General features: G+C 44.7%; 1 protein-coding gene across 2 annotated transcripts; it reads right to left on the reverse strand.

Annotated features, from left to right (window-relative positions):
- Positions 1 to 6,283: 6,283 nt before the first annotated feature.
- CABLES1 (Cdk5 and Abl enzyme substrate 1) lies at positions 6,284 to 90,103 on the reverse strand. 2 transcript variants are annotated; one of them, XM_064442863.1, is made up of 10 exons: positions 89,159 to 90,101; positions 50,671 to 50,742; positions 48,310 to 48,402; positions 41,294 to 41,371; positions 30,192 to 30,291; positions 28,516 to 28,672; positions 27,635 to 27,738; positions 17,619 to 17,725; positions 16,477 to 16,684; positions 6,284 to 14,908 (listed from the first exon to the last, which is right to left on the reverse strand). In XM_064442863.1, the coding sequence occupies exons 1-10, from the start codon at positions 89,686 to 89,688 to the stop codon at positions 14,768 to 14,770; spliced, it is 1,590 nt and encodes a 529-aa protein (XP_064298933.1). In that variant the 5' UTR covers positions 89,689 to 90,101; the 3' UTR covers positions 6,284 to 14,767. The 2 variants fall into 2 exon arrangements, with proteins under 2 accessions (XP_064298933.1, XP_064298934.1); XM_064442864.1 differs by lacking the exon at positions 41,294 to 41,371 and having other exon boundaries at positions 89,159 to 90,103.
- Positions 90,104 to 118,437: the final 28,334 nt, after the last annotated feature.

Genomic DNA, 118,437 nt, shown 5'->3' on the forward strand with positions numbered 1-118,437 from the left:
ACGTGCTTGCATTTCTGAGACTCTGCTTGATGTAAGTAAAAAACTGCAGTGAAATACTTAAACTGATTGTCACATAAGCAAATCAAGGAAGCAGAGCTAACAGTGAAGTTGGGCTCCTCTGTCAAACATGGCTGAGAAGAAAAGACACCCTCTGAACCAACCTGACCTGCTTCAGGTGAGGATGACTCCTGTGGACCAGCACAAGTCTGCAACAGTCTTGCTGAAGACTTGAAGTAGGGTGGAAGTGGAGCTCCAGGGCCTTCAAAATACATCTTTGTGTATTCGGAGTTGTCTCAGGGTGCTAAAGGCATCGTTTGGCTTTCTTCTTCCTCAGGCTGTGGCAGAGGTGACAGCAGAGCTGGGGTCCGGTGTGGCAGCCACCCCTGCGGGAGTGCCTGCGGGCAAAGGGCTGCTCAGGTGTTGCCAGCAGCAAGCTCATGGAGGGTTAGACCCGCTGTAGGGGAAGACGTGAGAGAGGGAGCCCTTTGGAGGGCTCCTGGTTCTTGGAACAAGTGGTTTCTTTGCCAACGCATGTGTGCCAGGGTGGGGACGTCAGCCTGGGACCGGGGAGCTGCAGCCCCAGACTGCACGCCAGACGCACAGACGCCAGATGACGTCTCAGCTGGCAGTTCCGAGCAGGCATGCGATACAAATCTACAGGTGAGCCATGAGAGGGCACCTACAGGAAGACCCCGGCTCCCCCTCAGCTGCTCTTGGGAAGGGGTGCGTTCTCACCAGCAGCACCCAGGGGAGGAAGGACACAGAGCTGGTTGCAAAGAGACCCAGGCAGGGAGGCGATTGCAGCAGACAGCAAGCATGGGGAGGACAGGCACGTTCTGGCAGCTTGCAGAGGCTGGTGGCTGGAGGGGATGGGGCAGAACAAACCTTGTGATTTCCCGAGGAAGCAGCGGCCTGATCTTTAATTCAGCCCTGCCTCAGAAGGAGGGATACTGCATGGTAAAAAACATACTTCAGGGTTGTTATAAAGCAGGAAACCTCGGAAGTCACCCTGGGGATGGCTCTTGCAAGGCTAGCAAACAGTTATGTTCAGTAATTTAGAGAACAAATGTCCAAAAGGTGGATTACTTATATCTAATTGACCTTTTTTCTGGTCAGTCAAAGATACAAAGTGTCGGACATACAGTTCTGAGGAAGGAAGAGTTCCTTTACATTGCAAAGATGCAATGACAATAATTAATGCCTGAATGCAAAGCAATGGGTCTGTAGCTCAGCTGGTGGAAGGACCTGCGATTTTATCAGTATCTGTCATTTAAGGAACTTACTGACTGAAGGCTTCCCAGTTCTTGGGCCATCAGCATGTGGGACTAGAGAGAGAAATTGGAGGGTCTTTCTGAGAGGCAGCAGGTCCCTGGAGGCTGTTTTCATACCTACTGGTTTTGATCAAAGCACTCTGACAGAGATGGTCCTCCATCATGTAATACGTTTTTGATCTTATCTTGCCTACACTTTTACTTTCCAAATGTCTTTTTTTTTGTTTGCTGAAGTAATTGATTTGGGGCAAGAAATGTATTATCTACTGCAGAGGTGTGACTCGTGCGTGTGGCTGGCCTTCATGAGAAAGAGCCTCTACTTAAAGCCAAGAGCCATGGAAAGAAAACTGAAATAGTAAAGCTGATGGACGTTGCCTACAAGTAGGTTACTACAACGCAGGCAGCAGAGATGCTGTTTTGAAATGATCTTCTGGATCTGGTGGCTGTGACATAGCTTCCAGCAGAAACTGTTATTAAGTGAATTAAATGAACCTGATGCTTGCCACTGAAGCGATTCTGTTGTTGCTTATTGCTGCGTGGCTGTTGTACTTCGTGTTGGAAGAGAAGCTATGCCAATCGTTCAGTACCGGTTTGATAATGAGGCTGAAAATCTGCAGAGTAAGTGACCTTAGCAAAAAACAATAGGAAAAGCTGGTTTTATTATTTTTTAAAAAAAGCAATGGACGTATTAAAATGCTCAGTAAGGGATAGCGTTCTGATTTATTATTACTCTTTTTAACACCTATGTCCGAGATGGTGGATGAGGGTGGGTGTGTGTATATATATGTATGTTTTTGTTTCCAATCATCAGACAAGAAGACCTGAAGAAGTCAAGAAATGTGATGCCAACAGAGGACATGTTTTGAAAAGGATGCTTCTATTAAGTACTGTAGAAAAGTTAATTGCTGGGAGCTGTACTGAGTTCTGAGGAACGGTCTCCTCCAGTTTTTTTTTACCTGAAGCCTAAAGGAGATTGTGGGTTGAAGAAAACTCCATAGCAAATTTGTTTTGCCAGGAGCAGAAGCTTTCAAACAGATCATCTGCTACTGTGAACCAGGCAACAGGCTCAGTGTGAAACTTTAATCGTGTTCCAGAGGATAGACACAGTGGCAGCTCATTTTGTTTGAAAATAAGGTGTGGGTGAGGGGAAGAAGACTGGGGGCAGGACTGAAAAAAATTGAGGCCAAAATACTTTTTGGCGATAAAATGGAAAGAGATTTGCTTCTGAAAAATGTGTTGCTTATTCATAGGCATTTTTAAATTAGGTTACATTACAAATACATGTCTGTTTAGTCCCAAAGAGGAATTAGAGGAACCCATGAAGATTGTGTAACCATTTCCATATTAATTGCCTGGCTTGAGAAGCTTAACCCTTTTTTAACTATGCTTTGAATGTGACATTGTGTACGCCTCGATTTCTGCTAGAAAACTGACTATTTTTTGGAAGAATGCTGGTGGAAGAAGTTGTGCTATCTCTATCTCTTCTGGATCGCCGAGGTGGGGAATGTACCTCCTCTTTACTATCTGGGATGGGAAGCAATCACGCAGTGCTCTTCTACTTTTTAATAAATATCTTGGCTTCCAGAATAGGTGGGGGTAGTCAGCTGGCATGTTACATTCTTGATTTGATGGTATACAAAATCCCTTTGAAAACCACACTGAGAGCATGCTTAGTATATTTTATTTTCTGGTCTGTCACTAAGATTTAAAAACATATAGCTCGGAACTTGTTCAATCGCCAGCTTGTTGCCTCTGTAGAGAAGCCTGTACATAGAGGAATAGAGTCAAATGGGCGTGAGCCTTTCTGAACATTTCTCCCTGGTAATGGATGAAACCCCATAACTGCATTCACAAACATGACCGTAGGAGATGCTGTGTAATGTCAGGAACTGAGAGTGCTTGAGCTTTTTTTTCTGCTGTTGGCCATCAGCAGTCCCATATCTTTCATGATGTCCCACAAACATAATTTTGAGAGGGAGGCAAACTTGCACTTTTACAGATGAGGCTGGTGAAGAGGTGGTTGCTCTACCCTAAGACCTATGTTGGCTCAAGTACTGGAGGGTCAGTACACCTTGGCAAGCAGACCTAAGGCCCATTGTCCTGTAGGAGTTTGATTCGTGTTTACACTTAAGCTTCTGATTTCACTACTCCTTGCCCATGAGGAAAACCGATGCACCAACAAGTAAGTTTGTGCCAGAGTTGCAGGCATCTGGTGCCTTGTAATACTGTGTAAGAACAGTGCCTGCCCGAGGCAAGCTGGCTGAATAAAACAAGCCTCCAGCACAACCCCTTTGAAACTGATAAGGAAAAGGCATTGATGTTTGGAGGAAATGGTTATTTGGATTGAGAAACCGGTAGTTTGGAGTTAGGCTCATTAAGTCATTCGGCAAAGAAGATGGAAAGGAAAGGTGGAGAGCTGGGAATGCCATTTGCCATGCCTCAGTGCAGAAGGAGTCTCACTAACACCGGATAGATTAACAAGAGGGTTAAAGTTTCTGCTAAGAGGACTACAGTTCACGCATGAAATTGTTGTTAAGCAGAAATGTTTTGAAGATTTGCGAATGCCCACTGTAAGAACTACGCTGCTGTAATGAGCAGTCACATCACAAAAGCGGAAAGCATTCATTGATTGGGATGGGAAACACCGCAAGACAAATATTTCTCAGACCTTCCTTTGAAAGCTGTGGAGACTAAGCCAGTCTGTGTAATCGTCCCCTCTAGCCCTGGCTGGAGATGGGAACCAGAAGGGAGTTTTGCTGTTTCTCTGCCACACACCTTATGGGACACCAAGTGATGAGCTTTGGCTTCACACAATACATGGAGAGCTTCTCTCAAGGGGTTGCTTCTCCCTCACTGATGCCTAAAAATCAGTCTGTTCTTTGCCTTCTCAGAGGAGGGGTCCCTGTGCCTCTGTCCTAATTACCTCCACAAATTCACAAGTTAGCAAATAAAGTTCATTCAGGTTAGAGCAGCCAGAAGACATTTTAATTGAGACCCTTCATCCCCGTAAGTCTGCAACCCTGCGGGCGGTCCAATGCCAGCAAAAAGATTCCATTGCCAGGGTGCGCAGCAGCTCTCTGTGCGATCGGCCCTTACAGTGAGTTTCTTCATTTAAGCTGAATGGCAGAAGTGCCAACCCCATTTTCGTGTCACTGGAGATCAAGCTAGAGGTAAAGTTGTATGTGACTCTGGAGGCATTGCCCTGGATCTTGCTTGCCAGCAGTTGAATGATTCAGTCTACTTGTGTAGCATACTTACACTTCAGCACTTAGTGGAGGGCACCACAATAGCTGTAGTGTAAGAGACACAATAAATTTTAGCAGGCAGAAGCAAACAGCATCCAAGTTCTTCTCTTTGCCATCCTGCTTCTGGCTGTGCCGCTGCCAAAGCCTGAGAGCTGCAAATCACTCCAGCGATGGCTGCTCTGAAAACAGACCTGAACTTTCTTTCAAATGTTATGCACCTTCAAGGCTGAGTTCATTGTTTTCTCTCATTTAATGTCTCCAGCTATATTCAAAGAATTAGGATGTAGGACAGACACAAAGGCTAAAAATTTCAGCAAGGCAGCTTTTATTTCTTTATTATACTTGTCTGTTCATACTGTCTTCAGCATGGGTGCTCCTTGGGCTTATTATTGATGATGAATAAGAACAGACTGTGCAGAGATTAACACAGATGGTTGTAGCCTCAAGACGTGATGAGCTGTAACCAAAGAAAAGAAATCTCTACTTTCAAGGAGAGCCTTACACAACAGAATTTCATGTGGCTCAGCTTTATTCAAAGTGGAATATTAAAACTGCTGAGCAAAGAATTGAGTGGTTCATGCTGTGAATAGCCGTGTTGTATGGGTAAGTTGCTTACCGCAGCCTCGCAGATGGAAAAAAACCTCAACTATATGGTTTTCTTTTGGGTTAAAGCAAGCAAACAAACAAACCCATAAAACAAACCCTCTGTGATTCAGAAATCTTTGGAGAAAAGCAGTGTAGTTCACCAGAGCAAATGCCGAATTGCAAAGGCAGTGCCGCTGAATTTTTTGACAGAGGAACCCTTAACCTCCTGCTACAGAAATTGGTGTAAAAGCTAGAAAAGACCTTCCCCTTTCCTTTCAAAATCTCTCTTGTGCTTGTTCTTCTTGCTTCTGAAAACGTGACACAAGGGCACCATTCTGGTTCAAACTCCTCTTTGAAACCATGGAACGTCAGTTTTAAAGGAGTAAATGCAGTGGAAAACTGTCGAGATGGTTGTGTAACCTCTTGCTGCTTTAAAAGAGCAGCTCATGGCAAAGTGGGGAGAGTTTTCTAGACCAGAGGAAACTTGGATCTATTACTGTGTTCTGCACTGGGAGTTAATAAACCACATCTTTTTTTAAACTGATGCAAATTAAATCTGCTTATCAATCAATCAGTCGTGGTACTCTATTCACTTCATATGGGCTTCAGGCTAGATACAGCTCCCTTAAACAGATGGTTGTGCTGATGAGAATGTCTTAGGCTGTGACTTCAGCTAGGAGGAGGAAAATAATTGAATAGTATATTGCACCAGCTATCAGTCCACTCAATCGTTTCATCCAAAGGTAAAGACTAGAAGGGTTTTGCAAGTGTTTATGGTTTTTCTGGGGAAAGGAGAGAAGGGAACGTACTCTTAAAAAGCCAGTGCCTTTCGTGTTGCTCTCGCTGAGAGACTTCAAGAACTCACTTCATGACAAATTCTTCCATGGACTTGAGGTTCGGCTGTCTTGCCTTAATAGGAAGGTACAAAATACTCTGAAATATTTTTGACCACTCCAAAAATATATTCCTGCTATAGAATTCTGTCTTCATTTTCCATGTGATGATTTAAAAACAAACAATAAAACAAGCCAATGGCGTGAGATTTCAGCTGGAGCATTCCTTAAGGTTTTGGGGCTTTTTTTTTGGTGTAGAATCCATTGAATTTCCATGTCATCATACTAGCTTCGTCTCCTCCTATATTCTAGAGTAGTCTTACATAAATAATGATAGTTACAATCATGCTAAAATTAAATATTTATTTTACTTTATTGCTACACTGTTAACTGCAAAAAAATCATATGAGAACAGTATTATTAAGCCAAACAGTAGGTTTAAGAGCAGCAATTCCACTTGTTTTTCCAGCTTCGTATTTATCTGTTTTTCCCCTTAACCCCATTGCTATGATCTAGGCTCATTTGGGCTTTGAAAAGGCCGTTCACTGATTTACTGGCTTCTGCTCTGCAGACAGCAGCCACCCAGGTGTAGGTGGGTTTCCATGTGCCTTGATGGGCTTCTCCAATGTCTGATCAGGTCTTTAGTGAAGGCTGCTACTCTGACTTCTTCACTCTACTCAGCTGCTTATTTTAGTGACATTACAGAATAATGACCCTGAGACTCCTACCACTTTCTCAAACTCAGTGATGAGTACAAAAGAGTGGAAGGGAGGCCCGAGGGTCATCAGATATGTCTCAGATCTTTAAGAAATTAAGGAGAGAATAACTTGATTAGCAAATCTAACGTCACAGCAATCAATGTCCTATCGTATACATTCAAAAGATCAAGTCTGCAAAGTGTCTGAACTTCCTACTGGTGAGGAATATTTTACTTTCTCAGCCCAGTGGCCTTGGAGACTTTCATGCCACCCTCCTTTATCTTTCTAACTAAGGAGCTGTTTTGGGTCACGGACTGCCATTTCTTTAATATTTGTCCTTAATAATTGTGCTGCCACCATCAATTAAATTCACCAGATATTTTTCTTCCTGGCTTCCTGCAGCTTTAATCTCAAACTTTCCATTTTCCTGTCCATGGACACCATCATGGCCTGAACAGAGTCCAATTTTCCATTAATGGACACAGCAGGCTTTTAAAATAAATCAGACGAAGGGTGGAGTCTGCAGCTCTGGATGCACCGTGTGAAAGAGTCAGCCAGACCCAACTCCGAGTGCTGCACCGGCTTCTTTCTGCTTATCTTTGTGTTTATTGAAATAATAAAAGATGGACCAGAAGGAAAAAGAACCCAAAAACCTAAACAGCAGCAGTCAAGGGAAAAGCACCTAACAAGGAATAAAAGAGGAAACGGGACCTGACAGTTCTTAATCCATCTACATTATCTATAATTTAAGCTGTGATACCTGAAATATTCCTTAGAGAGTACATCTGAATGCAATGCCTCATATGCTCCACTGACTGGTAGAGGTCTAACATGGCATGATATATCTCAGGTTAGAGGAAAGGAAGGATTGGGTACTGGACAAAAACAAAGAAGTCTTTTTGTCTTCTGTGTAGGTTGCTGCCTTAATTTATCTCAAATCTGAACAGAAATAAGATGATATACAGGGCACCCTGTAAGGCAGATGACAGCCTGTGGCATCTTGGATCCGGAACACATTAATGAACCTCTCGGGCTGTCATGGGAGATGAGCACTTTACAGTTCTCGTGTTGGCTTTGTGTGCATTGCAATCTTTGCCCACAGACATACTCCAGATGCTGATTGGCATCCAGTCCCTGCTGCTCACTGGAGGATGCTTCAAGATAGCTGTAATGATGTCACTCCAGAAGGCGGCATTAAATATTGAGCTTTCAAAAGCGCTCTGTGCTTTTGAAAGATGTGCCTATAAATGCCCTGGGATTGCTTATAAGCTTGAGTTGGTCTAGTTTTGGCTAGACAAAATGCTTACAACTAGAAGAGGCTGAGAGTCAAACAACCAGCTGATGTTGGGAAATGCATTGGACTTTGTCCATCTGAACTCTCTAAATCATGCTTAGATGTTTCTTTAAAATGCTTGTTCTCCATGAGGAGCTACAGTGCAGTTAGTTTGTGGGTTGTATCATGGGCGGTCAGAGCATAGCTCACTTTTGGCCTTGAAGGCAGAAGGAATGTTGCTCATGATTGTATTTCAGCCATGCTGTTCAGCACCCTTTTAGTCCTCTCACAGCTGGTGGGAGGAGAGAGATCCTTTTCTTAGGAAGAGACGACGATGAAGATGATGATGATGAAGATAAGTGGGTTGTCATTGCTTCACTTCTCCTTTCTTTAGGTGGGCATGTCTTTAACATGCCTCAGTTCTCCCTTTTCCTCTAGGGATGCTCACGTGCACAAACATGGTGATGGCTCCTTGCATCCCTTCTTGCTGGCACTGAGTTTCCTTTTAAAGGAAAGTGGAATGGGTGGTGGGTGGGTGCACAGCCAGGTCTTACCCCAACATGCAGCCAAGAGGTAGCCAACATACACAGGTGGGAACCAGGCCCTCCGTGCACTCCTGCACTGCGCTGAAGACAGACGTAGTGTCTTTCCCGAATAAAAAGGATCGCACGTGGCAGTTTAATTGACAGCGGTAGATTACCTCGCAGGCTGTGCTCTCACCCACAGAAGCGGGCGGATGTGAGGAAGGTGTCTGGGGCTCAGGCCTCTGGCTAGGGGTGTTCATATGTGTCATTCTGCAGGGACATCCAGCTGCCGGCAAGTGGGGAGGGACTGGGGAAACAGCACGGTCTAGACCGTTAATCCAACTCAGATGATAACAATTCGGTCATTTTTGCTGAGTGGGATGAGAGCAGTTTAGAAATAATATATAATAATATTATAATAGGTTACTATAGGGTTTTATCTTTTATTAAAAAAAAAACACCAAACAACCAGGCTTCTACAGTTGCCAGCAGAAACTGCTGCCAGAAACCACAGACTCCCATTGTTTTCTGCATAATTTCATGATCGGTTCCTCGCTCCCTCACGCAGCATGTCAGACTGCTCAGCTCTGCAATTATTCTGAAGCTATTCCTGGTGCATTATCTTCCCTCCACATCCAAAATGGCCATTTAGTTAAGGCAATGTCAAAGTGTGGAAGGGAGGGGGAGGCCATCATGAGTGTGCTGCTTTACCAGACGGCAACAGCCACCTGAGCTCCTTGCACGGGAGCAGACCAGCACGTAACGCACCTCTTGTGCTTACCATTTGGTAGGCTTGCTTTTTTGTTTTTTTTCCCTAGCATTCTATAAATATGTTGAGATTTGCCATCTTATCTGCTTTTTATTTTATGTGTATATGATGATTGGCTAAGTGTAAGAGAAGGGGAAAGACCTGAGACCTGTGCAGTCCCAGGGGTTCCTAATACACAAACAGATGGGCAGAAATGTTGGGACCAGCGTGGGGAATGTTTTGCCTTCTGGTGCAAGAGGCTAAAAGCTGATGCTGCGACTGCTGTTCTTGCACTGCGACGCAATGCCTCTGTCCTTTGCAAAATCCCAGCACACTGCAGCCATGCGGGCAACGTAAATAACTGGTGTGGCAACAGAGGAGAAACAGGTGGCTTGAAGTAGACTAGATGTCTCCAAATGTTTCCTTGCTGTAAGGCTCCAGCTTCTACAAATGCTGAAGAAAAGCTTGCCTAAAGCTTAGTCTAAAAACCGCAAGAAAATCCCAATATTCTCTCTCCTAAATCAATGCACAGAATCCATTCCTGGTAAAACACTCTCTGTGAACACAGAGGATTTAATACTGGCTTGTAAATAAACCAGGCTTTATATTCTCCCCTTCTGCCTCTTCATCCTCGCTCTCTGCCAGTCAACTCTCAAACACCCTCCAGCTGTTGGCAGAGGGAAGCAATGGGGAAATGGAAACTTGTACTTTGTGTCTGCACGTGTTGGGATGGAGAGAAGCGTATAAAGGCTGGCTCATGGATCCTGGTGAATTGAAAATGAGGGAAGTTCAGGCCTCGTGTCAGTGGTTCTGGGAACCTGGCTTGAACAACTTCTTCCTCGATGGATGTGCCCACTGATGTTAGCCAAGGCAACGCTTCACCGCACTTGGAAGTTCTTGTTGAGAATACCTGCTGCTGCTGAGGACCTTCCCGCCCCCACCCCACAGTTCCCATAGGAGAAAGATTTCAGTTTCAAGTTAGATGAGACACCTTCATGTGTTCAAAAAGTTATAAATTAGTCACCAATGAACTCTGACTGCAAACTGGGAAGGCTGCTTCTAGCTTGAGGAATTAAGTCCTGGAGCATCTGTCTAAACAGCGTAGCAGAGGCAAGGGTCCAAGCTGGTTTAAGATGGTGTTCAGCAAGATTATGGAAAGGGGTGTATGACAGCCTAGAGGAATGCATAGAAAGGGTAAATTAACCTCTGGAGTAGCCAATATTTAGTTCTCGCCAAGAGAAGGAAATGTTTGCTGCTCAAGTCAGCAGCAACTTCAGCAACTTCTTGGTCCCCCTTGCCTTGCTTTGAAGGTGTACAGGCCATTTTCCAGCATCACGGTTCCTGCTCTTTCCCAGTAACACACTATAAGCATTTTGGGTTTTTTTCCCCTCTTCACTACAAAGTTTACAACAGAAGATGAACAAATTAAGCTCAAATCTGCCTCCCACACTCCTTCCCCCCCTCCCCAAAGGTGCAACTTGGGACAGATTTCAGTCTCAGCTAGTGGTGGTAGCATTGTTGCTGTGATTGCTCAGTCTCTCACCTCGCTAAACTACGTTTACCTTTTTTTTTTAAAAAAAAAAGTTTACTGTGAGGCCCAGTGCCAAAATCCTTCAGCATCGTGGGAAGGTGTTATCGCCTCCTAACAAACTACTCCTCACTGCTTCCAGGGAAGACTTACACCGTGGGCTCTGTGTTTTAGGAGGCCGGAACAATTAGCTGAAGTTGTATCATTTAAAGACATTACTGACTATTGCAAAGAAGCCATTGCCTCTTAGTGAGTGGTTCTGGAAAATAACTAGTAAAGCATTTTTCTGTGTATTTATATGTTCTGGGGGGTGTGTAAATCCACAAATGTGATTTACCACTGAGGGTCTCTAGAGAACCCAGACAGTGATGGGTGGAGGTAGGGAGCCAAACCTTTCGCATAACTTTATTAATGTGGAATGAAAATGCAAAATAAACAGGTGGTGTTTGGTGAGACCACCTAGCTAGTTGTAGGTGGAAAAAAATAGCTTGAATGCCACTAGGTGGTGGATAATTGGGTGTGTGCGCACGTGAATGTCCAAAACTAAACTTTCAACCTCCCAAGCAGAAGCGGCTGCTTGTGAAATGCAACGGGTACGGGGGCAAGTTGTAAATTTTAGTACAACCTGGACTAAACCAAAGTGGTGTATCCCGAATTCTCTAGTGAATAAGGGGTTGTGAGGCATCAGCAACGCTTGTGCCTCGTCCTTCTGCACACCGATGGTTTGGGCTAGGAGAACCAGGGCCCGGCAGCTCCAGGAGGAGAAGCTGGTGACAAGAAGAAGGGCTTAAAAATAAAAGAACAAACCCAAAACAGTGGTCTGGGAAGAAGATGATTAAGAACTTGGCTGGAGGAAAGATCCTGGAAGTGAGGGTTCTGCAAGGAGACGAATGCCAGGAGATGGCGAGGGCCCTTAGGCAATCCCACCACTGGCTTATTCATAAGCAGGTTTATATATCAGAGGAAGACAAAACCAAAACCATTAGACACGTACAGATGACAGAATGGAAAAATTTTGCATACTGTCACTGGTGCAAAAGAGTCTGGGTTTTTAAAATTTTTTTTTTTTAACTTTTATTTATTTTTTTAGAAAAGGAATAAACTCTGCATGGTAGAGTGTACGGTATATAATTTCAAAACAGAACAAGTGATATGGAATGGATTATTTTCCCAAACTATTTAAAGTTGAACCTAAAATCATTTGTAAATCAACACTCATTACCATGTAAGACAAAGGCAAACAATCAACATCTTTTTTTGTTTGGTACAGGTTTCCTCTACAACTTCAGCCTGAATTTTTCCAGGGTTGGGGAGAAAAGGGGGGCAAATCCTGCCCGTTGTCCTAACCATAACTGTACTGACCAAGCTTTGTGCTCTGAGATCTAGCATCATATGGCTTTATATATGTTCCTAAGTGAACAGTGCAACATCACCACCATCTTGTTTATTCCACATTCAAACTGTAACTGAACATCACTCTGAAACCCTTTCCCGCCCCTAAAATAACAACATCGAGAACAACAACGAAAAGCAGAAAGTCTCCAGCAATCAGATTTCATCCCAGAAATCTGTGTAAACTGTAGATCAGGGTTGGGTAGCAGCACAGAAGACAAAAGATGTGACAGCGTGATTCAATAGCGTCTCTAAAGACTACTGTAAGACTGTCATTCTTTAGTCTGCATCTTGCAATCACCATTTGCTTTTTCCCTGCAATAGTATAAAGCAATGTGAAAAAAAAAAATCAGACTCAAAAGCAAAAGGTAGAAGCCTTTACGGAGAGGTAAAGCTTCTGCTTAGCCTTGAGTGGTCACTATTAGAAACAGATCTCTGCAATCAGAAGCAAATCTTGAACATATATACACATTTCGGTGGGAAGGGATGCAGCCAAGGATGGAAACCCTCCTGGCAGACCCACAGACTGTTTTGGCTTGTAGGTCAACACTACCCTGCCATTTTGGGTTGAATAAACCAGCACGGCAGCCGCAGGCATTAGGCGTGCTCCAGGCTCTTGGCTGCTCTGTTCCTTGGCTGCACGTGGGCCGGGAGGAGGAGGAGGGAACAGGAGCACCAGCAAAGGCCCCCTCTCCTCGCTCCACAGCCGGCCGAGTGACGCGTGGGTTGCAGCGGCATGGGGCGTTGCACCGGGGAGGTAAGTGAACGCTTTTCTCTTTACCCCCTCCTCCCCAATCCTGTTGGAATGTATCTAATCATAATTAGATAAGTATTAATAACTGTAAGCTAGCATAGCCACCTTCCCCCTTAAAATGGAGGGAGAGCAACATCATCAAACAAGTTCCCGTTTGTCCTGACATGTGTAACCTTTCCAGATCCTATACAGCAATCATATGCAGGCGTTTTTCATACTAGAATTTAAAGGAGTCAAAGCTGGTAAAGAAACTGGATGTTTCCTGGCCTAACTGAAGGAAATAATAAAACTGATTAAAGTGAGAGCGAAAGAAAGTAAGCATTAGTGTGTTTACATCCTCTGGTATGTCCCACTTCTCTACGTTCTGCTCACAAGCCCTTTCCACACTCTGAGCAAGCACTCCCAGACTGAGAGAGGTAAGGCTTCAGCTAAAATCTCACGCTTGAGATTTTATTTTTTTTTATAAATACCATAACTGTAAGTATTTGACTTTACCGGATCCGTGTGGGGCATGTTGAGGGCAAGGCTTGTTTAAGTGAACCAGCACAGGAGAAGATTGGACAGGGGTGTAATCTCACAGGATAACAGCAACCGAATGATGTCCATAAGCATGGCACTAGCTTATTGTGTACGCAGCATCGGGGAGCTTGGATGAAACCCTCCAGCCTTCTGGGTGTCCAGTCAGAACCAGGGAAGCTGCAAGAAGTTTTACTGTAAAACTACAGTACTGAAATGTCGAAAGGAACTGGACCTTTAACTTCAATGGGCACTGATTTTAGGTTTTGCACAGTCGAGTCTAGTTAAAAACCAAAAACTTTAACGATAGCTGTTGCCCCTGCCGTTGGAGCCTTAAGACACCTGTTACACTTGCTGAGCCCCACTCTTTTTTTTTTTAATAAAACACTGTTTTAAGATACAGCACAATAAATGTGCTTATTACGCACTCTAACATAGAGCACAGAAATACAACACTACAGAGTGCAAGTCTAACCATCTCCACAGTGGGAAAAGTGCGAAGGTTAAAAATATGCATGTGGCTTAACACAAGATATTTTTAAAAAACATGACATGGAAATCTCATACTAATGCTTTCATCTTTATCACAAACGTGACTGAAAACTCAAGGTCAGTTGCTGATCCTTCTCTCGTAGTAGCAGTAGTAGTAGTGTAATCCTTTCAAAGGTACAATGTTGGAAAGATCAGAGAATAAAAAAACCAAGTGTCCAAAAATGATCCCATTTACCACTTTTCCAGTAGTTATGTTTTTCAAGAAGTAAACACGTAAGGTCACCTTGATCTTTGCCATCAGTAACTGATACACTCGGAAACAGCTAAGCCAACCACCTGGACTGAGATCAGTTCGGTGTCGCACACGCACACACACACGGATACACACACAACACCCCACAGGAAAAAGTGCACTTTCAATTGCTGATACAAAAATAGATTGGCACATTCTTTTTGACACAGTGAAGATATCCTCTTTAAAAGCTTTTTCACGTTAAGAAGTCCTCTTGGAAGTTGCAGCAGGTCTGTAGAAAAAGCGCTATGAGAATGCACTCACGTGGGCTTCCAGGGTTTGTGTGATGGAGAGAAGGGTGGTCATGGAGGCTGCCCTTCAAATTTTTGCCTATTTTTATAGCTGTAGTACCCACAGGTAGGGTCAGTCACCACCCAGTTTCAGCACGTTAACCATTTACCAACAGCTCAGTCTTCACCTGCTTTGAGAAAGTAATGATACGTACATTTGTCAAAGCTGAGAGTCTTACATCGATGCAGTGTTTCCTATATGTTGCTGGAAAAACTGAGAGAGAGTGAAGTGTTAGGAGTCTGATTTTGCATTTCCAGTAGTAACTGCAGCTCAGGAGAGCCAAGCGGGAACAGTCGGGAGCCCCTTCCCCGCAGGGCAGCCAGTGCTAGGAGTTCTGCACCAAGCGTCTGTAGTGTGGCATCACTTCGTGCTCGGGAAGGTGGAGAGCAAACTCCAAGGCCACCAGCACCGGGAACTCGAAGGCGATCAGCTCTCGCCTGTTCAGCCGGAACTTCTCTTCCAGTTTCTGCAAAGACAGCCAAGGAAAAAAGAAGTAATAAAAAAAAACTTTGTGAATGAGGATTTGATGCTTCCTTACAGATGACATTATTCAAAACACATGTGCTGCTGTCACTAAACCTCTGCCCTGCTGGACTTGCATGGCTCTAGGTTTAGAAAATGAGAGCAGGATGAACTGGATGTACTGATTCCTTGCTGTGAAGGTGAACTTAAAGCTCAGCCCGCCATGCTATTTCTGACATGTTTGTCGTTTCACTCATTCCATCTCCAGCAGACATGCCTTCCAGTGATCACAGTAATTACCACTGCAGGAAGAGGAAACTCCTGGCTTCATGCAAACATCGAAATCACTTGTGTAATGGAAGACATGCGTCTCGTAACTGCCCACAAACTCCCTGCGCTGCTTGAAATCACTAGTTTTCCATTCAGCATTAGACGGTGTTATAACACCCTATTGGGGAAATTATTTCTGCTACAATTAGATACATTTGATCTTAATACCTCAGAGGCAGAAGGTGTCATCCGCAACAACCATAAGAACAGTGCGTAATAGAAATTACTGCCCTCAGCGGGGATGAGATGGGTTTCATAGTTGGCTTTCTGCTGTAACGTACTAAACATCTCACCTGCTCTGCTGTTTTCACTGGATTTTGATGCTACAAGTAGGCAACCAGCTGCTCAGGGATATTTCCCTCCCCATCCTCTTCTTATGACCTCCCTGGCTTGCTGCTTCTCTGCCCCTGGGTCTACTGAAAAGCTCAATGTGTATTGAGGATGGACCAATATTTCAGGATGGCAAGAGCAGCCACATCTTCCAACTCCCACTGGGCTGAATTTTCTTTTCTGGTTATTTGGAGGGCTTTCTAACAAACCGTCGACCCAGCCCTGTGACTGTGGCGAAGGGCATGAGTCTGGTTCTGTCCCCCAGCCAAGTTTCCATGTCACTTGAAATGAGTGAAATTAGTTGTAGCCAAGTACCCAGCTACCTGCCTTAACCTTCTATAGTGTTAAATCAGACTGGTATCTCGGTGCTTGCAAACGGATTATGGAATAACACTCCCTTCTGTTAACTCTTTCATATGGAGTGGGTGGAAGACCAAACACCTTACTCCACAAAAGAACAGCTGGGTTGAGGTGTTCCAATGGGAACATTTCTTTAGGTTTTCTTGCCCAAAAGCTTAACTTGATGAAAGAAATAGAAACTTGGTAGTCTATTAGACTCCCTCTGAAATTAGTATCTGCATTTACCTCTCAAAGGAGGGCCCTTATTGACACTCCTGAGGACACAATTAAAAGCAAAGTAAATTTCCTGAGGGTTAACTTTTGACTTGTATTGACAGAAAGGTGGTCAGATACCTCTCAGACCTCAAAGTATCTGAGACCAGGAGCTTCCCATGCCTCTGCAGTAACATTGATCACTGCTACTTCCACGTAAATGTATAACAAAACCTGGTATTTAGCTGGCTGTACAGCTGGAAACCTAGAGGAGAGCGTGACCACTGACAGACAGGCTTGCGGTAGACCACACACTGGCACTTCATGTAGAAGGAACACTGGAAACCTATGGATACGTACATCTATAAGATGCTTGACTTCATGTTTTCTGAGGTCACTGCCAATTTTGGCTGCTAAAAGAACACAGGCTCCAGCACAAAGCTTTCTGTTCTGCTTGTTCAGCTTCCCCTTGAGAGCGAGCTTCTCAAAGTAGACAAAGGCCATGGCCACTGTGGGCTCTTCAAAACCACATTCTTCTTGAGCAAGCTTGCGCATTTCTCTCTTCAAGCTGAATAAAGAAACCAGACAAGTATGCTGTGAACTGTGTTTTAAGGCATTTCTCATTTCACCTTAAGAGTCATCCTTTCAGAGATTCCTGCTTAGTCAAATGGAGGGGAAATGGAAAACGTAATTTACTGGGCAGATATTTTTATGCTCTGTTTTGGGGACACATTTCACAGTACATTCTGACCTCACCCTTCCCCCTCACCGCCCCCAATAGATACTTGTGTCAAACTATAAAAGCAACTGAAAAGCTTTGACATTTTTAGTAACAATATTTCATCAGAGGTCTTAAGCTGCACATAATTTGTTTAGTAACAACAGCTTGATTGCTTGTGCTCTACATGCAGCTTTGCTGCTGCTTATGGTTGGTCAAATCCAAACCGACAGTCTTTCCATGTACTGCAGTATTTTCTGGTTACAGAGCAACACGACTCAGTATCCTTCTGGCCACACCAGTCAAGTGAAATTATCATTACTTCAGTGAAGGAATTAAGTCTAGCCTGACATACTTGAAACAGTGATGAAACACTACAACTTTGCTGTGAAGCTGACCACTTGTTTTGCTTCTGGGCATGCCCTCTGGACAAGGCACAGAAGTATTTATCTTTCTTCAGTCTCTTTTCAAGCTAATTGCCATGAGCTTAGAGACCCTGTTGTGTTATTTTTCTGGATATTTTGGTATAGTGCATGCCCAGCTCACACACTCATCCCATTAGATGCCACCTTTGACACCTGACTGGTGCATGTTTGGTACATTCTCTTATCTTGTTTACGCAGCCCACTAATCAAAGCAACCATCTGACTTATTCTGCACCTCTGCCCATCCCTGTTCCTGGAAGATCAATCAGTGCTGTGCTGCCCCTCATGTACAGCAGTAATTGCACTGAAATGTGAGACAGCTGCATCATGTTGCAGCCTTATCAAGCTTTGCAATGTACCTTCTTATTTTACTGAGGGTTAACTTGATGTGAGGGAACTTCTCCTTAAAGGTCTCATTCATGTCCTTCTTGAGATCTGATGGCTTCACGTAGTCTATGACTGTGGTCTGTAACACATGGTCAAGAGAGAATTGCTCTTTTAGTTTGTAACAGACAAGATCACTCAATTCCTAAAAGCAAGGAATACCAAACAAGTGCTAGTCAGTCCCAATGCTTTCAGTAGAGGGAAAAATCAAGCCTGAATTAAGGCAACAATTTGTTTGTGACTGCTCCATCAGAACAAATGGCCTGAAATCCAAGATGACTGCTCAGCACAAGTCCCGAACAACATACACCTTATTAGGATCCTCCATGTACCGCCAAGAGTGAGTTTAAGCCAAATGTGGGCGGATAAAACCTAGCTGAGAAGTCATTAAACAACAACAACAAGAGAAAATAATCACAGTAACTGATCTGATGACCAGTTTTTGTGTGCATATCTCCATGCAGCTCTGAGACATCAATATGTCTCAGTTTCTCTGCAAGTTTCTCTGAGTTTCTCTCAAATTGATTCTTCAAAGGAACCTCTGGTACAAATTCTTTACTGCTGTGGCATACATTTGTGATAAAATAGGTAATTCAGCAGAATGCAAGAGAGTAATGCTGTCATAAGTTAGGCAATAAGTGGACAAAAATATTGAGTTAGGACAACATTCAAAGCATACAGTCCATTTCCTTCACGTTGAGCTTGCTATTCCTTTTTTTCGCAACCTAAAGAATTTCCCCACGTAGCAGAGGGTCCTGCTGGCCTGTACTGCAATGCCAGCGCTCGCACCTACCTCTCTCGTTCCTTCAATAGTCACTCAGGAAGCATTTTACCCAGATCCTCTGTTACCATTCACCTGGCCAAAATCTGTCAGCTGAACAACAAACCAACCTTCATTTAGGGGATGTGCCAATTCTCTTCCTGGCTTTGGCTGATCTCTCCCTTGGACAGAAGCAGAGGAGAGCCCCAGCTTGGTCAGCCAGGGGACAACCTGGTCCGCAGGCACCGAGCTCCTGGCCAGCTTCAAGCACGGGCAGTGGGAGAGAGCAGTCTGCAGTGCAGTGCATTGTCCTTCCAGTAAAATATTTTTTTCCCTTCTAATTTCTGTTTATGATTAACCCATATTTTGGCAAAGAGCTGTTAAAGCTAAACAAGACATGGAAAGAGGCATGCGAAACACTTGTCGCATGTTACGCCTTTATAGGAGATGGAGACTCGCTGTATTATATCTTCATGGGAATCTGACTCAGTCAAAAAGACTGCACATGCTTGCAGATTTTTCTTCAATAATTAAAATAGTATATGGAAGGGCTTGGGGAGGAGAGAGTGTAATGGCTCTGGAGAGCAATCAGACAACTCTTGTTATCCGATCATGTTCTTGTCTGGATCCAAAAAGAGCATGAAGGGGGTAAAACACACCTAACGTTTCATGCACTTTATTTAGGAGATATGGTATTGAAATAATGGATAATTATAGGAATTTAAATGAAAGCAGGGCATATGTTTCCCCTGAATAGCACACAGCAGTATTTGAGGTAAACATACTGAAATAGAGAGGAAAAAAAAACTTCGTGCCATGGGGTGTTGTTACAGTCATACACACGTTTTAAAATGTGGGCCATTCTGCTAACTGATTTGCAGAGTGAGAAGCATCATCTACCCAGATAAATTGCTCCCCACTATATTCTGGCACGTAATTCTGCCAGGCACGTCACGCACAACAGTTGCCCGCCGTCTTCTTAAGTATAAATGCTTGTGAGCCCCCTCCAACACACTGACATGTTAGGCACTACTCCAAATTTTGCTCAGTAAAGGGGACAACTTATTCAGAAAATTCAGTCCTATTATGGAAAGCTGCCAGTTTTAAGAAGTCATCAAAAAGGAGAAAGTCACATCAAGCCTCTTCAGCCATCCCTGCTGCCCTGCATGTGTATGGATGAGCTCCAGCGCAGGTCTGGGCAGACACTGCTGTGCCATTGAAGTTAAAAATTCATATGCTGTCTTGATGCCGAGGCAGGCAACACACTACCACACCTGAAAAAAATGAAAAGAAGATAGGGAGGAGGAACCTTGCCCTACCCAGGGTCAGAGGGAAAGGTTTCAACTCAGTTGTTTGGGTCTGCCTGGCTTTCATCTTGCTGAGGTTGGAAGGACGTATGCACGCACCCATGCGGTCATGGCTCTTTGTCACAGACAGCTTCTCATGTGCTTTCTCACCTGCCAAAGCTCAGCCCTCTGAAGCAGAAGAATGAAGCTCTTACCAATTACTCCTCTCCTTTCTTTCCCTGGGATGTTGCTGCCTGCCTGCCCACTCCTTGGGTTTGTTGCCAGAGGATCATCAGCAAGTTGGGTGCTCCTGACACACAGATACGCTGGGAGTTTTATGTGTTACTAAGAGAGTTCCTCTTAGTACTGCTGTAAGAGGACTATTGAAAAAGCCACAAAACATAATTTAGACCAGTGCCATCTGCTACGCAAAGCACAGAAGCATCGGTCCACACTGCTCTTGCAGAGTCCAGAGACACTGAGCTATTACCCGCTATGAAATCCAAAGATGATTTTAGTTACTATCAGCATTTTTTGGTTGTCTTGGACAATCCTAGAAAGAGTGAGCTCAGTGCTACTGTGCAAAGCTACATGACATCTTATTTCATGCTTCACTGCAAACCTAACTGCCTGTTGTTTGCTCTCCATTACCACGGAGCTCCTTAGTTTTATCTTAATTATCTCCCTCAAAGTGATCATGGGTTTTTCTGGCAGGCTTGCATTTGGCTCTCCCCAGGTAATCATCTTCCCTTGCACAGAGGAGGATTCAATCACGCACGAACCTCGCCTGCACGACAGAAACCACTTCACTGCAGAAAGGGCATGGCAGCAGAGGGAGGGCCCAACCATCCTCCGGACTCAGCTGCACAGAAAATATGCCAGACAGCAAGTTTTAGTTGCTTTCACCTCTGAAAAGTAGGTGCCAGCATGACCCCAGCTATGGGGGCGACTGCACAGAAGGGGAGTGAGCCCTGGGCTCTGCCATGCAGCAGCAGCAGCCCCCCGGGGTGCACCTTTCCCCATGGCCTCTCTGCAGGCACCGTCTGTTTTACCTGGGACTCCTCCAGCCCGTGGGACATTTGCCAGAATTCAGCTAAATTCTCTTTAGAAGGGGAAAAGCTCTTTTTCAAGATTTTATTTCAAGCAAAGCACTCAAGAGGCTTGAGAATAAGCAGACAGCTTAAAACGGAAAATGTTAAGGAGGTATGGCTATTTTTAAATGGAGAGATTTATCAGTTTTGTCCTGTTGATAAGAATCTCCCCCCGCAACTCTGTATACTGCTGCTTCCTGCAAGACAACAGTCTCTACGATATAAATCACAATAATGAAATCCAGATGAAAGCTGGTGTGTGCTGGTTTTGATTCATGTAACAGGATAACGGCAGCATGTTTGAACACACTGGCTCTAAGGCAGCTGTCTCATCTTGTCAGTGCCATGCTGGGGAGCTCAGCTAACTGCCCTTACTCTCAAGAAAAGGAATTGTGCAACTATTTTTTTTCCCCCCTTGATTTTCTTTCATAGCTGCTGTGGAAGCCCAATTTTCTCTGAGCAGTGGGATGCTGTGTGCCCAGCTGGTACCTACAGAAATGCATGCATGTGGGACCCTGCCCACCAGAGATGCAGGCAGCAAAAAACCCCCCAGAATATCTGTTGACAGGTAATTTAAAAGCAATGCTGAATTAGAGTCTGTTGAGCGATCAAATCAGTTACTCTTCCTGTTTCTGACCAGGCACCTGAGCACCCCTCTTGCTGTCATGCCATGGCTTGGGCACAGCACCCATGAGGCTACACAGAAATTCCAGTCCCCAACCCCGCTCCTGCATCCTGTGAATGGGTCGGCACCGAGCAGCAGGCCCTGCTGCTGCCCCTGCCCCTGCCCCTGCCCCTGCCTGCAAGGGATGGAGTGGAGGAAACCTCTGGGGTGATCCAGTGACCCACACGGACCAGCTGGGATCAGACACGGGAGCGCTCCGACCCAACATCATCCTTCACTGCCTGCTCTCTGCTCAGCATTTACGCTTTTCTCTTCTCTGTTTTAGGCCATTTCATTGCGCTTGAGCTGCCTGCGAGTCCCAGGCAAAGCCACTATGTTGAGGAGAAAATGCCACTGTAAACAGCATGGATTTTTGTCTGTCTGGAACAATTCTTGTATCACCCGTGTAGGAGCACTGTTCAACACCGATGCACCAAATTTTATGAAGGATTTGCAATTTTTTTCCCTAAAAGGAGCACAGCGTTTTTCTATCCAAACTTGCTTTCTTATACATAATGATATCCCTTACCAGGCAGGCACCCTGCACGCCCAGAGCTGTCAGACACATGAGCAAGGCACTGGGAACTACCTAACTGTCTCTCTCATAGTCTAATCTTGAATGTTTGTAACTTCTGTCATCCAGAAACATCTGTCTTGTTTCTCACAGCTTATTTGCACAAAACACATTTCACTTCGGTATTCAGCAATACTCCTTTGTGAGCTCTGGTCACATTCTCTGTATACAAATCTGTGTATGTGTATTTTAGTTTGGCGATGGAAATTGCACAAGACAAATGAGAGCCTTGATATATAGTAGCTAACAGATGCCTGGACAGCATGATGAATGCTTTGGCCTATGTCTGTCCTCTGCACCCTTTTTGCATGGCCGTCAGTTTTGAACTTGGAGGTTAGCTTGTGTGTTATTCGCAAGCGTTTTCAAGCAGCTGCTTTCTCATAGGAAAGCTGTCTATATAGTTTCATAAATACAGGAGGAGGGAGGATGCCTGAAATGGTTGGAAAGACTGGTAAGATGAAATATTGTTGAAATAAATCCTACTTTGGCATGCTACCAGTAAAAGATGATCTAGCCTTGGACGCCTCTATCTCCCTCTTAAGAATAAAATCAGAATAAAATAGGTGAATGAAATGAAAGGTATATGATAGGCTCTCTTCAGCTGTCGTTACTGTGTACCTGCTGACAAATATGCTTCACAGGGAGCAGACAAAAGACCGATACCTTTAACAGACTTTTGGTAGGTCAATGGTACGTTCTCAATGCCATAACAAATGAAAAGAAGTCAATGACTCTGCACTGCCTGGCTATCTCAATGCACACCATAGGTGACCAACTGTGTAGCTATAAGCTGTGACTAACCTGATGCATATACTTATGGCTGAAGATGCATATACAGGGGAAACCCTGCTAGAGCAGAGGCTCAAAACAGTCACGGAAAATGGGAGAGATTCCTTAACATTAAAAAACCACCAAAAAAAAGGGAAAAGGAATACTAAAAGAAGATGTTTCCATTGTTAGAAAGTTATTAATATCAAGGATTTTAAACTGAATGATTTAGATTTTCACAAAGCAAATAATCGCAAAACTGCCTCTTTGAATTAAAGTACATGGAAGGATGCCAGTTTATTTTATACAGTTAATGCACTGAAATAATTCTGAATTAATACTGTGTGTCATTTTTACAAAATATGTGTTTATTGGAGTCTTAGCCAAATATAGCATTGAATGCGTAGAGCACAGGGTTTAAATTTGACTATATATACCACCACTGTGATCCTCTGCTCCCTGAGATTTTGGGTACAAGGTCAGCAGCTGATAAAAAAGCAGTCTGGAGATGCTTAATTTACAACTACGGAAGCGGCTTGAAGAATAGGGTGACAGCACCGAAGGACATTGGCTGTAGTGGAGTACTGACCTTGATGCTCCGTGTGAAAGACAGAATGGGGGAGCAAGAGACCGGATACACTATACCATCATGCAGGGCTTTTGTTAGACTCAACAGCCAGGGCAGCAAGCAGTTCTAATTTTAAAATCACATTGGAGGACTAATATTTAATAATGCAGCCTGGTGGTGCTCGACACTAGTCCTGGCAAACACAGGCTGACAGTCAGCCCGCTGCAAGAGCACTGCAGACTTTTGCGACGTGCTTTTTCATTAGTGGTGTAGAGATGCCAATTTATTTCGACATAATTAAACCAATGCACTGAAACAGTAGTTAAGTACCCAAACCAATTTCCAAGTGTATCCCTTGGGCATGGATAGATGGACATTGCAGGGATATTATTACCGAAGGGTCACTCAAAGTCAAGGTACTACTGATCTGAGCTTTTCTTCTTTTGCTGCAAGTTTTGGCAGCGCACAGCAGCTAGCTAACATGCTCTTGTGTTTCTGTGTTACCAACAAAAGCCGGACTGCGGGGTCAGCCTCACGCCTGTTGCAGAGTAAGTTTTCTCCTTCTGCACGGAAGGAGTTTGTTTCTGCTGGCAACAATGCAGGGGGGGCCGGGGAGGCATTGACAAGTTTGGAGGTACCGTGGTCAGCGTGAGACTTGAGCACAGAAATTACTGCTCTGTCTGGTAGATAAAGTTCCCATTCTAGAGAGATTTAAGAATCTGCAAGAATTCCTGTTTTACCAGTATCAGCCAGGAAGACATCTGTTAACCGTGACATGATGTTTCCCTCCTCCCCCACCCCCTCGCATTAAATTCTTCTACCTCTTACTGTTTATATTGCAGTAGAGACTGTAGACTCTCCTACAAAACCAACAGAAAGGAAAATAATTTCTCTGGGGTAGACCAGAATTTAAATATGACTAATACAATTAATAGAAGCCTTAAGAGTTTGTGTTAGGCAAGTATTGAAGCTGCTTTTTCAGAATCATCCCCTGATGGGCTGTTTGTGGGTATTACTTTTAGAAATGCATCAGGGAAGTGTATACCCTTTCAAGTTAGGAACTTTGCTGTAAAAAAGACCAAACCGAAAGCACTTCTTCCCCACAACTATCTTCAAGAAGGAAGCTCAGCTACTCCTTGAAAACAGCCAAGGACTTGCAGTTAAAAATGCTCCGAAAGTCAGGACTAATTCAGCCCAGGAAAGTTACAAGACTATAAAGTCAATGTCAGTGATGACAAACTCAGGCTCCACAAAAATGGAGGGGACTGCATGTCGCATTGGGTTGAATGCTAACTGCACTTATTTCAGAGTAAAATCCAAGCAGGACCACACATTTGGCCTGTCCTATGCCTCAGGATAAAGCCTGCAGTGTTTACTGACGCCGCATCCACACAGACCTCAAGGGAGTTTTACCAGCAGAGAAATCCTGGCCTGCGAAGCACGAGCCGGGCTCCCAGGGGTGCGGTGCATGCAGCCCTATTCCGCAGTCAGCGCCGCAGCCCAGCATCCAGCCTCGCTCACCCACACCGCCATGTGTTCGCATTCCTCTCGCTCACCTTCCCCCCATTAATTGCTCTGACATCCACAAGGGGCGGGGGGAAACATCTACAAGCTTGCAGCTGCCAAGCATTAATGCTAAACACTGGCCAAGTAACAAAACTTTAATTACAAGCTGCAGTTCTCCACACACAACAAAATGTTCGGTGCTGACATCAGAGCTGCTCTCAGCTGCTCCGGCACTTGCAAGAGGCAGTAATTAGAGCTATATTCCGCTCAGGACCAGAGACTGGTTTCAATCTGTGTACAACAGCTCTACGGCTCTGTGGTCATTTGGCAGAGGTCTCTCAATACCACGATGGCTGTGCACGGTCAGGAAAAAAACACAGGTTTCTCACTGGCCTTAGATTGCAGTTTGCTTTAATTGCAGCATATGCCGATTTTTATATTTGGGGAATAAAATTATTTGAAATTACAGCCCATTATGCTCCTGTTCACACTGATGTGAACTGCTGGGAGGGGGAATGCCAGCTGAGTCTGGAAAGTCTAATATGGATGCCAGTAAAGTTTCCTACGTAGCCAATATGGTCCTATATTCACCAGCTCAATGCACAAGCCCAGTTTACCCACAGCCCAAGTTTCAAAATCATATTTAAACTGCAAGCTCCCTGGACGCTGACACCACCTCTTCTCCCTTCTTGTGGCTGAAGGAAGCACCAGCCCCTTGTGAAATCTCTCAGCTGAGCCCTGAAGAACCACCACCCACTCTTTGGTTTCTTGCAAAGCTGTGCAGTTGCTGTGTGGTATCACAGCTATGTTGCTTTGACCAGGGGCAGGTGAAAACGCTTAGACCTTGGACAAGAGAGCCCTTGGCATGTGTCAGTTATTCCAACCAACAAAATAATCACAGCACTTAATGTCTTTCAGCCCTTTCTTAGATTAGTGCCTGCCTTCAGAAAGGGAGAGGCGAGTGCTGCACACCCTCAGGCAGTGCTGAAGAAGTGATGACTGGAAGGCAAATTCAGGAGAAAAAAACCCAAAATGTGAAAGAAGGCATTTTTCCAGACACAGCAGTAAATAACCCCTAGAGATAATGAACAAGCAGGGAGACCCCTGTCAATGCAGATATACTCTAGACAAACAATGACCTTGACTTTAACAATTGCACTTGAAGCCCATTTTTCACCTCTGAAGCATCTAATCATGCCTCTGTCACAGTGGAAATCCCCAGTCAGCTCCTTATCACAATAAAAGTACCTTAAAATGCTGTGGTTAACCAGCATACGGAAAAGAAGGGCATTGAACTGTCGCTCCTGGGCCTCAGAGACCTCCCCTGAGGACACTATCTTGGCTGTCCTATTTTGACTTGCCCAACAATGTCCATCTTAGCATCAAGTTGAAAAGGGATCAAAGACCTCAGGTCATCCTAGAGGACTCATATTGCCGGGCTCACATTCGCAGACATGGGAAGGAAACACATGGAAACACAACCGTGACTGCTAAAGCTATGTTCGCTTTGGATGCCAGTTCACGTCTTTCTGCTTGAGGGAAGAGAGCTCCCTGTCCATGACAACAACCAGATCAAAACCTAACGAATATTTTCCCAACCAGATGTAGCTGCCATAAAAGGCTGATACTTTACGGGTTGGCAGCCAAGTAATAACTTGCCAGCCCTAAAAGTAAAACTGGATGAAAGTACGCAGAGGACGTACTGGACTTTCCACTTGAAAATTCAGCACAAACACAGCCTCAGAGCTCAACTAATCCTTTCTGTGCAACAGGCAGAACATTCCTGCCAGCAAGGAGATAAGCTTCAGTCTACATGGAACATGCAAAATCCATTTGTTTTGAACAAGGAAAACCCAGGAGCCCTATAATCAAGTAAAGACCAGCGTGGGGGGCAGAAAAGAACCTACAGAGACTGTATCTTTACATATATTAGTAGTTTCTTAAATCACATCTCTGTTCCAAGTTAAGTGAGGACATGGACGACACTCTAGACCTCAGTGTTTCAAATCCTATCCTATTTGCATATAGGCAAGAGTATCAGGTCACCACTTTGGATGTGTAATTCAGACAGATACACGCTCACATGCATACGAGGGCACTGCATCTTGCAACAGTCCTGCCAAAATAGCACACCAAAGTCTACAGACCTGGTGCAACTGAAAAAAGGCTACAGAAGTCTCTCACCACAAAAAACATCGAGGTAGAGCACAGATCAAGGAACAGCTATGCATCTGTATTCTTATGGGTTTGGATACAGTGAAAAATAAACATATACAGGCTCTGCTCATAATTGCTGCAATTAAACAAAGGACTATCCCAGGGTGAAACAAATACCTGGGAAACAAAGGCTCTACTAGACACCGAAGCACTGTTCCAAGGAGTGAATGATAAGCATCAAAACACAATGCAGCTTCATGACTTCAGAAAAACCCTAATGGGCATCCTCCTATTCTGTAATAGGTGCCAATTAGAGGAAGTATACATTTTCCTCTGAACACAAGAGAATGAACACATTGTTCAAACAAGCCTTTCATCTAAAGCATTTATGAAATACAGTGGTAATAAAAGCATTTACTTTTGTAATACCTCCATGAGTTTGTTTTTACATGTCCTGGTAAGTAACTGTCATTTAGAACAAAGCATTCCAAACAGCTGTTATTAATAGATTAAAAATAATAATAATCTTCTCAAAATATGGCCAAATGTAACCTCAACCTTCAAAATATTGTTACCAAAATTTATCTGTGCTACACCTAATTTTGCATATCACTTACCATATACGAAGGAAATATTAAAACCCGCTTATGTTTGCCACACGGCCATTGAGGATCATCTAAAAGATTTGGGTCATATTCGACAAAGTCTCCCAGGTCACTACCTATAAAACAATGGTAAATATAAGAAAGGAATTCGTTACATCAAGAAATCTCTGGTCTTAACAGAAGGGGCAAACGAGTTCACAGGCAATGCAGAAGATGATCTTCATGCAAGATTTCTGAAAGAGTTGAAAGATTTCTCTAAATCTTGAAAACTATACTAATACAATTTGCAAAGATATAGACAACCTACAGCTTATGAATTACCTGGTAAATGTGAATTTAGGGCTTAGAGAACTGCAGAATTATATAAAGCTCCACAATAACTTTTATCCCAGCAACAAGCTTTCATCTGTTTATGCAGACGTTTTGATTTGTTTCATTTAACGTGCCAAAATATCTTAAGCATATAGTGCTTTGGCTTATGTTTTGTGCCTGGTTTTGTAAACAAAGCCCTTTCCAGCTTAATAAAGGTCACAAGTATGATTTACACCTTCTGACTACTGTGCTGACCCTGTAAATTTTCCATAGCAAAGGAAGGTAACGAGGAGCCTGATGCGGGAGGAACAAACAATGCCGGTGACAGGAGGAGGCATGCCGAGTGCCATCAGGGGCTGTCAGTATGACCAGCAGTATTGTTTACTTAACTTTCCATCATCTGTAAGCCAGCTTTGCTAAACAAACAAGGAATGAGCTCTGTTTAACCCACAACATGAGACCAAATTCTGCTTGATTTAATCAAAAAAGGGGGCTAAGACATGACATCTGTCCGTTGTTCACAATAAGTGCCTATCACCAGGCTATGCAAGGATATTAAAACAAGCTTCGTGAGAAGTTACCTGCATCAATGCTCCCCTGGGTGCTGTTAGCTCTTGCCAAAGAAAGGCTACGATGGCTTGCATTGCGAAACTGGGAGAAGGATGAAGTGGAGTCTATCGTGTTTCTCCGAGTTCCCAGAGCGTTGGTGGGAAATAGGAACTGTGTATAAGAAACCGTCTAAAAAGAAAGTCAGAACAGACAGGCAGTTACTATCAGCCCAGCGCAGCCGCAGCGGGGTTGCCTTTGGTGCATCCCAATTGGAAGCAAGGGAAGCCAAATTAACAAAGGATTTTCTGGATTTAATATTTAGGCACAGATGAATAAACACCAGTCACCTACATTTGCTTCAGTGCAGTCAGTTTATCCATGCAAAAAAAGCTTTTGCAAAGGCACTAATTCTTCAACAAAACAAAACCAATAACACATACACACAAGCTCTAATACACTGGATTTACAAAATCCTATTCAAGGGTCAAATTTAAAAATATGTCAGTTTGGTTGGGTTTCTTTCAGTGGGCCTTCTCTGTGCTACAAAGCAGATTTCATCTGCTTCTTTACTGATACTGAAACTGCATCATCTATATGGGTCTCAGCACAGAGCTGCCAGAGGCAAACCACTTCAATGTTGCTGAACTTAAGCACTTTCTCTGGTATTTTTCTCCTTTAGGATTTTGTCTGGCAGAGTCTTACTGGCACCGTAAGTTTATAGCAATGGTTGGGGAGATAATTTACTACCTACCAACATGGACAAAGTGTGAATGAATAACTTGCGACAAAATTACATTTAGAGTGTTCTGATTCTCTGCTTGTGCCCTTGGCCAGGAATAGGCTACGCCTTGCTTCTCATAAGTTTATTTTCCAAAACCAACGTTAAATTGAAGAAAAAAAAAAAGAGTCTCAGACTCTAGACTGGTTTACGAGGAGGTCAGAACAGGTATCAAATAAAACATGTAGGCTTTCATTTATTTATAAGCAGACAGACTGTCCTCAGGAATTTACAGCCTGTGGTCTGGCCTGACACCTGGTTAGGTGAGCACACCATGTGTAGCAGCATTGACCTACGCCTTTAAATCCATACGTGACAGCAGACTGGGTAAACTGAACTGTAAAAAGTAAATCAGGCTATCAGCAAGAAGTGTTTTCATTTATGATTAAAATTGTCTCTGCTCTATATATTTGTTTAAAACGCATCACCTTCTCTAAAGATTCATAATTGCTTATTCTATTCAAGTGAATGAACTTTTGAATTTTGAAATACTCATCAGATTTGTACTACTCTCTTCCTGCTCTTTGGAAAAATATACTGTTAAGCCAAATTTATTTTATTAAATAAAACTGAGAGCAAACAGAATTACAGCTTACAAGTCTCACCAGAAATTATTTCCAAGCCCCTGACAATATACTCTGCAGTGATACCTCCTGCTAAAGTCAGGGGAAGACTGAGCGGTTCAGTAATGCTTTACAGACTCGGATGTTGCCAGAGGCAAATTTCTTCAAGGAGACAGAGTTGTTTACACTGACAGCTTGGGCAGTCCTCCTGAATTTCTGCAAAGCTACTTACAGTTTGCTTATGCTATGCTTTAACTGCTGTGTTACAGTGCATGTCATGAACTGTTTATATTTGTGCTTGTTATTAGTTAAACCATTTTTCCCTTATTACATAAATCTAAGGGAGTAGGAACTGAAGCATCCCCACCTTCCCATCTGCTCCAAGCTCCACACCTTCAAGACCAATTATCTCTTTCAGACACACTCCAGTAGAATGGCACTGTCGTCCACCATCCAGCTTCATATCCCTGGTAAACAGAAACCAGAGCAGAAACAACTCTTAATACACACGCCTTGCTCACCTTCCACCACCCCATGCTGAAATAAAGTAGCAGCACTAATCAAACACGCCAATGCAAAGCACAGACCAGACAACTTTTCCTACAGACAGCACTTGTGTTGTCTAAAACACATTATAGAGAAAACCCCTACTTTGCTCCAGGTGGCACCTCATACCCCACCAGAGCAAGTGCAGAGCACGGTTCCCCATCATTGGGTGCCTCTGACAGAACCTGGCATTAGGAATGAACTAGAAGTCATATTACACTTCAGGTGAGATCCAACAATCTAGCTTGAACACTTAACTGCCATGTACCCAGCAGATGGATGCTCCCAGAGTACATACCCACGTCCCCCTATGCTGTCAGACAGAGGTAACTGCCCATGAAAGCCTCTGGGATAGATCCCTGCTCCTCCAAGTGCAGGAGAGTGTCCAAAGCCCAGTGACCCTCCTGCTGGAGGCTGGCAGGAGAAACCCAGCTCTCCATTGCCTCAGGATGGAAGCTTGGGGATCTACTTTAGGACGACTGACCCACTTTAATCTAACACTTGGAGGTAAATGAGATGCCTGAGACAACCAGGCTGTATCCCATGCTTTAGCCTCATGGTCAAAATGTGAGTGAAGGTAAAAAAGACTATGAGCAAATTTGTGCTCTGCAAATGACAGCTGTATACAACTCCAGAGAATTTATCTCACAGTATTTTCCTGGCTGATTTCTGCTGAGGTCCAAGTATGCGCTTACAAATCTGCGTGGGAGAGATGCTGACACTGAAGCAAGGAGAAGCCCTTCAGGTTCTTCACCCGATTGCAGGGCTGGGCTGCCTCCTATTGTGTCTCTGCACACCCTGCTTCCTTGTCTTTCCTTTCCAACCTGTCACTCATTTTATTTCTCTGAAACATGACTTTCGGTGAGTCCCCAGTAAATCATGTACCTTACTGCTGGGAAAATCCAAGACACCTATCTGCTAGAAAACATACTTATATGACAAAGGAAAAGTGTGTATCAAGTTTCTAATCCCAACAAAGTCCTCTTAGTTTCTTGACTGGGGTTCACTTAGCACAGTGTCACATTATCATTCTTGTTTCCTGATATCATGTTACTGAGGGGGTGGACAAATAATTATGTAAAAATAACCCTCTGTCAGAGGCATGGGATTAGCCTCTCCACTCTTGTGCAGAACATGCTTAAAGGAACTATTTCTCATAGAGAGAGATGCCAAATAGTAACCATTTCAGCAGGTCTTATCTACAAAACAATCACACGATGTGAGGAAGCCCCCAAACCCCAAAATGAAAACAAATACCTGAATTACCTAAAAAAATATAAGAACGGTTTAATTTCCTTCCACTGAGAACCTTACAGATGTAAAGGAAGAAATAATGCCTTTGAAAACAAGTCACGGAGAAATTTCTCCATGCAATTAACAGACGAGGATAGATAACTCTGTAATCCATCACATGAAAATCCAGCACCCGTTGAAGAGTCAGCACAGCAGCTTCAAAAAAAAAAAACAACAGAAGAGAGCTCTGGGGACTGGAATCAGTGCTCCGGGAGCAAGGTCAGCTGGCACATGTGAGCACACACAGGAGTGATTCCTGGACATTAGCTGAAGATCGGTGGGCATGAATGCCTCCATTTCCCCATCTTTCTGATCTTGCTAAAGAAGACTCAACTTCAGGACCCCGTGAACAACACTGCAGTCGTTCTCCCTCATCCTAGCTGTTTTGCAGGGGCTGCTTAGGGTTTTCCCCTCCTCTACATATGCTCTGTATTTCCAGCTAGTATATGATTGCTTGTGTTGTAAAACAGAGCAATAAAACATTACTGTTTGGAGAGAAACCTGTCCATAAACCAGAAAATTAAACGCCCTCTCTTGTGGAAAATCAGTACTAAACAATGTGCCATTTCTTATCAGCATATAAATGGAAAGGCTCATCCTAGCTTATACACATCCTCCTCTCACTGGTAAAAGATCTTGGTGAACACCTAATAAGAAACTCCTAGGTGACTTTACTGTATCCTTTCTGAGTTCCCTATCACTATGATCAACAGCAAGCTAGCCAAGTTTTTGCAGGATGAGCCTCGATTTTCTTCCCTCCCTCCTATTACAGACAAAAAGTTCACAAATGCCTCAGCAAAGCTCTTGCTGGGAGAGCAAGCCCAAGAGCTGCCACCCTGCTGCTGGTGCTCCCAGCCCCAGCGCAGCTGCTTCCTCCCCACAGCCCCAAAATCAACTAGCAAAGACCTGGGGGATGCCTCCACTCCGCCCTCTCCAAATGGGTGAGTTGTGCCCAGGGAACACTCAGGACGGTTGTCTGGGTACAGCCTCTGCACCAGTGCTGCCAACCACCGCCACCAAGTTCTTCAGGACACGCGCCCTCTGTGGCGCCACCAGCAATGGGCCTCACGGGGCAGGAGCATATGGAGGATAGGCACTTTACATATATAAAAAAAAATAAAATCAAGCTTTCACTGTGTTTAAGTTATTTAGATTACTGATGGGACTGAGGAACCGCATAAACCAATATCCAGTAGTAAAAGGTGCTTACAAAATGCAGAGTAGGAAAGATGGTCCTTGCCAAAGAGCCTTTTAAAGTCAAGAAAACTTCCTTCCTCCTCTTCCTCATTTTTTATTTTCCAAAGGTGTATTTTTTAACAAAGTTTTCAAAGGATTCAAGCAGACACCGAAAAGCAAAAATAAATCATAGGAACTTAATTTTACTACCTTCACTTTACTGGCAGTAAATTTCCTCAAGCAGGGAAAGCTTGAAATGAGAAGAGATGAGGGGTGACATTTCCTTAGGAGGCAAAAAACTAGATCCCAGTTTCTTACAAAGTTTGGGGAGTTACCCTGATTTACATCAATGTCAAGCTCTAGATACAATGTTTGTGCATACCATTTCCAGGAAGCTGAGCAGTGTTATAAATGACACTCAAAACTAAGCATATTGTTTTAGTTATCAAGGACTGCAGAAAAACCTGAAAGTTTTCCCACCTAAGAGTTCACAGATTGTCTTGGAACGGTACCAGGTAACTTGGGATCCCAAACTTGTTGTGGGATGGTGAAAAGGTTTACTGAGCAGGTAGATAAGAATCAAAACAGGGAATCTCACCGTGTCTTTTATTAGTCAGGCCAGGATCAACAGAATATAAATTGGATGCCATTAACTTTGGAAGTATAACATTTCTTCAATGAATCTAACATCATGCTTTGATGTGATCTGCAAAGCGCCATGCAAGACTCCTGCTGGGCACTTGCTCTTTAAATGACAGCAACAGTTGAACACTTTAACCTGTGAATAATTTAGAGGCCCATTAAATATTAAATAGATTTATAGACACATGAAAAAGCCTTCTGCTGATTGCAAAAAAGAATCTGATAATTGTTATTTAGAGATGTAAGCCTTTTGTGTCTTTTATGCTTAGTGATTCTTGACTGTTCAGATTTATTCTAAAAGCAAAGGAGGTTCATGAGGCATCAAGAAAAGATACTGTTCTTATCCATCACTGTAAATAATTTCTACTTATTGCCTCTGTTTATAGGGACAAGGACAATGACAGCTTCGGAAAAGATACACTGCCAGCCAGTCCAGCAGCAGATCTCCCTCCCGCTGCCTGAGACTGCCTGCTTTAATTGATCGAGAGCTTTCAGATCCTAATTGCCATTAGTGTTGCTAGAACAACAACTCCAGCGGCAATTTACAGGGAGAGGAGGTGGAAAAACTTCTGGATATAATGATGGCTCTAATGGGCCAGTATCCCTTTTCCCTCTCCAAACATATTCAGGTGTCAGCACATCAGCTCTTATCCTGATGTTTTGCCCAACAAGGAGTAGAAGTTCAAAATCTAAACCTATTAGCTTTTGGGGATTCATTGCTTAATTTCAACCTAAGGGAACAGGGCAACTCACAAAAATGAGCACCAGTGGCTCTATAAAATGCAATCATGAGATAGTTAGTTTTGAAATGTCCTGGTATGGGAAAAAACCCAGATTTACGTGCCTTTCTGTAAAGCTAATACACACTTGGTCTTGTTTTTTGTTCCATTTGGGAGAAGCAAGGAAAATGGGCAACGGTAAAGAAAAGCAGGGATATTTCAGTTTTCATGTTATTGGCTAAAAACAGAGTTATTCTTCCCCAGGCCTATGGAATGATAAATATTCAGGAAAGGTGCTCAAGATTGATGAGTTAATCAAAATTGCCTCACGCACAAAAATCTGTTGGGGCAGAATAGCAAGGAACTGGGTGACAAATCTGAAGGACATTACAGAGTATCCTGCTTTGCTGTGTGCATAATTATTGCTACTATCCTTATGGTAATTTAGATGCTCTCATTTCTCCTGTAAATATTCCCTGGTTTTCCACAGTCACTGCAATGCTTGTTACCTGACCTGCCAAATAACTGACAGCAGGGGTGTGGCATGCGAAAATGCTTCTTTTTGCCTCATTTTACAAAAACTTTATCATCCAGTTTAAACAAAGATCTCAGAGTTTAGATAACGAAGGCCATTGGGAATGCCCAGCCAATGATCGTTGTGGCTACATGTTATTCGGGGTGATGGTACTGAAAACTTCTTGCTCGCAGCATCATTGAACTCATTAGTGTCCTGGCCAGCACTTAGTTAAATTCAGCAGATATTTATCTTTAGAAACTGGATGAAGCTGGATTGTAGCACTTCTGAGAACAAAAATTCTTTCTATCTGACAACTTGCTGCTTTGCTTCAGAAGAACAGTCCATTTCCTGGGCTTCACTCCATTTGATTACTCATATTGTATTATTTCCCTTAACTGAAGGCAAGTTTAGTCAGATAAATACCTATATTCTTGTCAAGACAGCAATATTCAGCAGCTATGCCTACTGCAGCTAAGTTTCTAACCACTTAATGGATTCACTTTCATGAAGAATAAAAGATGAGGTGAACTGGCTGGTTCTATAAGGACATGCACTGCCTGATGCTCTGGATTTCTGTCCTGTAGCTCATCACCTCCAGCCCCAATGGCAGTCAGTCACTGCGAGCCCAGTGGCTGACAGTCAAGAGTAAGACTAGCTGTGTTGCAGTGCCACATCCACAGAACACAACCAGCTGTCCTCCTCCCCCAGGTCCTCTAGATTCCTCTTCTGGGCAGGACTTCACAGGAACTTGGAAGCTCTTAAAAGGTTCTTACAACATCACAAAATGAAATATCATTAAAGCAGGTACAATTTCAATCTGTGAATGTTTTTGCCATTAACAAGACAAAAAAGTCCCTTTTCAAAACATTTCTAAATTACAAACCATAATAATATGTGCCAAATGAAAAAAAAAAAACCCCAACAAAAAAAACAAACCCACAACACAACAAAACTATACCCCTAAGTAGCTGTACTGCCTTCTTTTCGGGGGGGGGGGGCGGGGCGGGGTGGGAAGACAACATGGTACCTTCTTTCTCCTTTATAACACCCCAAACAGTGGCAGACATATATTGCCATTGCCTTTTATGAAAATGCTCAGGCACCTTGAAATACTGAGGAGAACTGGATTGCTCAGTTGGCTACAGGCATACGCAGGGCCTTTCTGCAGCCCACCATGTCCTGCAGGCCACATGGAGCAACTCCGACAACATCCATGAGGACTGCCAGAGTTGTAGCATCTCCTTGGCAGCTGAAGTAGAAGTGGTACCTAGAGAAGCTCCAAGAGCAGGCAAGCAATGGAGGATGGGTTCCCTTCTCCTGCCCAGGAAATCTGCCTTTTCCAGGGTAGCTACCTGGAGGCAGAGCTAAACCTGGTCCTTCTCCATCCCAGCGGGGGTCACACAGAGGGTCCACAGAGCACCCTTGCGCTGACCGTGCTGGGGAGTGGGGTGGGCATAAACCTGCAGGCACGCTCCCTGCACTGGCTGCAAGGGAGAGCCTGGCCATAACAGTTCCTCTTTGGGGACACGCGCAGTGATCCCAGCACCTGGAGCATGACCTGCCTAATGGCTAAAAGACTAGTATTATCTCCTGTGTCTGATCCCTAGCTCAAAGGGCTGAAATCCAATTCACCTCAAACCCTCCTGAGCACATCTCTAAATGAATTAATTCCATCAAGTCTTGTTTAATCCATCTGCAAGCAGCTCCATGAAACAAATCCCCTCTGAGGGTTCAGAGCAGGTCAGTACGCGTGTGTATGTGCATGAGCTGAGCGTGCGTGTGGTGGGGCAGTTATTTGATAGTGACCTGAGGCACCTCCCCTTGTCCTGGAAGAGGAACAGCACCAAGGCTCAACTCCACTTGCTGTGAGCTTCTGCCATGACAACTTTTGACAAAGGAGGTGTGAGCCATGGCAGCTCAGGGGTTCCACAAGGCACACCTCTGCTAACTGTCATTACCTCCCATTTTCTGCCCATCTGCAGAACTAGATAGGGACTAATTTTCACCTCCTGCAAGGAAGAATAAAGTCGATGCTGAGCCAGAAATCCAGTTTCAATACCCTTCACAAGGTAGCTCTTCCATCTTTTGGAGTACCATATTTAAATAAGAAAGAGGAACTTGAAGGATAGTATTAGCATAACATTACATATGATGCTTCAAATTTGTATTATTAAAGAATACTGCAGTGTGAACATGATCCATAGTATAACATCAGTGAGTGATGAGAAAGGAGAGGAGAAACAATTTTTATAAAGCAGAAGTATCCCTGCACAATGGTAAAAAAGGTTCAGTAGTCACTGCTGCATCTCCTCATGCATGTGCTTTGTTTGTAAACATCAGCACAAAATCTGCATTCAGACAACATTATCAGTGCTACTGAACCCTGTAGGTGCTACATGCCCCTGCAGATCAGCCTGTAATGATAACAATAGTGTTTGTGTGGGTCTGTTAATTTAATAGCAGAGGCAATAACACTGTTACAGTGTTCTCAGTACAGGGCAACCCTCTCATCACTGCCTCTAGCCACCACTAAACCCTATGCATGCTCTGATGACTTTGGCCTGTAACACTGCAGACACTGGGGGCCAAGGTAAGCCAGCAGGCAAGATACTCAGCACCTCTTTCAGCTCCTGACTTGCAGTACAGCCTGCCTTAGATCGCTTTCACCTAGCTATGTCTGCTCTTACAGCTGCTCTGCTGGTCTTGGTGGGGGAAGAAAAGCAACTTCTGGTCCTGCCCATTACCCTACTCTTGGCCATGGAAATAATCAGAGAATCACAGAATGGCAGGGGTTGAAAGGGACATCTGGAAATCATTTTGTCCAAACCCACTGCTTCAGCAGGTACACCTACAGCAGGGGGCACAGGAGCATGTCCAGGCAGGTTTTAGATGTCTCCAGAGAAGGAGACTCCACAACCTCTCAGGGCACCTGCTCCACTGCTCTCGCACCCTCACAGGAAAGAAGTTTCTCTCATATTCACACGGAACTTCCTGTCTTCCAGTTTGTGCCCAGTGCCCCTTGTCCTGTCATTGGGCACCACTGAAAAGAGTCTGGCTCCAGCTTCTCGACATCCGCCCTTTAGATAGTTAGAAGCATTGATAACATCCCCCCCTTCAGTCTTCTCTTCTCCTGGCTAAACAAAACCAAGTCTCTCAGCCTTGCTTCATAAGAGAAGCCCCTGATCATCTTCGTAGCTCTCCTCTGGACTCTCTCCAGTAGTTCCCTGGCTTTCCTGGACTGGAGAGCCCACAACTAGACACAGTACTCCAGATGTGGCCTCACCAGGGCAAAGCAGAGGAAGAGGATAACCTCTCTCGACCTGCTGGCCACACTCCTTTTAATGCACCCCAGGATACCACTGGCCTTCTTGGCCACAAGGGCACATTTCTGCTCATGCTCAACCTGCTGTCCACCAGCACTCCCAGGTCCTTCTCAGCAGAGCTGCTTTCCAGCATGTCCGCCCCCAACCTGCACTGGTGTATGGGGTTGTTCATCCCCAGGTGCAGGACGCTATACTTGCCCCTGTTGAATTTCATTAAGTTCCCCTTGGCCCAGGTCTCCAGCCTGTCCAGGTCTCGCTGAATGGCAGCACCGCCTTCTGGCATATCAAAAGGTGAAGCTGTGCCTGCCTTCATGCCACCAGCAAAGATGTGGGCAATCTTAATGTAGTCAGGCCTAGAGAGGAGAATATATGGCCCAGATCCATGAAATTACCTGCCTCTCAGTGAATCCAGCAGGAGATAATGCATCTCAAAACCTTTTTCAATATAGTTTTAATTCTCCCCTTTTCCCTTGCACAAAAGCATTATAAGCTAAAGCATTAGGTTTCTATCGGGTACAAGGTACAGACAAAATACTGAGGGTGGAAAATTCCAGTGATTACTTCTGTTCATGACCTTTTTCTCCCCACCACATCGCTCTTTGCTTTGTACTTTTCGCTTCTTTTCAGCATAGCAGAGAAAACTAGAGAAAGTAACTCCCCCACCACATGGTGTCCTTCCTTCTCAGTGCCAGCAAGTACCACCAGAGGGGCCTTCTGAAACCAAAGGCAGCAAAAACTGCCATTCCTCACTGAATGCCTCTGTGATGCTCTGGAGTACATTCCCCTTCAAAAGCCTGCTGCCAGCCACACTCCAGTGAGCCGGCAGCTGCCCAGCTGCCAAGGAGGGGGATTTGGGAAAGATATTCCAGGGGACAGTTCAAATTTCATCCTCTCATGTACTTCTACAGCTCTCCTCCCCATACTCTCCAGAATTCCACTGGCAATTGGACAACCACTTAAAAACACAGTTTGGGGACTTGGGAAGGGTTCTTGCTATTGTAGCTTGACCTCAGTATGGAAGGTGGGCAAGCAAGGGCCACAGCCTAGAGTACATTGCTTGCACCTCATTGGTAAGGGGCTGCCCCATCCATCCTGGCCAAGTATGCAGAGTTTAGCTGCGTCTGCAGGAACTGCCTTTCAGATCAGTTTTTTAAGTGGATCTGTTAGCATGTTTTGCTGCCAGCATCAATACAGTAGAGCTCTTCTGTGCTGCCTACAATGTAACAGGGGCTGGCAGCCTCCCCAACACACAGCTGTGCCTGGAGATTTCCTCACTGGCTGCAGTGCCCATGAGTTGGAGCAGAGGTGGAGAAGCAGCAGCAGCTCCACCATGTGCTCCTCCCAAATGGAACAGTCCCCCCTGCACGCACACCCACCCTGCTCCCCCACTCCTGCCAGGGCTTACTCCAGTCTAACTGCAGATGTGCCCAAAGTTCCCTGCAACAATTTGTTTGTTTTCTTAAACTATGCAGTCATGTTTGCAGAACATAAACCAGTTAGGACATCTTCCCCAGGGACAGACATCAGCAATCAGAGATTCAGAGAAAGCAAAGCTAAAGCCTGCTGTCACTACAGTTCAACAGGGGACCAGTGTCTCTCCCCTCTCCTAACATACATCCAAAATGTGCAATGAAGTAAGCAAACACAGTGCAGCCTGAACAGAGTGACTACAGTTTATGCTATACTGCCTCATCTGTTCTTTGCACCAGCTGTTCCTGGAAGGAGGTGCCACTGAATTGTTCCTCTCTTCCTCTGATGCTCTGGAAGAAAGACAGACGGCATTTTTTTTAATCTTGGCTTTTTAGCAAAGGGAACAGGGCTGGATTGTTTTGTGCTGGCACTTGCTACCTTCTCATCCTATACCCTTCTTGCTGTGCAAGCATGGTGCAAGACATTACATGCTGAAATAATATTTAGGTTTGCAGCTGGGTTTGATACTGCTGTAATTTAGAAGGTATAACCAGTCATCAGCATTTCAAAATATATTCGGTTTTCAATAAAGAGGCAATTTCCACAAGGCAATGACCATAAATGAACGACAGTGTACCCAAGAAGAACAAATAAAGCTGCCGGTCTGTCAAGAATTTGCCTGACGTGTCATCCCAGTTTAATTAAGGGAAAAAATTTACTGTAAGAAACAGGAGAGCAAGTTAGCTCTTCTACAAAGGTGCCTCCTTTCCTTTGTGCATTAAAAAAAATCTCCCTTTGTTTTGAATTACTGATGCACAAGCAGCCTGTGGCAAATCATTCTCCAGAATTAATCAGACGTCTGAAAAATACAAGCCAAATTAATCCTTTATTCACTGGATAAATTTGACTCTAGGTAATTTGTGGGTGTTTCAAACCGACCTCTGTGTATCAACTGAATATTTCCCCCAAATTTTGTGCCCTGAGGCACGGAGCTGATCCCAACTACAGACAACTCTCAGCTCTCTGGCAAGCGGCTGTGGCAGCCACACTTTACTCCTCTGTCCCAGGGGCACGGAGCTGCGGCAGATCAGCACTGCCTACCCCAGCCTTGCGCTGTGCCTCTGAAGGCGCCCCAGCAAGCCGTGCCCCAGAGCCTGCCAGACAATGTCTCCTAGCCAAATCCGGTTTCTTCCACTTCTGCAGTTTCAGAGCAAAGGGCTTTCTCAAGTCTTTGGAGAACTGCTTCAATCCAAATAAACTTTACTATCAGAGCTCTAGTGTCTCAGCAAGTCAAGGGATTCAAGGCAGCTCCACGGACATTGCTTAGACCGGCTAAGAACCTGTATGGTATTAGGGCCAAAATAATCTCTTTTCACTGACTGAATGTCTGACCAATGGCTAAATGTACAATAAAAAGGTATTATGTTTAAATTAAAATATTTCTCTGTAGTTCTGGAAATTTAGATACAGCAGCACCATGTTTGCATGGGAGAATGAGAAAGCTAAGACTGCTTATAAAATACAAGTTGTGCTGTCTAGAGGGCTTGTTTTGTCAAAAATGAGTGAAGTCAGAAGAAACAATAAAAACAGTGCATTTTTCAAGAACATTGATTTCAGGGGGGTAGTTTTCTCCGGTTTAATAATCAAAGATACCACAACACATATAAACAAACGGGGGACTGAAAGCTGTAGTTTTAACCCGGTAATGTTCCACAAGGCAAGTGCATATATCTCTTCTCAGAGCAGATATGTAAAAGCATTAGCCTCCATCATGGCATTGTCCATTATCAGGTCTACATGCAGGCCCAGAGAGACTATGTAGTACATGTATAAATATACATACCCGACTTGGGTACAGTCTCGATATGGCAGCACTGAAAATATGCTACAGAAGGATCTTCTGCTGCTGATAAGGACTATTCTAAAATATAAAAGAAAATAAAAGAAATCAAAGACTAAAATTTAAAAATCCCACCACAATAAGTAAAGCAACAGATGTTACCGTTGAGGAATTTGTAATCATAAAACTTTCATCATGGATGACTTCTCCCTCCTCTTTTTTATCTCACAGGTAGGGTATCCCGCTACTGAGTCTTTACAGAAGTGCTGAAGCCTGTGCCATACGTTACACAGTGAACAAGTAGTGGAGTCCCATCCCCTCTACATGCTTTCTAGGAAGGCTACCTTGTATACATTACTTGGAATCCAGGACAGATGTTTTTCTAGTGAAAGGAGTCCACCCAGAGAGGCAAGGAGCTATTCTGACAACTCACCACCATGGCTGAAACTAAACGGACAAATCCAGCAGCCACCCAGGTGATACACACCAACAACCACCTGTGATGCACACCACAACTCTGTGGCTGACTTGGAGTCTACACTTACTGGACAAGAACTTCCAGCTGCTGGTCATGACCTTTCTCTGCTAAACCAAAGAACTCCCTTGATTTTTAGCTTCCTGTTCCTGAAATAGCTTGATTCATGGATGCAGTCGAAGCTTGCTATTATCATAAGCTTTCAGATCCTTTCACTGTTTTCCAGGTTCCTCAAGTCTTCTCCAGTTTTTCCCCATTACCCTTCTTGGTCTCTGGGCAGTATTGCTGCCCTCAGCAGTTGCACAGATGGCAGACATAAACATCACATCTTTCAGTCTTACCTCTAAGATCAGTCTTGACAGCCCACCAGCCTCTGCGCTCAGTAATCACATCAGCCCTCTTTCATTAAGATGTTGCATTGACATTCAGGCATGACTGATCCCACAGCTCCTCGCCCCTTCTCCTCCAGAGCCATGTCTATCTCAGTCACTAACTGTCAGGGCTGAATCCCTCCTGTAAGCATGGCTTGCCTTCATTCCTTATAGGCAGGTAGCTCAAGCTTTCACTACATGAAAGCATACATTATCTGTCTGCACAGAGCTTATCTGAGAGTCCAGGCCACCCTTAGAGCAAACACCTTGTATTTTTAACCAGTCTCCAAATCTCTTCATCATTTGCAAAGTCACTGTGTGGCATCAAATCAAATACCTTAGAGCAGCCTATCGGTTTTACAGCCACACTATTACATTTAGGTATCGAGCTCTGATACATCATTAAGTAAGATCAAAACAACTTTGAGGTCAAGGCCCACTTTCCATAAAACTGCATGTACTGCCAATAGCTACATTATTATAGTTTTGGGAAATGCAGGTTGGCAAGAAGCCAAGAGATGCTTGATCAAGATGCAAGATATAAAATGCCAATACCTGACTGTTTATAAACATGCCCTGTTTCCTTATTACCTTCAGGACACCAACAATTTTACAGTTTTACAACATACACTAAAAAGACCCTTCTTCCCTCTACAGCTGGCCAAGAGGCTGCATCCCCTCAAATTCCTCTAAGACATGGTGATGGCAATTTGTGCCATCTTCTAATCTGGTTAGTGTTAGAATTTACTGATGTTTTACCTTTCCCTTGCTCTGCTGTCCAACACTGATTTTTCTCATGTTGTGTGCAACAGATCTATACGTGAGGATTTCACCTAAATTTTTGATTCTTTTTTCTACATTGGTCAAAGTTGGACAACAAACCCTAGCAAGCTATTTTGTTCTTTACTGTCTGAAAACCACCATATGCACCTATAAATCCTGTACCAGTTATGCTGTTATTAAAATACTATTTCCTTAAGGGACCGGCTTAGTCATCATTCTTGGAAAAGGTTTAGATCCCCAAGAGAGCTGCTGCATGTAATTCTTGGAAAAATGCAGAATGATCAATTTTCCTTCACCTGGATCATTCTGTTATAGCAATCCTGTTTTCTTCCTTAAAAGCATGTTTAAAAGCAAAGTGGTATTTAGCCTTTAATAAAGGAGGGTTTCTAATAATAAACATGCATACAGTATTAGGAAATCCTTCTTCAGCAGATAAAGTAGGATTTCATTGTCTGAATGCTGTAACACCCCTTATCTATGATAAATATCTCAGATCCTATAAGACGGTCTCATGGTGCAGCAGTACATTATAGAGCGGGGGGGAATAATTTTTCACATTTGAGAAAGGCGATCCACAAGCAAAAAAAAACTCGCATATGATTCATTTTGTGCTCGCCACTGCTTATTGCTGAATGGTTGCTACTCACAACAACTTGCTTGTTCACTGGAAGCCTTGTTTGCTGATGTATAAAACTTGGCACAGGTTTCAAGGCTGACATCAGAAAGCATCTCTGAATTCGGAAAACCACGGTACCCACTAAGCATATTCCCCCCACTCCCTCTGGTTGCTTCTGGAAATACGGCTCTTCCACCAACGCCCTACAACTCCCTAACAAAAAATAATCTAACTGTTAATACTTGAATAAAAACAAACTGGTGCTTCCATGTCCACAAGCGGAGACAACAGTGGGAAGTTACCACAGAAAAATTGCTGTCTGTATCAGAAGGAATCGGACCAGAAAGGAAATAAACACCAGCCCAGCCTCTAGTTTTTTCATACTCCTTTCCCTTGGGACCCAAGTATTGCCTCTCTTTCCATAAACCTGGGAACACTCTTACATAAAGATCTCCCGGGCAGAGCAGGAGAAGAGCCCACTGCCAGGATGCCACAAAACCTCTTCTCCAGAACTGTCAGAGGGGGCTGGTGTAGAACAGCCTTAGAAGCCGGACTGGAAGAGAAGCAGGGAAGGCAGTGGTCAGAAGCTCATCAGAGAGGGATAAAATAGCACTTTGTTTAGAGATCTGATGATATGAATGGAAAACAAAAAAATTCTGAGGGCCTGCAATGGTTTGCTGGAGCATAAAGTCCGGAAACTTGTCACAAAGTATGCTTTGGAGAAGAAGGTGTGGTGGAAGCCTGTTGCTATTCAAGAAAATTGAATTATTGTTTATGGGAGAAAAGCATTTTCCTGGATTTCAACTCCTCAACAAAGGGTGTCTATGACCCTGCGCAGCTCTGAATGAGCTATCTCCGACATCAGAAGCAGCTTGAGTCAGAGTGGGTCTATGTGCCCTGATTGCCATTGTGCCACCTAGACATGTTGAAAATTACTTCATGAAAAGGTTTTCACTTTCCAATTCTCACATTTCACCAAGAAGTTGTACTAATTACTATGGTTCAGAGCAACCATTATTTTGCAAGAGACCTCTGACAACGTGCAACTGTCTGAGACTGTAAAAGCTAATCTTCTAATTTCTTTAATGAGGTGTATGCTATGGAACTATAAAAACTTTCTGAGCACAAGGCTCTCAACAGAATCAGTAATTTGCTTGACGTGAAGAAGAATAATGTCTGTTTTCTTTAGATTGTGTTACACCAAAAGACTATGATCAGGCAGTGTGATATACATCATATGTACCATGTACATGCAGAACATTGTCGCCTCTTTTCTCATACCTGATTGATGATGTTTGACTACCAGAGCTTTGCTGCCCTGCACGCAAAGGTGAACACACAGACCATGGATGCTGTCTGATTAGCAGCTGTCATTTTGGAGTCTCTCAAGTTCAACTTGGGGCTATTGGAAGGTGGTTGAGAGTAATTATGAACTGTGAGGGTGCTGTGAACAGCCAACCTCTTAAGAGTGTGTGTGTGCGCATTTCCACAATTAAAAGGGCAGCAAAAGAGACCTTTCATAGCCTATGGGTGGTGTTTGGCCTTGGCTTAGATCTGTATACTAACAAAAAATGTTGAGAAAGCAACGGCATGGGGGTGGGAGAGAAGCATTGTTTTACTGCTTTATATCTGCTATATAAGACGACTCTAGAAGTGTTCTTGTCCCATTCTCACCATGAATTGTTTGTTCAGCTGGCTCAGGTTGCTGTTTTGGTGGCCTGTTTCTGTTAGATAGTATATGGAAGTATATGGAAGATACCACCAATAAATCTGCTAAGTAAAGTGGGTGAAAGCACCCGCTGGTGGCTACCTGTGCTAATTTATATGTAGGGTTGACCTGTCTTTGTCTTTTAATGGGAAAATCTATTTTGTGCTATTTTACAAGACTGCTTTGATAATACAATCTAGGAAACCTAAATTTTTCAGCTACTTCAATAAGCCATGTCCTACAAATCTGAAGAAACCAGTTTAACCAGAGCACAGAACCATCAACAGGAAGCTTTACAAGGACTAGCTGATAAGCTGCGGTCTGTATACAGGTGGTTCTTCTCTGTGCTACATAGCTGAACCCTTATTTTAACGACAGCTCGTCCTGCCTTGCCGCTGGACTGCTGAAGGCTGGACCCAGAGCATCGTTGCTCAGTGCCAGGGCTAAGCGGGGAAGTGCTCTCAGTGCCACACGACACAGACATCATTTACAGGTGAAGAGCCACAAATAAGAGCAGTTACCAGAGAAAGCAGCCCTAAGCTATCATCCACACTGCAGTTTTCTTTGCTGTGACAGTCACAGTCACAAGCCAGTGAAACAATTACTGAAAGTGCTAGCTATTTTAAAGCTCAGCTATCAAATTCACCACTCAAAAATATATTCTGCGTAGATCTTTTCAAAGATGGGTTGCTCAAGTTAAGTGAAAGGCTGACACAGAAGGGTCAGGGGTTTCAAAGAGAGCTCAGAGAGCTTGACTCCAGCCCAGCTCAGCACCTGCATCCTGCACAACTATGCAAAAGCCGCCTGGGATGAGGTCCCGGGAACAGGAAGGAGCCTCAGGAGGGATCTCCATTGCAATACCTGTGCTCCTCCATGTCACAAGGATCTGGGGAAGACACCAGCTTTAAAGGTCTTAAGCTACTCAGAAACTCTGTGATTTTATGATGAACACATAAAGCAGATCCACCTGAACTTCCAGAGGTCCTTTTCAACCAGAATGCCTATTAACTTCAGTAACTGCAACAACATTCAGACCCCTTGGAAAAACAGGGTTATGCGCTCAGATTACTCACTGCTAGACTGAGCTGGCCTTAGTGTTGACTTTGCGTTTTATTTTTAGCTAATATTGCTGTGGTTCTTTGTCCATAGGACAAAAAGCATTTTCAAAACTGTGCATCTTATTGCATCTGTGTTCTAGATAAAGGGATCTTGATTATGATTATGGAAATATTCTGGAAAACTGTGTCTGCTGATAAAGATAAGAAGCCCGTTGAATAACAGAAGCTTATTCACTGTTTTCTTAGGAAGAAAAATATCCAGTTATATTATCAGATGTAACGACTGACATATAAACTAAGATAAAATGCTAGGATATATCCTGCAAATACTTTTTTTGCAACAGATGAAGAAAGGAGTTCACGAATCAAATATTCATTCATTTTTTTGCAGGTAATATTTCTACCAAGTTTATGGGTGTATTTTATATATGCATCTCAGAAATTACTCATTCTCTGTGGAATCTGCACAATACTTTATGAATAAGTATTTTTTGCTATAAGAAATTCCCAGAGCGTACACATATTTATGTACAAAACAGACTACAATTAGAGGGCTGCTTTTCAGTGTTTGATTCCACATGTATTTGTCGTAAAGACAATAATCAGCTGCTAGTCAGACAATCGTTAAGTCAACAGTTCTGCATGCGTCTGTTTGCTACAAAAGCTGTTTCTAAAAAGCTGTCATCTCTCAGAGCCACCTTCTGCAATATTAATGCTGATTACTACCTTTCACTTCATTTAATTGTATGCGTGAGAATAAAGGCAAGGAAAATTGTGCTCGAGCCAAGTAACACCCACCAGAATCCAATTCATAAAACCTGTGGTTTAATGTAATGTCAGAATTTCTGTTGACCTGATTCCACGTTTAATGGAAACCACAAGCTATGTGCACAAATTGGTCTGCAGAAACGTACGTGGTTTTCGCCCACAGCATTTGTATGAGAACAGGTATGTGCAAGGGTCAGCTCTCAGTGGGATGGTTTAGTCTATATGCCACCTGTTCAGGTAGCCTATTTAAAACCTATTCAAGTTTGGAAGGACAAAAACAAAATCATGAGGCATGTGGGGAAATTGCCTTGGGGAAACAAACAGAGAGGGCAGGTGTCTTCTTTATAAGCAAGGAGCAGCTAGTTTCACTTCTGAGCTGGATGATGCAGCAATAAAGAACCTATTTTGCTGACAGGAACACCTCGACAGGCATCATGCCTTTGCAGTAAGGGAAGACCCTGCCGACCACTGCTGTATAGGTCCCACCGGTGCCTATGGCTGCAATCCGGGCAGTGCACGCCCCAGCCTGGGGTGTGCCGTGGCTGCCGCTGCACCCCTCACACATCCCCCGGGAACCCCTCTGTCTGCATCTGCCCTGAAAACAAGGATCCTGCTCCTCACCTTGACACAACCATCCCCAGCTGCGTGTTTACCAACCAGCACTTTGCATCCGGGAGGATACAACGGTGCGATCGGCATCCATCATGTTTATAATTGACCTTGAAAGACTCAGGATAACCTTAATACCTTTCCCTGAAGCTGTTTTCTTGAATCACTTGTCTGGGAAGCCTCCCACCACAGGCAGCCCTGACAACCCAGCTAGCTTGATGCCTACCCTTACACCCACTAACAGACATTGAATTGCCATTCAGCCATCGCTACACTTGTTTCGGCCATGAGCCCCTCTCACGCTTAGCACTTGGCGCTACCCTGTAGGAAATGCAACCAGATTATGCCTAGTTTACTCTGATTTTCATTTTACGCAAGTTATTTGTATTATGGAGACACAGGTCTTAAAAATCCATGGCCTAGCACTTCCATTGACTCGCACTTCACCCAAGTAAGGAGTGTGCATTGCAGCCTGCACCTTCACAGTCTATTTTAAAGGCCATTACTACGTACACGGTATGTGGTAAGCAGCAACGGCATGCTGCGCTCTTGCACGGGGATGCTGACCCTGCCCTTTCCCCCACGCCCCATGGATTCCCTTTGCAGAAGCAGCCTTTTGGATGCACAGTACCTGCCATTTCTGGTATCATGCTGCCGCATGTTCTTGATAAAATGAACCTTCTTAAAGTTCTTTGGTCTGGGTGATCCTGAGAGTGTCCGACATCTGAAAAATAAATTGGGGGGCGGGGGCAGAGAAAAAATTTGAAGTACTCAGTTCACTGCTGTACGGCCAACAAGTCTACACAAAGGCAGGAAGGAAAGACGAGACAAATGATTCAAGTCACCCTGTGTTGGGAATCAGCAAGAACAATAAAGACAATAAGCCTGGAAATGCAACAGCTCAAACCCCCTCCCCGCCCCGAAAAAAGGCACCACCAGCCCTCCCTTCACACACACACACACACACACACAAAAATTTAAAAATCTCAGCAAAATAAAACTTCCTGTAATCTGCTGTGACAGCTTAGCCCAAACTTGCAGAGGAAAAAGAAAATTAAAAAAAAAAACACAACAAACTAAGACCTGCTAAATATGTGATTTTGCCCCTCATACCAACACCCACCCTTTTGTATCCTCCTCAGCTATTAATAAAGGAGCTACTGAGGAAAGTTCTTTCTTGTTTTAACTTTAGAAAGATTTAAAATCTCTCATTTGCAAGGATAATTCCTATTTGCTTTTAACTCTAAATATTACTTTTCACATTCCTGACAGCATACAAAACAACTGAAACTAAAATAAGTTACCTTAGGGGAAAAAAAACCCAACCATTCTCCAAAACATTAATCCTTAAATCTATTTTACATCTGAACGCGCTTTTTACATTGTGGCTATAGAAAGAAATTGCCAGAGGGAGGAGAGATGAGACAAACCACAATATTGCTCCCCCTTCCAGCTTTGCTCTTTTTAATCAGCTGAAACCACAATGCATGTGAAAGCTTTCTCTGTTTCACCTCAGTGCTGTTTTGTTGCAAGGCACGGCGTGCAGGCACCGGAGATAACTCCTGTGCTCGCTGCGCAGCCAGGGCTGCTGCACTGCAGCCGCTGTGTTCTCTGTGGGAGCTAAAGGACAAGCATCCTCCACCGGCACCCAGGACCAGCACAGCCACTCTGCATTGAGCCTCTCTAACCTATTTTTCCCATCCTCTCCTACGCTTCCCAGCTTCCCAGCCCCAAGAGGTCCTTTTGTTGGACTGAAACCACAGACCACTGGTCCCAAGCCACCATGGACTCTGCCAGTCCCTGTTGCTGTACCCAAATGCCATCACGTGGCATGGGCACACCACGAGGGGGGGGACCCCATCGCTTTGCCATTTCTGCCTTCCTCCTGTTAGTAAAATCCTTGAGATTCCCTCACTCTCAGGTCACAGTTAGCCTTGTTAGCTTCTCCACGGGAAAATACCACCAAGAGAGGTTCTACCACCAATTCTGCGAATTAGCAAGTAAAAATACTGCATCACAAACCATCCTTTGTTTATATCTTTTGCCAATTATACATGTTTGAATCATTTATGAGAATGCTTCATAACGTGCTGGTAAGCATTCAACAGTAAACTTGGTAAAAATAATCAAGCCTTGGTAGTATGCCAGTTGGTACAGCTTCTGCTATTAAGTTGTTGCTCTGAGGTGGGGAGAGACAGCCAATCTGCATGTGGATAATGAAGGCTATAGGGTAAACATCAATATAAACCAGCTGAATTACACGTCCCAAGATAAAGAGATATTCAAAATCAAGATGCCACCTTGCTGAACAGCTAACCTGGAAGCATACCACGCACTGGTCAGATTACTGATCAGCCCATTTCTGAACTGTTAAGGAGTTGCTCCATTTTCCATCACCCCAGAGGATTGCCTAGTGACTAATTACTGCAGTCCCCAGGGAAGCTGTGGCCTCCTGGATGCAGAAATAAAACCACACTGAAGCTGCTGATATAACACGGATGGGGGCAGATTTATGAGTGAGGTAGCAGTCACAAACCTACCAGCCAACACAGAAAGACAGTAACACTGATTACTGAAATAAGATCGCGTGTGCTGAGAGAACAAATTATAAAAGTTCATAAAAAATGAGAATACTAAAAATAATAGCCTTCAAAACCTTACTTCATTAAAGCAGCTGTACTTACTTTTGAAAAGTACTGTGTTAGAGGCTAGTCATTCCTGATAGTGACAATTAAACTTCTCTATTAATGAAATCTGATTTTTTATTTTCTGACATTTTATTTAAATACTTTTTATTTAATAACCTAAAGCCAGGGAATGCATAATTCATGTCACCTACCGCCTTGCAGGGTGCGTGAGGTTTCCTTTTACCCCCTATGAGGAATATCTTAACATGAACACCCAGCTACTTTCCAACATAAGCAGGGACAGCAAGTCTGTCCATGCACATGCCTTGCAGACAAGTAACCAGAGAGACAGTAAATAAAATGACCTCCGCAGTGGGGCATTTTCCTCGATGTCCTCCAGAGTCTCCAGAGAAGACCGCTGGGAGATCAGCCGACGTCTGCAGAGAAAACACAACACAAAAGACCACCTTGGGTTAGAGGGCATGAGACAAGTTTCCAGAGCTGTTATTTAGCAAAGCTCACAAACCACTAGCCAAGCCATACCTTTAGATATTAATCAGTTTTGTTCTGTTCTGCTTACCTTACTAAATCATTTTGATCCCAACCAGAAGCAAACTTACTCCACACAAGCTTCTATAACAAAACAGAAGTTGAAACTTCCCAACAGCTCCTCCTTAGTTTATGCTTTCAGGTTTTCCTTCCTTCAAGGGTTTAACACCCACCTAACACCAGTCCCACATTTGCTGTGGTATAGCTTGCAATGCTACAAGTATAGTTCTTTGATAAAATAATGCAGACAAAGATCTACAGAGACTGCTTGTCATTCACACTGCCACAGGAGACATGTCCCTTGCCCTTTTTACCAAAATAAATGCCACTCGTTTCTCAGTGACGTCCATCTCATCACTCCTGTGAGGAGTGACTGAAAAGAGATGAAAGATAATGGAGCCAGCAACACTGGGCACAAACCAGCAGTTTAAAAGGGAGCTCTGGCCATCCCTCTGAGCAGCACAGATGAGTTTAATCCTGTTTTAAACCAGTCTTCTTTAAACCCTCCTCCACCTTCAGTGAATTGAAATAAGAAAATCTTAACATTTCAAGTTTTCTGACTGTTCTAGAAGGCAGGGAAGAAGCCCGGGTACAGGCTTGGTTTTAGCAGCAATTGCTGCTTCACAACCTCCAAACACCCCAAACCAATGAGCTGCACCCAGCCCTCCAAAAAAACACCGTAAATACAAAAAACCAAATGTATGAGAGACAGCCCACCCACAGGCAATGATGAAAAATTAAGCTGGCAATCATCAAAATGAACCCGTCAGTGGGTGTCAAGCAGCTGCGACAGCCAGTGGAACGAAGGCGCTGTGCCACAGCACCCAGCAAACATGAGGAGTGCCAGCGCCCGTCACTCCTAGGGAACGTTGCTGAGGTGCACAGTACCTCCCTCGCCAGTGATTTTATGAGTATGAAGTTAAATTATATAAGTCCTCATAGGCTACCACTATTTTTTCCCCACCAAGCCACCTTACTCCCCTGACTGCAAGTAAAAAGTTTCCAGAATCTCGATGTGTTCTGAGCACCCACATGCTTGGAAGGGTACTCACTAATTTATTCCTGGGCTGTATTTTCAGAATAAATTGTTTTCTCTGATGCCAGTGTAAGCAGTTTCTAATCCTCCTTGCAATTTGCTAGCCCCTCCAGTTGTACTGCTACAACTGTTCCTGCAGCCGTGCTGCAAATCTGATTACCAAAATGTTTTTCAGCTCAAAATAACCCTGAGGTTCAGTGATTCAGTTTACTACTAGTTCAAACACCAGATTTCTATCACTAACCCCCAGACAACACATTTCAGGACAGTTTGAATGCATATGCGGCTTTTCGTGTACTTAGAAAATCATAAAAAAAGCCCTCAAACAATTTATAGAGCAACTAAGTGTGAAGCATAATCCTCTTAGGAAAATATGCAAACCAAAATCCACTCAGGCTTTGTCTAAACTAGAACTTTAGAAGATCTGGTGCAAGATACAATACACCTTCAAAATGTTAAAAAAATCAAAGTCTGCATTTCAGGATGTACTAAACTTGCTGGCAGAGACAAGGAAGAAGAGACCAAACACCTGGCTCCTGCACCCACAGGTGCTCCCTTGGCGTCATTCACAGTCAGAGAACACAGAGGTGCTCTTACAGGGAGAAATTCAGATCAGGAGGAGCTCCCCCTCGATTTTCAGTTACATTGGTACATAAACAAAAGTTGGAGGCTTCAACTACCAGCATGGTGTAGCAGATGATAGCTGTTGCTTTTTAATACCTCTTTATGTGTCATTAGCTTAATAACACAGTTAAATGATGGCACCCTCCCATCTTGTGGTGTTACAGTGCCAAAAGCATATTTTGCGTGTTGTTAGTCAAAGACAGACAAACAACAGTACAACCTTGCCACCTTCTTTGGACTAATTTTATCAAACTAGTCACACAGTATTTCCCCTAGATGCCTGTTAGGAGCTGTAAGGTGCTTTTACAACACCAGGTGCATATTCCAGTCGCCACTGCAACCCTCCTCCAAGCCTCTCCTCGCCCAAAGTTATGCGCTATCCTCAACTTCATTGCCAACGGCTTGGAGGAGAAGGGTTTGAAGATCCTACATTTGCATCTGTTATTAAGATTGGCAAAAATACAGGAAACTGCATTTCACCAGCTCGAGGGCAGCTTTAAACACTGGTCATCCAGTTGCCTGCTGACTGTTCAGATTCCTCTCGCTTCCCTTGCTGGTTGCAACTTCTTAAACCCAGCACCAGGGATGCTGCTGGATGGTTTTTGCTTGTTAACCTCGAATGCAACATAGGCTGGATGGAAATAGCTGCCACCCCTCTCGGCACAAAAAAGCCCACACTGATTTTCACCAGTAGTGATTCTGCAGTATTGGGGGGACCTAAGTGAGTCTGCTCAAAGGAGTGGGGGAAGCTCTTTGTTCACCCAGGCTTGGGAGAGAAGCACTATTACCTAAGCTCCCTCTCAACTAGTGTGAACTCTGGATAAATTCATCCAGGAAGGAAAGAAGGAAGAAAGCAGGTAACACCACCCCCACCACCACCCCCAAATCATCAGCAGTGAAGAAGCATGGGTCACACAGAAGCCTGCAGTGATATAAATGGGGGCTGCCCCACTCCAATACCCTCCCTGTGCTGGCATTGGTAGCAGTAAGAGCAAGTATATCCAGTCCAGCACCTAACCCAGCTGAAAACTGCCACATCTTTCACCTCTCCCCATAATCATCAGTTTTAATCGGTTCAGCTCCCTGCACAATCACAGGAGCACCGTTGAGGTGGATTTACAGCAACTCTGCTGAAATCAGTTCATGCTGCCCAGGAGTTGTACCCTCTTTTCACTGAAGAAGCTCTGCTGCAATGAAGTACATGCAATTATTCCACTTTATCTTAAATCTTTATTTCAAGGCCTAATTAAGATGACCTAAATACCAATATTTTATAAGCTTTCCACAGCTGGATATTATACCAGAAATGCCAATTAATGAACCTGCCTGCTGTGAACCAAGTCACATCCTGTATCACACACATAGGAAAAAAAACAATTTTAGAAAAGCAAAGCTTTTGAAAGGGTGTTCTAGGGAATACAAGCAAAACCAGTTTTCCATTGTCTTCATTAAAAATTAATCGCCTCAACTGCTGTTTAATATTTAAATTAATTTATCATCTTCAGGCAGGCAGTTGGGGCTTGTCTATACAACTTCTGAAAGGGTTATTTTTCAAAAATTGATTAATGTGCTATAGCAGCTGGTTTATGTAGACACTTGCACTGTAATAACCCAAACTGGTTTATATCACAAATCACCATCATTCTGATGTAAAGCTGTGTTGATACCTATCTTATAGGAAAAAAATGTTCTATTTCAATAATAATTATGGGAAAATCCTTCTGTTGTTAAGGAAAAGTACCTATACACAGACCAAAACAAAAAAAGCACTGTGTGACTCATACAGGACCCAGGCCCTGGGATAAATCTCTAGACAGGTGCATTTTTAATATAAAATGCTTTAAAACTTGTGGAGAGTAAACGTCAGCCAGCTAACACACACTAAAATACAATTTCCCTTGATAACAAAATAAAAGATGTTTCAGTAAAAATGTCAATTTCTCCTAGTTCTTGGAAAGCCTTAAAAAAATTCCCCATAGTTTGACTACCACATCCTAGGTATACCGAACACACACCACTCTCTCCCTGTGCCCCCATGCACACAGAAGAAAGCAGTTCAGCTCTGGGAAGATGACAACCTCCTATTTGTATCAATAAGGCCATGTAGGACATTGTTCCCCATAGTTCCAGGCAACTTACAGATTTTTTTTCTTGTTTTAAAATCATATAATACAACTTTCCCTTAACACCTAAAATATTTTTTTCTGTTTCCTCCCTGTTCCCTGTGCCCCTGTTTCATGAGTCCAGAAATCACCAATACCCTACAATCAAATTCCAAGCCCAGTCCAAAGAAAGAGACTAAAGAGACATGTGATGCCCTGGTATTTTAAACGGCTGTTTTCTAAGATATTCATAATCCTGTTTGCATATTGGATTTATCTTTGACAAGCTGTATGAATCGCTGTGGAAGTTTCTTAAAACCTAAAATGTTGTCTCCGTTTCCTCTCTCCAAAGTCATCTTGGCCACAAGGGCACATTTCTGGCTCATGGTCAACCTGCTGTCCACCAGCGCTCCCAGGTCCTTCTCAGCAGAGCTGCTTTCCAGCATGTCAGCCCCCAACCTGCACTGGTGTATGGGGTTGTTCATCCCCAGGTGCAGGACACTATCCTTGCCCCTGCTGAATTTCATTAAGCTCCCCTCAGCCCAGGTCTCCAGCCTGTCCAGGTCTCGCTGAATGGCAGCACCGCCTTCTGGTGTATCAGCCACTCCTCCCAGTTTCGTACCATCAGCAAACTTGCTGAGGGTACATCCTGTTTCTTCGTCCAGGTCATTGTTTAATATGTTGACCAAGACTGGACCCAGCACCGACCCCTGGGGAATACCACTAGTTACGGGCCTCCAACTAGTCACTGCGCCATTGATCACGACCCTCTGAGCTCTGCTGTTCAGCCAGTTATCTATCCACCTCACTGTCCTCTCATCTAAGCCACACTTCCTAAGCTTGTCCATGAGGACGTTATGGGAGACAGTGTCAAAAGCCTTGCTGAAGTTGAAGTAAACAACATCCACTGCTCTCCCTCCATCTACCCAGCCAGTCATGCCATCATAGAAGGCTATCAGGTTGGTCAAGCACAATCTCCCCTTGGTGAATCCATGTTGACTACTTCCGATAACCTTCTTTTCCTATACATGCCTGGAGATGACCTGATGAATAAGATACAAGGAGAAAAAAAAAATAATAGAAGGACAAACAAAATAAAGCAGGTCTGTAACAAAACACCAAAGTGTGTAGGCTGCAAAAAATTCACTATAACCATCCCATCAATTGGTGGAAAATTATTGTCACTTTCAATTGCTGCAAAATACTCAGGTCAGTTATGTTAAACATACAAAATCTTAAGCCCCATAGACAGGAGGTGATAAAAAAAATGGAGCTGCAGTCAGAGCACTGGATAAATTCATACAGGAAGGAAGAAAGCTGATGATAATCCAAGAGATAAGGAAAAATAAATCCATGTGTAATGACTTTCTAGCACAGCTACAAACCAGGAGGAAAAAGCTGCATTTTAAATACGACTAATTTTTGTGAAAGTTGTGGGTGTAGATTCCCCCTGCTTGTTAAGATTACAAACCTACAACAGCTGAAGCCTGTAGCATGGGTGCCTCTGGCTCCCAGAACAAAACCATCCCTCAGGACAAGCTTCTCCACTTTGCATAGGATAACGGAATCCCTTCAGAGGTGCAGTGCTGACGAGACACGCAAGTGCTTATCATCTGAACATCTGCCAACTATGTTAACTCTGATGGGAGAACTTTGGAGGGCAAAGACATTTCAGCAGCTGAAGGCTGTTGGTAGTTCACATGCCCACTGGGTCACCTCTCCCTTCAGGTGGCTGCGGAAAATGACCGTGCATAAACAGGAGCCATGAGGCAGAAACATCAGCGCTATTACCTCCTGGTCACAACTGCGTTTCTAATATTGTGGCTTGGGAGCATCAAAAAAGCACAAGACTGCTTGGAACATGGAAAATGCTGAATTCCTTATTTTCACTGTGCCTTCATCACAAAAGATATATCCTACGCACAGGAAGACTACCCTAGATAGGTACACAAGGGGAGTGGAAAGAAAGTAATCATAATACTTGCAGTGATGGGGAATGAGATCAGGATACCTGTAAGGATAACTCAGAGCCTGCCTAGAAGTGTAAGTGGAGGATTTCCCCCTGCCATCCACTCAACCCTCTGAAAGGCGCCAGGTCCAGACTCAAAGAGGAGCTCTTGCCCAAAAGCCAACCTACTGTTTCCCAAAAGCCAACCTAGTCCTTTGCAAATGCTCCCTAGGGAGTTACCAAAACATGCTCTGGACATGCAGCTCTCAAAGGCCAAACAAGGCAGAGCACCACCTCCATCCTACCTCTCCAGGAACAGCAACCCTAGGGTTGTTTTTGCATTGTGCTTTCTATTGTTCATGCCAGCACCAAAATGGCTTGAACAGTAAAAGGGAAACCAGGACAGTATTCAATGAGATCTATGATCAGTCTTCTAGGTGCTAGAATGGTGAAAAAAAAAGAGATTAGAAGTAAATATATATATTATATATTACAAGTATGTATGTGTATATATATATATAAACACAGTTCTGGTCTATAGTCCACAAGAAACCCTGGCTGTTCAGTATTCTAGTTCCTTCAGCACATGGTGGCCACAAATGTATCTTCCAAGCAAGCCTGAGTTTTGAATAAGGTTCATTTACCATTCTCCTCCCTAACACCTTTGGAGTTAGGATTGGGTTATAAACAGAAACCAGCTGCCGGCTCTCTCCTGGGCCAGGGGAGCAGGTAGTTGGCAAAGAGCTGCCAGATGTAGGCAATGCCCTGCTCCTAGCAGCCCCAGCCCCTTTGTCACCCTGGGGAAACCTAAAAGCCACTTACTCCCTGGACTCCTCCTCAGCCTGCTGGCTATATGCCTCTGCCCAAACTCCCAGGCTAAGCTGCCGTCAATTAATACACTCTTCTGAAATATTATACAAGACATCAGCTGTGTACAAATCCCCATTCACATCCTGACTCCCGACTCCATGACCCCGCATGAACCCAGATGAAAGACACGCTAATGAGTCACCTCTCACCCTCCTTCTGAAGCTTTACTGCAATTCTTATGTCCCCACTCATTTTCTTCCTATCTTTTGCCAATATTGCAGGAAGATGAACACAGGAAAAACAAACCCTGAGACTATTAAATATTATTAAGGGAAACATGAGTTTCCAGGAGCTACCCAAACTGATATAAACCAGTATTTAGTTGTGTGCTATGATGATTACACAGCAGAGCCATTCTCTGCAAAGAACATCAAACTCCTTTTAGGACTTCCAAGTTGTGCAGCGTATTGGCAAGGCTGCCCACAATGGGAGTTAAAAGCATCTGTCGCATGCTGAAAATGGGTTATTTTGTTAATTCTCAGCCCACCCCAAACACACAGAGAGTATAGCAAGAGACCTCCATTTAGCTGTCACCTACCTGCATGCACAATGCAAACATGGGTTAAGACTACAGCCTTCTGCAGTGGGCTGTGAAGGAAAGTCTCTGACTCAGAAGTCCTGAGCAAGCAGGACGCCCAATAGCCTGCTCCTTTTAGGATACGTATTGCAAAGAGAGAGACCTTCAGACTTTAGGCTAGCAATAAATAGGAGAATACTGCCATGCCAAATGCCTCTTCCATCTCCATCAACCTTCTGGGGTAAGCAGGAAGATGGGCAGAAAACGAGGGGATGAGAAGAGAGCTATGGCATGAACATGCCTCCATGCCAGGCTCCTCCCAGACCAGATGTCTCCCCTGCACTGAGTATCCTACCTATATTGACATCCAACTCCTCCTCCAAGCCTCATCCTCCCACAATACCCAAGGCAGAAGCTTTGAAATACACAGCACTCAAACTGCTGCCTGCCAACCCATCTGCACGTAACATCTCAGTGTTACAAAAAAACCTACATTGCCATCCTGAAGGTAGGGTTGTTGGGTTTTTTTTTCCCCCGAGTACAACTCATACTCATGTAAAATACAGACTACAAAAGGAAAGAAGAAAGAATGAAGGGAATCAACATGACAATACTGAAGTATCCTGCCGACCTTTCATAGTGTGGCAATGCATCATAATGTTCTGTTCACAAATTATCATGTAGCTTTACAGATGTGATCCTTCAAATGGCCCACAGAATTCTAGCACAGCTCCGTCCCAATGTCCCAGAGGGATCATCTGGGTCTGGTTACATCCAATACAAAATCAGGAGTTACCAGCACTGCAAAGAGACCGGGGACTTACACCAGAATTGCTGAGAAGCAAGCTGTTCACTGACAAAGCATTTGTATAGTGTGAATGTATAAACGCATGTGAGTGAAAAAACAGAAGGTACGGTAGAACTGGTTTGGGGTGGGTTTTTTTAGCATCTTGCACAATTCAACTTGATGTATTAATTGTTAGTCTTGCTAGAAGATGTGACCCTGGGATGAAATGTATTCAAAATTAGGCATCAATATGAAATCTCTAGTGAAGGAAAAAACAGGGTTGATTCTAGGGAGAATGGAAGAGCGATCACCACATGTTGTTGATTCTGAGGACCCTTTCGTTTTCACCTTCCCCAGCTGGACTCCCAACTCACCAAAGACGGATCTTGCTTGAAACCTACCATCTTCCCTTTGCAGGCAGCTGCCTCTGCACCCACCCATCCTACTGCTGGCTCTACCCAAGCCATAATGAGCAGTTACAGCTGCAATTCAGTAAGATTCATTTAAAGACAGCAGAGCTCTCAGATCCTGAAGTGCCTAAAATCTACATCCTCAATTACTTGTAACCAGTGATTTACAGATTCACTGTCTTCACTTTACTGACTCTGCAGCAACACGATAGCTTTCAGAAGGCTTGTGCACAGTGATTTATTTAGAGTATGCCCGAACACTGCCACAGCTATATTTTTCAGAACAGCCATTACCTCATAACCTAACATAGATTATCATGGTAGGACACCAATGAGCACCAGCTTAATTAAAGACACTCAAAACTAGCAAAGGAGCAAACAACAAGATTAAACATCTGTCCTTATGAAAACAAGGATGCTTACCAAAGGAGATACAATAGCATTGTAAAGAACATACAAATTCTCCACCTTTATGTCCTCTTTCTACAGTAAAACCCACACCATAATAGCCTTTGTCTGATCAACATTAATCTAACAGAGGCTTCATGTGTTGTTTCTGCCTGACAAGCTCTGTGCATTGTAAAGAGATGAATATTTAAGTCTGTCCACAAGCAACGTTGCTCCTTAAAAGTCACATCCTAAGGATACCTATTCCTACGAAGAGAAATGAAGAACCAACACTTTAACCGAGGACACTACTTGAGTAAGCCACACTGCAACACCAGTTTTTAAGGTATCATATCCCATAACGTTGTATTTCAAAGCAGCCAAAGTTCTGGAATTAACTAAGAAACTCACTTGCAAGTCAAGGCTATATGCAGTAGGTACCCTAACACGTGGAAACACATATATGCACTACTACATCATCTGAAAAAAAGACTTTAATTCTAGCCTGCATACATAACTATGCAATTAAAACTGCTACTTTTTCCTGTTTGTTTTCCCTTATTTCATCTGTGGTATTTCTTAGGTTACGTACAGCCCAATCTCATACCCCTGTCTTGCCTCCAGATGCACATGTGCTATCTGGGAAAACATATTCTGCAATCCCACATCTTAACATTAGACTGAGAACAGATCTCAACATGCACTTAAAAAATCTCATTGCTAAAAAAATGTATCCTAGACACTGTGAATTGCCTGGATAAAGTTCTTTTGATGGAAAAAAGGAAGTCCCCTATGTGAGCAGGACATAACGACCAAACCGAACAAGCAGACGTTAGCATGAGGCATTTCATGCATGAGATATGAATGCTGGCACAGGTGGTGGCAATCAGAGTGTTTACTGGTGCATACTTTGGATTTAGTTCTGGGCACATTTGCTACAAATTCCCTCAGGATCAGCCTATTTTCCCACCATGTTATTACATATCTAGGAGTCAATGCCCTCCTTTCCCTGGCCATGCACTGCTAAAGCCCAAGCCAATTCATATGGTTCAGAGAAGTCAAATATTGGATAGCTCAGATATCCAGTACTGGGCATACTTCTGGGTATCTGTGATAATGCAAGACAGTCCAGTGCCATAGTTTTAAATGTTTTTACATCCACAGGGGTTAATGCCTTCTTGCGTGTTGGTTCACGCACAGTCAGTTTTAATACCAAAGACATTTGAGTACAAAAAGACGTATTTACTTGAAATGCTGCATTTCCTTATGCTTTACTTAAAAACATATTTGCAATAATGGAGACACATTTTAAAAACAGTACAAGATTCACTATTCAGGTAAAGGAAGATCCTTACTGTCCAGCAGAACTGCTTCAACATGCCTGCGAGCTTGTGGGCTTGGGGTTCACGAGACAGCGCTTGGTTCTTCCCTGCTCTTCTCGCTAGGGACGGATCCTGGAGCCAACCAGCATAATTGCTTTGGGAAAAGCAAACTACCTCCTTTTTCCCTCCATCCTGCCACTGTGACTGGGCACGGCATCTTCCTGTTACCCGGCACTGGGTTGATAGGTGGTAGCAGAGGATTAGATTATTGTCTTCTCCCTCTGTTGAGGCCCCTTGCTCAGCATGGCATACCGTAATTGGCCATTCCCAGCCTAAGGTTGCTCTCATCTCCTGGTACAGATCTCTATTAAGAATTTAAATGTTTTCAGAAACCTGTTTACTCCATTCAGAACATTTAGTTCCTATGATCCACAGGGTGAAAGTCCAACTACAAACTGAGCACAATGGCACAGCTTATCACAGGTACACATACGAAGACTAATCATGGTTAGAGGGTGACATTTAATAAGTCGGATCTCTGAGAGAAACCTCGCTTCTCCCTACTCCCAGTAAGCAAGTATTATGGGGATCCTCATAACACTAGTAACATTTGGTTGTATAACTGTATCATTTGCTCACCATTAAGGTATGGTAGTACAGTAGCATCTAATATTTAGAGAAGCTTGCCCAGAAGCCTCCCCATCTGTTTTCACAACAGAGGGTACCCTAACGAACTTTTCATTGACTTGGCAAATGCAGCCTACATCTGCAGGCTGGGGAATTGCCTTTCCTGGGATCAATACTTCCCCAAGAGTGTACACCATTATTGGCAGAGGCCGGACACTCAGAAAGCATTTCACCTACTCTCTACTGCAAAAGGCCTCTTCCAAGGGCACCGTCCCCACTCACTCAGGGAACACATGCTGCTCTGCTACCCCAGGAACAGCTGGATGTGAAGACCTGAAAGGGTCCCAAATTCATGGCCTTTTATATTCTTATATTCTCCACATACTGTCAAAGTGCTGGGTTGTCAGACGTACAGAAATAACGCTTATGCTGGTAATCTAAGCAGTCTCCTACTTCGTATATTACATAACTAATTATTAGAGGACTGGATTTTTTTGGGTGCCAACTAGGTGGCTGGCCAGCAAATAGCCGGTAATGATACACCAGTTTTCAATCAGGTTGGGGGGTGGGGGAACTCTCCAAGAAATTTGAGCAATGCTTTTAATAATAATAACATGCTTCAACTTTTGGTCAGCCCTGAAGTGGTCAGGCAGTTGGGCTAGATGACCATTGTGGGTCCCTTCCAACTGTAATATTTTATTCTACTCTAAAAGCAGATTCATCGACACTCCAAGAGTGAGGAAAGCTGCCAGAGCACTAGACTGGGTCTGCTGATATTTTATATTATCGGAGCAATAAAAAGCATATTGTAGTGGCAAATCTGGCCAACAAAGTGAAATTGAGAGGGCTGCTTCAAAACCAGCATTATTAGAAGGCAGCACAAGACCCACATTTCATGTTTACGTACTTGGCGAGCTCCCCTGCCTCGGCACACCCATGTCACTGCTGTGTTCACTATCTCTATGTACAGCCATACTGTGCCAGAAGAACCAGAGGCAGCAGCAGCTCAGGCAGATGCAAGAGCAGGCAGCCCTCTTAAAGCACACTGATTACCGTACCAAATAACTCCAGTGATGATTCCTGACATGTTCGATCTCTCCCCAGCACACCCAAAAGATATGCTGCATTCATACTATGCAGTGAAGAAGGGAAGATGTTGGCTGACCTACCCCTAATGTCACAGTGACCCACTTCAAATGTCTCTTGAGCCCTCGACCTGATCTAATCTACAGTGCATATAAGAAAACAAATAGATAAAGCATTAATAATATAGTTGCAGCCCATCTTCTGGTAGAGATGATTAATTGAGAATGGGTTCACACCCTAACCTTAGGGGAAGTCTGGAGGATCTGAGTTACCCGGATCCTCCCATCACAAACAAACTGCTAACACAAACGTTAAGCTGCCTATGGTGAATTTATATACCTTGTACATTACTTCAGAGGGGGGCCTATACGCTTAGGAGGCAGGGGCAAAAGGTCTAAAAATGACAGTAAAGACCCAGGAGGGGCAGTTTGTTAGCAGATCTCCCTCCTCTGCTTCCGAGGCTCAGCAGAAGCAGGAATGGCTTCCACAATCCCACGTTTGATGGTGGACCCCTCCCTTGTCAAAAGGGATTGCCATAAGCTTTACTAACAAAGCATTTAGAAGTGTGTAAGACACGACTCAACATTTCCAGATCTTCCCTGCAGTCAAAGCTGGCTGCCGAGGGTCCTGTCTCCAGAAGTCTGGGAAACACAGGAGCAAGTCACAGCACCAGACCTGAAAAACACCTGGCATGGGAACCTGAGCCGATGCAGTGGTCAGTCCTCTCAAAGCTGAGGTGCCGTATTCTGACTTGGTCTGAATGATTTCCAGGGTACGGCAGGAGTAGCATGGTGGTTACAACTGCAGCTATGCTAAGTACAACCTTAGGCATAGTAACAGACCTTTGGATAGCAATTGCCATGACTATAGAGGCAAAAAATTATTTAGCTCTTCTTTAGCTGAGACCCTTTTTTCTTCTTTGCATTTCTTCTTGTTGGTGTTTCATTTGTTTATATACATTTTTTAGATGGTTTTAGGAAGAAAAAACACTGATCCAATGCAGAAATGGATGTGTTTGATATTTAAAGCTTTGCCTATCTGCCTGGAACAAATGAATCGCATTACCATTTCCCTAGGGTGAGCAGGCACCTATGCAGATGTAAGCTAGCAAAGATTTTCTGCTTTTCTGGTCTCCCCCTTCCTCTCTCTTCTCAAAATTGCTGCACTTCCACAGGCACCCTTTAGAGACAAGGGCCCAAAACTTTTTTCAGAGTTGTGCTACTGCCTAGTCCTCCATCAGTCATAGGATTTTTCTTGAGAACGTAAAACAAGGCACTTTGTCATCTGACTCAGTGGCAATTTTAAGGCTCTGCAATGAATTGCAATGAACTTGCAGCTCGTTAGCAATGAATTAAGTTGATGAAAGGTTACAAGGAACCAAGGACAATTTTTACAGAGTATCTCCAGGCAGTTTTTCCAGGCCATCAGCTCTCTTTTGCTAACCATCAAACACATCTCGCACTCTCTTAGAAAGTCAACTGCATGTTTCCCCACAAAAAAAACCACCAAAGTATTGCCTAATGAAACACACAAAGAGTCTTTCTCATGCTAAGGGAACACATTTCAGGATTCGGCTCACATGTTTTACTCAGGGATGCTTTGATGTAATAGCATGGGAAAGAAATTTTGAATGATTTACAGATTAATCAGCCAGAGCAAGGATGTGGGTTAGGACTGCTAGAGAACACTCCTCTGGGATACTATCTGCAGCTCAATTTACCGCAGATGAAATGAAACACACTTTGGGAATGCAAATGAATTAGGATGTCACAAAAAGTAATTCACTTTGGACCAGCAGGGTTTTAAATTTGGTTAGTTACCTGCAAGATCTTTATTTAACTGTAAACCTGGCACAATACCTAGTATGATCACCAATTTGGACTTCATTTTACTGCTATTTTAAAAATTAGGCTTGATAACTTATTCTAACAGGTTTTCAGGTCATGTCTATATTATATATATGTACATCTCTATGCACTTGCACACTTAGGCATGCTCTGTAACAGATCTGCAGAACAGTGGGATCTTTCATACACATAAAAACACGGGTAAGATTTTCATTCATATCAACAGTGTGGAAGAGATAAGCAGAGCAAGACAGCTAATTAGTCATTCTCCATTTCAATCCTCAATAAGCACAAAGAGAGCTTGTTTTTTTACTGCAGGCATTGTCTTAAATCAAACAATTTGTAGATAAGAAAAAATAAGTTCTCTTCCTGAAGGCACATAAGTATTTTGATACAAAAGATGAAACAGCATTAGAAATTAACTGTAACACTTCTTTTCTTCCCTAGCCACTAGAGTATGTCCATTAGGATGCATTGCTAATATATAACTATATTATCCAGACTGACAAATTTTGCTCAGTCTGCTGTTTTGGTACTACAGAGCGCAAGCCATTAATAGCCGACTGCCTCATTCAAATGAAACAAGACAATTATCAGCTGTAACTTACACAATTAATACTACTGCTGCCAGCATTTTCAGCAGAGATTTGGTTCTTTTATAGCTCATTTGAAGCCTTTAGGGGACATGTTATTAGTACATCTGTCCTGCTGTAAACATAATTATCACGCAAAATTCTATTTATCATGCTGATCAGGAAGCACTTTCTATCAGACTTTCAGCTTGAGAACACTGATAAACAGGCAAGGGAATTTGACTGCCCCAGCTAGCTGGGACCATGCTCATCGCCAGGAGCATTTCACAGAATCACAGAATGGTAGGGGTTGAAAGGGACATCTGGAGATCATTTTGTCCAAACCCACTGCTTCAGCAGGTACACCTACAGCAGGGGGCAGAGGAGCATGTCCAGGCAGGTTTTAGATGTCTCCAGAGAAGCAGACTCCACAGCCTCTCAGGGCACCTGCTCCACTGCTCTCGCACCCTCACAGGAAAGAAGTTTCTCTCATATTCACACGGAACTTCCTGTCTTCCAGTCTGTGCCCAGTGCCCCTTGTCCTGTCATTGGGCACCACTGAAAAGAGTCTGGCTCCAGCTTCTCGACATCCGCCCTTTAGATAGTTAGAAGCATTGATAACATCCCCCCCTTCAGTCTTCTCTTCTCCTGGCTAAACAAAACCAAGTCTCTCAGCCTTGCCTCATAAGAGACATGCTCCAGGCCCTTGATCATCCTCGTAGCTCTCCTCTGGACTCTCTCCAGTAGTTCCCTGGCTTTCTTGAACTGGGGAGCCCACAACTCGACACAGTACTCCAGATGTGGCCTCACCAGGGCAGAGCAGAAGAGGATAACCTCCCTCAACCTGCTGGCTGCCTTGGCCACAAGAGCACATTGCTGGCTCATGGTCAACCTGCTGTCCACCAGCGCTCCCAGGTCCTTCTCAGCAGAGCTGCTTTCCAGCATGTCAGCCCCCAACCTGCACCGGTGTATGGGGTTGTTCATCCCCAGGTGCAGGACACTATCCTTGCCCCTGCTGAATTTCATTAAGTTCCCCTCAGCCCAGGTCTCCAGCCTGTCCAGGTCTCGCTGAATGGCAGCACAGCCTTCTGGTGTATCAGCCACTCCTCCCAGTTTCGTACCATCAGCAAACTTGCTGAGGGTACATCCTGGTTCTTCGTCCAGGTCATTGTTTAATATGTTGTCCAAGACTGGACCCACAGACCCCTGGTGAACACTGCTAGTTACAGACCTTGAACCAGGCTCTGTGTTGTTGATCATGACCCTCTGAGCTCTGCCGTTCAGCCAGTTCTCAGCCCACCTCACTGTTTCATCACCTTTCCAGGGATGGAGGTGAGGCTGACTGGCCTATAGTTTCCTGGGTCCTCCTTCTTGCCCTTTTTGAAGACTGGAGTGACATTGGCTACCCTTCAGTCCCTGAATACCTCTCCTGTCCTCCGTGACCTTTCATACATGACGGAGAGTGGCTTGGCAAGAACATCTGCCAGCTTCCTCAGCACTCGCGGGTGCAACCCATCAGGACCCATGGATCTGTGATGATCCAATTTGCCTAAATGATCTCTAACCCAATCCTCCTCAACCAAAGGAAGCCTTCCTTTCTCCAGATTTTCTCCCTCACCTCTGGGGGCCTGGGATGCCTGAGGGCCAGCCTTTGCAGTAAAGACTGAAGCAAAGAAGGCATTCAGTAACTCTGCCTCCTCTGCATCCTGCGTCACCGGGGCACCCACCTCGTTCAGCAGCGGGCCCACAGTTTCCCCAGTCTTTCTTTTACTACCGTTGTATCTGAAGAAGCCCTTCTTGTGATCCTTGACATCCCTTGCCATATTTAGTTCCAAGTGGGCCTTCGCCTTCCTTGTCGTACCTCTGCATACCCTGACAATGTTCCTATATTCCTCCCAAGTGGCCAGTCCCTTTTTCCACCTACTGTAAGCCTCCTTCTTCCATTTGAGTTTTTCTAGAAGCTCTTTGCTCATCCATGCAGGTCTTCTGGCTCATTTGCTTGACTTCTTCCTTTTAGGGATGCACAATCTTGAGCTTGGAGGAAGTGGTACCTGAACATTGACCATCTCTCTTGCACCCCTCTACCTTTTAGAGCCCTAACCCATGGGATTCCTCCAAGCAGGTCTTTGAAGAGGCCAAAGTTAGCTCTCCTGAAGTCCAGAGTTTGTAATCTTACTTGTTGCCTTGCTTCTACCACGCAGGATCCTGAACTCCACCATCTCATGGTTGCTGCAGCCAAGGCTACCACCAACCCACACATACTCAACAAGACATTCTCTATTTGTTAGTATAAGGTCCAGCAGCACATCTCGCCTTGTTGGTTCCTCCACCCCTTGTGTCAAAAAGTTATCCTCAGTGCTCCGCAGGAGCTCCTGGATTGTGCGTGCCTCATAGTGTTGCTTTTCCAGCAAATATCAGGGTGGTTGAAGTCCCTCATAAGAACCAGGGCCTGCAATTGTGAGGCTACTTCTAGCTGTCTGTAGAAGACATGTTTGACTTCCTCTTCCTGATCAGGTGGCCTGTAGCAAATGCCCACAACAGTGTCACCTATATTTGCTTGCCCCTTAATTTTTACCCACAAGCTCTCAATTAATTCTTCCTCCACCCCTAGGTAGAGCTCAATACGTGTCTGTTGCTTTCCAGCCAAGCCCATTTTCTGAATAGGCATGAGGCTCATGCTAACCTCCAAGTTTGGGGTACATCGTATTTGACACTGCTTGTTTGTCTCATTAGTTGATTTTACATTCTCCCATAATTCTCTGCTCTTCGCTCCTCTCCAAGACTAAGCAAATGCCTTGTAGGCATCCAGGCTAACGGAGCTGCCACAGAGGGAGCAGGCAGCAACTGGACCTAGCATGACCATGACCCTTTCTCGGTACCATAAATCATGTCCATGTCACAGACAACAGGTAACACCTACTTCAACACGGCATCACTGAGTGTACAAAAATGGGCTTGGGCCAAGTGTAAACAGACATCAGTTAAACAGATGCCAGCCCACACTACAGTGAATTTTCTCTAAGATGGGTATGGGGTTTTAAAAAGACTTTTAAAGACTTTTAAAAAGACTTATCAAACTCTGGTGCCTTACATGCAGAATAGTCCACAGCTGGAGGCTTGATGCACAGAGAAACTGCCCTCAGGGACAACTTAACATTCAGAGACCTACAAAATATCCCGACACCAAAATAAGATTAAATGAAGAAAAGGTCAGTCCCCACATAGACCTTCTGCAAACTACAGCTTCATAATTGGTTTAAGCCAGCCTCATTTATGCTAATAAACTTATGCTGTGACCAAAAGGCACCATGCTGCTTCAGCCATTGACCCACCTCCTGCATCATGCCAGCAGAAGGGCTCCTGTAGCCAGCCAAGTAAGGGAATCAATCCCGCTAACAAGCACACAAGTTAAAAAAGTCAATTAGTGATCAGCTCTTATGATTTTGTGAGGGAGGAAAAGACCTGCTGCCCTCAACAGGATCAGCCCAAAACAATCCTCAAATCACAGTAACAGACTTGCTGTTACTGCATCCCTGGTGGCTGCTCCAGTAGCGCCCATCTGTCCCCAAGCCTTTTGCCATCACAGCTACAGGTCTCATCTTCAGCTCAGCCAGTTAGCAGGCACCTAAAACAGTCACAGGGAACAGGTTTAGGCTGGACTCCTCCAAGCTCAGCAGATACAGACGCTAAATAGGCCTATGTCCAATACCAATCAGATTCAGCCCTTAGGCACCCGATCACACAACTCCAGCACAGTTGTTGCTTTTCTGCTTGATGCAAAGGAAAGCAAGCAACACAACGGCAGGAAAATTAGAACCTAATAATTTTCTTTATCAGTTCAAACATTCTTTTTTTTTTTTTCCTGGTGTTTAAAAACTGCCTGGCAGGACTTAAGGGACTTGTAGGATGCCCCGTGGTTGATGGAATCACACTGCTGCAGCAAAGGGCGGAGGAGGAGGAGACCAATTCCTCATGATATCAGAAAGTAAATGTTGTTTCAAAGAGAAAATATTTTACTGCTGATAAATGTGTGATAAACTGTATAAAATATTTTTAAAATTAATAAATCTAAACCAAGACAACTGCTATTGCAGGCTGACATTGGTACATGCAGAACAACTGCATGTCCACAGAAACTACTAAATTCACTATGTTAATACACTGACCCATTACAGATTGTATTTTAGGTAACTTATTCCCAGGTCATTCTGATGTTTCATTTAATTTTGTTAAGACATGGTGACTGTAAGAAATAAGCTAGCACAGTGGTTCAATCAATTATTCTCTTTAAAGAGCCGTGCATATCCAGACTGCTTAATTTCTCCCATACATCTGCATTTGCACATCCTTATTCTCTGAAGAGCTTTCAAAAGCTCAAGTTTTAATCAGAGGACTATTTTTGATCCTAATTTTCCAAGCTGCAGTAAAGCTGCTTCATGACCTAATCTGATGGCAAATGTACTGTCATTATACAGTAGTTTCAAGACAGTTGTACAATAACTAGTCATAATGTTTCTTATTTTTAATCACTGATACACTAGGTGCCTTGTGCCCAAATAGGGCTATCTGTCTATAAACACTGCTTTAACTGAGGTCAGTAAATGACTTGTTGAAGCAAGCGCTGCCTAGTGTGAATAAAATACATTGCAGAACAGTGTCTGAACATCAACCCCATCAGCCATACCGCAGTGCCCCAGCGCTGCGAGCAAAGGCAGACCTGCTTTCCCTTACACCGAGCTCAGACTTTCGCTAACAGCAATGCCAGGCCAAAGGGACACGTTTAGGTTCACAACAGCAAAGATAATGGGCAGTACAGCTCTACAGGCAAAATCTTCAGGCTGAAAATGCCAAGCAGCTCCAGCAATCAGGAACACGGACTACAACACTGGAGAGCAGAGGCTCCTGCTAGTCATTGGGTGCAGGGTTTTGACTGAATTACAAAAAAAAAAGAAAACCCACCCAAAACCAAACATTTCTCTTTTCATTTTAGCCACTATTCTCAGCAAAATAAAAAAAAAAAAATCTCAGATTTTGTGGGGAACAGAGCATTTTCATTTGCCTGAAACTAATGCTTTACTTTGAAATTATTGTTTTTGTTATATATAGGCACACAGACAAATATTCATCTGCATATATGATATAAAAGACATACTCAGGAAAAAAAATAAAATCCCACCTTTCTGAACATGTCACCTTTCTGAAAATAAAGCTCAGAGTTTCCTCTGGTTTGGGTTAACAGCATTAAAGGTTGTGTTTCCAGACAGACGGAAAACCTGGCTTACCAACAGCTTCCCTCCTTTTCTCCACATTTAACACTTCGCCGTTGTGGCCACAACAAACACGGCAACCACTGCTAAAACTTTAATCCCCCCCTCCAAAGTTGTAATCTTTGTAAAGCAAATATAATGAGCTTTCTCAGTGACATAGTGCAACAATGTTTAACAGGATTGCATAAGCAAAGTTATATTTAAATCCACTGAAAATGCAACCCAATTCTCCCAGAACATGCTCTGGCTATAATTAATGACATGTTTCTTTAATATTCACTTCTCCAATTTTTTTTCCTTGTAGGCTTGTGCCCCACTAACACAAGGACAGCGGAGACGAAATGTCTTCTAATAAAGAAGCTCTGTTAGGAATTACAGATTAGGTACAAAGTGTGGCCGTGCTGTACTCTGTTCTTTACTACCCCTCAATTTTATTCTCTAGAAGCTCTGTCAGCAGCTACTTCCAGGCTGTAACCACAGGAGGAGCAGGAGGTATTCTGCTGTTGCTGTCAGGCAAGACAGCGGAGGACAGGAAAGGAAAAAAAATGTATTTCAAAGTATTTTGCAAAGTGGTCCAAACACTTCGAGGTGGGGAGCTTTCTCTCCTCCTGCCCATCTGGCCCCAGTGTGATGCTGTACCAAGGCATCACTAAAACACATTTATCCTGCATTATTGTCTATTTCCTGAGCTGTCCTACCTCTCTTGTGAGAAGTCACTTTGAATTTAGTTCTCCAAGTTATTTGCCACAAGCATTTGAGAAAAGAGCGAGGAGACCAACCTGACGGTGATTTGAACAACCTGCGTAGTTTCATTTGCAGGCAAACAGTATGCACGTTGCTTCACTCACCCTCAAAAAGCAAGTTTTCAAGATAAAGGATGGCAATTTCCTGAGCATCTCAGAGCGCTGGCTCTCTGAAACTGGGAATGCCAAATTACCTATCCTATTCTTAAATGAGAACAGTCAAGAGACACTGTTTTACATCAGTGAAATCGCAGTTTGCCACAGCAACACAAAGGCTGACACCCCAAAAGACCGCCTCTTCGGGGCAGGCCTCGGGAACACTGCTTCTAGCTCCGTACTTAATGCAAACGTCGGAAAAATTACATGAAGTCGTATCCCCCAACCAGTCACCCAATTCACATCTCACTACAAAATAAGTTTTAAGCCCAAATCTCTGCAGCATTTTGAGATCCTCCCAGCCACAGGGGACAGATGGGGAAGAGGAAAGTGGGAGGAAGAAGGAAATGGCTGCTTCCCTTTCCCAACCTTGTATTTCCTCTGAAAGCCTCACTCTCCCCTTTACACATAAAAACTGGAGCTACTTTCCTTTCCCCTGTCCTGGCAAAAGATGGATAAAGAATCCCTACCCTCCTTTACTCTAGCAAATACCCCACCCCATCCCTGCCAAGTTTGCTGGGGAGCTGGAGCCCTCGAGCAGCCACTTCCACCAAGCTGCAGAGTCCTGCACAGAGATCACCTTAACTCACAGCATTTCTTATTTTTAATTCTCATTTGAAGCCCAGTGAACTACTCCAGAGCATAACTAAACGCCCATTAAGCTTTACACAGAATCAAGCCTTTAATTTTAAAAATATTTATCTTGATCTCTGGAAGACAGTCATTTTAAGCTCTCACTGCACAGGCAAATGATTTGACAGACCATACATATATAAAAAAATCACAAACTGAAAGGCGACTCAGTAATACCAACCTCCCGAACTACTACAGTCAATAACCCTGTCCAGTTCCACAGGGACTGGGGAGCCGGCCCTGGCACTGCCTAATTTCATGAATATTCCGGAGGAGATATAACCTTATTTCAATTCACAGACTACAACAATTGGAGGAAAAAAATCGTAAAAATAAGGGTCACAGATACAAGGGGCAGCTCTGTATCCCATCCCAACCTTATGCACTGCGACAATTTTGCAGTGCCACTTCTTGGTTTTCAAGGTACTTTTACTATTGCTGGTAATTCTATTGTTGTCAAAAACGTTAAGTCATCCAAACACACATATTTTAATCGGACATTTCATGGCTGTCTTCATACCCCAAAGACAGGATTGCAGGCAGCAGGCAGCTCTGCAGTCACCGTAACCCAAGCAAGTGGCTCCTGTTAGGACTAGTTTCAGCAAGAGCCAGCGATGAGCTACTCACAGGCGCCGCCCCCAGTGAGACCATAAACCACCATTACGAAACCTGTATTTGTGCAAAACAGGTAGTTTTGAAAAAGCTCTGAGCTGGATTTGAACATCTCAGGTGAGCAGGAGATGACACCACATCTCGTGACAGGTTAACAAACTGTCAGGGATTTAGCATGTCCCAGAGCAGCTGGCTGGTTTTGGGACAGGCAAAACAGTGCCACCAGTCACATCCACAGGCGACAAGCATTTTTGAAACAGGAGGCAATGGCCTTGCAGAAAAAAAAAAATATCAGAAATCCCTCCTGACTGATTCCAGTATTACAAATTTCTGGACAAAGAGGGTCCTCACATCCAGACCCCTCCCACAGATACAGCTGGAGGGATGAGGATGTGAGAACAAAGTTAAACGCTCAGAAGGATGCATGGTTCCCCTTGCATTTCTCTACATCTTCCCCCATAAACTCAGGAACTGCATTGCTGACGGTCAGGGTGTGTTGGCTTGTTTCCCAGTTTCACATCTACCTTCCCCTGACTTCTGTTACGGGAGATGTCATCACAGAGGCAATTCACCAGACAGTCCTTCTCCCGTGGGACACTTGCGTACCGAGGTGCCCGAGCTGCCCCAACCCATCCGTGCTGTACCGACATCTGCCTCAGAAGCTGCATCTTCCCATGACCAGAGGTCCCAAGGCAGACGCTAAAAGCAACATCCTGATGATGTCACTTCCATGGTGGTATTTGGCATTTTTCAGAGAGCCTTATCAACATTAAGAAATATATGCAAGGACTCTACATGTGCATACAGTGCCTCCAATATTCACTGCTGATTCTCCAAAAGCAGAAGGCGTGAGAGACCTATGACTCTGTATTATCCATTTAAACAACAAATACAAAGCTAAAACATATTTTAAAATGTATTAATTTCTGTGAATCCTTAAAGAGTCTTATTTTTGCCTTCTGGTATGTAGGTCTTTAAGGTTGCATCTTTTTAAAGCTTTTTTTGATCTTGAAACCTAGGAACTTTGTCAAAAAGACAGAATACAAGGAGATTAGGCTGAGCATCTCCACCCCATCCCAGTAGTCCAGAAACTTTAAAAAGCCTCTATCATACATTGCAAGACTTTGAAGTTGGCAATACTGGAGTAAGTTCCTCTGCTACAAAGATGGAGAGGAGATATGGGATCCTTTATTGGATCATATGATTTAGAAATGGTGCTAGTGCTTCCACCCATCGTGAAAAAACACACTAAAAATCTTTAAAACTGCTACTAAAAATCTTAAACTGCTAAGCCACGGCTCACTATCTGTTGTTTGCTCCTGCGTTTCCCCAAACCAGGAGTGTGATGTGCATGCATATGCTACCTTTCAAACATGATTACTGAGTTCTGCTGAAGACACTTGTATATGTAGGAAGAGAAGAAAAAAGTTTGAGTCCCTGAAAACAGATGCAGTGGATCTGGCTCTCCTACTCCATTCAATATAAAAAGCTATCTACTTCTGAAAGCTGAAAAACCTAAATGTGGGAGTGTAAGAAAGCAGAGTCAGACCTGTGTGTTAGCTTGAATCAGCAGCTAATTCAGCTCAAGGTGATACTTTGGTTGTGAAATAAAATGCCGAACTTGCGAGCACACTTTCTTTGGCCAGCCTTTGCGTTGGGGCCAGTAATCCCTTTAATTGCCCCAGATCACCTAGAGGTACCTCCAGGCAGAAGTCTTTGCTCTATAAGCAACATCAGATAGACAACAAAAAACTTCAAACAGAAAACCAATTCTGACAGAAAAAATTCTGACAGCAGCGCATCATATCTCCTTTAAAGACTAAGCCTATAAAGGAGAATAGAAAGTGTGAAATGCCTTGAAAAAAAATCTCAGTGCCCAGTATTCTCCTAGGTTGCTGTAAGTTATATTCAGCTTTTAATACTATAAGAACTAAATACATGTATTCAGTTACAGCAACATCTCAAAGGTGACCACTGAAAACCCATCATCTCTGAGACTTTAAAATATACCAGACTAATAACTGGGAAAAAGTCACTAATACCAATAATTTGATCTGATCCTGCAAAACCTCATGCACTTCGATATTCTAAACAAAGGTACTAACTGCATGACTAATGATGCACTTCTGCAGAAACCTCGGCGGATGGGGCTCATGCTCAATTAAAACTGCAAAACTGCTCATTTTGACTGTGTAAGGCAATGACTTTATAAGCCAAAGGCAGCAAGTTACCTGGGAGAGTCAGACTGAATGTATCTGCAAGTGTTTGCAGGATCAGGCTCCATTTTTATACAGCCCTTTTTTAATGACAAAAGCTAATTTAGAAATACTTGTTTCAAACTAACCACCTATTTCAAAAGATGCAACTAAATATATGTAAGAGAAGATTTACTTTAGAACAGTCTTTGGGGGTGTGAAAACACAGAAAAATCTATGTTTTAAAAAAGTAATTAAGGCATATTTAGGTGGCATAGATATTAAAAGCAGATGTAAAATATCTTAAATATAGATTTTAAATTATTTTCATGTGAAACATCTAACCTTGTAATATGACACATCTAAGATCATCTGACTTGTGTGTCTGTCTGCATATTCAGCATCACAGTCCCAAGCTGAATAAACACGGACAGAGAAGAAAGAGATTCTTGTTTCCTGGTAAAGCTTCTTGCATTAAAGAACTGAAAGCAAGGCAAAAGGCCCATTCAAAAATGTGTCACAAAACAATTCACCGCAGACCTAGGAGTTTTGTTGTGAGAGGGGAAAGGAAAAAAAAAAGGGATTTTGAACAACAGTATTGCCTAATGGGATTATGTATACACAACAGTTTCCCATTTACAATAACCTACTGGGGAGCTGAACACAAGCTCAAGTTTTACCTGTGCCAGTACCAGTTACATCATTTTACGACAGATATTAAGCAAACAGACCACAAAGGTGCTACCAAAAATACTTAATCTCCCAAGGAGAATACCAGTCAGGCAGCTGAAGGAACAATATTTCTCCCCAAAACAATTTATTTTATTATCTGCAAACACACATCTCTCTTTTTGGCTTTAAGCAAGAGCTCAGGGAGTATACACTTTTGTAGCGTATTTTTGGTCACTTAAAGCTTTCCAATTACATATAAGGTAGTGTCTGGGTAAGTAAGTAATACACAGAAATTAGTATCTTCATGACAATACTACAACATATGAAAACAAACTGTTTAGCATTCTTTTGAACTTGCTTGCGCACAAAAATTTCTTTCTGTTTATATTAGCCAGAAGGGTACAGAAAAAGAAGCCTTAGGGCTGAGTATCACCCCTTCCCAATTCCTTCCCTTGTGTTTTTTATATTTGAATTAATTTTGTACCTCACCACAAGCATACCATGCTTTGAAGGTTTTTAAGGAAAAAAGAAATATTTGAAAACCAAATTTGGGAATAAAACCAGCACAGTTCTAGACCGGAAAAAAACCTGTGTTTTAGCCTGGGAAAACTTATCCCTGCACCTCATAAAGAATAAACACAGCTATCAGTACAGAATAAACACCCTTGTTTGTACTAATAAGGACACTCATAATGTGCACATACAGCTATTGTTTGAAGTAAAGCACATCTAAAGCCATCACAGTGACAGCCAGGGCTCAGACTTGCCCACAGGCACTGTCATGGGGCAGCCAGCAGCCTCTCCAACCGCCCAAGCACCTACAGCATTTTCCCTCCTCCCCACAAGTCTCTGCAGAGAAGGAAGTTTGAACTAAGCATCGCTGTACGAGTCCTGTGGCCCCCATAGCAGCAGAAAAAACCAAAATTATACTAAATTTGTATTCTGTAACTTGTATATAACTTGTTTCTGTCATCCTTTGCCTCCTCAGACCTGAACAATAATGAGCTTGTCTAACATGGAGGGGACAGGGGAATGGCTTTGTGCTTGGATGGGTATGGGCAGACAGATGCATAGATGGACTTGCAAAATGCTGCCTGCATCTGGCTGGGAAAGGGGAGAAGCGCAAACATGCGAGGAGCTGCAGGCGGCGGGACAGAGAAGGAGTGCAACCCTTGACCTCTGTGCGAAACCCCGGTGTGGTTCCCCCTTGCAAACCTTGGGTGGGACCCAACATGAAGGCTCATTTGGTAGCTACTTAGATAGAAGTCACAGGTAAAATTGTGCCTTATTGCTTTTACTGGAAGGGAATTAGCTATACTTTATACAAAAATGGGTTTTTTTTCTTTCTTTTAATTAAACAAATGAACCCTTCCCCCCAGACCTCACGAACAGAAACCACTACTTCCTCAGCTGCTGCATGTTCACTTCTAAAAACAGCACGGGGCACGGGTAAAACCATGCTGGGTATGACATTAGACCTCTGTGTTGATCAAGCTCACAAACTGCCATCAACATGTGATGCAGAATTTCAAAATTTTGGTTTTCCTGTTTCACCTTTTCCAATGAACAGATGGGAAAGATGTCTGTTAATGTGAATAATTAATTAAAAAGAAAAAAAATCCATTTTCACAGAAGTTACTACATTAGGAAACGAAGATTTAGGAAGCCCACAACTGACCAGTAGAAAGAAAACAGATGCCCAGTACACTGATTCAACAAGCAAAAAAAATAAAGGTTTCCCTACAAAATCTTTTTAAAACCCCCAGTGGAAAGATGGAAGCCAGCACTTCCCAGTAAAAATCACTGGGGGAAAAGCATCTCAATTTATAGGGTCAAACAAAAAGTGTATTAACCCAAGTGGAAGGAAGGGTGTGAGAAATTTAAATTACCTCAGTATGAATCCCTTCATCCTAGAACAGGGAACAGAGACTCTATGGGCATACCTCTGCTGTGTCTGGCTTTGGATGGGAAGCACACTTTTGAAGCAAGTCTCCCAGCCATGCCTGCTTACAACACGCCTCTCTCTGCAGCACAGAGCAGCCCCAGAGCATGAAGCTTCCCCTCTGACAGCAGGAAGACAGGTGACATGCTGCAGGAGCAGAGCACCCATCCTCCAACCACTGCTGGGTGTCCAGTCCACAGGTCCATGCTAGAGCTGGTCTGAATGTCCGTAGCATGGACATCTGGTCCTCAACACCAAGCTCCTGGCTCTACAGACCCGCTCCTGCTGGGCCATGCTGCTTGTTGACACTGACATGGCCTTTCGGGATGGAGAAGGCCCGATTATCTCACAAAGGCTCCAGGTTTAAATAATTTATAGTGCCAGTGGTTCTTGTTTAGCTTTGTTTCAGTGCACTGAATGTTTAAACAGCCTGTGCAAAACAAGTAAGAGTGCAGCCCGGTGGGACTGACTGTCACTCCACAGCATGGCCCAGGCACATCCTGTGAGGAGCTGACCAAGCCTTTGAGATGTCTTTTTATTCCAATTTAGCTCTCATTCTGAGCTTGTGGAAACAACAGCTTGAAGAGCAATCAGAGAAGTACAATCACGTTGCATTAGAAAAGCACAACCTGCACCTCAGTTTTCTGCTTCTTATGACCCACGTCCCTCCACGGGCTAAGATGTGATGGATTAGTAGTGCTGTGCCCTCCAAAGTCACATTTCAAGTTTTATAAAGAGGAATTTTGTCCATTTCTATTAATGCATCAACACAAAGCAAGCTCTCTGACCCACTGATTAAACCAGACATGTGCTGTTAACTTCAGTAAAAGCAGAACCACAATTACAGTCTGCAACAACACCAACCGCTCTCCAAAAAATGCCAGGGAGGACAAGTATACAAATGGGAGTAGGTCTGGACAGTGTGGTAAGCAAAATTCGTGAAAAACCGTAAAGAAAAAGCACATGCTGTCTTTTCAAAGTGAAATTTTCAAAGAAGCTGAGTTCTTCAAAATTCATGGTTCAGAGGCTCCTTCAAAAATCCCAGCTTGAATTGCTCTACTGCTCGCTCTCTTTAGCTGGAATAACACAAGGCAGACATCTAATTCAGAACAAACACTGGAAAAGTGAAGTCTTCACCACCATAACCCCACATCTTGGGAAAGTGGATGTGAGGGTCAAGGGCCTCTCAAAAGCTGCTTTCCTTGTAACGTATATAAATGATGCGCACACAAAAAAAACCCACCCAGACAAGACCATGTTGCAATATTCCTGGGGATAATACAAAACAGAGAACTGCAACAACTGCAAGACAACTGCCAGTTACACGAAAGACTGTGCCACCCTCAACTGTTGATATCACATTCATTTATCCAGTTAGATATTCAAGATATGCAGTCGCTTGACAGGTTGGAAATATTACCTCCTAGAATAGAAAAGACAGGCCTAATCTTGTTCTCATTTGTACCTGAGCAGCCCTGCAATTAATTCAGAGCCTACTCGTTTTCAGATGCCTCAGCCTTTGCAAATACACAGTGGCTCGTGAGGGATTTTTCACTCCAGCCTCTTTGCTCCCAAGGGAGTGAATTCCAGTTACAACTCACACCCTTGTGCTGTGTCCTACCGCACAAAACAGTTTGTGGTCTTGGGGCTTAGCTCCCAAGGGACATTGAGGGGTAATGGCATTTTGTACCGCACTGAGCACAGTACCAGTACCACACAATAAAAAACAAAAAGCCTTGCTCCTCCTGCAAGGCTACATCCTTCCAGGAGAAGGAAGCTTGAGAGCTCACAAGCTCACTCCGAGAAAATCACATTTCCGTTCATATCATCCATTCAACCTTCACATGGAGCATGAGGATAGCAACAGAAAATAGTGCCTTGAAGCCGTCTATTCAAGGGTGCTGGCACATCTGTACAATTTTCATTTTTTTAATTTTAAATGCATTTGTTCAAACTCTGCTCCCTGTTACACCCTAGCACTGTCTTTGACTTGAATAGCCTTACATCAATAAGGAAACTAATGAACAAACAAGAAACCAATATTTATAATAATCTCTTTAAAACAAACAGAAGCAAAAAGCCTCAGACAATGAAGTCTGTTCCTTAAAACAAATGTGTGCAGGCACTGGCTATTTGAGAGGCTGCTCATGAGTTCTGCAGTACCTGGAGTGCCTTCTAAAATAGGAAAACATTTTATCTTGAGGCAAGTCATGCACAGGGAAAAATACGGATTTTACAAATAAATCTCAAAGGTCACGATGGAGGTACTTGTCAGTGGCACTTTGTGTTCAGCTGTAAATAATTCTGCCTTTTTAAGGAACCACCTCTTAGCTGCCACTTCTTCTGGATTACATTTCGCTAAAAGATGGCATTTTACAAAACAGTACAAAACACCAATTAAAAAAATCAAACCCAGCTTTGCTTTAATTAAGAAAAGAGCCTCATAAAATTAAGGAGGTTCCCAAGATACACAATAGGTTGAAAACAGGAGGTTATGTGAACTCCATTTTAGAAAACATAATTACACCTTTGTGTTACAAAAACCATGCTTCCAACACTATTAATAGCAGACAGCGAGTGTTCCACACCTTTTTACGTAACCTGCTGCAGCACCGGCGCGACTCACCTACCCAAACGATTAAACCAGACTTTGCACTGCAGCATCTGAAAGCTGTTTTTCCTCTCTTCTTATTATCAAAAAAACACCTCCGTGCTTTACAGTCAGAAATGATACCATTCACTTAAGTAAATTCAGAGAACTAGAAAGTTTGCTCATAACCACCAACTCTGCCTATGGCCCAGGTATCCAAGACAGTCTTCATTTTCATGTAGCTCTCTGTCACCTAATGAGGACTTCACTCCCTGCTGTGCAAGTCCACCACACCCCACAGACACGTGGGCAATCCTTCCGTCACCCCACATTTGCCTGGGTGCAGCTGATTGCAACCTCGACTGAAAAAGAGGGAAATTAATCTCCTTTTCCACCGGATCTGTAGGTTCTAACGTGACTGCAGAAGCAACAGGAAAGTAAAAGCTTTTTCTATATAGGGGTACAACAGATGAAACACAAGGAACAAAGCTGGTGAGTAAAACAACAACAAAAGAATAAGATGTTTTCAAGATATTTCAGACCACAGCTGACATCTAGCTTCTGCCTTGTTACATCCTTTCGGACAGGCTGAGTACAGAGGGGTGGGAAGTCCAGGCTCCCAGCACATGCCAGAGTGAAAAAGGAGTAATGAGAGCTTCTTGAACTGTAGGTATGGACTGTATTTGTGTACACACAAATGCACATGCGTGATCCAAGCAGGCCTGAAGGCAAAGGGCCACATGTGACATTCGTCTCCTGGTTCCCCTTTCTCCATCCCTACATGTGCTGGGGGTACTAGACGAAACCAGACACCCCTTCAGGTGACAGAACAGTCCTCCCTGAGTGCCGAAGGCATCCTAGGTCCTTGGGGTGGTGAGGCTCTGCTCTCCCCTCCTCCAGCACCATGCACCCAGGAAACTAAAATGAAGCAGATCCCCCTCTGAAGTAGGCTGGCAAAGCTGTGCTGCCTGCACCACCACGCTGGGGTTATCATTTGCTTCTCTGCTAGCAGCCGCAGTGGGGAACAGGCTGCTCCAGTGCTATGACTTACCTCTCTAAACAGCAATGGTTATAACATCTGACCCTTTCATCGTGATTAAATTAAAATCCATGCCACCATGCGAACATGTACACCTCCTGTTCGAACTGGGAGACAGCTCAGCTTGGGGTCTCTCACCTCCACATCTTCCCTTTCAGTATATTAACCTCTGCGTGATCCAGCCTTGTCAGAGGGATGGGACCTCTCCCTGAACTTCCACCCGTGGCAGACCCATCAGAAACAACCATGCTGGGAATGCTGGAGCCTGCCACATGTTTCCCCATCCACTTTCCTTACTGGGACTTGCTGACCCTGTACTTGCAGTGGCTCTTTCTCCATCCTGAAATGGGAAAGGAAATGGTACCCCACAGAGGGGAGAGGACAGAGAGACCCATCAGCTGCCTTCCCACGCTGCAGAAGGCACAAGCCCAACTCCAAGGACAGCAACAGTGCCTAGTGGTTGGCACCTGTTGAGGCTGCACTGGCACCACCACTGCGTCCCAGTATCATTTATCTGTCCCTTATGTCTGCGCAAAAAATATGTGCAGGTATGTCCTGTACAGTCATGGGCAAGGCCACACACAGTAGATGGCATGCAGATGGCTGAAAAAAACCAGTTACTTGCGAGAAGGCCGCAAACCGAGTGGCACTACTGACTTCTTAGTGCTCAACATCCTACCCAAAGCCCAGGGGAATACAAGCTGAAGAGCTTCATCCCTGTTCGCTCCATGTGGCTCAGTTCCAGCTGCCTGATGAGGTGCAGAAAGACGTCAGCATAATGTCACCTTACAGATTTTTCCTGTTACACAAAACCAGGGGACCTGGTTTTTTTTTCTTTGCAGGAAAATTTATGCTCCTTTTGAATGCCTTTACCCATAAACTGATGTGCCTATGTCTGATTTGCCTTGACAGCATGTAGATTTCAAAAACCTAATCGTGTTTACCTTGATAATATGATTATCTGTAGGAGCACCAAAATGCAATCTCCTGTTGCCTGAAAAATTATTATAAATAAAGTCATCTAGCTTTCTATTTTTTAATCCTGCCACTACTTTACAGTAAAATCCCTGATATTGCAAAGATTTACTTACTAGCATAACTTTATACACAGGCATTTGATTTAACCGAGTAATTTTATACATACGTAAATGTACAGTTTAGGCTTTGCAGGATCCTTGGTCAGAAAGGACATACCTTCCCCTGCCATCCATGACAAGCAGGGGAAAACACATTTCAGTTGGGGTGAGTGAATCTTTTTTTCCCCAAACCTCAATTTCACTAAATTGCTAGCCTAATCTATAACAACAAGGAAGAAAACACAACTGCTTGCTAAGAACATGTTCTTGTCCTTTACATTCATACACACAGGGTGAAAGGCTTCTTTTAAAAAATATATACTTCTAGAAAGGAAGGTAGCCTTTGCATCCCTTTTGATTCACTTCTAAATTTTCCACAATAGAAAACCTTCTTTAGGCAAAAGCTCTGAAATGTAGCTGCTAAGAGTAGTGTTGTCTTTGAAACACATTATGAGAAGAGAAAATACATTTAGCATTCATGACAGGAAAGCAGTTGCTTCGAATATAACACAGTAGCCCCTGTAAAGGAACCTCACCGTTCCTTAAATATGTACTCCTCTAAATCTGCATATTGCAGCCTGAAAAGCAAACCCCGAGAGTCCTAGAAGCTTCCCACTGGCACATCGTCTTTTCTCCAACCACCGGTGAAATTTTCTTCTCCTAACGTATTTCTCAGTGAGTTATTTGCACACCGCAGGCCGGCAGATACTCTCAATATGCCAAATTATGTCATTTCCATTTTCTAGGAATAATACTTCTTACAGCAGACTGGCAAGTATTTTTTTTTCAGTCGGGTTATGAGAAGAGCCAGCTCTGTGTCTTGCTGCACCTGCTGCACTGCTAAGCCTGGTATCTGGTGGGAGCCCCACAGCCATCAACAGCAATTCTGGGTGTGGAAGAGAGTGTTTGTCAGAAAGGACTGATTACAGCCTTGGAGGTATTAGCAAACGTCAAGGGGTGAATTTTCTGGATATTTGCATGGCTCAAGTAGAATTTGGTTTCCCATATTTATCATGGGATAAGCTGGTGTCTACTGAAGTTTCAATGAACAGAAGTCCCAACACGTAAAACCAAACTTCTGTGTTTTCAGGTGAAATTATGAAGATGAGCCTTTATGTTCGTGCAGTGGAGATATTGCCTGAAAGACTACAAAGAGCTGAAATCGGGGGCAGGGAGGGGGGAAAGTCAGGATTTGGTTCTTCTCATCATCCTTACCTATCACACACACCACTCTACAGAGCCTCTGGACAGCCCACCTGGTATTTACTTCTCTGAAACTAGGAAGCCACGGAATTACTAGAGGGTTGGGTTTTTTTCCTTTCAGAGAGCACACTTGGGAATCTCATTTGTGTTTCAGGCGTTTTGAACTGTTTCAAGCTAAGCTATATCCTCCACCAGAAGAGTTCTCAAAGTCATAATAATTAGAGATTAAAGCATACTTCCTATCCAAAAACTGTCATCAAACCGTGTTCTGTCATTATCCTATCTATCTACCATGAAGGTATGTTTTTGTGATGGTCTGGAGGGCTAGTCATTCTGATGGTTGCTACCGATCATCATTTCAAGATGCTTGCAGCATTGTACGGCAGAAAGCTGTGCAGCAGGCTCCTAAGGAAAAGAGCCAGTACGGCTGCCTGCACAGGAGCTTTGCCAGTAAAGAAAAGGGTGAAAAGCAAGATCGAGTAATGGAAATGCGCCACCCACATAAGCAAACCCGCTGAAGTGTCTCGCCCCTCCGCTCTCCTCACGGCTAATGAGGGGTCACCGCACACCAGCTAGGCACCTGCGCGGTGTAGCCACGGGACTTCCCGAGGCAGGCTGGACCTCGAAGGCTTTGAATTGGTGGCCAGCAAATGCAGCCAATGCAAACACGACTCTTCACATGTTACCAGCTCAGGTTTTCTCACAGCAGGTTAATGAGGCAGAGCCCTCTCACCCATCCAGCTCTAAGGCCTTCTCACTCCCAAACCTGCCGAGCCCTGAGGCTTCAGCAGAGGCAGCTCCTTCTCAAGTGTCTGTCCCTCTATGAAGGTGTCTGACTAATTCCCTATAGTCATGAACACTATGTTCTGCCCCAGCTCCTCTTCACAACTGACAGCAAAGGGTTTTTTTCCCTTGTCTGATGAATATTACCTTTTTTATCTGCCACAGATGCTTGCTAAGTCATATAATAAGAGCCTAAAATATGCCAGAGCAAACTTCTGTGGGATTTGTTTTTAAAAGCTTTGTGTATTAAGGGAACAAGGCTAATGCATCTATGCTGTCCATCAATCTGTGCATCGTACTGCAGTGACTTCTGAACGGCCGGTCAACTTCAGCTACCATCTGTAAGATGTTTTTTCCACAAGTTTTCCCACAAGACTTTCCACAAGTTTCAAAGGAAACAACAGAGGGAGGCACAAACCTGTGCCCTGAACAAGGCAAAAGGCAGGCAGAGGCCAACAGCGATGGATGACGGCCAGCGTGATGTGGGGCTGGCCATGCTCAGCACATGCACAGCTCAGAAAGCCGACTGGCAGTCAGTGACTGCTTCTGCACAGCTTGAAGCAACCATGAGGACCCAGCCTCTTGATGTGCTTGTGCTAAAGGACACGGGTACACACCGTGTCCCTCACAAGACTCCTGTAGGAGCCTGCAAGCTGTGTGCATGGGGGTTGCAAGCCCATTCTTGTGGGGGGCAGCCCTTGGGAACAGCATCAAAGACTTACACAGGGCCTGTAGCACTGAAAACAGGCCATGAGGGACCTGCCCCAAGAGAAGCAGCAGGACGTTGGTGCAACCAATGAAACAGCCCTTATTACCTAAGCCTTAACCCTGTTATTGAATGTCCCCTCTTCAGGGTGGCACAGGAAGGCCATCCAGCCTCTTGAAGTGACAGCTGAAGTCAATAAGCATCCCCTTCTTTAGAGACAGCAACCATCAGTGGTATACAAGGTCACACACCTACGAAAAGACTTAGTTCGGCATGTGCACTTCCCATTCACCTCTCAGACCATTAAATTGCTGTTTTCACGCTATTCTTGTATACATCATTCTGAAACTCAGGCTGCCTGAAGGGCTTTAGGTTCAGTGAATAGCACCGGCTCCATCACAAACAAAAGGTCTGATGTGCTTCCAGCGGCTCACAAGCCCACTCCTGATGCTGGGATGACCCCGCAGGGTGGATGGTGCCCCCAGCTCTTTGTTTTGCTCCTCTTTCAGGACTCTGCCTGTAAGACACTTGTTTCTGAGAGACTCTTCTTTTGCCTCTAGCATGTTCAGTTCGGAGGCATCTCCTGTGGTGGGCTGAGCCTGCACTGCCCGCCCACCCAAGGCCATGGAGGACCCGGCTCTGACCTCACAGTCCTCTATCACAAAGCTAAATGGTGGGATTCAGCTCCTCAGCCGCATCCTGGAGGCTTCCTCCAGCACCAACAACCCATCGCACTTTGCGAGCCGTACAAAAGCCAGCCAAGTCAACCATTCCAGCACCCCCCTTCACTGCATCTCTCCAAATAGTGAGGCCATAGTTCTCTATTTTCTATTGGGTAGAAACAAATTGAATCTTCACAAGCTTTACTAATCATAAATTAATTTTAGAATTACTCAGGAAATTAGATGTTTTGTAGGTCAATAAATTCCGAAGATAAATCTATTTGGACCATGATAACTTCAATGTCCTTTTGAGCGGACCTCCCACCAGCGATTACTCAGCAGATACTCCTCTCTGCTTCCTTCCCAGCACCAGCTGTTCCCAGAAGGAATTCTCCTGCCCATCCGCTTTCAAGCCTGACACAGACAAATGCAACTATAAGCAATGTTTAAACCCCAAATCCAATCATTGATTTGCTTCCTTAGCAAACAAAAAAACCCCCAAACCCCAAAAGAGCCTGCACTTGTTTCTAACTACCCAGCCCACTGGAAAAGGCCTTATGTAGAAAAGGGAACTTCACATATGGAAACAGCAGTATTTTTCCCAAAGAAAGCTATGGCAACAAGAATTCTAGGCATACACAAAAACAAGTACCTGGGACCATCACCTTATCTGCAGGATCCGAAATGATTTTAAACCGATGTTGCTGCAATCTTGTTCCACAGAGCTCCTCGCTAATTTAAGATGAAGCTATTAAAATTAATTATAATTTGACATGAAGGAAAACCTGGCAGAACCTGGTCATAGTTTCCAGCAGCCTCATGTCCTCAGCCACCCATTCATCACAAAAGTGAAACAAAGTCCTTCTGCACTATACAGGATCCTTTTGCATCCACAAGCCGACTTCTGAACAGGCTTTTTTTTTTTTTACCATTTACATATAATTACATACTAGCCTCCAAACAGCTAGAAGCTCCACGTTCTTTTTTTGTATCATTTGTTTCTTGTGAATACACATAGAGCACAAACCCAAACCACATTAATGATAACCTTGTTAAATATAAACTAGCACGCAATTATACAAACTGCTAACACAAACAAAAAAAGCCAGGAAACTCTGATTATATGTTCACAATGGGTTCTGAAAACTAAATAAAAACAACAACACAAGGCAGCCTGTCCTGCCTGATACTGTTATGAAAAGATGGTTTCACGTTACAACATAACTTACGTGTCTCAGCACAGAGGACTAGTATGTCAAACGACACATCAAGCTCAATTTCAAGCCCGCTGCAAGGAGAGCGGAAGGGTGGGAGGAGAGGCAGCAGATGCACGCACGAACTAAAAAAAAAAAAATCTCTGATTTTCCTCTCTGCTTCTCCGCATCCTCCTTCAGGCAATCTAATGCCTGTCTCTGGGCAGTTGCTGTGATTCCCACCCCGTCGCGCCGAGGACACGCCATGTGCTGGGCATTTGGCTCCTTCCTCTCCAGAGGAAGGAGAGAGCAGAAGGTCTGCTCGAACCCTCCGTCCCTGGGCTTGCGCCAGCCCTGTGCATGCCTGCAATTTATCTGCTGTGCAGCTAAGAATGAACCCAGCAATTGGAGCCCCTACCATGTCTTTTCACTGAGATGATGAGAAACAAACACTTGATACAGCCTCCATGGTCTGCAGCTGTCCGTTCCTGACGCTTAAAAATATATACCTTTTCCAGAACAGAAACAAATCTATTGAAGGCAGGCCAAAGTCTGCCCCAGGCTGCACATGTGCAGCATCACAGCAGTCAGCAAAGCCAGGAGCATAACCCAGAGCCCTCCTGCACCAGCACCAGCCGTAAGCAAGTGCTACAACAGAGAGCCTCAAACTTGTTGGTGGAGTTATGCAAGGTCTCCGCCACAGCTGAATCTAGCTCTCAAAAAGAACAAAAGAGCATCAGAAAACCAGCACTTTCCTTAGATCTTACACGACAAGAAAATATACAGCGTGAAGGAGGGCCGTTATAGGACTGGAGGAGCACCCTGACGAGGTTTCATTAGGTGATTTCCCTTTCCGTGGACTTGTTACCCCTTCAGCCTATTTGCACACTAGCCGCGCAGCCAAACTTGCACAACGCTGGATTTCTAGGTAATTACCTTTCCCTCTTAAACTCCACACTGTTCTCACGTAACAAAAAAATAAAAGCATCAGTTGTGGAAGGAAAAAATGAAGACTGGCAAACAGGGGCAAAGGAAAACAATGACAGGAAGAAGCGATACAGGTGAGATCTGAGCATCCTTCCCAGAACCGAGCACAGGATCAAAGCGTGGAAGCAACGAAAACCAAGGACGATCCTTGGGAATCCAGAAAGATGACACAGGAATCCTGCATGACTAATACATTCACTAACTGGAAGTCCAAGGAGAATCCAGTCTCCTGAACACTAAGAGGGTACTGCCAAGCGCATTATCACCAATACGCAAAACGTTCAAGAGTAGAAAAGTAATTCCCAAATCATGGCCTGCGGGTCACTCCTAACTCGCAAGGCCATGGGCAGCAGCGTGCTGCAGAACCATGTCACAGACTAAGATGCACAAGCACGTGTGCGTCGTGTTGCTGTGCCAGTAATCCACAGCGCAGTTAGAGGGTTGTCACTGCAGGAAATGTTTTGAGACACACGTGACTGGGAGAAGACGGGTGGTAACCCACTAGTTGGCATTTTACTTGGGAAGGTGGGGCTCCCTAGCACAACACCTGAAAAGGGGCTCAAAAAGCCACCAATACAATCCAGACGGAAGAAAAAAAAAATAAATCCAACCAATACTGGGGCACACAGCTAAGACAACTTTCTCCTGGAATACCTCCAATTTCTCCAAGCTGGTTGGTTTTGAAAGGGGTTTTTTTCTACAGCTCTCTATGCCCAATTACCCTTATAAACACTCGCAATAACATGTGACTCAAAGTCTACCTATTTGTCCAAGGGAGAAACAAGAAGGGAGTGTGGCAAATGGGGAATGTGGGAGTGGTGACCTATGTGGGCTTGGGGGAGCCCGGTCATTTCCTCCAGCTTCTTCCCTCGTTCTTCTCCTCCCCCCCCCCGCCCCCCCTCCAGCCTTTGATATCCAAGTATGTTGTTGTTGAAGTGAAGGAAGATGATTTTGTACCCGTGGAGCAATTAATCCATATGCATTTGCACATAATTACACGATTGCACCTTCTCAGCCAAAAGTCCCAGCTTTTCAAGCAGGTGAGGTTATTCCCTTGGGAATTAAAAGCCGAAAGACTACTCGGCGGCAAGGAACAACCCACAGCAACACGAGGTGCTTGTAGACAAGGAGCTTATTTAGGGCGGTAGCCAGACGCTGCTTGCACCGTGTGCGTACACGGGAATCCGTGGACATCGATGGCAAGATTTCCTGCCCATTTTGCGGGCTACAGAGCCGGCTACCGTGCGCGGGGCTGAGGACTGGTTCCCAGCCTGCCGCCTATAAGGCGGGCAGCACGGCGGGCTGAATCCGCCACCGGGCATGAGAAACGGGTGACAGCCGCTCCCGGCGCTGCGCCGGGCTGCAGCACGGGAGGGCGGCCGCGCAGCCCCACGCCTGCACCGCTTAGCGGGAGGGCAACTTTCAGGCGCTGGCGCCCGGGCGCGGAACGCCTGCTGCCGCCCGGGAGGCCGGGGCACGGCGGCGGACCTGCCCCTGCACGCCCGCACACCCGCCGCTCCCCCCGGCCCGGCGGCAGCTCGGCCCCGCCGGGGGAGGCTCCGCGCCGCCGCCGCTCCCACCCCGCGGCTAACGGGGGCCTCCCCACGGCTGTCCCCGCGCCGTGCCCGCCCTTCCCGAGGGGCGATCCCACCGCCGCCCCGCGCAGCCCGCGTCCCGCGCATCCATCACCATCCCCGCGGCGCGGCTTACCGGGACCGCTGCAGCTCGAAGGCGGCGGCGGGGCCGGGCTGTCCCAGCTCGCCGCCGCCGCCGGCGAGGCCCTGGGGGCTGGCGCGGCCGAAGGGCGCCGGCAGCACCCCCGCCGTGAAGGAGTTGAGACGGCCGCGGCTGCCCGCCGCCGCGGCGCCCAGGAAGGCGGCGGCCGGCACCTGCACCGCAGCGAAGGCGTCCTCCTCCTCCTCCTCTTCCTCCTCCTCCTGGGCTCGGGGGGGCTCGGCGGGCGCCGCCGGGGGGCTGCCCAGCCGCGGCGGCGGCGGCGGCGGCGGGGCCTGGCGGGGCCTGGCGGCGGGGCCGTCGTTACCCGGCGGCGGGGGCCGCCCGTCGAGGGAGATGCTGGTGAGGAAGGAGAGCGCGGCCTGCCTGCGGCGGGGGTCGCTGCGCACCGGCGCCGGCGGCGGCCCCGGCGGCGGCGGCCCCTTCCTCGGGCAGGGCTCCGGCGGCGGCAGGGGCCCGGCGGCGGGACTACCGGGGCTGGCGGCGGCGGTGGCGGCCGCCGCCATTGTCGGCCGGCTCCCCCTCCTCTCCCTCCCGCCCTCCCTCCCTCGCCGCTGGCCGGGCGCTGCCTCTCGCTGCCTGCCCCTCAGGCGGGCGGGCGGCGGGGCATGGGTGCCGTCGGTCCGCCGGGGTGCATGGGGGTGACGGGGGGTGCCCTCCGCCCGGCCGCGCCGCGCCGCGCTGCCCCGGGCCCCCGCCGCCCGCCCGCTCCGTATTTATAGGTGCAGCCGCGCCGCCGAGCGCCCTGTGCAATAACACGGCAATCACGTGTGGGAAACGGGGAGCTGGAGGAAAACAAAAGCCCGGCCAGCAGCCCGAAGGAGGAGGAGGAGGGAGAAGGGTGGGTCTCGGCGAGCTCCCTCCTTTCAACCTCTTTTTTTTTTTTTTCTTCCCTTTCACCCCCTTCCCTCCTCCTCCTCCTCCTCCTCCTCCTCCTCTTTTTCCCTTCCTGGATGCGTGGGGGCGGGCGGGAGCCGGGGAAGGTGGAGTCTGTGCCCGTAGAACACGGCACACGGCCCGCGGAGGCTGGCACCGGCGGCACCGGACCCGGGGGCTGCCCCCCGGCCCGCCGGCGGCTGCTGGAGCGGCCCGGGCTGCAGGCGCGCCGTAGCGAGCGGCCCCGGTGCTGCCCCGCCGCTTGTCCCGGGTGGAGGCGGGCGCCCGGGGCTGGCGGGAGGCGGGCGGCGGGGGGTCAGCCCCCCGGGGGTGCGCTCGGCGGCCGGCGGCGCCTCCCCCGCTGCGGTAAGCCTGGCGTCAGCCGCGTCGCACCGCCGGCCTGCTGCAAAGGCGTGCGTGCAACTACCGTCTCACGAGTTCCCTGAGGAGTCAAAGCAGCCCCCTCCCCAAGCCTGCCCTCTCCCCTCCACCAGAGAAAATGCAAGCGCTTGGTTTGCTGATACAGCCTGAACCCCAGAATCTGTGCATTCCCTGTCCTTTCCTAAGCGATGGCCGTTGTGCAGCTGGCCGCAGGTCTGCGTGCTCCCCCTTCATCCAGCTGCGGCTGGGGAGGGCGAGCAGCCAGTCCCACCTCGGCACAAACCTCCTTCGCTTCTTCATGACTTTTATTTTGATCAATTCAACCGTGCTACAAGTGTTCTTGTCGTGTGATGATAATTTCATCAACAGCTTATGTAAGGGTTGGGTAACAGATACATACAAACAGCAGAACATATGGTTGTTGCAAGATAGCGATGTGCGCCTTCTTCATAGAGCGTTACAATGGCTTGTATTATATCCCAGTTGTAGCTGGTGGATGATTTACAGTCATCCCAAACTGTCACAAATACTGTAGTGCCCCCTACGATTTTATCAAAAGTTTTCTAATTTGATAAAAAAAAACAAGATTACTTGGTCAGAGAGGGGGACCTAATTCTATTATTGGAGAAAGCTATGGGCGTGGGTTTGTGTCACTCATTGACCTTCTGAGCATTCAATTACTTTAGAATCGAGCTCTGTGACTTGGACTAATCTCTGAAAGTTTGGCCTTTACTGACACTGAGTGCCACAAAACCTGAACTGTAAGGGGCCAGGTCCCTGGGGTGGGCTCCTTCTGCAGTGACAATGCTGCATCCTGAGCAGGAAGCGCTGAGCAAGGAAAGGGGAAATGATGGAGGAAAGGGATGTTTCCCAGATCCCACCTTCAACTTAGAGAGTGTTACTCTCTTCAACTTAGAGAGAAATGCTGTTTTGAAGTAAGCATTCTCATTTCAGACTGCTCTCCTGAGGTTCAAGCTGCTGCTTGTCTTTCCTATCAGAGGGCACTGGTGTGCCTGTCCCTGTGGCACCTCAGGGATGGATCATTTGGATGGGAAGTGGATTGGCCTGAGTGCTAGACTCACCTCTCCAGAGAAGAGCCCATCTGGCATCCCCCACCTGCTGGGAGGATGCTCTGTACTCCTGTGGTTGCAAAGTGTCCTTCAAACTTCTGTTTCGGAGAGGAAGTCCAAGGAAATGCGGGCCTGCCACCTTCCTTTGATGGGGCAGGCAGTGCCCATTTCTGACTGTGGGCCCCGTCCCTGCAGTAGGAACCAGCGGGATGTCTGGTGGTGGTGCAACAATGCACTCGGCTCCCGTGGAGGAGCTCCATGCTCCTTTTGAGGCAATACCGCTTTTAAAAGAATTCAGGACTTTTTGGAGGAGGGTTTCTGAGCCACAGAGAAGCGTCACAGCTCTGTAGCCTGACAGTCAGCATGTTCCCTGGATGCTGACCTCTGGTCCGAGGACTCTACTAGATGGTAGATAGGTCTTGAAACTCAGGCATCCCACGTTACAGCTGAGTAAGGTATACACTGGGATTTTTTTCCCCCTCTTACATTTCAGAGAGGAAGCCGCCACAGTGTATATTTTTTCTCTGGAGCAAAAAAGCTTGCTATGGCAACTAGACCTGGAGTCTATTTTCCAAATCCAGCCTCTCACAAGAGATCAGTCTGGGAAAGAGCCACCACTAAAACGCCAGGTGGGGTCCCAGGGGTTGGTCTAACTGGGGACAATTTTTATGAGTGCAGATGCATGCACTCCTTTCATGAAGTTACTCTTGTGGTGGGATAAATCACTCTCTGTTGTAAGCGTTATTTTTAATGGAGCCACGACCGCTGTTCCAGAGCTCCTCTAGAGCCATCCCAGAGGAAAGTGTTACCCTGGCCTTGTACACCCTTGTGTCTAGATGCTTTTTGGCACCTGATTTTTACAATACTGACTCTGAGATTAGGAATGCTCACATGAATGGTTCAGCTTACCCAACCTCCTTGCATCAAAATTAGAGGGGTGGGGATAAATTTTACGTCTCTACTAGCCTGGCTCATTCAGCTGCATTCACCTTGTCACCCAGCGCAACCTAGGCAAAGCGCATGTCTGTGCTCACCAGCCTAACTACCTCAGTGGACCTAAACTGATGCCCATGGTCTAACATGCACAGCCGCCTCTGGAGATGCTGTGTGTGCACGGGCTGCCTTTTCCAAAAATCACGTTGAAGGCGGCTTAGAACATCCCTTCCACTGCACGTGAGAATAAACCCTGTCTGAGAAAGTCACATCCAAGAAGAAAAGCACGACTTTTTCAGTCTGAACAGAAGCTATTTTTGATAGTGAGTGGGGTACCGCAGTACAAAGATAATTGGCACATTAAAAATACCAGGTTCTCTAGACCTATTTATACATTTAGTAGCAAATTTAAATGAATGTGCGCAACCTAAGGTGAATGTTTTTTTCCAGTCACTTATGCCCTTTTGATCTGTGCTTAGCAAAACTATGGATAATTACATGTGCTATAGTAGCCCTGTCTGCTGGAGGATATGTGGAAATGTTAAACAAATTGACTTTGCCAGCTGAAACTTTTTTCTTTGATGGGGAACCAGTGGTTGACTAGAGGAAATAGCAAAGTTGAAAGGAAAACCAAAAAGACATATTCTGGAAGCTTGCTTCTGTGGCTGTTTTTTCAATCATTTCCCTCTTCGAATTCTCTTCCAGCCAACCAGCTCTACCCAAGTGCAAGCAAATGTTTTTATTTCACAGGTCACAGGCTTATGTAAGCGGTTGGATGACAAGTGGTAATAGGAGTGGTAGTGCATGATGGCTTTTTTCACCCAGTGCACCAAGAGCTGGGAGAGAGACTCATCACTTGTGGGTGTTCAGAGACAACATGGAACTTGGGGGGCAGGCCAACACAGGTGAGTGGGTTTAAAGAGCTTGAGGTGGGCAGAGGGAGTTCGGACAAAAATGAAAGCTCAGCAATTTCCCAGTCTGAGAAATTACATTGTAGAAATGGTGCCTCTGTGCATCTGCCTTCAGAGGAAAGTTAATCCAGGTGTGGAAGGCTCATGGTGTCTTGGTTTTCCTGTAACTAGTGTGAGGGCAGTCCTGCTGCAATGCAAGCGTGGGGCCAGCAGGACATGAAGAGCCAGTCTGAAAGGCCACAGAGCTTGAGCTAAAGCTGGGCTCCTGGGTGGCTTGCCAAGCCAAGTTTAAAAATAACATTGCAGGTGAATCGAAAACTTCACCTCGAATTTGAGTTAGAGGCAGGATTTTTATTATACCAAGAGTTAACTCTGCAGGAATAGCTGGTCCTGAGTCACCAGCGTGAGTCACCAGGACAGTTCTTGAGTGGCCCCAGCATAGCACTTGCCTGCTTTAGTGACAAAAGCAAGTTTCTTACTGTCGCTGATAACTTGTTAGAGCTGCAGAACCGAGGCAGCTAGTGGAAGAAAAAGTAAACACAATTGCCTCTTGTAATTTTGACAGGCTTGTTTTCTGACTATCAGGATCAATCAGGTAACGCTGTTATGCAAAGCTCAGCAAAGATGTAGTCTGGAGATAATGCTTCTGCACTCCTGTGGTTGAGAACACAGATCATTATTACTGGTGGTCATGGGTATCATTATCAGATCTCAAGAGTCAGCTTTCCTGTAGCCTGTGAGCACTCTTGCTATGCAAGGCTTCGGAGAAACAAGAAATGTATGATCTTTATGAATGCTTATTTCTTTCCTTCCCAAACTCCCTTTTTTCAAAGAGAATTGTACTTCAAAAGAGGAAAGCCGTTGTAACATTGGAGAAAGACTTGGAATATTAATTTCATAATCCTTCTGCTTAGAAGGAGTATCTGGCAGAAAAAAAGTAGAGGGAGTTTGAACACATTGCACTGAGAGCCGTAGTTAAGAATGGAAATTGGATAAAGACAGTACAAATTCTTTACAAAAGACTAATACTGCATCTGGATAGCAAAGCCTGTTTTGGTGCCAGGCCCTAACCTTCAGTCTGTTGTAAATTTAGCCTGATTCTCAGAAATGCTAAGTTCTTGCGCATCCCATTGGTGATTTTTCAGGAGCCTGAGTGCTTTCCTTGTTGAGCGCCACCTTTGCTAATTGAAACATAAAAGCTTGACACTAATATGAGTGCCACCTTGTTTGAAGAGGTGTGTTCCTTGGATAGGTGTAGGTCCGCACTTGCCTCTCTATGAAGAACCTAACTTTGTTTGCTCGCATCGTTCTGGGGTAGGTGCCAACCTCACCAAGTTAACCTGACCTCCTAACATCATGGTTGAAGTAGTGTGCGTGACTGCGGGGCAGGACATGCAGAAGCAGAAGCCCTCAGCAAAGATGAAACGGTGTCTCTGCTGAGGTCAGGGCACCTAACCTGCCAGTTATTTTGGATGTCAGAGGTGCAGCGTGCATGGTGTTTGTGTGCGCGTTGAAAGGTTCCTGAGACCTTCAGTAAGCTAGTAGTGTACATGTGGGCGGTAAAGCCAATTTGATAGTCGTTTGTCTCTTGGAGAAATGAGGGTAGTCTAGTTAAGTCAAAACTGGAATCTGTATCATTACTCCAACTTATGGAACCTTTAGGTGAGGCTGGTAAATGGCAACAGCCATTTAAGAAGAGTACGTAACATTTTCCATTGCTAGATCCATGCTAGATCCAATTCAGGCCAAGCATTTCTTGGAAAACTTTGGTCAAAATGGTTATGCCAGCTTCAAGGGCAAGACCAAGAAAAATACATCGCTTTGCCCGCATTAGAAATTCTTGTGTCCTTTCCTTTTAAATACCCCAGCATCCCTACAATGAGAGAAGAATTTAGGAGGTGGGCTTCTGTCTCGGAGGTGGGGCTGGGGAAGGAGGAAGGGGTACCCTTCCTGTCAAAATCCACCCACCTCTGTCCAATTTTAAGCCTTGGAATCATAGTTTGCATATGCTAGCTAGGGACATATTCCTGCCTAGCAGATAAACCTGCCAGACCTACAGGAGTGCTGGGAGGGATGCTCCCAGCTGCTCCGGGGCACGGCGGAAGCAGCTGCCAGACCATGGGTACAGAGCAGTTGAGCAGAGCGGAGGAGGGAGCAGTGTGTTTGGATGTGGAGAGGGAAGGAGCTGCAGGAGGAAAAGATGCCATCCTCGGGTCCGATGCATACACAGGGTGGCAGCTGAGGGCTTGTACATCCAGCATGAATTCCTCCTTACTTTTCCTTGCACGCTTAAATTTTTAAAGTACCTCATTCAATTAAGCTGGCTTTGAGGTGTTTTTGTTGTTGCTGCTGCTGTTTGTTTGCTCTGTATGCTATTGGATCCCTTAAAGACCCACACTAAATCAGGAGCTCTGTTTTACTGGGTGCTGCTAAAATGCTCTCCCGTGCCTAAGCGAGCTTGCGGGATAACTAGAGAAAACAAGGAAGGCGGCCATGTCAGAACTGCAACTGGAATGTGGCTGTTGCTGGCTCCTACTGGAGTGATTAAATGGGAACAGGGCCACATAGCTCCTCCCTCCCTCCAAAAACAAAAACTGTGGGCACTTGTACAGAAAACAACCCCTGCCTCTGTTTGTCCTTGTCTTCCTGCAGTTTTCTTCTGTGAAATCAGGTTTGGGTTCGTTTTGCAGTATCATAATAAATTAACGTAGGCGTGAGGTTCAAAATGGAGTAGTCTTTATTGAAAAGAGGAATGGGCAAATGTCCTATCTGCCTGGAAATCTCCTTTAAGCAGCGGCGTAAATAAAAAGCAACTTGTAACTGCAGTAGAACAGAACGACTGGTCGCTAAAAAGAGCTTTTTTAAGGTTTTCATTAAGTGGCAGCTGTGATTTATCCCGTTCTTTACCATTTTGAGACAATTTGGAATCAAGTACAGAATCTCTGGGCATTAAGATTTCAGAGGGAAGCCTGGAAGAACATCCGTCTCCGTCATGGCGTCTGTTAATTTTTAATCGCCTTGGGATAATTTTAAAACCGGCTGCAGTTTTCTGAAACATTCACATGAGCAAGTCCTTCAGTTTGCTGGCTGCTGAGGGTAGGAAAATCCTCCAGTTCACAGGACAGTCAGACTGAAGAGCTGGGTGAGAGTGAAAACAATGTTGACACCTTCTCAGACACGGTCTTCAATGAGTAAAAACATTAAATAAATAGCATCTGAAGTTCCTGGATGGACGTGCTGGTGGAGTGTTTCACTTCAGAGACTCTCCTACTAGTTCAGCTTGACTGGAAATGTTTAATATCCAAGAAAAAGAGAAAAAAAGTTCAAAGGATTTTTTTTCCTCCTCTTGAAAATATTAAATTCAGGGAGTGTGACTCCAAAGGGAATGGAGGAGGCAAACGGAAAATTTTTTGGCAGCGGGAGCTGGAGTTTTGCGTTCAGCTCAATGGCATTTTTCAGTCTGTGTGCAACGTGATCTCCCGTGAGCACCGTGCTCAGTTCACTCCAAAATTTCAGGGGAGGTTTCAGAGCCCTTTTAAGTTCAGGAGATCCTCAGCGGGTAGTGCTCATCGCAGGCTGGTGTGGAAAGCAGGAAACCAGAGGGGAGAAATAAAACCTGTGCCTGCACCCTTGTGTCATGTCACCTCAGGCCACCTGTATAAGGGTCTGGGGGGTCTGAAGCCACTTCTCCTTGCCCTGGGTCTTGCCTGGGTCCTCCAAGCAATACTCTCGGGTAAATATTTGCCACCGGCATATTTCCAGCATAATAAAACCCACCCAGGTCAGCTCTGCCTCTGTCCCAGGATGGCCAGAAAAACTGGTGCAAGCGACTGAGCTGCTGAGAAGGAGGGTGAAAGGTTGGCAGCCTCAGTGGCAGGGGGATATGGGGCCAGCCTGAGCTGTGGGCTGGGTGGCAGGAGGATGGTGGGAGCAGGCTCCCCAAAAGCCTCTGAGTTGCCAAAAGCTGTGCACCTCCGATGCTGGTGTGTGCCTGGTGGGTGGGGGTCTCATCGCGGGCTGGGTCAGGTCATGGGCTTCCCACCACAGCCCTCCGGAGGTCCTTCACGGGTCCCTGCAGCCCTGGGCTGCTATCATGGTGCTCACGTGGGGCTGCTTGCCTTCCTGTTGGGGGGAGAGGGAGTCCAGACCCTTGCTTGAAGAATGGCAAATTCACCTGCAGAGGAATGGCCATGGGTGTCGCAGCTCTGCGCTGGTCCCCCGGGGCAGCTGGATGCCCACAGGGCAGGGGATGGCTTGCTGCCATCGTGGGGGGGAACCATCAGCTCAACCCCAGCCCAAATAACTATAACTTTCCACATGCACGTCTCACATAATCCAATAGAAATTAAAGCTGCTAAAAATTGTTCTAAACAGGATACATTTCTCGTCTGAATGTTTTGGCAGGAAAGTTTTGTAAGCAGCAAATGGAAATGACATAAGCGTGAAGGCGATCCCCAGGCAAGACAGATCCAAAGTCTTCTGCTGTCTCTGCTCAAACTGAATAGCACCTCAGTGTAATAATCTTCATGTTGATATCAATGAGGCTGTTTAAATGAATGAAGCATTCAAGTGTAGAACAAGGTAAGGGAAGAGAGACGGCATTCAAACCAAAGACTAAAATGCAAGCCTCCTTGAGCCCCAAAGAACAGATAAATCCATTAAGCTGTGAAGAAGTAAGTGATGGAAAGAATCCATCAGATCCATTCTAAAATTTATTGTGAAATAAAACTTAATTAGGGGCCAGAAAGCAAAATGAAAGGAATGGCAATGTAGCAGGAGGGAGCAGCTCTCCTAGCATGGCATTTGGTACATATTTGGTGCCTCTGCAGGTCCTTTTGTTGGGAAGCTTGGTACACTGGTGTTTTCTTCTTCCCAAGTGAACGTTTAAGCTTAGTTCTAATTTACTGCAATTAAACCTTCCAAAGTTTAGTTCTAATTTACTGCAACATCTTTGGAGGTGGCTGGTTTTTGTGCCAGTCCCTCAGGAAAAAAAGAAAATGTTCAGATATACACCAAAAGGAATTAACAAGATTTTGGATGTGTGTGTATATATATATATAAATATATATATATATGAATGTATGTGTGTGCATATGTATGTGTGTGTATATGTATTTTTCACTTTGCCCTGCAGGGATGTAATTCTGACTAGATATAATAGGACATAATACATATGCTCACACTAAAGCAGGAGAAGGAATGCATAGCAGAATTATTCTGCTGGCTGTTTTTGGAAATGTTTAAGCCATCTCCATGATGTCTGCGTGACTGTGTTCCTATGGGAACAGGCTGCCTCAAAGCAAGAGGCTTCTACAGCAAGAGTAGGTGAATCCTGGCTAAAAACTTGGGGTTTGCCACAAAACTAAATATTCTGTAAATATCAGGTATTCTGCAATATTCTGATTAAATTCACTTATTTTCGAAACTAATTGAAAGAGTTCTTTTCTGCTCTGCCAGTGAGGTAAGGTGCAATCAGCCACCTTCAAATCATCGTTAGGACTAACTAGTAGGTCCTCAGTAGTAAAAGCTTTTTCAAACCCTCATCACAACCATGGTGTTACTTCCCAGAGATGCACCCTAATGATGATACCCCTTCTGAAAAGCACCATACTGCAGGAGTAATCCTATGGGCTTTCACGGGACTACTGCTGGATGAAAGTACTATTCTTCATGAGAGAGCATGCTAGAATCTGGCTTGATGTTTATGTCTGCCTTAAATGCATATCTCCTCTGAAAAACATGGTCTTGTGTTGTATATTGAAAGAGTTTTATGTTGCCTTAATGTTAACTTGCAGCAGAAACAATGCTTACAGAAGAAAACCCTGGAACTTAAAAGCTCTGTCAAATATGACTTGAAAAGAAGGGATTCTGGGGAAGAAAAGTGTCAGTCAAAGACTCAGCTGGACAGGGAGCTGGGCCATCTTGTCTAGACCGTGCTCTTACCTAGAAAGGTTGGACTAGATGATCCCTGAGGTCCCTTCCAACCTGTGATTCTGTGATCTGACCAGCTGGTCAGCGACCAGAACGGTAGCTGCAGCTAGCCCCATGCTTCTTTGGATCAATATTCCCTGAAATGAAGCTGATCAAATATATCTGTGCTTTATTTTTAATGTCAAGCTGTTAAAATTCCCAGCAAAGTAGCCGTTATGGCCCTAAGTGATGCGAAGGAGACAGAGCTTAACCTGCAGTTCTTTGCCAGCAGGGAAGGAATGAACAGACTGGAAGTAATGGGGAGGCTGGGACTTGAGTTTCAAGGTAAGTTTCTAAGTTGGGGGAAATAAACGGTTAAATGGAGTCAGATGTGCTGTACATCAAGGGCACAGATGTAAATGAAACCTCAAGTGTGGTCCCATCATGTCCCATCTGGCACTATGAGTCCAGAAATACCAGTTTTCTAGTAGAAAGAAATTAAACAAGGATGTCAGAGTTGTACCTTCCAGTCCTGGTCTTATCCTTCCTGTAACCGCTGCTGAAACTTCTCTCGCTCTGTTCTCAGCTGGTCTATGTCCTGTCTCTGCTGGTGTAGTCCTGGCTTCCCTTGCTGATGCTCTCATGTCAGTGCAACTCCTTTTGCACCTCCCTTGAGGTGCAGAGGGTGGCCAGGGTGATACATCCACCTGCTGAAGGCACAGGGACCTTGTGTGTGCCAGTTCCCCTGTCGCCCGTAGGGCAGACGATGGTGAGATGACCCTAAGAAGAAATCCTAAAGTTGCTAAGACACAGCAGATTTCAGACACTGGTAAAAACCTCCAAGAAAAGGACTTGATGTTGAGAAACTTGAGGCACGTTTCAGGAGAGATCTGCTGCCTGCACTGGATTTTGCGGTACTGGTGTTATGGGTCACCTCAGCACCTCAGAAAGGGCCACAAGGTCCCACTTCCCTGTACAGTTTTACCTGAGTGATTGTTTATTTTTGGGGGTAGAAAGCATGTTTATGAGAAAAGGGAGTGAAGAGGAACAGACTGTAAAGAAAGGTTTAAAAGTTGCAGAACTTCCATTAGCGTTGAAATTCCTCTTTCTAATCTCAAGAAATGTCCTGGTTTAAATTTCGTACTGCTCTAAACAACAATGCCATGTTGCCGCCGCTCACTATTTTTGTTCTTAAGGTACAGCAATTTTGAACTGACAGCTAATCAGCATTTCAGTGGACTGAATATAATATCTGATAATATACCATGAAGCATACTGTGCTCTTGGAAACAAGCATTTGCCGTTTCTGCCTTATAGCTCACAGGAGAACCACACAGTGAAAACATGGGTGTGTTAATCCTTTGTAGGCTTGATAAGATGTGAATTTGTTTGAATAACCGTCTGCTGGTCTTGAGCCTTTAGTATTTGCTTGCCAACCAGAACAAGGTAGGTGAGGGATATGTTGCTTTTATTGCTCTGTACAAAGCATGCCTGCACTGCAGAGAGGATGGTGGCCCATAAAGGTAAGATGACAAAAACAGGTAGGGTCACTTCTCCCAAAACTTCAAACGCTCAATTTCAGTATGCAATTGTTTCCAAAGAGGATATTTTTAAAGGGCATCAAGCCAAGTAATTTTAGGTCAAATGTGTGGCTATTTAAGGAAATACATTACAGAGCAGTGACTCCCATGAAACATCATTTGAATTGTGCCTGAATCTGTGCAGTTTTGCCCCAATTCAGAGCCAGAGGACAGCACGTGGTGAGGCAGGACACGATTACGTTCGGTGCCAAACAGGCTGAGCTCTGAAAAGTGGCTGATCATGTTCAGGGAGGATCTTTCTTTTCACTCTCCCATTGAATATTCCCTTGCAGGTGTTACAAAATGCGATAGCCTTGTGTGGGTGAAACCTAGAAAGAGCAACTCCCCGCATGAGATGTGCCGGCCCTGTTCACCATTCACAGGATAAACCCTGTTTTGTGCCAGGGTGCCCCGCTTTGTAGAGGGAGTTTACTCTCCCCAGACAACAGCAGCATGGGTCAGCATTGCCCTGGGGGTGAGTGTTTTCAGAGGGGAGGAAAAGAAATGGTTCACAAGGGAAGCAGGACTGCTTTTTCCTGTGAACGCACCAGAACACCAAGTCCCTTTGGCGTGGAGTTTGCTGATTTTCCTCCTGCTGTGTGGACAAGGAGCCTTTCCCCTGGATGTGATCCCTGACCTGGGCAGTGCCCCCTGTTCATCCCTCTGCCCTCCTGCAGTGTCTCCTCTGGAAGCAACATGGCCCTGCCATGCACAGCGGATGATTTCAGCAGGCCGTTTGAAGTCCATCAAAGTGATCTTTAACACAGTGTGACCAGCTTAAAGGCTTTTTTCTTTTGCATTAGCAGCACAAGGAATAAAGCACATCAGATGCGGGACATGGCTTTGTCCTGCACTGGAGCACGGGGGCTTCAGCAGGACAGACTGCCAGAGGAACATAATCTCTGCCCTCACTCTTCCTGACCAGGGCTGATGGAGCTGTTTTTCTAGTGAATATCCAGGCAGACTATTAAAATTAACTTCTTCCTCAAAGCTTCTGCATTGAAGCAGCCACCCTGCCTCTGTATTTGCCTTCTTCCTATAAATCTCTGTGCTGTTCAACGTGGCTCTCCTCTCCCAGGCAGCCTGTCCCTATCCCACGTGCAGCCAAAATTACCCCCTACGCAATCTTGGAGAGCACTAATACCTCACTTTAGTAACACAAAACCACTATTTTAAGGACTTAGAGGCGTTCTGCCCCTGTGTCAGTTATCTGAATGTCACCCATCAGCTATATCACAACCTGAAGTGAACTGGACGTTGTGCAGTGCCTTGCGCGTATTTTGTCATTAAGTCACTAGGCAAGAGGGTTGGGTTTTGTCTGTTTTTATTTTGTTTTATTTGTGTTTTAATCGTCATAGTTTGCAGCCAAATTCTAAAGTCCATGGTTAGGGCCCCTAAGGTCAAATTTCCTTTAACTCTTGGTAGGGGAGGGGGAAATTGAGTCACGACCTTATGATCTGACCATAAGCAAACAATCTGTTGTGGCAAACTCACAAGGGGATAAAAAAAATATGATGATTCAAGGCAACAATATCCTCAGCCTGACATCATCATTTTCACAAAGGCAGGGGGTAACAGCTGTCTCCTTATCAGAGGATTATATCTTCCCGCTGTTATTGCCGTGACCCTAAATAAAACCTCTAATGCCAGCGCAGCAGCGTGGCCGAGGAACACAGCGATGGCAGGAATAAATCCCTCCCTCCTGCTTCGGGGAGGTTCCTGTGGACAGGGTTGTCTTTCTGGAGCCTTAATTCAATTATTTTTTCTGTTAGGTCCAGAATGTGGACATTCAAATTATCTTCCTTCTACCACAGATCCCTTTCTAAAATCAGAGGTGAAGCGTCCTAGTCCTGCTGAAGATGTAATTGAAAGGCATATACAAATACAGTGTTTAATTCCAAGATTTTCCTGTGTTCTGGTTAAAAACCTGCTGGATTCCGAAGCTTAGGTTGTGCTAGATTTAAAAACACATGTCCATCCAAGAGCACAACATGAATGAATATAAGCATTAAATTCTGCTGACTATTCACTCGCAAATTTTTCCACCACATGTGATTCCAGGACAAATATTGATTGAATAATCTCTGTGCGTGTGAAGTGTGGCCTGACACCCAGAGCGACCTTTCTCTTCCGTGTCTAATCACCAGAGATAGCTGTAAGCTTCCTTTTGTATCAAAAATCTTGTTTCATAACCCAGCTCCCCTGCTCTTTGGAACCTGAGTTTCTCCGTTTGTTTGTTCAGCCAGTTGAGGTCTGCTGGGGTATTTCTCTGTTTTGTTTGCTTGTTAGCTTTGTCGCTGGCTGAAATGGCCCTGGGGTGGGTTTGTTCAAGGCTTTTTTGTTTTTTCTGGAAGAGTTGGTGGAGAGTTTTGTTCTCCACAAATCGGCTGGTATCGCTGCACGTGAGGTTTGCCTTGCTGCCCGCTGCTCGCTCAGCCGGGTGGGCGGCATTGGTGTGTGTGCATGTGCGCGGGCACTGAGCATCCGCTGGGTCTCCGCTGGGTTTTATCCAACGGGCCTCCCTTTTTATTTATAAAAGCACTAGCTGATATATTTAGACGCTGATTTTTTTGGGATGCAAGGCAATGACAACTTTTCTTACAGAGGTGCTGAGCCCTTGGGGCAGGTGGAAAGCGGGGGGTGGATGGTCAGGGCTGGTGTTTGTTCAGGGATGGCTCAGGCAAAGCTGGGGAAATGGAAGGTGCAGCAGGGCAAAGGAGTTTGGATGAGACACTCTCTCTTAGGAATGCTCTTTGTTAAAGGGAAAGAGGAAAAATATTATAATTAACCTTATAATTGCTTTTCACAAATGCAGAGTACAGCATATAAAGTTCCTACAGAGCTCACGGCCTCCCTGGAGGCTTCCCACAGGAAAGCTGGGGGAGTACCCAGGCCCCTGCACACATGTCTCTGTGCCCAGCCACCCTCTACATCCTGGGGAGCCACGGTGGTGGGGGCCAGGGACCGGCCTGATTTGTCTGTCATTCGTGCCCTCACTGAAACTGCAGATGTCCAGGCCTCCAGCTCCCAGCAAGGACATGCACATTCACAGAGCACCCTCCTAACCTAGAAGCTGTATTATTTCTTCTCATGTTAACTAAAAATATTCATCTTGGTTTCTCCTGAGATTATAATTCTTACTTCTCTGTGTAAATATATATATGAAAATAAACACACACACACTATATGTATATATATCTCAATAAATATATAACTATATAGCCCTGCCCTCCCCTTTCCTTCTCTTCTCACAGACTGATCAGTCCCAGTGAGAGGACAGTAACTTTCCATCACAAATGCTTTTCCTGTGACTGTTTTTTGTTTTCTAAGCCTGCCACATGAAAATAGACATAATATTTTCATTTTGGTTGTCTATAAATAAATAGAAATTTGATTTCCAGAATGTGCCACAAGAGCAAATCAAATTGTTGTAGGATTACTACCCTTTTAAAAAATACTCTTATGATTTACATACAGATAACCCCTTACTTTAAAAAGTACTGTGATGATGAACTAAAATCTCTATTACACAGCGGTTAATTATAGCAGTTACAGGTTTGGTTGGTATTTTCTCCATTAGGTATCCATACCTCAAACCAATATGCTCACATCTTTTTGTTACATTCTCTTAAAGACATGATTAAAACTAAATCTTAGTCTTCATAGGTCTAAGACTGTGTCTGAAACCGTGCACGTGCCGAACTGAGGGGATAAGGAGCTATAGGAAGCCCTCTTCCTCCCCTGCCTGGCCTAACCCAGCAAGTAAAGACTGGTGTGCAGACTTCAGCTGCCAGCAGAGCTCCCCTGGGGATTGCATCCTTCTCCTCCTCCTCGGCGTAATGGCAGAAGATTGCTTTCCCTGAGGATTTTTCACAGAGACAGTCCATTTTAATATTAGCTTAGCTGGCAGAAGGCAGCAATGGCCCAAGGATAACGCTGGCAGTGTAGTCTGCAGGGAGAAAAGCACCTCTCTTCTCTACTGCTGAACCCCACTGCACCTCCTGAGATCACATGGGGACCTGCGGGTGGGTCACAAGTCAATGTGGACACTGTCAGCTTCTGCTGTCCCACCCCTCCTCCTTCACTTCAAGTTGCTGCTGGCTGTACAGCTCAATCCCTCGGCTTGAGGAAGGTGGGACCTAAAGCAAAGCATAGGAGGGACTTAACATCACCTGAGATTTGGATTTTGCCTGCCCTGAGCAAGCATTGTTAAGGAAGCACCACAACACAGAGGCAATCTCAACACAGTCTGAAAGGAAAATACGGAAAAATTTACTTTAATGCCCAGCGCAGATACCATTACGACTCAGAGCTTTAGCTGGCTCTGAGCTGGGACCCTCTGGCAGGGCAGCAGGGTGCTCGTGACCCTCAGTGTTGGGGTATGTGAGATGGTGCTGTCCCAGAGAGACGTTTTGGTCGTTAGTAGTTCCACTGGGATATCTGCTTATTTCACATGGGAACAAGCCTCCCTCCTCCATAGAGGGTGTGAGTAAGCTGTATGTCCAGATGATGGTCCAGACATAGCCTGTGGGAAGCTGGGATGCTGTTCCATGAGAAGAACACCTTGCTATACTTTACCTGTGTCTTTTTCTATACTCTTTCTTTAAGTCACAGCTGTGGTTCAGTGCACCTCTGCTCCTACTAGGTGTGCTGCTCTTCCCATGCCTTCTAGACATATGGACCAAGCCTTGAAGCTGCCTTTCAGTTTTAAAATTTCAGTACGGGGGAAAGGGGTTCTGGCCCTTGGTGAGGACTGTCCATGCAGCATGCATGAATGCTGGGTGTGCTGACCTGGAACAGATTGTGCCAGACCATTTGGGTCACTGTATTGACCGCTTGCTTTACCCGGCATGTTTCACTGTTCATTTCCCTCATATGTGCTTTGGAAATCCCTGCTCCAGAAACGTCTGCCTGCTGAGTGAGCAGGCTGAATATTAGGTGGAAGCTAGAGACATCTTTGCTCCTTTTCTAAAGACATGCAGAGTCAGAGGGTGTGGTGGGTTGATGGTGGCTGGATGCCAGGTGCCCACCAAAGCCTCTATCACTCCCCTCCTCAGCTGGGCAGGGGAGAGAAAATATAACAGCATAGAAGGGGTAGCAGGAGTCCCATGCACTTTCTCCTGAGTTGGTCTCCTTGGAAGATACATGTGCCTGTCTGCCTCTCTGCAGTACCTTCCTCCCTTCCCTTCCCTGTCTCCTGTGACTCAGTGACCCCATGTTCATGGTGGCTTTGCTGTCTCAAGGAACTTACCCAAGGAGAAGGAACTGCACGTCTGAGCACAGGGAGAGACAAGGGACCATGGGTCTTTTCCGTTACCCCAGTCCAGAGAAGAGACATCATGCAAGACAGAGATGCTCTGGCTTTAGAGAGGAGACTGGGGATACAGGAACAAGCCAGGGATATGGGTGCCTTGGAAAAAGGGGGGACCAGGCCAAACTGTGCAAAGTGCTGCAGAATGGGACACAAGGCTTGCAAGGAAAGTCACATGGTGGTATCAGCACCTGGCAGTATTGTTCTGGGCTGGGAATGCTTCTGCACCATACTCCATGGAGCTGGTGCATTATCCATTGCTCCTGTGTCACGACTTTTAAATTACTACGTTCCTCCAAGTTTTAATTTTTTTCTTACCGTGAGGCTGTTCGGTGGAATGAAATCCTAACTTGCATCCATCTGGGGGCCAAAAATGTCAGCGGGTGCTGAAAAGTGGTCTCTGATGAGGGATCAATATATTGAGATATGCTGCACACTCCTGCTGGTACAGGTCTCTGAGACAGAGGCTGTTCCTTCTTTGTGGTAGCAATAGTCACACCTGCACGTGGGTGGTGGATGTCAGTACGGTGTGATACGGACAGGGACGGATGCCTGTCCCCATCGCACAGGCAGGGCTCCGACCGAGTGAGCTTTCTGCCTATTGAAGTACCCGCAGGAGCACAGCTTGGACAGAGGCAAACGGGAGATGACAATACAGAGAAGAAGAGGAGGCCCAATGACGTTGGCTGCTCAGCTTGCAAACATCATGAGGTAAACCCAAGCTTGTCCCCAAGGACATCTCCAAAGCAGAGCAGCCCTCTGGAACTGACAAGTTTATTGCCTTTTTTTTTTTTTTTTTTTCCATTGCCTCTTCCATGGAAAGCATTAGAAATCAGGAAGGATTTTTTTTTCTTACCCTTTTTTTCAACCTATGGCTGCAACCAAAGCCTTCAGCACAGGACTGTGTCAAAGCCCCAGCTGTGCGTGCATCTCATGTGACAGGGCTGCCTCATATCAGTGCGTGGCTTAAAAAAGCTTACTTTAAAAAGCTGCTTTGCGGGGAAAGTGAGAGCGTGGACCAGCTATTCACGCTTAGCAATGCTTGCAAAGTGAAGCTGTCTCACTTGGACCCAAAAGGCAGACAAGTGCATAAGGCTGACCTGCTTCCACTGTGTCGCTTCTTTTCCCAGTGGGAGGACACAAGGCGTCACCTGTGAAGTTTGGTGTCTCCGCTCAGTCGGGCAGCGTGTTCCAAGCAGCATCACAGCCAACACAGCCAGTCATCCTGGCGTTTGCTGAGGCGACTTTCTCCTTGATACCATGTCTCGGGAATTTTAAAGGGAAATTTAAAGGATCTCGGGAATTTTAAAGGGTTTGAAAGCTTCCCACTACTTTCCTTGCTCAGGAAGGTTTTTCCTGTGCTTGTTTATGGTTTTGATGTGAGAGCAAACAGGTGCTTTTTTAGAAACAGGTCAGAATTCCCAGACTTGTAGGAAATACTCTGCACTGTTTAACAGCCAAAGCTAAACACTCAAACTGTCCCTGTGAATAACCTGAGCCGTTCCCCCATTCAGGGCACTTCTTTCTCACACTGAGAGCTCTCTCGCAGCATAAGTGGTAGGACACCATCTGTGCACAAGCTGGAGAAACTTATGTAAATGTTGCTGCTTTGGGGGTGCTATTTAGAAGGTGCTGGGCTAAATGATTTATTAGTGTGCCCAGCACTGATGCTGAGAGGGTTTCTTCTCAGGTTGGCTTTTATCACTGACACCTCCTTATGGGGTCTCGCTTACTGGAAAATTCCTAGTAACTGGATAGTGGGAGGGACCTGCAGCCCCAAGGTCATGTAGCTGATGATCTTCTGCTCGAAGCTGTGTAATCCCTCGCAGCATGAGAGAACAAAACCCACAGGTAAGGCCATCCTGGAGGCATGGCCCTGTGCAAGTGAAATTAGATGGGAGAAGATGCAGCTCAAAGTTTCTCTCTCCGTAGCTTTTTTTTGCTTTCTTATTTTTGCATAGGGTCTGAGTTAGAGGTGTCAGTGCAGCAGCCAGAAATTACTTCCCCCGTACAGATCCCTCAGCAGCTAGCAGCAGAGACAGGGCGTACCCCATGCATCTTGTAAGCCTTCCCTGTTTAAGGGAAATCCTTCATTTAGAAACCCCAATGGTCTAAAACTCATTTAATACCAGACTTTAGGTCACTCATTCATCCCTACTGCTTTCAGCAGAGCAGAGCCCCGGACACGGGGACTCTTGTTTTAACATTCATAAAACTTTATTTGTTGGGGGTTGCTGGATGCAGCAGCCCAGCAGGCAAGGATAGCTTGTAGCCAGGCTGAGCACGAATCCCCAATAGGTGCACACACAAAGCCTGTACACACGTGGCTGTACAGCACGACCCAGAACTTGGACAAGCAGCACAAACAGCTTTAGTCCTGTCCCCCTCTGTGTCTGGTCAGGATGAAGGTGCGTCAGTGGGAAATACATACATACACACTATGAGGACAGCATCTGTCCTCTTACATCCAGTTTACCCAGTAGCTGCTGGCACCTGGGGGGCACACGTGCCCCCGAGGTCCCCAGCCCCACTCCAGTTGCAGGCAGGCAGACCCCCTTGTGTGTACAGACATACACACAGAGGCTATGGACTCCTCCAGTAACCAGACATGAACACCCTGGCTGGCCCTGGAAGCTCGCCTCTCCCTTTGCACAGACACACGCTTATGCGTGTGTAGGCAGACGGGTCTCGCAGTGGACCCCAGACCCCACAGTCCCTCCCTGAGTTGGCCTGGACCCCCTGTACCTGCCAGTAGCCATCTCCTCCAGCTGGCTCACAGGAAGGGACACACACGCATCTGGCCCAGGCTTACCTCCGCTTTGATACGTGGCTCCCAAGCCACCTACCCCACTAGCCTGCCAGGAACAGTAGGGACCCGCCCCCCGACCCATGGAAATAGAAATGGGGTTTAATGAGCAGGACAGACAGCAGCGATGAGATGCCGGGCATGGCCAGCCAAGCGTACTGACCAGACGCTGTTGATGTGCGCTGGCCTCTTATCCCATAATTTTTCCACACTTGTCATTCCCCAAACCACCATGATCCCTCCCTTTCACCACTTGTGGTTCTTCCCCATAACATCCTATAAGTTTGTGCAATCCCAAGATGCTGTTCCCCTGCGTCCCATAATGCGCCGCCCCGCCTCAGACTGTGAGGTGCTCGGGAGAGCCTCTTCTGCTGTCTCACCCTGACAGATGTCACCCCCGGCCCATGGGGCTGAGGCTGCCCTGGGTCAGCCCCGCAAGGGGCAGAGAGGGACTCGTGTCCCCAGGTGAGGTTATTAGGGTTTCCCCACCTGCTCTCATGCCTCCGCGCTTCTCTGTGGAGGGGGGGGGTGAGCCTTTTGTCACATAACAACACCAGGTCTGACACACGGAAAACTTTTTGCCCTCTCAGGTTATTTTGAAAGCTTTGCTTAAATAAAAGCAGAAATTTATACAACCATTTGATGGAGCTTTAGCGATGCAACAACTGTGGGCTTGGCAGTGCGATTGTGACCCTCAAAAGCATTGCAGCAGTGAAAGTGGAATGGTCTGAAAACACAACCAAAATATCTAAATGCACACATGTAAGTAGTAAAAGAGAAAGAGCTCAGAAGGGCTGTCAGCAGGCCAGGAAAATCCTGGAATTTCACGTGTTGAAAATTCATCAAACCTCCTTGATATAAAGTTACATGCAGGCCACGTCTGAGCAATGATTGAATGTCTATTATCCCAACGCCTTAAAAATTGAATAAGCTAGTGAATGGGCAGTTCGGAAGTCATCCCTGGAAAATTGTCCCCTTCAGCATCAGCCATGGCCAAGGAACATCAGGTCCTTTGTGTTGTAGCTTTTTTTTATCTTTCAAAAGAGAGAGAGATGTGCAAAGCAGCAGATTTCTGCTTGAGGTCTGCGGGGACAGCAGCCACAGACATAATCACATTATTTTATTTTTCCCTGACATTTTTCCACTGGCATGATTTATTCTTGGTTACTATATAGCATAAATACATAAAAAAGATGCAGTTCCCTCTGCCTGAGTGGTAAAAAACACAGAAAAAGAGGCAACCAAGATTCAAAATACAGTAAGCCAATTTGAAATATTTGATTCAACAGCCACCAGTTGTATGCCGGCTCAAGGAAAGCCACCAGAGTAGGTTAATCCAGATTGGTGAATTTTGAAAGTGGCTGTAGAATAGGTCAGGATCTGATATAAAGGTTCTTGGCCATCCTTATGTTAACGTGCTTCTCTGGGGAAACTCTGGGGAAACAGAATACTTTCACACAAAGCTCCCTCCACATGGGCTGTCCTCTGCCAGTGCCCCATCCTACGGCCAAGCTTTTTGCAATGAGATGTGAATTACAGCACCTTGCTTTCTAATTGCTCAACTCCATCGCGTTTCAGAGCATCTTGAGTCTCTTGCCCTTTGAACCAAGATCCCTTTTTGAAAACATTTCAAGTTAGTCTGAACCGAAAGCCTGAATCCAGAATTGTGAAAGATGGGAAATTGCTGAGGAAAATATTTTACAAGAAGGAACGCAGATGACAGCTCTTGGCAGGCAAGCATCAGTTTTGGTCCCGAAAAGGTACGTACACCTAGGACTTGGAACCAAGCTGAGCAGATTAAAGCAGGGTGCTACCTCTAGGTAGCAAACTGGAGTGGCAGAAAGTAGCGTTTGTTTTGGGGAGATGCCTGTGAGTCTCGTAACCGTGCGTTGAAGGCAGTTCCCCGTAGGAGAATGACTCAGTGCTTACTACAGCTTGTGGGTGTCTTTGCCTGGTGTAACAAGAGCTACCATGGGTTATGGGGACATGGGGGAGAGCCCCTAGAGTAGGTCATGTCAAATTTACACACCCATTTGGAATAATCGTTTGTAGCCTCTTTGTAATTAATGCCTGAAGTCTTAGTGTTCGTATTCTCATGTCCTTCCCAGTTCAGTCCTAGGATAAACAAATTCTGCAGAAGTTTTCTTTTGATAAAGCCCAAAAGATCCATTTTTATACATTATGAATTGGAAACAGTTTTCATCTCAAAGGGAAATGTATTTTTTAAAAAATTGTTTCAGTGCTAGTTCACATTTGCTTTAAGGAACATAAATGCCTTCAATAATGAACCCCTTTCTGTAAGGAGATAATATATGCAGTAACTTTAAGCTGGCACAGCCTGGTGACCACCATTCTCCACGGCACAAACCTGTCTTTTTAAAAAAATATTGATCACATTTAATGACTTATGAAATCTTAGCCTCCAAGATGCTGTGTTAGACCTGTTTGGTCACCTAACCTCTTGACAAAATTTTCACAAAAGCCTTACAGAAGGCTTATTCTTAGCACGGAGAAGAGCCTTCACAAAGCCTGGACGAGTGCAGTTGTAGAGCAGCTTACCGGCAAGCACCGCTGACCTTAGACTCCCCTGGCCCAATGCTCTCCATCAACTAAGGCAGAAGTTGGAGCAGATGAGATGTATATGCAATTTCTTTCTCAGGAATGCACAGTACTTTTCAAGAGTCACTAAGAAAATACTCTGTGTCAACACTCGGAAGGTGAGGAATAAAAAGGGCTTTTTCACATCCCCCCCCCCCCCCCCCCCCCAATGATTAACTCTTTCAACACAGGCTTGAGAAGAACAGTCATATTTCCGATGATTTAATGTGCTTCTCTTTTATAGACCAAGAGAGAAGTATGGCTAAAAACATATACTTTAAAACTTTTTATATTTCCTTTTTTCCTTGCTTAAGTGTCAATTAGGACTAAACTTCAAAAGTCCCATTGATTTGTCTGAACGATTTGCCAAGCATGTAACAATTTATTAGCAATTAATAGAGCGCATTTGGCAGGCTAGCAAACTGAAAAGCATTCAGTTGATACCCAGCAAGAGAATCACTTCAGAAACGCATATAAAGAGCACAGTCATTTCAGAGAGCGTTGTCATGATGAGTTTGAGTTTCTTGTCTGCTTCTATGGATTTGACAGTAACGATACAAACTGAATTGCATTAGGACAGAGTGAAATACCTCAAGAAGCCAAACAGTTCAAACCCAATCCTTTTAGATGTAATTTTGTGGAAAATTTTGGCTTTTCGTTCCGAAGTGAAACTCTACTACAACTTGGGACACTGGATGTTTCCATGGAATAGAAACAGGAAAGCAGCTTTTCTGATTTGCAACTATTAGTGTCTTGGTTCTAATTATACCCGTCCTTACACTTGTGTGATAAGGTGTCTGTACTTTTGCAAACTGGCTTAAGTAAAAGAAAATTTGAATTAAAATAATTGCCTCTTCTAGGATATCTGTTCAATATTAAAAGAATATCAACTCATTATCTGATACACGTTATCCAAGATAATATCAGCTTTAAGTTTTTTTTTTTCCATTTTATGCTTCTTTTCAATTGCAGCTTAAATTCCCAAGCTCTCTGAAATGGTGAGTCATTAGGAATGTCATTTCAAAGACTGTATTTAATCTCTCTATCTTTTCCCACAACTGATTTACCCAAGGGCACGAGTAAAGCATGTGTAACAGATTCCCAAAGGCCTCCAAATCATTATTTCTTTCTTCTCCAGACTTATTTTATTCTCACTTTATTTAAAACTGTTCTAAAAAGAGTCACCGAGTTGGTAATTTTGACTGTGAGGGAATTGGGTGGCTTTTATCATCACATGGGTTTGAGCTGATGACTGGATCTGAATTTTGTCTCCTCTGCTTCTTGTGCCTGATGTGTCTGATCCACAGCATAGTCCCATCTATTTTTACTGTCTTTGGAGCTCAGGCATATAAAGGTCTTGCCTTTTCTACCACTATGGGATTTTTTTTAAAGCCTTCTCCACATGAAACTGTTGGCTAAGTATAAACAATGTTAGGTAAGGTATTAAGTAAGTGAAAATTAATTCATTCAAAACAGTTATCAAAGTTGGTGAATATCAAACATAAGAGAACAAAAAACCTAAATGACCTCTACTCTGAAGTTTAAAGTCCTAGGTAAGAACACCAAGGATGTTCTACATGAACTAGTCAGAAATAAGAAGGAAAAAAAGGGAGATCTTCTGTATTTCCAAATTGTCGTTAAGATTATATTTATTCTGCTACAGTAGTTGAAATGTATTAATACGCGTCGTGAACCCATGGAAGTGGTATCTTCGGAGAAGAAATGGGTAGAATAGAGATAGACATGGGACTCTTCCTACCATTATTTCTGGGGATATTTTCCTCCTTTTTCTTGTCTGAATCTCTCATGTGTGTCACCAGATTGTGTTTAAAACTTTGCATGTGCATTGGCTAGTTCCACGCGTAGCCACTTATTGACATAGATGTAACCAGATGTTACTGTTTGGATCTGGTAACATATTCTAGTTTGAGGACACCTTCCCAATAAATACATGCTTTTAGCTTAAATCAGCTTCCCCGTCTGTAATGAAAAACTTTTCTCCCGTACTGACCTTAAGCTCCAATTAATTTTCCTAACAAGATGCTAAAAAGGAGCCTTGGCTACCAATGAGACTCTGATCAGCCTTTTTCATGGCTGCAGCTGAATGCAGACAAAAACCACCCAAGGGCAAGCGGTCTTCAAATGTCCTCAAAATTCCTGCTGGGCAGGGTTATCTCCCACCATTGCCAAGTGTGGGAGACAGACATCTCGCTGTCCTTGACTGGCACCTCCCAGGGCTTCCCTTCACAAGGAACATGATGCAATCACTCCTGGGGGTCCATGTGGCTCTGCTGTGATGACACTTGCACCTCAAGCACTGAGCCCAGGATGTGTGTCCTAAAAGTATTCTAAAGAGGAGAAGCAGATTAAAGAGTGGGAGACAAAAGACACAAATGTAAGCCAGGAAAAATCTCATACTATATGGCCATCAAGGGGAGAAGAGATTTATCTATATTTACAGCATTCATAATTTCAAACCTGACAGTCAAAATGCATTGTGTATTTTTACAGCACATCCTTGTTCTAAGACACACCATCGGAACCCGTGCTGACCCATCACTTTGTAACCTGTAAAATAATTCACATAAGACAACACTGTATATATCAGCTACGGCACACCTTTTCTCCATGTGCTGACATACAGGAAGGCAAATTGTCCTCCAAGACTGCACGCAAAGCACAGACTAAAGAAGCAAGAGGAATTCTGAGAAAAATGCTTTGCATTTCAAGTTTTTAATCCAATAAAACTGTTCTACATGGGCACGAAGCAAGCTTTGTCCATCTTCCTCTGAGTAAACTTTGGGCTTGTTTTTCTGCACTGTCTTGCTCCCTCCCTTGGTAGTTGTTGTACTTAGTTGTACACAGAGAATGCTCCTGGAAATTTTATGCGCACTCTGTGCAGGAACAAAGTGAAGAGTGAACCTGTTCAGACCGAGTGGCCTTTCTGCGCTAACACACACAAAAAAAGGTATCATTAGTTCTTTCTTCCAAATTTTCCACAGCTAATTAATTTCAATACAGCAAAGCCCTTTCTTTGAGGATCAGGGTCAAGGCCAGGCTGGTTTTATTGTTGATTATGTCTAAAAAGAAGAGTCCACTGATACCCCATGATGTATCAACAACTAGCACCTCACCACTCTCTTGTCCTCCTCTTTTTCCTCTGCCTATAATTTTGTCCTCTTGTATTGGGTTTTTTTCTTGGACAGAGTTTCCATTAATCAGCAGCCAGACATTGTCTCCCTCCTGCTTCATTAGGGACGAGCCATTCATCCTTTCAGCATGAGAAAGGCAAAGTTCAAAAGCACAACTGATTTAAAACAACTGATAACCAAGTTGGCCTTGCAGGCAGCACAGGAAACACAGCTTGCCTATGGACATTTTAACCACAATCTGACTTCTGCACTCCAAGCGGTCCAAGAAATGGCTTATGATCAAAGGCTTGCTCTTCAGGCTGAGGTGTGTTTGCGGGTCGGACAGACAGTGTTCTGGATGCGCTAAAGCCAGCAACTTGCCATCTTTTTGTTTTTGGGAATGACAGTAGGCCACTGACTTGAAGGCCAAATTGGGCGCATGCCAGTGTCTTAACATCACAAACTTGCATATATGCTAAGTATTGCTAGGAATACAGGGGCGACACTCTGTGCCCCAGTACTCTAGAAGAAGCTCTGCTGGAACCCCTGAGTGTCACCTTGGATGTGAATTAAGAAAAGCTGACTTTCAGGAATCACTTCAACCAATTCCATGGGGGTCATTTTTGATGATGTCAAATGGATGGGTTTGTAGATACTACTGTCTCCTTGGGGGTTGTTGCTACGACAGATTCTTATAAACAGAAATGGGATGAGGCTGCTAGAACATGAAGTTGTCAAATTCTCCCTGTGAGGGGTAATGTGGTAGCATCATATATCTATGTATTCATTAAAAAAGATGCACAAATCCTAGCATTAAGTACCCTACGCTTTCCCTTATTTCATAAAATGAGAAGAGGTAGCATGTAGAGGCACCTGAATCCCAAGACACTGTCACAGACAAGGAGAGGAAACTGGAAGATCGCTGTGGCTGTCCTGGCGTGAGTGTGAGATGGTGGAGGTATGACCCAACAGGCACTGCTATTCAGAGATTGCCATTTGGATGCTCACACCTGAATACACTTAAAGAAATCCCCACCCACCACCTCAGCTTGTGAGTAGTGACTTTGTGTAAGAAAGTATATGAATATTTGGCTCATAAACATTGGTTTTAGTTAATTATTCCAATCTCCTCCAAAGACACTAACCCACTTCAGCTTACAGCTTTTATCCGAAATTCTATTTCTTCACTGCTTACAGATGTGGAGAAAAACAGCTCCCGGAACACAGTCCACATCCCTGACAGCACAACTGACCGCAACTGCAATGTGCTGCCATAATATAGGTAAGCCATAATTAGAAACTGCAATTAGAAATTACTGCAAATTGAAATCCATAACTGAATTTCTAAGATCTATAAATTTCAGTCTTTCTTTTTGGTACAAAAAGTTGCTCAGAGTTCTGGTATTTCTTTAGGAATTTCTCTTACTTGTGGTCTGTCTCAGCTGTTCTGTTTCTATTCTTGTTTCTAGACTTTTAATTGATCTCTTACTTGTCAAGATGAAGTTTGGTTCTCAATAGTGAAATATTTTTTCTGGCATTAGAACAGCTGGGCAACAGATCTAAATTTTCAAAGGCAACTGAAGTCTTAAAAAAATTGGCTAACTGAAGAGGAAAAAAATGGTAGTTCTTATATTGTTTTACATATAAAAGCAGTTCCATACCGTCCTCTAGTGGAGCAGTACTATCCTCATGGACACTAACTGCCTTTCAGAAAAAAAGCGTGTATTGCTAAAATATTCAGTTAGATGCTATTCACTCTTATGTACCAAAAATCCCTGCAAAGCATCTCTTGTATTTTTCAGTTGAAATACTAATGAACTCTGAAGTAAGCAGAAGTTAGCGGCAAATGGCAGAGTCTAAATAATGGCACATTTCAGCAAGCTTTACAACTATAAATCTGTGGACTCAGGATACACATCATATGTTTAGTGACACAACTCTTAATCTATTCCTAAGTTGGCAGATGCAGTCCTAAAGCTGTGGTACATCACATTTTGAAGGGGAAAAGGTATCTCAGATAGTAGGACTCCCTAGTAAATACACTGTGGAATTTTGGCAGTAGGGAAGATGTAGTACGGCCAGACTGAGGGACACCTACTGAAACACAGATACTTCCCCATGGATACTCTCCCAGCTTTCTGTAAGCTAGACTTCAAGAACTCCTGAGACAGTAGTAGTATCTTTAACACATCCTTGAGGACTTCCTTCTACCTTATAGTCTTTTTCTTGTATCCATAACATCCTGCAGCAGTTCTATAGCACAATCCAAGGTTCATCTGTGTTATGTAGGAAGATGCTCTTTTCTGCTTGTACCTAAACCTGCTGCCTGATGCCCCTCAGTGAGCAACACCTCCTGTTTACCATTTCCACACTTCATTACTTTGTTGGCATCTATAACACCCCTTCTTCTACGTCTACTTTTCAGATTGGATCTTTCCTTCTGCTTTGCGAATTCCCTCCTTCTGTTCTATATTCTAGATCTACTTGTACAGTAAATAATTTAACCAACCTTCTACTTTGCTCTCCACCCTTTCTCAAAACACTTACAAATAGGCTGAATATAACAGGTCTTAGCTGAACCCCACAGTAATTTCTTCCTGCTATGGTGATTTGATGTCTCTAAAGAGGTATGATCTATCACCAAATCTATGTTTATACCATGACACATTGGTTCTACTATGAGCTGTCAGATGAACCACCCTTTCACACCTTCAAAGTCTAAGACAACCAGCAGAATGACTTGCCTTTAAAAAGTACTGATTCTTCATTGTATTTACCCATAGGTCTGCAAATCTTGTTCATTACACTCCTACCCATAACCCAACTGTTCCTAGTACTCCATAAAACTAATCAGGCTGCAGCTCCACTGACCTCCTTGAAGCCTTTTTAAAAAGCATTGTCACTTTGTACTCCCTGACCATCAAAGCTGCTTTAAGTGACAGGTTCCATGCTACAGTGAGGGAGTTCAACAGTTTCTTCTCTCACTTTCGAATCCATGAGAGTAGCCTCCAGTCCTGGCCGCTTGCTGACACTCATTTCATTGACCTTTTCTGCTATTTCAGTTTACAACAGCTCTTCCCATCCTCCCTGCAAATAGAGGTTCTTTAGCACTTCCAAAATGAACATCAGTGCAAAAATTCCAGCTTTTGTCGCCTTTAAGTGTTACCATTGTAGTTTGATCATTTACCCTACAACGTACTGTGAAGTTTACTCTTTCTGACAGTTTTTAAAAATAGGATTTATAATTAATTCTTTAAGAACCTTCTTCATATAGCCTACTTTATAGCAAAATTTACTCCTGATGAGTTACAATGTGCCTCCACTTCTCTTTTTGTGGCTACAACTTCTACTTTGTAAAGGCTCTCCCTAGTTATAAGCAGCCTCCTACCTTACTTTTTTCTCAAAAACTTTGTTTTGATGGATAAATATTTACTGAGAGCATGCAAAGGTTGTCTTAAAACAGTTTTCAAGATACCTGCAAGAATTCCACCTTTTTGGGAACACCTGTTAATTTTCTTCAAAGTTCTCTAATTTTCAGGAAACTAGACTCACCTTGGCATGGATTCTTTGACTACCTGCTCCAAGAAATGAACTTTTACAGTGTGTAAACATTTATTGTCAGCATGTGTTAGTATATATGGGAATGACTAAAGATTTTCACTGTTTTCTGGCTTTATGCCTTTGCTATTCCTTAGGATATAACCCTGTGAAATGCTAAAGCAAATCAATCAGCGAAGCCAGTAGGATG

Source organism: Phalacrocorax carbo, chromosome 2 (assembly GCF_963921805.1).
Source record: "Phalacrocorax carbo chromosome 2, bPhaCar2.1, whole genome shotgun sequence".
NCBI classification, from domain to species: Eukaryota; Metazoa; Chordata; class Aves; order Suliformes; family Phalacrocoracidae; genus Phalacrocorax; species Phalacrocorax carbo.

Bases quoted from the DNA above. Each gene is read 5' to 3' on its own strand.
- CABLES1 (XM_064442863.1), bottom strand. From the start codon at position 89,688: ATGGCGGCGGCCGCCACCGCCGCCGCCAGCCCCGGTAGTCCCGCCGCC. The intron at 27,739-28,515 runs GTAACTTCTCAC...ATTGTTTTATAG, and splicing joins CCAGGGGAGCATTGATGCAG to GTAGTGACCTGGGAGACTTT. The intron at 17,726-27,634 runs GTAAGTGATATG...CATGTGTTACAG, and splicing joins TAATATTTCCTTCGTATATG to ACCACAGTCATAGACTACGT.